We start from the raw sequence: 144,179 nt of genomic DNA on the forward strand, positions 1-144,179 counted from the left end.
TGATAATGATGAGTGATATTCATGTGTTTATTGGTCATATAAAAATCTTTGGAGATTCATTATCTATTTTAGTCCTTTTCCTATTTCCTATTGTATTGTTTGCTTTTATTGTTGCTAATTTTAAGGATTTAGAATATTAATATACCTTCAAATATAGCATTTGGAAATATTTTAACCCATTCTATCAGTAACTTTTAATTCTGTTTACATTGTCTATGGATGTATAATATTTTTCTATTTTTTATGAAGTTTGTTTATTCTTTTGTTGCCTGTGCCTTTGGAATCATATCCAAGAAATCACTGCCAATTTCAATGATGTGAAGTTTTATGACCCTGGTTTTCTTCTAAAAGTTTATAGTCTTAAGATTTACATTTAGGCCACTTATCTATTTTGAGTTAATATTTGTATATGGTGTTGGGTAAGGGCCCAATTTTATTCTTTTTCATGTAGTTATTATTTTTCAATAGTATTTAGTGAAAAGATTATTAATTCCTTCAACAAATATTCTTGGAAACCTTGTCAAAAATAACTTGACCATATATGGAAGAAAAAAGAAACATATCAAAGTTAATCAGGAAACCAAGCATGGGAAGGAGGGAGGGGTAGGGAAGGGTTAGGGGTTGGGTAGGGGCTGCTTGGGTGATGTGTGCGTGTATATCTCAAGTTTTTTTTTTATCCCATTAAGATGTATGACTACAATGCACCAATAAAAATTTATTTAACAGAAAAATACAATAAAATAAAAAAATACAGAGAACAATGAAAAAAAAAAGTGTGTGTGACCACACCCCACTGTGTTTTGGATTTTGGCCATTCAAATAGGTGTATAGTACTATCATAGTGTTGATTTAATTGGAAAGGCCCTAATGACCCATGACGTTGAGCATCTTCTCATATGCTTACCTGCTATCTATATATCTTCTTTGATGAGATGTCTGCTTTTGCCGTGTGTGTGTGTGTGTATGTGTGTGTGTGTTGCTAGGGATTGAACCCAGGGGCATTTTACCTCCAAGCTACACCCCTGTGCCCTATATTTTATTTTTATTTATTTATTTTTGTGTGTATAGCACTGGGAATTGAACTCAAGGGCATTCTACCTCTGAGCTCCACCCCAGCCCAATTTTTTATTCCTTATTTTGAAAAAGGGGTCTCACTAAGTTTTGCAGGGCCTCACAAGTTGCTGAGGCTGGCTGGCCATGAACCTGTGATCCTCCTGACTCAGCTTCCCAAGTACTGGGATTACAAGTGTGCACCACCATGCCCAGCATTTATTTTTAGTTTGAAACAGTCTTGCTAGGTTGATGAGAATCTCACTACTCACTGAGGTTGTCCTTAGCCCTGCCATCCTCCTGTCTCGGTGTGCACCACCATGCCTGGCTTGCCAATTTTCTAATTAGGTTGTTTATTTTCTTGTTAAATTTTACAAGCATGCACCACCATGTCCAGCTCCTATTTTATTTTTATTATTTATTTATTTTTACTTATTTATTGTACTGGGGGTGGAACCCAGGGGCTCTTCTACCTCCGGGCTATACTCCCAGACCTATTTTTTATACTTTATTTGGAAACAGGGTCTCACTAAGTTGCTGAGAGCCTCACTAAGTTGCTGAGGCTGGCTTCGAACCTGTGTGATCCTCCTGTCTCAGCCTCCCAAGCTCTGGGATTACAAGCTTATTTTTTATTTTGAAACAGGTTCCAGCTAAGTTGGGGAGGGCTTTGCAAAGTTGCTAAGGCTGGCCACTAACCTGTGATTCTCCTGTCACAGCTTCCCAAGTAGTAGGATGACAGGGGTGCACCACCACACGCGGCTGGGAGAATCTTATTCTTAAATGGAGACAGGAGTATAGGCTCAAGGTTTAAACTGGTGACTATTGAAGGAAAAGGAACACACACCATGTGCTTGAGATAAATGTCAGGAAGACCTTTCCCAGCAACATTCACTGTTTAATACAAGAAAGCATGGAACCATACAAACAGATCTGACAGCTGCTTACCCAAAGTAACCAAGGCCTTCATTTCAATGCACTTACATGCTCAAATATATGTGGGATCACCATGCTGGGCACATTTGGAATCAGGTGTAAACATTTTTACCAAGTGCACATGGCACAGGTGCAGTGATGACTCTGGAACATCGCTTATGAACATATTAATTTCAAACCTCCAGTACTTAAACTGTTTACCCTTTGATTACTGATACTCTGACTCTGTCTGTGGGCTAGCCACCTTGCTGTGTAAATCCATGCAATACATCTTACTAATTCTGTGTTTGATTTCTATCCTGCATAGGCTAAAAAACCCACTGAGTTGGTAACAAAGGTACATACTATTTCCATCTCTCTTTTTTTTTTTTATTTTTGTGGTACCAGGGGTGAAACCCAGGGGCTTTCTACCTCCGGGCTATACTCCCAGACCTATTTTATACTTTATTTGGAAACAGGGTCTCACTAAGTTGCTGAGAGCCTCACTAAGTAGCTGAGGCTGGCTTTGAACCTGTGCGATCCTCCTGTCTCAACCTTCCAAGCGCAGGGATTACAAGTGTGCGCCACCACGCCCGGCTCACCTCTATTTTTATTGTATAAGGTGAGCAATTTATAATCATTGATTAGAGGTTGAAGTTTGTTTTTGTTAAGATAATTGAAGAATATTAAACTGTTGCAGGAAAGCCGAGTAATCCCATTCTTGGGAAGCCGAGACAGGAAGATCTGAGTTCACCAACAGCTTCAGCTAGTTAGTGAGGCCCTCTGCAACTTAATGAGACCCTGTTTCAAAATGAATAAAAATTAGGACTGAGGGTGTTTCTTGGAGGTAGAATGTTCTGGGTTCCATCCTAAGTACCACAAAAACAAACAAACAAACAAACAAACAAACAAACAAACTGTTGCAGGAGACTCAGTCTCCCCCTCTTCATTTTCCCCCTGATTTTCCCCCTGATTCTGGAGACAGGATTCCCAGAGGCTAAAATCAGGGACAGTAATTCTTTATTTACCAGTAAATAGCTCAGTTGACAGATCTGTGGAACTGAGGCTTCAACAGAGGGCTCACATGATTCTTATACCCTCCATCTCTCGCTTTGGAGAAGGAAGGAGTAAGCTTGAAATTTATTATTGAAATTTATTATACCTAGCAAGGCGCTTAAGTTACATATCATCTCTCAGCAATCTCGTCTTTTTTTTTTTTTTTGGTGGAACTGGGAGTGGAACCCAGAGGCCTTCTATCTCTAGGCTATACTCCCAGACCTGTTTTATGTTTTATTTGGAAACAGGGTCTCACTAAGTTGCTGAGAGCCTCACTAAGTAGCTAAGGCTGCCTTTGAACCTGTGCGATCCTCCTGTCTCAGCCTCCCAAGCGCGGGGATTACAAGCAGCAGCTCTAGTCTTTTAACTGGCTCTCTCTTGCTCTCTTGTTTACATTAGGGAGAACTCCTGGATCCTGACCCTGGGTCGCCTAAGAAACAGCTCCCTTATCTTTCAGAAGTGTCTGCACATCTGCTTTTGGGCAACTAGGGGGAGGGGTTGAGGAACTCTTACTCTTTCCCATCTGAGATCTAAACTCCTAACATATTTCTCAGGCTCTGATTGGATTTCCTACCTCAAAACTAGGGAAGCATATATATCAATATAGATATGCATACAAAGTAGCATAAGTAAACTGGGCTGGGTAGTGCAAACCTCTCACTGAGTTGCAAAGGGCCTCACAAAGTAGTTGAGGCTGTCCGTGAACCGCGATCCTACAGGCTCATCCTCCCAAATGCTGGGATTACAAGCATGCACCATGCCCGTCTTGTTTTTGTTCTTATTAGTAAGAAAAAAAAAAACCCTAGGCATGGTGGCACATACTTCTAATCCCAGTATTTGGGAGGCTGAGACAGGAGGATCTCGGGTTTGCTTCCAGCCTCAGCTACTTAGGCCCTGTTTCAAAATAAAGAATAAAAAACCGGGCTGGGGTGTATGTCGGAAGTAGGATGCCCCTTGATTCCATCCCCAGATCCACGAAAAAAGTAAAAAAAAAAAAAAAAAAAGAGTATGTTTTGACATGAGTACTAATTAAGTAAAAGTAGCTAGTATTCAATGACATCCACAACATATCCATACACAGGGACAGTCCCCAGTTTACATGGTTCCACTTCACAATTTGTTGCTGGGCGTGGTGAAGCACGCTTGTAATCCCAGTGCTTGCGAGGTTGAGACGGGGGGGATCACAGGTTCACGGCTAAACTCAGCTACTTAGGACGTATAGCTCAGAGGTAGAATGCCCCTGGGTTCCATCCCCAGTACCACACACATACACACACACAAACTGTTGATTTTATGGTGGTGCAGGAGTAATATGCAAGCCGGGTGAGGTGGTGCACACATGTAATCCCAGTATTTAGGAGGTGAGATTGGAAGATTCCAGGTTTGAGGCCAGGAAGGAATTTAACAAGACCCTATTAAAAAGAGAGAGCGAGAGCGAGCTGGAATGTAGCTCAGAGGCAGAATGCCTCTAGTTCAATATCTAGTACAAAAAAAAAAAAAGTGCTGTGCATTTGGTAGAAACCATACTTCAAATTCATCTTTCCTGCCTCGTGATAAAGTGCTCTGTTGCTCCTGAAATGCTGAGCAGTGACAGCAGCAGCTGCCCTCAGTTGCCTTGTGGCCACAGTGAGCACTGCTATTTTTAATTTTTAATTTATTTTTATTTTTAATTTATTATTTATTTTTTGTTTTTTGCAGATCTGGGGATGGAACCCAGGGGCATTCGACCTCTGAGCTACACCCCCTGCCCTATTTTATATTCTATATTTTGGAACTAAGTTGCGGAGAGCCTAAGTGGCTGAGTGCCACTCTGAAGGCCAGGGCTGTGCCCCACTGCCGCTCTGTGCTAGATCCTTTGCTGTTCCTCAGCCCCCAGGACGCCCTGGGAGGCTCCCTGGTCAGGCCGTTCCTCTCCCTCTCGGTCTGGCGCCTTTTGCTTGAACTTTCCGTCAGTGCTACAGCTGTGCTTGGTTCTTGGTTACCTTCCTTCTTTAATCTCTGGGCCAGTTTTCCTGCCTCTATACTGTGGCCTGTACTTTTTCATCCCATGTTGTTTGCCTTACCCATGGACACCCCCTTTAAATATTCTTTCCAAGCCTGGCACAGTGGTACTCACCTGTAATCTGAGTACTTGGGAGACTTAAACAGGAGGGTTGCAAGTTCAAGACCAGCCTTGGCAATTTAGCGAGACCTGGTTTCAAAATAAAAAATAAAATAGGTCTGGGAGTCTTGAACCCCTGGGGTTGAAGAAAGCCTGTAATTCCAGAACTTGGGAGGCTAAGACAGGAGGCGCTCAGGCTTGAGGCCAGTACACAGTAATTTATATGCTGTTTCAACATAAAAGCAAAATAGGAGCCGGGCATGGTGGCTCACGCTTATAATCCCAGCATTTGGGAGGCTGAAACAGGAGAATCGCGGTTCGAGGACAGCCTCAGCTACTTAATGTGCTCTCCCCACAACTTAATGAGACCCTGTTTCAAAATAAAGAATGAAAAAATAGGGCAGGAGGTGTACCTTGGAGGTCAAATGCCCCTGGGTTCTATCCCCAGACCTGCAAAAAAAACCCATAAAAATTAAAAAAAAAAAAAGTAAAATAGGGAGCCGGGAGTGGTGGTGCATACTTGTAATCCCAACATTCAGGAGACTGAGACCAGAGTATCGCAGTTTGCAAACGGCCTCAGCTACTGAGGCCCTTTGCAACTCAGTGAGACCCTGTTTCAAAATAAAGAATAAAAAAATAGGGCTGGGGGTGTAGGTTGGAGGTAGAATGCCCCTGGGTTCCATCCCCAGTATTTCAATCAATCAATCAATCAATCAGTGAATAAAATAGGGGCTAGGGGTGTAGCTCAGAGGTAGAGCTTGCATGGGTTCAATCCCCAGGACTACTAAATAGATTAATTAATTAAATAATTAAAAATAGGTCTGGGTGTGTAGCTGAAGGTAGAATGCCCCTGTGTCAATCTCCATTTATATATACGTGGGGGGGGGGAGAGAGGAAAGAGAGAGAGAAAAAGAGAGAGAGAGAGAGAGAGAGAGAGAGAGAGAGAGAGAGAGAGAAAGAGAGAGAGAGAGAGAGAGGAGGATACATAGTTACATTTTTGTATATACAATATATTCCTTTGTATATATTATATGTATTGTAGTGTATACAATATGACAATATGTAGTAGTATAGTATATATAGTTCTACGCTTTATACTACATATAGTTTGATCTCTATGTGTTTATATAATTTCTGTGATTTTTCTTGCTATTGATTTTTTTTTTTTTTTCGGTACTAGGGTTGGAATCCAGGAGCATTCTACCTCCGAGCTATACCCCCAGCCCTATTTTTTATTCTTTATTTTTGAAACAAGATCTCACTGAATTGCACCCCAGCCCTATTTATTCTTTATTTATATTTATTTATTTACTTATTTATTTACTGAGTGGTACTGGGGTTCCTGGAAACCCTTGTACCTCCGGGCTACACTCCCAGACCTATTTTTATACTTTTTATTTGGAAACAGGGTCTCTTAATCCAGCATGGCTGGCTTCGAATCTGAGCGATCCTCCTGTCTCTGCCTCCCAAGTGCAGGGATTACAAGTGTGTGCCACCATGCTCGGCTTATTTATTATTTATTTTGTGAGTCTGGGAATGGAACCCAGGAGCATTCGACCTCCAAGCTACAGCCCCTGCCCTATTTTTTATTCTTTATTTTTTGAAACAGGGTCTCACTAAGTTATGAAGTACCTCACTAAGTAGCTGAGGCTGTCCATGAACCACGATCTTCCAGTCTCAGACTCCCAAATGCTGGGATGACAAGTGTGCACCACCATACCTGGGTATTTATTTATTTATTTATTTATTTACTTATTTATTTATTTTTGTGGTACTGGGGGTGGAACCCAGGGGTTTTTCTACCTCCAGGTTACACTCCCAGATCTATTTTATATTTTATTTGGAAACGGTCTCACTAAGTTGCTGAGAGCCTCACTCAGTAGCTGAGGCTGGCTTCAAACCTGTGCGATCCTCCTGTTTCAGCCTCCTAAGTGCAGGGATTACAAGCTGCGCCACCATGCCCGGCTTTTTTAATTTTTGAAACAGGGTCTTACTGAGTTGCGGAGGGCTAGGCTGGCCGTGAACCTGAAATCTTCTTGTTTCAGCCTTCCAAGTACTGGGATTACAAGAGTGCACCACCATGCCTGGCTTCTTGCTATTGATTTCTAATTTTATTCTATTATAATGTGACAGGACACAAAGAATTATATAGATTTTTTTTGGCTAAAATATGGTTAATTTTGGAGAATGTTTCATGAACAACTGTGGAAAAAGTGCATTCATCTGGTTTGGGAATATCTATTCTGTGACTGTTAAGTCCACTTGATTTATACTTTTTTGTTGGCGTGTGTGGTACTGGGGATTGAACCTATGGGAGCTCTACCTCTGAGCCCTATTTTTCTTTTATTTTGAAACAGTATCTAAGTTGCTATGCACTGGCCTCAAGCCTGATAGCCTCCTGTCTCAGCCTCCCAAGTCTTGGAATTATAGGCCTTCTTCATTAAGCCTGGCTGCGGACACCTTTAAAGTAGCTTGGCTGAGCCGGGCGCAGTGGCGCACACTTGTAATCCCTGCACTTGGGAGGTGGAGACAGGAGGATCGCACAGGTTCAAAGCTAGCCATGCTGGCTTAAGAGACCCTGTTTCCAAATTTTAAAAAATGTATAAAATAAGTCTGGGAGTGTAGCCCGGAAGTAGAAGGGTTTCCAGGAACCCCAGTACCACCAGCAAATAAATAAATAAATAATAAGATAGCTTGGCTGAGAAGAGGGAGAAGATGAGGCTAGATAAAGGGAATATCTCTTTGGCAGGATAGAGGAGATTGCTTGCTTGCATTTAATTGTAAAAGAGGTTTAAGAGCCAGGGATGGTGATACAGTCCTGTAATTCTAGTACACTTGAAAGGCTAATACAGGAGGATGACAATTTTGAGCCCAGTCAGCAACACAGCAAAACTCTCAGCATCTGGGCACGGTGGCGCATGCTTATACGCCCAGTACTTGGGAGGCCGAGACAGGAGGATCATAGGCTCACAGCCAGTCTCAGCTACTTAGTGAGGCTCTCTGAAATTTAGTGAGACCCTGTTTCAAAATGAATAAAAACAGGGCTGGGGCTGGAGCTCGGAGGTGGAGTGCTCCTGGATTCAATCCCCAGTAGGGGAAAGAAAAAAAAAAAAAAAAAAGGCAGGGGGATTGGGCTCTAGCCCAGAGGTAGAGTGCCACTGGACCTGGACTTAATCCTCAGTACTAAAACAAAAACAAAAAAAGGAATCAAATCATGTTTAAATCTGAACTTAATGCCATTCCTTTGTTTATACTTCTTATTCTTTTTGTTTGTTTTTAGAAATATGAGAGTTTGCCGGGCATAGTGGTGCACACTTGTAATCCCAGTACTTGAGAGGCTGAGACAGTAGGATGCAGGTTTGTGGCCAGCCTCAGCTACTTGTGATGCCCCCCCACAACTTAGTGAGACCCTGTTTCAAAGTAAAGAATAAAATAGGGCTGGGAGTGTAGCTGGGAAGTAGAACACCCCTGGGTTCAATCCCCAGTACCGGGGAAAAAAAATATATGAGAGTTTAAATTAGGGAAAGATAGAGGACAAAACAGCCTCCCCACCCCGGGGGGTGGTTCCCTGGAAAGAAAGTGACCTATACTTTTTATTCTTTCAAAGTCATGCCCTGGAGCCTGGCTCATGCTTGTAATCTCAGTACGTGGGAGGCAGAGACAGAAGTACGACAGCTTTCAGGGCGGCCCTAGCAAGCAGTGAGAGTCTCATCAACTTAGTGAGACCCTGTTTCAAAATAAAAATAAAATTGGGCTGGAAGTGTAGCTTGAAGATAGAATGCCTTTGGGTCCAATCCCCAGTGCCAAAATAAATAAATAAATAAATAAATAAATAAAGTCAGATACTCAAGATGGACAATGACAGAAATGGATTAAAAATGGTCATTAATCCTTTTGCTCTATACTAAAAGCACCTGTTTTTATTTTTATTTTATTTTACTTAAAGGTACAAGTTTATAATCCCAGTACTTGGGAGGCATGAAACAGGTGAATTTCAGGTTAGAGCCTCAGCAATTTAAGGAGACTCAGCAAACTAGAGAGACCCTGTTTCAAAATGAACACAAAGGGCTGGCAGGGTAGTTGAGAGGCAGAATGCTCCTAGAGTAATACACACACACATACACACACACACACACACACACACACACACACACACACACACACACACACACTACAGACAGAGTATTCTTTAGTGGAAAGAACACTGAATTATAATCCAAGCAGAAGGGTATGTTAAACTGCCATTTATGGTCCAGGAGTTTGGCCAAATTAGTATAGCAGCTAAGACCTCTTTCTCATCTAGAAGGTGACTTAGAGAATTCTGGAAAGATTTTGTTTTTTGTTTAGGATGAAAAATCCCTTAGGGCGGGCGCGGTGGCACACGCTTGTAATCCCCGCACTTGGGTGCCGGAGACAGGAGGATCGCGTAGGTTCAAAGCCAGCCGCCGCGCTGGCTTAAGAGACACTGTTTCCAAAATTTAAAAAGTATAAAAATAGGTCTGGGAGCGTAGCCCAGAGATAGAAGGGTTTCCAGGAACCCCAGTACCACCAAAAAAAAAAAAAAAAAAAAAAAAAAAAAATCCCTTAACTCTCAACAGGTCGTGGTGGCACACATATGTAGTCCCAGCAACTCAGAAGGCTGAGGCAGGAGGATCACAAATTTGAGGCCAGCATGGGCCACTTAGTGAGACCCTGTCTCAAAATCCAAAGGGCTCGCTTGGAATCCCCGCGCTTGGGAGGCGGAGACAGGAGGATCGCGCAGGTTCGAAGCCAGCCGCGCTGGTTTAAGAGACCCTGTTTCCAAATAAAAATATAAAAATAGGTCTGGGAGCATAACCCGGAGGTAGAAGGGTTTCCAGGAACCCCAGTACCACAAAATAAATAAATAAATAAATAAATAAATAAATAAATAAAAATAAATCAAAAGGGCTCAGTGGCAGACTGTCCACGGGTTCAATCTTTAGTCCTGCTAAATAAGTAAACAAAAAATAAAAAACAGCTCTCGAAGGTGACTAAGCTCTGTCTCGCCACAGACAGCGACCTTGTCCTCTCACTTGTCCCGGAAGGTGTGTCTTTGTGCCAGCTGTCAGCGTGCAGATTTCACGGGATAAGCCTAGGGGGTAAGCGTATGACCACTGGGATGCTGTGGCTCCGCCATCCTGAGCACGATGGGGTCATAAGGAGAAGGGTCAGGAGGGAGCCGGGCAGAAGGCACTGCCGCGCAGCTGTCCGGCTCCTGAAATGGTGGACGTCGGGTTGGGAAGGCTGACGAGGATCCCAGGTTCTCAGCCAGCCTCAGCCTGGCTAATATGCCTTCTTCTAATCCAAGATGATACACATTTAAAAGACCATTAGCAAGATCCTGTCTCAAAATAAAAAGGGCTCAGTGGTAGAGTGCCCATGGGTTTCATTTTTAGTCCTGCTAAATAAGTAAAAAAAATGCAGAGCTGCTTTCCGAGGTGACTAAGCTCTGTCACAGAGTCCTTGTCTCGTCACTACCCAATGGCGCATGCCCTCTGAGACTAAATTTATGTATATATCAAATAATGGACCATGTACTTCCTTTTATTTATTTGTGTGGTACTGGTGATTGAACCCAGGGGCATTCTACCTCTGAGTTACACACCAGCCGGATTTTTTTTTTTTTTTTTTTTTTTTTTTGTGGGTCTGGGGATGGAACTTAGGGGCATTCAACCTCCGAGCTACACCCCCAGCCCTATTTTTTATTTTTATTTTGAAACAGGGTCTTACTGAGTTGCAAAGGGCCTCACTAAGTAGTCCGTGAATCCTCCTGCCTCGGCCTCCCAAATGCTTTTATTTTAATTTTGAAACAGGGCCTCACTGGCTTGATGAGTCTTACTATTTGCTGAGGTTGTCTCAAACCTGTGATCCTTTTGTGTCAGCCTCCTAAGTGACTGGGATTTTAGTAATGCACCATCAGCCCTGGCTTGCACTACTGTTTTTTTTTTTTTTTTTTTTTTGGTGTGTGTGGTACTGGGGATTGATTGCAGGAAGTTCTACCTCTGAGCCCCCCCCAGCCCTGTGTGTGTGTGTGTGTGTGTGTGTGTGTGTGTGTGTGTCTATGTGCTTGCTTGCGTGGCATTTGGAATTGAACCCAGGGACATTCTTCCTCTGAGCTACCCCCCTAGCCCTATTTTTTAGTTTTCTTATTTTATATTTGGAAACAGGGTCTCAGTTTCCTCATTAAGTAGATGAGGTTGTCTGCGAACTGTCTGCGAACTGGGATCCTCCAGTCTCTGCCTCCCAAATGCTGGGATTACAAGGGTAATCCCACCATGTGCCACCATGCCCAGCTATTCTTTTATTTTGAAACGGGGTCTCATTAAATTGTGGAGGGTTTCACTAAGGTGCTGAGGCTGGTTGCGAACCTGCGATCCTCGTCAGCCTCCTAAGTACTAGATTACAAGTGTGTGCCACTACACCTGGCCTTTTTATTTGAAACAGTCTCACGAGGTTGCTGAGGGCTTTACTAAATTGCCGAGGCTGCCTTCAGAGCTGTGATCCTCCTGTCTCAGTCTCCCAAATACTGGGATTATAGTCGAGTGCCACCACTCATGAGCAATTTTTTATAATAATGACCACAATACTGCTGTGACGTCCAGGGTGATGGCGACAGAGACGACAACAAGGATGATAAAATGAAGACAGCGGCCTCTTATAGAATATGGTAGACAACCCGACTCACACATGTGCAAAATACTAGTAATAACACCCACAGACTTGGATTTAACTTATGTTCATCAGTTGTGTGAACTTGAAGGAATCAAAGCCAGTTCAAAGTTAAGGTTTTATAAAAATTTATTTGTAGCCGGGCGTGGTGGTGCACGCTTGTAATCCCCACGCTTGGGAGGCTGAGACAGGAGGATTGCACAGGTTCGAAGACAGCCTCAGCTACTCAGTGAGGCTCTCAGCAACTTAGTGAGACCCTGTTTGTATTTAAAAAAAAAAAAAGGTCTGGGAGTATAGCCCGGAGGTAGAAAGCCTCTGGGTTCCATCCCCAATCCCACCAAAAAAAAAAAAAAAAAAAAAATTATTTGTAAAACAGAAAGATGGACCTATTAGAGAAAGTTCAAACAACCAAGAGCCTAGTGCAGCGGTACGCCTGTAATCCGAGTATTGGAGAGGCTGAAACAGGAACATTTCAAATTCAAGGCCAGCCTCAGCAAGTCTGTAAGACCCTCATCAACTTAATGAGGCCCACTTTCAAAATAAAAATAAATAAAATAGGGCTGGGGGTGTAGTTCATAGGTACAAAATCCCTGGGTTCTATTCTCCTGTAAACACTCACTCACACCCCAAACCAAACCAAATATAACTCTAGAAATGTCTTGCTTAGTTCAATAATAAGAGTATCTGTTCTCTGTCCCTGAGCAAGGTTAGCAGCGAGGCCCTCCGCCTGTGGCTCATCAGCCGCGCTGCCCTCCGGGGCTGGGCTGTGGCGCAGAGCGGGTCCCGGGCGCCCCTCCCCTCCTCCTCCTGCCTTCCCTTCCCCCGGGGCTGCCGCGAGCGTCTTCCGGTGGCGTCAGTGGGGCGGGGCCTGGCGGGCGGGGAAGGGCGGGGCCTGGCGGGCGGGGAAGGGCGGGGCCTGGCGGGCGGGTCGGGAGGGGCGGGGCCTGGCGGGCGGGGAGGGGCGGGGCCTGGCGGGCGGGTCGGGAGGGGCGGGTCAGGCGGGCGGGCCGGGGCCGGGCGGGGGCGGGGCCTGGCGGGCGGCGGCGGCGGGCGGCGCGGTGAGCTGCGGCCTGGGTCCCGCCCGCCGCCCCGCAGGGTCCGGCTCGTCCCGCGCGGGCGGCCCGGTCGCGGAGCTGCGGCTCAAGATGGCCGAGGGCGACGACGGCGCGCGGGCGGGCGGCGGCCCGGCCTTCGAGGGCTCGGAGGCGGCTGAGCTGGCCTGCCCGGCCGAGCGCAGCGGCCACGTCGCCGTCAGCGATGGCCGCCGCATGTTCGTCTGGGGCGGCTACAAGGTCAGTGCCCGGGGCGCAGGAGCGGCGGGAGGGGGAGCGCGGTGGGGACGGCGGCGTTGGACGCGGCGTTGGTGGGGGCGGCGAGCTACGAGGGCACCCCCGCCCCCCCCTCCCCGCCGCCGCCGCCCAGCCCCCGGCCCCTCATCCTCCTCCTCCCCTTACCCCTCCTCTCCCCGCCCCCTTTCGCCCCCCTCCCCCCGGCCCCCTCCCCCTTTCGTTCCATCCTCCCCCTCCCCGGCCCCCTCCCCCGCCCCCTTTTGTTCCATCCCCCTCCCTCGCCCCCTTTCGCCCCCCCCCGTCCTCCTCCCCCTCCCCCCCCGGCCCCGCAGCCGCCCGCCGCGCCTCCGCAGAGGCCCGCAACACTATTGTTTGAACACTGGGCCGTTTCCCCTCTGGTTCCAATCGAGAAAGGGTGGAAGTGTTTCAGAAGCAACCTCCATCGAGGAAATGAGTGGAAAACCTCCACCGCTCCCGAGTCCCCGCCGCCCCGCGGGTCCCGCCCCGGCCTTAGACCGCGCTCACGCGCCCTCCTGAACCTTCGCTATTAGAACTTTGCAGTAAAACCCTACGTTCTAGAATTGGCCCGTTTGTTGGGGGTGGTGGTGACCTACAGAATTCTTTATGGGTCTTAAAAACGGTCGGAGAAGGACTTGTTTGCACGTGTGAGACCCTGGGTTCAAACCCCAATACGCAGCAGGGAGCAGGAGTAGGGCAGGACCGAGGAGAGAGCCCGGGTTGGATTCCTAGCACGGGGGTGGGGCGGGACCTCGCTCTTCCCAATGGCTTACAGTCTGGCTCACTACACCTGTGCCTTGGATGGCTTGCTTTGTGACTCTAGTTACGATTTGCCATATGATAAACCTGTGGTGGACGTGCTCACCTGTAATGCCAGTACTTGGAAAGAAACAAGAAGAGCGCAGGTTCAGGGACAGCCTCAGTAGCTGGGAGGTAGAATGCTCCTGGGTTCAATTCCCAGCACTACAAAATTTACCTTATGGTAGGTACACCTGACCTGATCATAGTTGACAGTTTTTGAGACTTTTTTTTGGGTGTGGCACTGGAGATTGAACCCAGGGGCATCCTATCTCCCAGCTACACCCCTAGCCCTATTTTTTTTTTTTTTTTTTTTTTTTTGCGGGTCTGGGGATGGAACCCAGGGGCATTCAACCTCAGAGCAACACTCCCTGTCCTATTTTTTATTCTTTATTTTGAATCAGGGTCTCACTAAGTAGTTGAGGTTGTCTGTGAACCGAGATCCTCTGGTCTCGGTCTCCCGAATGCTGGGTTTACAAGCCAGCTCCTATTTTTAAATTTTTATCTTGAAACAGGCTGGCTAGATTGGTGAGAGCCTCTGCTTGCTGAGACTGCCCTTGAACAATGATTCCCCATCTCGACTTCCCAAGTGCCGGGTACAACCATGTGCCACCACACCTGGCAGGAAAGCTCTTAAAAATATTTTCTCCTGATGGTTTCATCTGGCTCGACCACAAAAGTGATTTTTCCTGATCCTCATTAATCTTCCATGTTTTCCCCAGGCTCCCATGAAATAGGTGTGGAGAAAGTTGGGGTATGGAATTGCAAAGAGTATGTAGTGACCATTATTAAGATGTAAATAGTTCTCTTGGAAGAAAACAAACCTGTTGGTCAATGAGACCTGACCTTTTATTTCCATAATTCTATTTGTAAAAATTTAGCATCAAGAGAGTAAGACTTTTCTTTGGAGTGTGGGGAGGGGGGAGAGTTGTCGGGGGGAAGATTTCTGATGGTGGGTTTATGAGGGCCTGATATCTAGGGCTGACAGGCACACTCACTCTAACCCCAGTATATGGGAGGCTGAGACAAGAGGATCAAAGGTTCATGGACAGCCTGTGCAAGTAGTGAGACTCATCAACATAATGAGACCTAGTTTCAAAATAAATTAATGCATAAATAAAGTGGCTCCAGAAATGCCATTCTCCATAATTCTGAGTAGGCACCGGGAGCCCTTGGAGATTGTTTCAAAGGTAATAAACTTTGGCTTCCTTAAAACACCCACTGGCTTCTAGCCTTTCCTTTCAACCTCATCAGTGGCTGAGGAGAAAGAACCGCTTACATGACTGCTCTGTTGCTCTGTTTAACACTCAGGTTTATTGAACTCTGACACCTATTTTCAGAGCGGTGAAGTTGTGTACCGTCTGTTGACACTGTTTAGAAAGTGCAGGGGAGGATTGAAGGCTGCAAACGTGAGACATTTGTCAAAATTCAGGAAGGATTAAGAGACCCTGTTTCTAACCTGCTAAGAAACCGCTAAAAATCCTGTTTTCTTATAATCCCAACTACTTTTTGCTGTGAGAATTAAATAAAGCAATTCATGGACAGCATTCAGTTTTGGTGGTCTGTGTTAGGAGTTAATACCTGAAGGGAAGTGGAGCAGAACAAGGAACTTAAGGGTTCTGTATACGGACTTTATTAATATATTTGCAGTTCTGCTCTATATCTTTTTGTCAGAGAACAAGGAGTAAAAGCAAAGCGTAGCCAGATGTTGGCATGGGTCGGGCACTTCAGTAGTCTGCTGGTCACAGCATAGGTAATCTCTCTTGGAGTCATGAGACTGAAATTCAGTATGTGGTCTGTTCAGGATAGAGCAGCCCTGATGTTTCCCAGAGGTCTCTTCATACCTTGAACAATTGCAGCTGCTGTGTTAAAAATTTGAATTAAGGGCCAGGCGTGGTGGTGCACACTTGTAATCCCTGCGCTTGGGAGGCGGAGACAGGATCTTGCAGGTTCGAAGCCAGCCGCACTGGCTTAAGAGACCCTGTTTCTAAATAAAAAAGTATAAAATAGGTCTGGGAGTGTAGCCCGGAGGTAGAAGGGTTTCCAAGAACCCCAGTACCACCCCCCCAAAAATTTTTTTTTAATTAAGTTGGCCATGGTGTCACACATTTGTAACCCCAATACTTGAGAGGCTGAGACAGAGGATCTCAGGTTCAAGGACAGCCTCAGTAAGTAGTGAGACTCTCATCAACCTAGCAGGACATAGTTTCAAAAATAAAATAGGAGGCGGGCGTGGTGAGGCACGCTTGAAATCCAGTACTTAGGAGGCTGAGATAGTTTGTAGAGTGAGCCCAGGAGCCTTCTACCTCTGAGCTATACTTCCTGCCCTGTTTTTATTCTTTATTTTGAAACAGGCTCTCCCTAAGTTGTGGAGGGCCTCCCTAAGTAGCTGAGGCTGGCTGAGAACCTGTGATCCTCCTCTCTTGGTCTCCCAAGTACTGAGACTACAAGCGTGCACCACCACTCCAGGCATACTTCATTACTAATTTCATAATTAGTGTCTCAAGTAAGACAGATGAAAATATACAATGATGCCTCCTCAAAATATCAACTACTTACATTTTCAATTTTTTTATTCTTCCTAGAGTAATCAAGTCAGAGGATTATATGACTTTTATCTGCCTAGAGAAGAATTATGGATCTACAACATGGAGACTGGAAGATGGTAACTGGATACAGTGGGGTGTATTTGTTAAACTTCAAATCAGGTTAACAAAGTAAAAAAGGCTGAAATTTCATTTTAATGGATGAGATACTTAAAGATGCTATGCTCTATATATTTCCAAATCAGTGTTCTAGTTTAACTTAGTTGCTTAGCTTAGTTTTCATTTTTGTTTAAGATATGTCTTAGTTACTTTTTTTGTTTTCAGAAACAGTTACTTTTTTTATGACCTTAGACTAAATTTCTATTCAGGGCTTTGTAAAGTACCAAGATCCTGGAATAAAAAGATAATAAAAGTTTCATTTTCTGTTCTAAGATATAACAGCTGGGTGTAGTCGTGCACGCCCATATCCCAGTACTCAGGAGCTAGGAGGATGGAAGGTTTGAGGCCAGCCTCAACATCAGAGCGAACCCAACCCTGCAAGACCAGGTTTCAAACAAAAAATAGGGCTGGGGGTGTAGCTTGGAGGTAGAATGCCTCTGGGTTCAATCTACAGTAAAACACACACACATGCACACGTGCGTGCACACACATGCTATAACTTTTTTTTTTTTTTTTTTTTTTTTTGCGGGTCTGGGGATGGAACCCAGGGGCATTTGACCTCCGAGCTACACCCCCTGCCCTATATTTTTTATTCTTTATTTTGAAACAGAGTCTCACTAAGTAGCTGAGGCTGTCCGGGAACCACGAACCTCCAGTATCAGCCTCCCGAATGCTGAGATTACAAGCATTTGCCACCATGCCTGGCTACTATAACTCTATTATATGGTATTTTAAGTTTGTTTAAATTGTCAGATTTTAGATGGCTTAGATTTGGGGGGGGGGGTGCTGGGAATTGAACTAAGGGCATCCTACCCACTAGCTATACTCCCAGCCCTATTTTTTATTTTGAAACAGTGTATCATTAAGTTGCAGAGGGCCTCACTAAATAGCTGAGGGTGGCAGCAAACCCAAGATCCTCTTGTCTCAGCCTCTCAAGTACTGGGATTACAAGCATGTGCTTGTAACTATGCCTGGCTTAGATGGTTTAGAATTTGATAAATTTTTTTCTGCGCAAATCTCTTTAAAGTAGTATGTTCTAGCTGAGTGTGGTGATGCACACCTGTAATCCCAGCACTTGGGAGGGTGAAACCGGAGGATCACAGGTTTGAGGACAGCCTCAGTTAGTTGAGGCTCATCAACCTAGTGAGACCTTGTTTCAAAATAAAACATAAAGCAGGGCTGGGGGTGTACCTTGAACATAGAAGGCCCCTGGGTTCCATCTCTAGTATACCACACACATGCATACACATACACATAAGCAGTGTGTTCCACCCTGGGGGTGTAGCCCAAGTGGTAGAGCACTTGCTTAGCATGTACAAGAAGGCCCTGGGTTGAATCCCCAGCACAGGAAAAAAAATAAAGTACTATGTTCTGTTTAGCAAAATGAGCTCGGCGTGGTGGCACATACTTGCAATCTCAGTATTTGGGAGGCTGAGGCAGGAGGATCTGGGTTCTTGGCCAGCCTCAGGTATTAGTGAGGCCCTCCACAACTTAGACCATTTCAAAATAAAGAATAAAAAAATAGGGCTGGGGGTGTAGCTCATATATAGAATGCCCCTGGGTTCAATCCCCAGTGCCACACAAAAAAAATAAACTTAGATTTTTCATTTTATAAAACTGAGGATAATGTAAAAGGATCTTTTGCCAGTCCCATGACAGTGACAAATCAAGATTATGTTGCTAGAATTAATGTGTTTCTCAAATACTGGGCTAGCCATGTTTGGAGGTTTATGAAGTAGTCTTCCTCAGTTTGTTTTTTGAGAACTTTGTGCTTTGCTGGGCGTGGTGGCGCATGCTTGTAATCCCCGCGCTTGGGAGGCTGAGACGTGAGGATCACATGGGTTCGAAGCCAGCCTCAGCTACTCAGTGAGGCTTCCAGCAACTTAGTGAGACCCTGTTTCCAAATAAAATATAAAAAAAGGTCTGGGAGTATAGCCCGGAGGTAGAAAGCCTCTGGGTTCCACCCCCAGTACCACCAAAAAAAAAAAAAAAAAAAAAGAACTTTGTGCTTTAATATTTTACTTATTATAGATCTCAGAACAAGAGTCATAGTCTCACTTGAGGGTTGAGGGTAACTCAGTGACAGAGTCCTTGCCTAGCATGCACAAGGCTGCCGGGTTCAATCCCTAGCATCGCCCAACAACCCCTTCCCATAGCAGTCTCACTAGATTTAAGAGTTCATCGAAAGCCAGGCATGGTGGTACACCTTTGTAATCCCAGTACTTGGGAGGCTGAGACAGGAGGATTGCAAGTTTGTGGCTAGCCTCAGCTACTTAGTGAGGTCCTCTGCAACCTAGACCCTTTTTCAAAATAAGATAATAGGGCTAGAGGTGTAGCTCAGAGGTAGAATGCCCTTGGGTTCCATCCTCAGTATAAAAAAAAAAGTTCATCTAAAAACTCAGGATTATTTCTGTATATAGGAAAATCTGTTTATATGAGCTATTTGCTAAGTTTCTACTGAAAACTGATCATTTATAATAGTACAGTATTCCCTTAATAAAGGGATTCTACATTTTTTTAATTAAGAATTTTATTTGGGCATGGTGATGCACGCCTATATTCCCAAAAGTTGGGAACTGAAACAAGAGAATCACAAATTTGAGGCCAACTTCAGCAATTTAGCTATACCCTCAACCTTTCTAAAGGTTGGGCATGGCTTAAAGGTAGAATGCCCTCCATTCCCAGTACCAAAAATAAAAAGCCCAGGGAAGTCAAGTGTGGTGGCATATGCCTACAGTTCCAGTTGCAAGACCTTCAATAACTTAGGGAGGCAATGTTTCAAAATGAAAAATAAAAAGGGCTGGGGTATAGTTCTGAGGCAGAATGCCCCTGGTTCAGTCCTCAGTACCAAAATAAGATAAATAAGCCTACCAAACTTCCAAGTTAGCAAAGATAGACTGATATGTGTGCACTATTAGTCTTGTCAGCCTTCGATTTTCAAAGCTTTTGACTCAGATTGAGGTGATACAAAGTACTCAGAAATGTCTGGCACAAAATACCTCCTAAGTGTTTGAAGTGCTTTGTAAGAGTCTGAGGTGACGGAATAAAAAACACTGAATTAATCTGTCAGAACTGGGAATGTTGAAGTTTTCCTTTTGGGTTCTCTTGATTCAAAACAAACAAAACAAACAAAAAACACTTACGCCCATGTAAATCAAAAGCAAAGAGTTTAGTTTGAGGAAGATAAAATGTTTCCCAGAATAACAAAATATTGCACTTTGGGTTACAGACCCTCTAATTCCCTGTGTTGAACCAACTGGAATTGCTGGTGGAACAGATAAAGAGGGGAAAGATTTGGTGCTGAACTGATTTTAGATCTAGGAGAGACGCTAGACATTAGCCTTCTCATTTTGTCCCTTTTATTGTGAGGATGTATGTAGAAGGAAAATGGATTTTGGCTTTCCGTATCTTTTGGTTAGCTTATTCAGTTACCTTTTTACACTTATATGTTTCCCCCTCAGGAAAAAGATTAACACTGAAGGTGATGTCCCTCCTTCCATGTCGGGAAGCTGTGCCGTGTGTGTAGACAGGGTCTTGTACTTGTTTGGGGGACACCATTCAAGAGGCAATACAAATAAGGTTAGTGTTTCTAAGGATTACAGTTCAAGGCAATTTTATTCTTATTCTCTTTCAGACAACCTTGCATTTCTCAAGGCAGGCTTACTCTTAATTTCTACTCTAGTTGAAAATGTGATGTCCTTTGACTATGGTAAGAGTATGCATTTTGGTATTTTATGTACCAGTTTTTATTTACCTAGGCCTTTATTCACCTCAACTTTTGTTGGAAACCTGTGCATAAAAACTTCCTAGGAGCAGGCCGTGATGTCACATACTTTTTTTTTTTTTTTTTGGTGGCACTGGGGATGGAACCCTTCTACCTCTGGGCTATACTCCCAGACCTATTTTATATTTTTATTTGGAAACAGGGTCTCTTAAGCCAGTGAAGCTGGCTTCGAACCTGCACGATCCTGGCTCTGCCTCCCAAGCATGGGGATTACAAGCTTGCGCCACCATGCCAGGCGGCACATACTTTTATAACCAATACTTGATGCTGAAACAGGAAGATTGCAGGTTTGTGGCCAGCTTCAGCTACTTTGTGAGGTCCTCTGCAGCTTAGCGAGACCCTGTTTCAAAATAAAAACAAAGTAGGGCTACGAATGTAGCTGGGAAGTAGTGCCACTGGCTCCCATCCCTGGTACCACAAAAACAAACAGACAAAAATACTTCCTAGGTTGTTTTTGTGTTCTTTGCAGCTACTAGTTCTCTTAGAACCCAAGTGTTAGATGAACATTAGTAAACAGATTTAAAAAGATTACAGATGAAATGAAGACTAGACATAATCATGGAGGGAAGGGGAAAGATAAACAGAACTCTACTCTGAAAGCTTTAAGGACAAATTAATGCTAAAATATTTTAAATAGTAACATTCTTATAATATGATGCCCGGAGATACTGCTGTTCAGATTTTTGTCTGTACTTTTTTCCAAATAGGAAAAAAGATATCAGTTGTTGTCTTCAGGCCAGTAAGAGACAGATGAAGTTTTAGAAAGGTACATATGATACAGGGAAACTCCTATCAGTTCATTTATTTGGCAACTTAGTAAGCACCTTATATGTTGAGTACTCACTTGCACTGTACATAGAGATGAGTGATCCAGCCTCCATGTGAAGGCACTCACAGTCTGAAAGGGACACATGACAAGTGACTGTTGTGCACATTGATGAAGAGGCGTACAGAGCCTGAGAAGTAATTACTCAGTAATTATTTTTGGCTCTGACAGAGTCTTGACACCGGGATTGGTAGGAACCCAAAGGGATGGTCACTCAAGAGGTGATACTTGAACTGAGTGATTAAAAAAAAGAAAGTAGAGGTAGTTATAGTACAGAGACATAAGTATGTCTCCTAAAGGACATACCGGATGGTTTTATAAATGGGACATATAGCTGACATGTTTCAAACTGTGCTCCTAGAAACTAGGGATTTTCCTGGAGGAGTACATAGGGTGTGAGGTGAGCTCAACAGCCCCTTCCTTTCCTATCTTAAGTGTAGCTCCGCCGGGTGTGGTGGTGCACACTTGTAATCACAGTACTTGGGAGGCTGAGACGGGAGGATCTGTGTTCATGGGCAGCCACAGCTACATAGTGAGGCCGCAACTTAGACTCTATTTCAAAATAGAGCATAAAAAATAGGGCTGGGGTTGTAGCTTGGAGGTAGAATGCCCCTAGGTTCCTTCCCCAGCATTGCAAAAACAAAACAAAAAGCAAGTGTAGCTCCAATTTGTTTTTATATTGGGCATAAGATTTTGTTTGAAGAAAGTTCAGTGTATTTTTCAGAGAAATTTTTTTTTTTTTTTGTGGTACTTGAGATGGAACCCAGGGGCATTCTACTTCGGAGCCTCACCCCAGCCCTATTTTTTATTCTTTATTGTGAAACACGGTCTCATTGAGTTGCAAAGGACCTAAGGAGCTGAGTCTGTCAGCGAACCATGATCTTCCTATCTCAGCCTCCGAAATGCCGGGATTACAAGCGTGCGCCACCACGCCTGGCTGAGAAAAATAATTTTGACACAACTAGAAGAGACTTGGTTAGGACAGAAGCTAGGGTCTAGAGGGTGGTCACAGAAACAGTAGTAGTAGTATGTCAATGGCTGGGGTCATACGTTTTAAATCTGAACAAAAGGGAACTTGAGTGTCTTGGAGAATGTACAGCTAACCTGGACGAGAACCTTTGAAGGACAGACCAGTCTTTAAGTGCCACTTGATCATTAGCTCCTAGAATTAAGTAGGCACTGAAAATGTGCTTGTAAACTGAGCTAGAAGGTAAAACTGATAGATTCATTTTTTTTTTTGTTTGTTTTTTGGTAATACCATCCTGACATGCATAAATTAAATCAGTGTGACCCAAAGTGCCTATCTAAGGCAAGACGAGGGATTTGTGCTAGAAGATAACTGATTATATACTGAATTTTCCCACATAACCAAATCTAACTGAAACCATTGCTTCTGACAGTTCTACATGCTGGATTCAAGGTCTACAGATAGAGTGTTACAATGGGAAAGAATTGACTGCCAAGGAATCCCTCCATCATCAAAGGACAAACTTGGTGTCTGGGTATATAAAAACAAGTGAGTTAGAAGTACTATAGGTATTTTTATTTTTTGCGGTACTGAGGATGCAACCCAGGGGCATTCTACCTTTGAGCTACACCCCAGCCCTATTTTTTATTCTTTATTTTTTTGAAACAGTGTCTCACTAAGTTGCAGAGGGCCTAAGTAGCTGAGGCTGTCTGCGAACCGTGATCCTCCTCTCTCAGCTTCCCAAATGCTGGGATGACAGTGTGTACCACTACGCCTGGCTCATTTATATTTATTTATTTATTTAATTTTATTTTTTTGGTGGTACTGGGGATGGAACCCTTCTACCTCCAGGCTACACTCCCAGACCTATTTTATATTTTATTTGGAAACGGTCTCTTAAGCGACTTCAAACCTGCGCAATCCTGTCTCTGCCTCCCAAGCGCGGGGATCATTTATATTTATACACCTACATTTATATGCAGAATGTAATTTACCATTCAAGTATCCTAGCCAGTAAGCATTATAGAATGTACCTCATAGGACCTAAATTAAATTAATACAGGAATCACGCAGGTTCGAAGCCAGCCTTAGCTACTCAGTGAGGCTTTCAGCAACTTAGTGAGACCCTGTTTCCAAATAAAATATAAAATAGGTCTGGGAGTGTAGCCCGGAGGTAGAAGGCCCCTAGGATCCATCCTCAGTACCACACACACACAAATACGGAAAACCATTTACCATAGCACCTAAGCTACAATGTAATGTTAGCCACTATTATTTTAATAAATATTTTCAGATACTTAAGTGTACTCTTTCAAGTCATAACACGTCAAAATAAGAAAAATGCAGGAGCCAGAGGCAGAAGGACCACAAGTTCAAGACTAACTTGAACTTGGGTAACTCAGTGAGTTACCTTCTCTAAAAATAAAAATAAAGCCAGGCATGGTGGTACACATCTGTAATCTCAGTACTTGGAAGGCTGAGACAAGGAGGATTGCAGGTTTGTGGCCAGACTCAGCTAACTTAGTGAGACCCTGTTTCAAAATGAAGACTAAAGCTGGGCCTGGTGGCGCATACTTGTAATCCCCACACTTGGGAGGCTGAGACAGGAGGACCACACAGGTTGGAAGCCAGCCTCAGCTACGTAGTGAATCTCAGCAATTTAGTGAGACCCTGTTTCCAAATAAAATATAAAATAGGTCTAAGAGTATAGCCTGGAGGTAGAAGGCCTCTGGGTGTTCCACCTGTAGTACCACCAAAAAAAAAAAAGAATAGAAAGAATAGAAAATAGAGCTGGGGGCATATCTCGGAGGCAAAAGGTCCATGGGTTCAATTCTCAATACCACAAAAAGGCGGGGAGGCAGGGATGCAACTTAGTGGTATGCACGAGGCCCTGGGTTTCAATCCTCAGTGCTGCAAAAACAAAGAAAATCTTTTGTGCCCTAGCCTGTGGCTATTTTAATTTTTAGGGTCTTGTTTTTTATTTTGTTTTTAAACAGGTTAATATTTTTTGGAGGGTATGGATATTTGCCTGAAGATAAAGTATTGGGAACTTTTGAATTTGATGAAACATCTTTTTGGGTAAGTCAAAGTTTCGCATTTGTATATGGCCTACTAGGTATGTTGAAATAATACATTTTATATTTGCTGGTACTTCATTTTACTTATTAATAAACCATACAGGGGCTGCATGATTTTACAAATACTATTTGTAAGATAATACAGACATTCTTTTCCTATAGAATTCAAGTCATCCAAGAGGATGGAATGATCACGTACATATTTTAGACACTGAAACATTTACTTGGAGCCAGCCTATAACGACTGTGAGTTACTGAAGATTATTATTAAAGGCAGGCTGGGATGCAGCTCAGGGCAGAGTGCTTGCTTTGCAAGCACAGCGTCCTGGAGTCAATCCCAGTGCCCGAGAGAAAAAACAAAAAGTCAGCGTCTCGAAGGGCTGCTCGGAGAAGCAGACACACTGGAGTTGGGAGGTGGCGCAAAACTGCTTGTTCCTCATGTTTTCCAGAGATGATCTAAAGTTTTTTTATTTCCCCCAAGCAATCTAGAACTTGGAAAACCTTAATACATATAAAGAGAATAACCCAGCATCTATTGCCTAATGGATGTAATGTGGTAGTTGTACTTGTTATTAAATAGGTAATTTAGTTCTAACTGGTAGCCTGTTAGATTTTCCTCTGACACTAATAAATCACATAATGTGCTAGTCTTTGTTTTAAAAGATTTTAACCAGTCCATTCAGTAACACATTTCAAAAATATAGTTAAAATTCCCAGTTGTAGTGTTCAACTTCAAGTGCTGTTACTATCTATGAGTCTGTGCTCAAGCTTTTAAAAGCTTAAATTCTGGCCGATGTTTACTCTATATCCAGAAAAGACCCTGATATTTCTCCCTTTATGTACAAGCAGCTCACTTCCCATTCTGTTTTTATGCCTTTCCAATAGGGCAAAGCGCCTTCCCCGCGCGCCGCCCATGCCTGTGCAACCGTTGGAAACAAAGGCTTTGTGTTTGGAGGCAGATACCGAGTAAGTATTTCGGCAATTTTAACAACTTGCTTTTGAATCCTTCAGTGTGATAACAACTAAATAATCCTCTTTTAGGATGCTAGAATGAATGATCTTCACTATCTTAATCTGGACACATGGGAGTGGAATGAACTGTAAGTATCATTTTAATTATTACTTGTTTTTTTTCGGTACTAGGGATGGAATCCAGGGGCATTCTACCTCTTGAGCTACACTCCTAGCCCAATTTTTTTATTTTGAAACAGGGACTCACTGAGTTTGCAAAGGGCCTCACTAAGTATCTGTGATCTTCCTGTTTGAGCCTCGCAAATGCTGGGATTAAAAGTGTGCGCCACCATGCCCAGATTCACTTTAATTATTTAGAAAAATTTTAAAGAAAAATCAGCTTTTCCCCCTTATAGTCTTTCTTACTATGTAATAAACTTGCTTAAATTTTCTGTAGCTGTGAATTTAGTGTGTGTGTGTGTGTGTGTGTGTGTGTGTGTGTGTAAGTAACTGGGGGTGGAACCCAGGGTTATTCTACTTCCAAGACCAGGATGATTTTTTTTATCATTTTATTTTGAAACAGGGTCTCACTGAGTTGCAAAGCACCTCATTTTGCAAAGTAGCTGAGGCTATGTGTGAACTGTGATCCTCCCATCTTAGACTCCCAAATGCTGGGATTACAAGTGTGTGCCACCATACCTGGCTTTACATCTATGAATTTCAATAAACATGATCACAAAGGTCCTTAATAAGGAAGGAACTGTATATTCAGTTTCCATAACTATATGCCTAGTACAGCAAGTGTGTGCTCAATGTTTACTGAAAAGAATTATCAAGTTGACTCTGCCTTCAAAGAAAATATTGTATAAAGTATGCAGTTATTAATACTAAGCTTTTTAGCCAGGCATGGTGGCCCATGCTCTAATCCCAGTACTTGGGAGGCTGAGACAGGAGGATTGAAGGTTTGAGCATAGCCTCAGCTAGTGACACTCTTAAATCAACCTAGTGAGACCCTGTTTCAAAATAAAAATAAAATAGGGCTGGAGGTATACTTCAGAGGTACAGTGCCCAGTGCCCCTGGTTCAATTACCAGTATCACTAAATATATATATATATATATATTTTTTTTTTTTTTCCCTTCTTTTTTTTCTTTTTTTTGGTGGTACTGGGGGTGGAACCCAGAGGCTTTCTACCTCTGGGCTATACTCCCAGACCTATTTTTTTAATATATATTTTATTTGTAAACAGGGTCTCACTAAGTTGCTGAGAGCCTGAGTAGCTGAGGCTGGCTTCAAACCTGTGCAATCCTCCTGTCTCAGCCTCCCAAGCGCGGGGATTACAATCCTGTGCCACCACGCCCGGCAAAAGATTTTTTTAAGTTGATTTTGGCCAGGCGTTGTGGCGTACACTTGTAATCCCAGAATTGGGGAGGCTGAGACCAGAGGATCGTGGTTCATGGACAGCCTCAGCTACTTAGTGAGACCTCTGCAACTCAGTGAGACCTGGTTTCAAAATAAAGAATAAAAAATAGGGCAGGGGGTGTAGCTCGGAGGTCCAATGCCTCTGGGTTCCACCCCCAGACTTGCCAAAAACAAAAGTTGATTTTTGTCACTTGGGTACTGTGGTATACACCTGTAATCTCAGTACTTAAGAGGCTAGGAGGATCACAGGTTTGAGGCTAGCCCCAGCAATTTAGCAAGACCTTCAGAAATTTACTGAGATCCTGTTTGTTTAAAAGTAAGAAGGGGTGGGGCATGGTGGTGCACCCTTGTAATCCCAGCATTTAGGAGACTGAGACAGGAGAATCGGGTTTGCGGACAGCCTCGGCTACTTAGTGAGGCCCTCTGCAACTTAGTGCGACCCTGTTTCAAAAGAAAGAATAAAAAATATGTCAGAGGGTATTGCTCCAGGGCAGAATGCCCCTAGGTTCAATCCCCAGTACCCTACCTCCTAACAAAACAAAAGTCGTTTTTCTTTTTAGCTAATACATATAAATTTCAAAGGAAAACTTTAGTATTTCTCCTTATTAAAAACAGTATCTGAGGCCGGGCGTGGTGGTGCACGCTTGTAATCCCCACGCTTGGGAGGTGGACACAGGAGGATTTTGTAGGTTCGAAGCCAGCCGCGCTGGTTTTAGAGACCCTGTTTCCAAATTAAAAAAAAAAAAAAGGTCTGGGAGTGTAGCCCGGAGGTAGAGGGGTATCTAGGAACCCCAGTACCACAAAAAAAAAAAAAAAAAAAAAAAAAAAAAAAAAACACTCCAAAAAAACAAAAACAGTATCTAGTAGCTGGGCGTGGTAGCACATGTTTGTAATCCCAGCATTCAAGAGGCTGGGATCCGGTTAACAGCCTCAGCTACTTAGTGAGGCCCTCTGCAACTTACTGAGACCCTGTTTCAAAATAAAGAATAAAAAAGAGGGCAGGGCATGTAGCTTGGGGGTCAAATGCCCCTGGGGTTCCATCCACTGCCCACCACAATAAAACAAAACAAAACAAGAAACAAACAGTATCTGCAGCTGGGTGTGGTGGTGAATGCTTGTAATCTCAGTATTTGGGAGGTTGAGACAGAAGGATCATGCAGGTTTGAAGCCAGCCTTAGCTACTTAGTAAGGGTCTCAAAAACTTAGACCCTGTTTTCAAATATAAAATAGGTCTGGGGTGTAACCCGGAGGTAGAAAGCCCATGAGTTCTAGCACTAGTACCAAAAAAAAAAAAAAAAAAAACCCAGTATCTGAGCTGGGCGTGGTAGTGCACGCTTGTAATCCCAGCATTCAGGAGGCTGAGACAGGAGGATTGCTGTTTGAGGGCAACCTCAGCTACTTAGGCCTTTTGCAACTCAGTGAGACCCTGTTTCAAAATAAATAAAAAGTAGGGATGGGGGTGTAGCTCGGAGGTAGAGTGCCCCTGAATTCCATCCCCAGTACTGCAAAACAAACAAACAACACAACACAAAACAGTATCTGCTTTTTTTTTGTTTGTTTGTTTGTTTTAGGGATTAAACCTTGGGTCAGTCAACCTCTGAGCTACACCATCAGCCTCCCCCAGCCCGTCTTTTTTTTTTTTTTGGTGGTACTGGGGTTCCTGGAAGCCCTCTACCTTTGGGCTACCTATTTTTATACTTTATTTGGAAACAGGGTTTCTTAGGCCAGCACAGCTGGCTTTGAACCTGCACGGTCCTCCTGTCTCCACCTCCTGAGCACTGGGATTAAAAGTGTGCACCACTACGCCCAGCAGCCCCCTCTTTTTTGAAACAGGGTCTTGCTAAATTGCTGATGCTGGTCTCAGACCTTTAAGCTTCGTAAGTACTGGGATTACAGGTGCATGTGCCACCACACCCTACTCAGTATCTGCTTTTTTTTGGCAGGTCTGGGGTGGAACCCAGGGGCATTCGATCTCTGAGCTATACCTCCTGCCCTTTTTCTTTACTTTGAAACAGGGTCTCACTGAGTTGCGGAGGGCCTAAGTAGCTGAGGCTGTCCGCGAACCGCGATCCTCCGGTCTCAGCCTCCCGAATGCTGGGATTACAAGCCTGCACCACCAGGCCCGGCTAGTATCTGCTTTTAAAAAGATACTGTAACTGAGCTCTTACTTTCAGAATCCCTCAAGGCACATGCCCTGTTGGCCGGTCCTGGCACTCATTAACGCCAGTTTCTTCAGATCATCTTTTTCTCTTTGGAGGATTTACCACTGAAAAACAGCCACTGAGTGAGTCCTTGAAATATATATATATCATCCACATATAATAAAGTGTTGAAAACCAGTATGTTTTAGATGTATCCGATGTATATAGGGTTGGTTGGAAAGCTTATTAAATACTTTTGACTATAACATACCTGAAACTGCCCTATATTATGACATAAATCCATTCTGCCCAGTAAAGAAATGTCCCTCAGCACTTAAGAACCCTGCTGAAGGGCTATAACCATACGTGGTTAATTGCAGAGGGAAAAAAGGAAGTGTGATTTTACTTACTACCTTTCCTGCTAAAGATGTACTCTTTAAATGTTGGTGTCATAACTGACAGAAAGATACTTCATAGCTCTTTCTTTGCTTCAATCAGGTGATGCCTGGACTTACTGCATCAGTAAGAACGAATGGATACAGTTTAACCATCCCTATACTGAAAAACCAAGGTATGAACTATTTAAAAGGTAACTCTTATCCAGCGAAAGCTTGGGAAACAGAGCCAGGAGGATTTCACAGGGTTGAAGCCAGCCTTGCTGGCTTGAGACCCTGTTTCCAAATTAAAAAAAAAAAAAAAAAAAAAAAATATATATATATATATATATATATATAAATAAAATTTCTGGTAGAAGGGTTTCTAGGAACCCGAGTACCACAAAAAAAAAAAAAAAGGAACTCTTACACTGTGTTAATGAATGAAGCCCATAAATGTGCAAGACTAGTTAAGAATTGGGAAGGGATTGTTCTGGCTATATTATATCCATCTGTGTTATAAAAGTCTTGGTATTTACTAAGGCTTAACATACTTCTAAAGCAAAACCAATGTGAGTATCAAATGCTTTATTTTCCATCATCTGTGTATGAAAAACAGGGCTAGTTTAGTATTTCTGCTTCTATCATTATAAAATTACCTGACTTGAACTGTACCTGTTTTTTTCTTTTTTACTAAAACTAAAACAAAATGAAAAGGGAACTTGTGCAGGGCGTGGTGGTGCACGCTTGTAATCCCAAGCACGGGGACAGCTAACTAGTGATGCTCTCAACAACTTAGTGAGAACCTTTTTCTAATAAAATATATATAAGTAAAATGGGTCTGGCTGGGCATGGTGGCGCATGCTTGTAATCCCGGCATTTGGGAGGCTGAGACCCGAGGATCGCAGTTCATGGACAGCCTTAGCTACTTAGTGAGACCCGGTTTCAAAATAAAGAGTAAAACATAGGGCAGAGGGTGTAGCTCGGAGGTCAAATTGCCCCTGGGTTCCATCCCCAGACCCACCAAAAAAAAGAAAAAAGGTCTGTGAGTGTACCACAGAGGTAGGCAGAAAGCCCTGGGTTCCATCCCCAGTACCACCAAAAAAAAAAAAAAAAAAAAAAAAAAAAAAAATAGGGGCCTGGGAGTATAGCCTAGAGATAGAAAGCCTCTGGGTTCCACCCCCACCCAGTACCACCAGAAAAATAAATAAAAGGGAACTTGAAAAGGAAGACCCCTCCCCCTTTTGTGGTATGAGGAATTGAATCCAGGGGCATTATATCTGAGCTTTTCCCTCAGCCCTATTTTTTATTTGGAAACAGGGTCTTACTAAGCTTCTGAGGCTGTCCTTGAACCTGTGATCCTCTTGTCTCTGCTTCATAAATACCTCTGGACTACATCCCCAACCCTTATTTATTTAATTTGGGTAGAAGCAGAGTCTGAGGTGCTGTGGGTGATATTGAGCCTGTGGTCCCTGTCTCAAGTCTCCCAAGTACTATGCCCAGCTGATGGCTTACAGTCTTGACACTAAGATTTCATGTTACAGATCACTCTAAGGCTTTCCATTTACTAAGGGAGATTTCTAGCATCCCTCCACTGTTCAGTGTAAACCAACTGGCCTTGCCTACGAAAAGAGGAAGGAGAGGGATATACCATTCTGCTCGCATAGATTTTTATTGCTTACAAAGACCTAGAAAATAGATTATTGAGTTCAAATCCTTCACTGCATAAATGGGGACCAGACCAAAAAAGAGAAAAGAGCCATATAAAATAAACTTGTTTTTGTTTCTCACCATGATGTCGGGTCTGATCTTTTCCTTCGGTACTGGGAATGGAACCCAGGGCCATTCTACCTCTGAACTACACCCTTAGCCTGATTTTTATCCTTTAGTTTTTTTTTTTTGTTTTTTTTTTGGTGGTACTGGGGTTCCTGGAAGCCCTTCTACCTCTGGGCTACACTCCCAGACCTATTTTTTTTATATTATTTGGAAACAGGGTCTCTTAAGCCAGCACGCGCGGCTGGCTTTGAACCTGCGCGATCCTCCTGTCTCTGCCTCCCAAGCGCGGGGATTACAAGCGTGCGCCACCACGCCCGGCCCTATCCTTTAGTTTGAAACAGTCTTTCTGAGTTGCAAAGGGCCTCACTAAATAGCTGAGGCTGTCCTCGAACTGCGATCCTCCTGTCTCAGCCTCCCAAATGCTGAGATTACAAATGTGCACCACCACCCTTGGCTAAGAGCTCTACTCTACTTCATTTGGTCTTCTGGATAACTCTGAACTTAAGTTTTCGTTTTATATGCAGGTTGTGGCATACAGCTTGTGCCAGTGATGAAGGAGAAGTCATTGTTTTTGGTGGGTGTGCTAACAACCTGCTGGTTCACCACAGAGCTGTAAGTGTACTGCTTCAAGTTACTACTCAAACTCACTTGTCACATACTTGCCTTTCAATGTTTCTTTATGTCTACCTTCTAGGCACACAGCAATGAGATACTTATATTTTCAGTTCAACCAAAATCTCTTGTGCGGTAAGTAATTTTTTACCTGGAACTTGATACTTTAAAAATTAGTGCTCTTAAAAAACCAGGTGTGGTGGGGCAAGCTCAGCAAATTAGTGAGGCCCTTTGCAACTTGGTGAGACCTCGTTTCAAAATAAAGAATAAAAAATAGGGCTAGGGATCCTGGGGTGGTGCTGCACACTTGTAATCTCAGTATTTGGGAGGCGGAGACAAGAGGATTACAGTTCTAGAACAGCCTCAGCTACTCTGTGAGGCCCTTTGCAACTCAGTGAGACCCTGTTTCAAAATAAAAAATAGGGCTGGGGGTGTAGCTCAGAGGTAGAATGTCCCTGGGTTCCATCCCCAGTATTGGAAAAGGAAGGAAAAAAAACAAAAAAAAATTTTTTTTTTTTTTTTGTGGTTCAAGTTAATGCAGCTTTTAAAGAGTAAAGTGAATTTATTTTTCTCTTTCAGGCTAAGCTTAGAAGCAGTCATTTGCTTTAAAGCAATGCTAGCCAACTCGTGGAACTGCCTTCCAAAACACTTACTTCACAGTGTTCATCAGAGATTTGGTAGTAATAATACTTCTGGATCCTAAGGCTTCATAGATAATGCCTTCGATCTCCCTGCATGGACAACAATCCTGTAATCGTCCCAGAACAGCATCATTTGTATAATTATGTGAATTGTTGTAGTTTGTAGCTTTTGGTTTTAATGTGCATGTGAATGGCCTAGAGAACCTATTTTTGTGTCTAAAGTTTACAATAAATGTATTTAACACCAGTAATTGTCATCTATTAAAGCAAAAAGTTAGTGATTATCAGTTTCCCTTTTCTACCATCAAGAATATATACCCACAGAAACATACTATTCTTCCATTATCAAAATGTTAGTTGTTTTACAAAAAATATTAATTTTGAAGGATAACGATTCTCAATGGGATTAAGATATTAACTATTTAATACTTTGGCCCTAATGCTTTGGTGCAGGGTCTAGGGCAGGTAGTCATGTTGACTATTGGTAGCTATTGTCCAATCAATTAAAAAGTAACAGTTGTATATATAGCTCATAAAGAAATAGAAATGACTTTATTCTCCATTCTAATAGGAGACAAAAGAGGAAAACTGGTTCAGGAGTCTTTAGTGGTAAGCCTAAAGTGCAGTTCTCACTATCAGAGGTTAACAAACTAACATGCTATTGGTAATTACTAGACCTGGATGAAAAAGAAAAGGGTACAAAACTGATTTAGATAAACAAGAATAAAATTAAGATGAAAATTGAAGATGTACAAATGCAAAGAAATGATCAATACCAGTTTCTTCAAGGTGGTATTTTACAAACTGAGTCATGAGAATTAGTATTTTTTTTTTTTTTTTACATCTGATCTAATATATTTTTGACAGGGTTTTTAAGACACAAGCCTTAATGTGTAACTGCTGCCATTACCACCACCACAAAAAACCCCTTGTGATTGGCCTGTTTTATATATATATATATATATATATATATATAGAATGTTAGATTACTATATACAGTAGGCTTCCAATTCAGTAGTTTAAGCAACTGACTTCACTGTTCACTTTTTTTACATCATGAAATGAATACTTAGTATTAACCTCCCAAATTTCAAGAAAATGTAGGAGAATAACTACACATGTATATAATTAGCATCGAACTTTTCACAAATATTTTTAGGAAATCCTATCATAGACAGTATTTCCTCTATATAAAACTGAAGAAAAAAACCCAAGAATTAAGTCCTTTTGGCGAATACAGCAAGGCAATGTTTAGTTCATTTTTAATGTGGAAGTCCTGTTATATGGTATTTTCATCTTTGAACTTCCAAAAGGCTATAAAAGTGAGTCTTCTCAAATGTTTTAGTATTTCATTTCAACTATTTCCTTTTTACATTCAGAAGGTTGGGTGCAGATACTTTCACTTTGCCAGGAATATTTCTTGATAAATCTGTGTCCTAAAAAAAAGAAAATTGTTGAATCATATTTATGACAATCACATATCTTCCACTGTCAAAAGGCATTCCAAACCTTTTAGCTGAAATGATTTTACTGCAACAATAGACGCTAACTGCTAATATTTTCAATTATACCACCAACCTCCAGAGTTCAGAAGGAAAACTTTACCTTTACACTGCGGAATAAGTCTTTTTCTCTTGCTGTTGCTTCTTTGGAATGCATGAAACTACTCAAGGCTGTTTTTGCGGCTGTAAATAGAAAACAGAAGTATCTACCTCTGTTCAGTTGGTGGGCGTTTAAAATAAAAATTTCCAAAAATTACCTTTTCCCTTTTTCTGAACTCCAGGAGTAAGTTTCACTTTATACCTTTCAAAAGAAATTGTCTGAGTTACTAATATAGATTAGTTTGTAAAAGTCATTGTATCAACTCTTGAGTAAACTAATGGTGACTTACTTATAGTTTGTCATGGTGGTATAAGGAGCACATATTGGAATGGCAAACAATAGTATATCTTCAGGATGTGGCTGGCCTGTCAAAGAATCAAACAAATTTTCCTAAAAGGGAAAATAAAAGTTCTAAATTAATATCAAATTAATAACTCAATATATTATCTTTTTCTAAATAGAGCTAAACTCTGCTTTATAGTTCCAGAAATGGAGAGTAATGTTTAATACATTTTTGCCAGATATGGTGACAGACACCAGAAATTCCAGGAGGATTGGGAGGTGGAGAAAGGATTGCAGGTTTAAGGACAGCCTCAGCAACTTAAGGCCCTATTTTAACAGAGAGAGAATACCCCTGGGTTCAATCAGTATGTATTTTTACAACATAAAACTTTTCTTAGCATAATCAGGATTGAAAAGTAGGATTCTCAAAATACTTCTTTTCCCCCCTTCCTCACTCCCAGTACTGGAACCCAGGGTATTCTACTTCCGAGCTACACTCCCAGCCCTATTTTTTATTCTTTATTTTGAAACAGGGTCTCACTGGGTTGCAAAGGGCCTAAGTAGCTGAGGTTGTCCATGAACCATGATCCTCCTGTCTCAGCCTCCCGAATGCTGGGATTACTAGCATGCACCATCATGCCTGGCTAAATATCACTTTTATATACATGTTTTTGTGGTGCTGGGGATCAAACCCATGGATCTCTGAGCTACACCCACAACCCGAATTTTATTCTTTTTTTTTTTTTTTTTTGGTGGTACTGGGGTTCCTGGAAACCGTTCTACCTCTGGGCTACACTCCCAGACCTATTTTATACTTTACTTGGAAACAGGGTCTCTTAAGCCAGCATGGCTGGCTTTGAACCTGTGAGATCCTCCTGTCTCCGCCTCTCAAGCGTGGGGATTAGAAGCGCATGCCACCACGCCTGGCTTATTCTTTATTTTGAAACAGGCTCTGAGTTGCAGAGGGCCTAAGTAGCTGAGGCTGGCCACAAACCTAGATCCTCCTGTTTCAGCCTCCCAAGTACTGGGAATACGAGTGTGTGCCACCATGTCCAGCTTTTTTATATACATTTTTTAAAGAGGAGAAAAAACTTGTTGGCTATTATCCAAGTTGCAAAAACCTAATGTGGATTGAGGAGATACAGAGAAATGGCCACAAACAGATTTAAGTTGCATGGGAATAGGACTGACTTAGTTTAGATTGGAGATTCTTTTTGTGTGTGTGTGTGTGGGGGGGGTCTGGGGGTTGAACCCAGGGGCATTCTACCTCTGAGCTACACCCCCAAGCCCTATTTTATTTTTTTTTTTGGTGGTACTGGGGTTCCTGGAAGCCCTTAAAACTCTGGGCTACACTTCCAGACCTATTTTATACTTTATTATTTTTGGAAACAGGGTCTCTTAAGCTAGCACGGCTGGCTTTCGAACCTGTGCGATCCTCCTGTCTCTGCACGGGGATTACAAGCATGTACCATCACGCCTGGCTCTATTTTATTAATTTTTAAACAAGGTGTCATTAGTTGCAGAGGGCCTCACTGCATTGCTGAAGCTAGCCATGAACCTGCAATCCTCCTGTTTCAGCCTCCCAAGTACTACAGGCATGTGTTACCAGACCCACTAGACTGGTGATTTTTGACCAGGTTTTTTTTTTTTTTTTTTTGTGGTACTGGGGGTGGAACCTTTTCTACCTTTGGGCTATACTCTCAGACCTATTTTATACTTTACTTTGAAAAAGGGTCTCACTTATTATCTGAGGCTTGCTTCGAATCTGTGCGATGCTCCTGTCAGCCTCCCAAGTGCTGGGATTACAAGTGTGCGCCACCATGCCCAGCTTGTGACCAGTAATTTTTGTATCCTAGACAACAGAGGGCAATGTCTAGAGACAGTTCTGTGAGAGGAGGGAGTTAGAGGAAGGACGGTGGGTGCTATTGGAATCTAGTGGGTAGAGGTCAGAGACCTTGCCAGACATCTTTAAGCATGTTAAGTATGTGAAATCAAATGAAAAAGATCAAATGAAAAAGAACTATCCATCCCAAATTGCTAATAGTGCCAGAGTTGAGAAGCCCTGGGCTAGAATCGCCCTCTCACCTGTTCTTAAAGGAGGAATCCCAGGGCTTCTTAGAGTTCTGTTTGGTGTGCTACCTACAAGGTTGTCCGTATTTGACAAAATGCATAAACTTAGAACATACAAAATCTTAGCACTGAACTGTAATATCTGTTTGCTACATGCCATAAACTTTTCTAGATTTTTCCATGTATTATCTTAGTTCTCAAAACAACTCTTTTGGTAGGGACAATTATTAGCCACATTAATGAGGCACGGAGAATGAGGAAGCCGGGGGACAAGAATATTCCTAAATTTGCAGTTATATTAAATAGAGTTGGGATTCAAAGCATAAAAGTTTGGCTTTAGGGTCTTAGCTTTTAAAGTTTTAATTAGAAGTTGTATATCAAATCCTCTCAGATAGGATTGCAATAAGAATGTTGTAGAAGGTGTAGAAGGAACTCTTAATAAAATTCATACCTCATTTCCTTGTTGATCCAGATCTTGCTCTTCCTGTTCCAAACATAAAATTTTAAAAAAAATTAAAAAAAATTAAAAAAAAATCCATTTGTATATAACCTATATCTCTTCAGGCTTATTAAGTAGCTGAGGCTCTCTGTGAACCGTGATCCTCCTGTTTCAGCCTCCCAAATACTGGGATTACAATTGTGTGCCACCATGCCTGGCTTATTCTTTATTTTGAAACGGGGTCTCACTAAGTTGCAGAGGGTCTCACGTAAGTGGCTGGCTTCAAACCTGCAATCCCTCTGTCTCAGCCTTGGCTATTGTACTGAGATTACAAGCGTGCGCCACCACACCCACCTTCAGAAAAGTGAAAGTTTTTGATTCATTTGTGTATTATACAAACTTATTTAAAAATGCTCAGAATATCAAGAGTCTTGTATTTGATTGATCATTAGAATCAAATAGCTTCTCCATAAAACTGGTTATTTCTTAATGGCCTGCAATAAAATTAATCAATAACTTTTTTTTTTTTTTTATGGTACTGGGGATGAAACCCAGGGGCCTTCTACCTCTGGGCTACACTCCCAGACCTATTTTATATTTTTTATTTGAAAACAGGGTCTCTTAAGCCAGCGGAGGCTGGCTTCGAACCTGTGTGATCCTCCTGTCTCAGCTTCCCAAGCACGGGGATTACAAGCGTGTGCTACAATGCCCGGCAATCAGTAACTTTTATGTATTTATTTTTTTTGCGGGTGTGGGGATGGAACCCAGGGGCATTCAACCTCTGAACTACACCCCCTTCCCTATTTCTTTATTCTTTTTATTTTGAAACAGGGTCTCACTAAGTTGCAGAGGGCCTCACTAAGTAGCTGAGGCTGTCCACGAACCATGATCCTCCAGTCTCAGCCTCCCGAATGCTGGGATTACAAGTGTGCGCCACCACGCCCGACTTTGAAGTTTTATTTCTAAAGTGACTTTCTATTTAATAAGAGGGCTGCTGCTCACCCTGACTGGTCACCCTCTATAAGAAGTAAAAAACCACCAAACCTTGTCATCATGTGGATCATCGACAGCTATGTCTTGGAACTCATGAGTTAAAACTTCAAGGGTTGGGGTCTCTTTTGTAATGCTCTCTGAAATTCTTTGTCCACCTCTGGGTTTCTGGGGCTGTTTCTTCACAGGTTCATCCTTTGTTTTTCCCTTCTTTCCCTTCTTCACTTTTTCTTCTTTGTTTGAACCTGCAGACTTTGTAATTCATAGAGAAAAATTAAGTTAATGTTGTCAATATTATTGGTATTGCCAACATTTTAACAAAGATGTTCTAAAAGTTCATCACAGGTTACGCATGGGCTGGGTGCCCAATGGAAAGCAGAAGCAAAATTTTTATATATTACTTACCCCCAGCAATTTCATAATAAGTTCACGATCTTCTTCATCCTGGTCTTTGTATTTTCCCTTCATTTTTTTCATTTTACTCTATAAAATCAAAAGAAAAACTCAATAATAAACGTAGTCAACAAATATTTATACATAAAAGCTCCTTAGATGGGCGTGGTAGTGCACACATAATCACAGTACTTGGAGGCTGAGACAGGAGGATCTGGGTTCGCAGCAAGCCTGAGCTCCTTAGTGAGGCACTTCACAACTCAGTGAGACCATTTCAAAATAAAGAATTAAAAACAAAACAAAACATAGTGCACTGGTGCACACCTGTAATCCCAGTGACTTACTGGAACCTGAAGTAGGAGAATCATAAGTTCAAAGCCGGCTTGGGCAATTTAGTGAGGTCCTGTCTTAAAATAAAAAATTAAAAAGGAGCCAGGTGTGGTAACACATGCTTGTAATCCTGGAATTTGGGAAGCTGAGACAGGAGGATAGCAGATGTAAGGCCAGCCATAGCAACTTATTAAAAAATAAAAAATAACATAGGATTTGATGTATACTTGGAGTTAGAATGTTTGTGATTTCAATCCCCAGCACCAAAAATAAAAAAAGTGGGGGGTGGGATACAGCTCACGGGTAGAGCACTGGTGGATCTAAACCTCATTACCGGGGTGGGGGAGTAGGAAACGCCTTGAGCTGGTAGTGTGGTTGAGCAGTAGAGTGCTTGCATGTGTGAAGCCTTGGGTTCAATCTCCAGCATTACAAAACAAAAACAAACCACCTAGTCCTAATCCTCAAGGATATACCATAGTGCCAGAGAGGAGACAAACAGAAGGATATTAAATGCATTAGGAAATGTATATACAAATTATTTCTAAGATAATTTATAAAATGCAGACATTTTCAATTTGAGCAAAAATTATGAAGAAATGAAGCATAAAGCTTTTCTTCTCTCTTTTTGCTGTTGAGGTTTGAACCCAAGGGCATTCTTCCTGATTCATTCATTCATTCACTGCGGAACGAGGGGTTGGACACAGGGTGATTCTACCTCTGAATTACACTCTCAGCCCTATTTAACTTTTTATTTTGAAACAGGGTCTCACTATATTGTGGAGGGCCTCACTAAGTAGCTGAGGCTGGCCAGGAATCTGTGATCCTCCTGTCCCAGCCTTCCAAATACTGGGATTACAAGCATGTGCCACCATGCTTGGCTCTCAGGTTCATTTTTAAAAAGATACAATACCATATTAGCCCATAATCTCCTTTTATACTGCTACAACATTTTAAAAGTATATTTTAGATTCCCCCCCCCCCCAGTACTGGGGATGGAACCCAGGGGAATTCTTTTCTTTTTTTTGGGTGGTACTGGGGTTCCTGGAAGCCCTTCTACCTCCCGGCTACACTCCCAGACCTATTTTAACATTTTATTTGGAAACAGGGTCTCCTAAGCCAGCGCGCGCGGCTGGCTTCGAACCTGCGCGATCCTCCTGTCTCTGCCTCCCAAGCGCGGGGATTGCAAACGTGCGCCACCATGCCCGGCTGAACCCAGGGGAATTCTACCTCCGTGCTACACCCTCAGCCCTATTTTTTAATTCTTTATTTTGAAATGGTCTCACTGAGTTGCAAAGGGCCTCACTAAGTAGCTGAGGCTGTCCATGAACCATGACACTCCTGTCTCAGCCTCCCAAATACTGAGATTACAAGCATGAGCCACTAAGCATGGCCCCCTATTTTTAATTCTTTTATCTTGAAACAGTGTCTCATTGAGTTTTAAAGGGCCTAAGTAGCTTATGCTGTTCGCTAACCACAATCCTCCTGTCTTAGCCTCCCAAATGCTAAGATTACAAATGTGTGCCACAACACTTGGCTGTATTATATCTTTCTTTATTCTTTAATAAAATATATAAAAACTAACAAATATCACATCGATAACCAATAAAGAAATTACTAAATTATTGATCAGCTGGAGCTGATATTGATCAGCTGGGAATATATAGATCAGTGCCTGAGTACTTGCCTAGCATGCTTGAGGACTTGGATTCGATTCTCAACACTATGAAGAAAAAGAGCTCCGCATTACGGCCCACGCCTATAATCTCAATACTCGGGAGGCTGAGACTGAAGGATCATAGGTTTAAGAGCAGTCTCAGTGATCTAGTGAGACAAAAGGGGGCTAGGGGTGTAAACTCAGAGGTAAAATGCCCCTGGGTTCAATCCCAGTACCTCTACACACACACACACACACACACACACACACACACACCCCCCAAAAAAAAAAAAAAAGATTAAAATATCGGCTCTATTACTAGTATGATTGACTGGCAAAACCCACAATGTAAAGGAGAGATAATCTAGCTGGGCGTAGTGGTGAATCCCAGCATTTGAAAGGCTGAGACTGGAGGATCAAGGTTTGTGGACAGCTTCAGGTACTTAGGCCCTTTGCAACTCAGTGAGACCCTGTTTCAAAATAAAGAAAAAATAGGGCTGGGGGTGTAGCTTGGAGGCAGAATGCCCCTGGGTTCTATCCCCAGTACTGCAAAAATAAAAAAATAATAAAATAAATAAATAATATTAAGGGGAATCTCCCAATTCCATTTGTGAACCATGCAGCACTCAGATGATCCAAGTTTTTAATTACCTTCTGTCCGCGTTTCATTGGCTGCATAGCTGTCACGTTTTTGCTTGTGTTCTGATGAGTTTCAATTTGTGCGGCATTTTCTTTGTCTCTGTCCTTTCCCTCTATCACTTCTAAATCCCCTGAGTCACCTGTAAGTTTTTTCTTCTTCATCTCCCTAAACACAAAGTGGAAAAACAGAATTCCTGTAACTTTAAATTCCTGCTGCCCTAGCTAGGTGTGGTGGTGGGCGCTTGTAATCCCTGTCCTTGGAAGGCTAAGACAGGAAGATTGCAGACAGGTTCCCGGCCAGCCTCGGCTACTTAGCGAGGCCCTCTGGAACTTAGTGAGACCCTGTTTCAAAGTAAAGAATAAAAAATAGGGCTGGGTGAGGTGTAGCTTGGAGGTAGAATGCCCCTGGGTTTCATCCCTAGTACTGCAAAAATAAATAAATAAATAAATGAATAAATAAATATCCAGTGCCCTAAAAAAATTACATGTTGTCATGTTTGGTAGCACAAGCCTGTAATTTTAGTACATGTGAGGCTGAGACAAGGAACATCACAGGTTCAAAGCCAGGCTTGGGAACTTAGACCCTGTTTCAAAATAAGACAGGGCTGGGATATAGCTCAGAAGTAGAATGCCACTGAGTTCAATTTCTAGTCCCTCCCCACCAAAAAATTTTACATATACAATATTTAAATGATACTTAGGTTACTTATTTAAGGTACAGCTTCCACTTAACTTGATAATCACCAGGCTACCAATATAATAAGGCTCAAATCATCAGAGAAAAGAATAAAATTTTTCATTTCTCATGGATTTATCATTCTGCCTGTCATCCAGACTCAACATACTATCACCCTTATCCTTATTTAAGTAAGTACATCTACTTAATTGAAAACCTTGCTGACTGGTACTAGGAATTATAGTCTATATATTTTTTTTTTTTTTTGGTGGTACTGGGGTTCCTGGAAGCCCTTCTACCTCTGGGCTACACTCCCAGACCTATTTTTACATTTTTATTTGGAAACAGGGTCTCCTAAGCCAGCGCGCGCGGCTAGCTTCGAACCTGCGCGATCCTCCTGTCTCTGCCTCCCAAGCGCGGGGATTACAAGCGTGCGCCACCATGCCCGGCTAGTCTATTTTTGTATGTGTGGTACTGGGGATTGAACTCAGGGGTATTCTACCTCTGAGCTATACCCCCAGCCCTTTGTTTATTTTTTGTTTGGAAATAGGGTCTCCCTAGGTTGCTGAGGCTGGCCTATGGCCTCAAACCTGCAATCCTCCTATGTTAGCCTCCTAAGTACTGGGATTACAGTTATGAACCACCAAGCCCAGCTGAAACTATAGTCTTTATATCAACATGGCCTTGGCTATGTTTTAGGCATTCAGTTAAATTTGTTGATTAGTAGTTGAATAAATAAATGGATATAAAAAATGAGCAGATTGTTGGGCTTAAAAAATTACTAAAAAGTAAGCAGATCAAGTAAGTGGATATTACATCACTATGATATTTTTTGTTATATTCTCAATTCCATTGTCCTAGTCTAGGTCCTCACCATTTCCCAATCAGATTTCCTCTAATGTTTTTCCCATGGTCTACTTGAACTTTTGATGATGGGGACTGAGCCTGCATTGATTGTTAATAATAGCTTTATTAATTGCTCATAAGAATAAGCTTTCATACTTAGGCAAAACAATAATATCCTTTTCTCTGCCTCGAAGCTGTCAGCCAAGAGCTGCAGCCAATATTGACTTCAGTCAGCTAAAAGCTGACTGTTAGCCTAGCTAAACACTGAATGTTAAAACAAAAACACTAAATTCTCACAGTAGTTTAAAGTTAAAAGAACCTGCCGGGAGTGGTGGTGCACACTTATAACTCCAGCATTCAGGAGGCTAAGACTGGATCACGGTTCATGGACAGCCTCAACTACTTTGAGAGGCCTTCGCAACTCAATGAGACCCTGTTTCAAAAATAAAAACACAAAAAATAGGGCTGTGGGTGTAGTCAGAGGTGCAATGCTCCTGGGTTGCATCCTCAGCACTGCCAAAAAAACAAAGAACCCTATATTGATTACTAATTATACAAAAAAGTTATAGCGCAAAGCCTCCATACTTCAAAGAACTATTTCCCTATATTTTTTTCTCTTCTCATCATTTTAAGTTTTCAACAAAATAAAATTCTAGCAGATAGAGATAGAAAAAGGCTAAAAACTCACCAAGGACACAGGTGGATAATACATAGCTTAAATTTCAAAGCAGGCATGTACCGTGTAACCCTGACTTTGCTAACCAAGTAACATATAACTGGCAAGCCTGCACCTGCATTTGGGGTAAAGAGAAAAACTATTCGTTAAGCAGGATGGGAGAGGGGAGATAATAAATTCTTATAAAAATATTTGTTCAAAAACTTCAGTGTCTCACTCTGAAGGCACACTGTGTCCTTCTGACACAGTGCTGTGATTGTTCTGTCCCTTTTTGCCTACCTTTGTAGTAATTAAAATTGCTTAAGCTTGCAGCAGTATAGTTCTGGCTATTTTTTCTTTTTTTCGGTGGTACTGGGGTTCCTGGAAACCCTTCTGCCTCCAGGCTACATTCCCAGACCTATTTTTATATTGTTTTTTTGAAACCAGGGTCTCTTAAGCCAGCGCGGCTGGCTTTGAAGCTGCGTGATCCTTATGTCTCTGCCTCACAAGTGCGGGGATTAAAACCGTGTGCCACCACAAATGTTGACATCTCAAACTATTACATTTTATATTAATCTTCGTTAAGAGTTTTCCTATCCTTATCATTCCAAAATCTCTATTTTTGGTCCAAATTCACCATTCACCTCTCCATATATACCAGACTTGAACTTTCTCAATTTTTTTTTTTTTTTTTGTGGTGCTGGGGATTGAACCCAGGCTTATTCTACCTCCAAGATTTATTTATTTTATTTTTTAACTTTTTTTTTGTGGTACTCGGGATGGAACCCAAGGGCATTCTACCTTCGAGCTACACCCCCAGCTTGATTTTTTAGTCTTTTTTATTTTTTGAAATAGGGTCTCACAGAGTTGCGAAGGTCCTCGCTAAGTAGCTGAGGCTGTCCACAAACCGCAATCCTCTGGTCTCTGCCTCTTGAATGCTGGGATTACAAGCGTGCACTACCACGCCCAGTTTTATTATTTATTTATTTTATTTTTTGTGGTACTGAGGTTGGAACCCAGGGGCTTTTCTACCTCCGGTTTACACTCCCAGACTAATTTTATACTTTATTTGGAAACAGGGTCTCACTAAGTTGCAGAGAGCCTCACTAAGTAGCTGAGGCTGGCCGTAAACTTGGATCTTCCTTTCCCAGCCTCCCAAGTACTGGGATTACTAGTGTGCACCACCACACCTGGCTGAACTTTCTCATTCTTTTACCTCTATTTGTCATTTCTCCAAATCAGAGTGTGTGTGTGTGTGTGTGTATCTCTTCCAATTCTTTTCATCCTTGGGGTCAGCGTTTTCTGTATGCTAGGTAAACACACTTTTACTAAACTATCCCCCCACAACTTCTCTCCTTTGTTAATAATAATTTCCTTGGAGTTACTTTTTTTTTTTTTTGGTACTGGGAATGGAACCCAGGGGTATTCTACCTCCAATCTACACCACCAGCCCTATTTTTTATTCTTTATTTGGAAACAGGGTCTCATTGAGTTGTAAAGGGCTTCACTAAATAGCTGAGGCTGGCCGAGAACTACAATCCTTCTGTTTCAGCCTCCCGAATGCTAGGATTACAAGTGTGCATCACCACTCCCGACAGAGTTACTCTTTTGTACTAAAAACGAAAGAACCCAATGACATTCTCTCTTTAAGCAATACCCCCACCCCCCCCCTTTTTTTTTCTTTTGCAGTACTGGGGATGAAACCCAGGGGCATTCGACCTCCAAGCTACACCCCCAGCCCGATTTTTTATTCTTTATTTTGAAACAGGGTCTCACTAAGTTGCAGAGGGCCTCACTAAGTAGCTGAGGTTGGCCTCGAACCCAGATCCTCCTGTCTCAGCCTCCCAAATGCTGGGATTACAAGTGTGTGCCACCACACCCAGCTCCCATCCCCCTTTTTTAGAAACAGTCTTGCCCAGTTGGCCTGGCACCTGCAATCCTCCTGTGTGTGCACTACCACAGTCAGCTGGAATCTCTTTCTAATGTTTATGTACTTAATTGCTAATATGTCTTCAAGGTATACTTCTGATGGTATTTCTCAAATCATCTAAACAGCCACAAGCTCTCACTCCTACTATATCACTTTCAGGTAACACTATTTACATATTTCTATTTCCTGAATCCAGCAGTTTTAGTTGTATGAGACACACACACATACATGCATGCATGCACACACAGAGAGACAAACTGGGGATTGAACCTAAGGGCATTCTCTCTCTGAACTATATCTCCAGCCCTATTTAATTTTTATTTTGCAAATGTCTTGCTTAGTGACAAAAGTAGTCTCAAACTTTTGATCCTCTTGTCTTAGCCAACAAAATTACAGGATTCAGGCATGTTCCACCACATACAGCTCAGAATTAAAGCTTCTTGAAGGCATGGACTTAACCTGTATACACTTGGTATCAGCATAGTGCCATGTATTTAGAGAATTATTTGTGAATTAGTTTTCTCAAACAGGGAGACATTATAGCAATTAGAGCTGCTTCCTGGGGCCCTCGACTAACTTTATTATCCTAGAACCATACTATCTACTTATACACTACAGTCATCATTGTGCATATTATATAATAAAGATCAGTGTTAAGACTTCAACTATCTCACTTTTTTGTGGGGGTATTGGGGACTGAAACCAAGACTGTTCTATCTCTGAGTTATACTCCTGCCCCTTTTACTTTCTATTCTAAAACAGGGTTTTGCTACATTGCTGAGGGCCTTGCTAAGTTGCTGAGGCTGTCCTCTAATTTTCCATTCTCTTATCTCAGCCTCTCAAGTACTGGGATTACAAGCACAAGTAATACTTGGCTATCTCATTTATTTATTCATTCATTTTCTTTCTTTCTCTGTCCTTCCTTCCTTCCTTTCTTTCGTGGTACTGGGGTTCCTGGAAACCCTTCTCCCTCTGGGCTACACTCCCAGACCTATTTTATATTTTTTTATTTGGAAACAGGGTCTCTTAAGCCAGTTAGGCTGGCTGGCTTTGAACTAGCGCGATCCTCCTGTCTCCACCTCCCAAGCGCGGGGATTACAAGCATGCGCCACCACGCCCAGCCATTCATTTATTTTCTGAAACCCAGGGGCATTCTACCTCCAGCCCTACGTTTTTATTCATTTTGAAACAGGGTCTCACTGAGTTGCAAAGGGCCTAAGTAGCTGAAACCAGATCCACCTGCCTTAGCCTCCCAAATGCTGGGATTACAACTGTGTGCCAACATGCTTGGCTTTTGCTATCTCACTTATTAAAATGACAGCTAGAGTTGGGCATGGTGGTGTGCATTTGTAATCCCAGTACTTGGGAGGCTGAGAGAGGATGATCACAGCCAGCCTCAGCAATTTAGTCCCTCCACAATTTAGTGAGACCCTGTTTTAGAATAAAATAGGGCTGGAGGTATAGCTCAGAAGTAGAATGCCTCTGGATTCTCCATCCCCAGTACAAAAAATAAAGTTGGGCATGGTGGCACAGGCTTGTAATCTCTGTGCTTTGGAAGCTGCGACAAGAGGATTACACAGCTTCGAAGCCAGCCTCAGCTATTTAGTGAGGCTCTCAGCAACTTAGTGAGACCCTGTTTCCAAATAAAATATAAAAAAGGTCTGGGTGTATAGCTCGGAGGTAGAAAGCCTCTGGGTTCCACTCCTAGTACCACCACCAAAAAAAAAAAAAAATAAAATAAAATAAAATAAAATAAAATAAAATAAAATTTAAAAAAGCAGCTAGGGCCTAAACTGGAAAAACCAATTTGGGTTGAATATCAAAAACTAAAGATCTAGCTAGGGGTGGTGGCACATACTTGTAATACCAATACTTGAAAGACTGAGACAAAAGAATCGCAGGTTCGTGGCCAGCCCCAGCTACTTAATGAGGTCCTCTGCAACTTAGTGAGACCTTATTTAAAAATAAAGAATAAAGCCGGGCATGGTGGCGCATGCTTGTAATCCCAGTGTTCAGGAGGCTGAGACCCAGAGGATCGCGGTTTGCAGACAGCCTCAGCTACTTAGTGAGGCCCTCTGCAACTCAGTGAGACCCAGTTTCAAAATAAAGAATAAAAAATAGGACAGGGGGTGTAGCTCGGAGGTCGAATGCCTCTGGGTTCCCTCCCCAGACCCGCAAAATAAATAAAGAGAAAGAAAGAGAAAGAAAGAGAAAGAAAGAAAGGAAGAAAGAAAGGAAGAAAGAAAGAAAACGTGTGTGTGTGTGTGTGTGTGTGTGTGTGTGTGTATGCCCCTGGGTTCCATCCCCAAAACAAAACAACCCAAAAAACTAAAGATGTGTGCTAAATCTTAATAATTTCAATTAAGGAAGTGTTTAGAATAGCCAAATAAACTGTGGCAGTTGAACTGTCATTTAAAAAAACAAAGACCTTTTTAGTTAGGTAACACAAATATGTTTACCTTCTTTCCTTGGCTGATAAATGTCTCCGGCTCTGTAATTTACCATCACTCTATTAAAACAAAACAAAACCACAGTAATATCACCATCAATATTTCAAAATATAAAATTAAAAGTCATTCATTGGGAAATAATTTTTTTTAAACTTCAAAAATAACTTACCAAATTAGAAGATTCCTCTTTTGAAGCAAATTTCTGGAGGGACCTATGAAAACAAAGAAGACTCTACTACCTTTAAAAGATATTTGTTGCCAGGTGTGGTGGCACATGCTTGTAATCTTAGTATTTGGGAGGCTGAGACTGGAGGATCACGATTTATGGACAGCCTCAGCTGCTTAGTGAGGCCCTCCACAACTTAAACCCTGTTTCAAAATAAGGAATAAAAAAATAGGGCATGGCGTGTAGCTAGGAGGTCAAATGACCCTGGGTTCCAACTCCAGACACCCTCCCCCCAAAAAAGAAATTTGTTTATAACGTCACAAAACATTTTCATATCATATTTTTTTAGTACTGAGGATGGAACCTAGAGGCATTCTACCTGCAAGCTACACCCACAGCTCTATTCTTTATTCTTTATTTTGAAACAGGGCTTCACTAAGTTGTGGAGGACTTCACTAAGTAGCTGAGGCTGGCTGTGAACCCAGATCCTCCTGTCTCAGCCTCCCAAATGCTGGGATTACAAGCGTGCGCCACCACACCTGACTCCCTACCAATTTTTTATTAGAGAAAACATACAATCATTTAACTCTCCACATATATTAAACATATACACATATATTAAAATAGATGATATATTGAAAACTTACTCAGATACTGCTAAAGGCTTTACATGAATAAAATCTTCACTAAAACCCTTTCTACTTTGACCAAGAAGGAAACTGAAGCCTACAAAGAGTAATTTGCCCAAGGACATACCCTAAGACTCAATTTTGGTTCCAGGTCATTATTATCAGAGACAGAGACAGGGAGAGAGAAGGTGTGTGTGTGTGTGTGTGTGTGTGTGTGTGTGTGTGTGTGTGTGTGTGTGTGTGTGTTAGTTACTGGGGATATAACCCAGAGAGTATTCTACCTCTGAGCTATGTGTGTGTGTGTGTGTGTGTGTGTGTGTGTGTGTGTGTGTGTGTGTTAGTTACTGGGGATATAACCCAGAGAGTGTTCTACCTCTGAGCTACACCCCAAGCCCCTTTTTAAAGTCTTTACTTTGAGGCAGGGTCTTGCTGAGTTATCACATCTTGGCTTTGAACCTGTGATCCTCCTGTCTCAGCCTCCCAGGTACTCAGATTACATGTGCACACCACTGTGCCTGGCTCCAAGCCATTTTTTATTACCCCAATAATAATGTTTTTCATGTGTGTGCACAGGTAGTACTAGGGATTGAGCTCAGGGATGTTCTGCCTCTGAGCTATACCTCAAGCCCTATTTTATTTTTTAGATTGAACTAGGGTACAGCTAAATTGTTGAGAGCCTTGCTAAGTTGCTGAGGCTGGCTTCAAATCTGCCACCTTCCTGTCTCAGCCTCCCAAGTACTGAGATTAGAGGTGCACTCCATCAGCCAAGGCTACGAATGCTTTTTAAACTATGGCTTGTTCACTTGGTGATAAGACATTAAAGATTAAAACACCTCATTTAGCCAGGCGTGGTGGCGCACACTTGTAATCCCCGCGCTTGGGAGGCAGAGACAGGAGGATCGCGCAGGTTCGAAGCCAGCCGCGCGCGCTGGCTTAGGAGACCCTGTTTCCAAATAAAAAGTGTAAAAATAGGTCTGGGAGTGTAGCCCAGAGGTAGAAGGGCTTCCAGGAACCCCAGTATCACCAATAAATAAATAAATAAATAAATAAATAAATAAATAAATAAATAAATAAATAAACACCCCATTTTTAAATTTTTTTGTGGTACTGGGGTTTGAACCCAGGTGCGTTTTGCCTCTGCCTCTGAGCTACACAATCAGCTCTATTTTGTATTTTAAAACAAGGTCTCACTGATTTGCTGAGACTGGTTTAAAATTTCAGATCCTTTTGTGTAGGATTCCCATATACTGGGATTATAAGTTTGTGCCATCACGCCCAGCTAAATCTATTTATTTTCCTCCTGGTACTGGGGATGGAACCCAGGGGCATTCTACCTCCAAGCTATACCCCAGCCCTATTTTTTATTACTTTGAAACAGGGTCTCACTGAGTTGCTAAGGAGCTGAGGCTGCCCGTGAACTTCAATCCTCCTGTCTCAGCCTCCCAAATCCTGGGATTACACGCATGCACCATCATGCCCGGCTTCTCATCATTTTTCGATAGATTTGCTTTGTTGTATTATTAGCATTCTGAACTACTTGCTTGCTACTTTGGTCATTCCCCCCCCCCCACCCCGGTACTGGGGATGGAACCCAGAGGCATTCTACCTCTGAGCTACACCCCCAAACCTAGTTTTTAGTCTTTTTATTTTTATGAAACAGTGTCTCACTGAGTTGCAAAGGGCCTCGCTAAGTAGCTGAGGCTGTCCACAAACTATGATCCTCTGGTCTCAGCCTCCCGAATGCTGGGATTACAAATATACATCACCATGCCCGGCTGACCACTTTTATATTAATGTATTCTCCCTGGTACTGGGAATTTCTTTAGAGAGAGACCCAATTAAAAGGTGAAAAAGTAAAAAGAATATTGAATAATGAACAATGAAGCGCAAAAGTACTGACATAAGTCCTGGTTTCATCTTTCTCACGATTACCTCATCATTCCCAGCTTACAAAATACAACTTAAAATTGTGTCTTTTTAATTACCTTTGGGATTGAAGGTGGGACAAATCAATGGTGGTATCAGGATACTCTAATGTCTCCTCCCCTTCATCCTTCATTTCACCAACAGCCTCCTGCTCTTTTATAACCTCTTCAGATTCTCCTTCATCGTCAGAGCTTTCTTCCTGAATTAGCTCCTCCTGTAGTTTATCTGTACCACTCTGAACAATAATATCCTCTTGGTCAACCTGAGTCATGAGTTCTACCTCTACAGGAATTTCACGTAATTCCTCTTTATCTTCTTCACTGCTAGTGTCACCTCCGTCTGCAGAATTATCACAAGGAAAGTCAGTATGGGCTACCAAAAATTCTTGTGACTGTCTTGCAAACTTCATAAAAATAATTCCATTAACTCCCTGTCTTCCCCAAAGATTACCAGAAAAATGCCTGATCCTCCCCATGGTGTATGAACTACTATGACTTAGACAAACAGATAATTTATATGATGAACGGGCAGGACCAAGTGATCTCCAAGAACTTTTTAATCACATAGAGATTTCTTGCACATTGCTACCATTTCTACAATAAAACCCATATCTTTCTTGGACAGTTCCGAAATGCAAGACAATAAGTTGTAAAATTCTGGAGCTTTTATAATTTGCAAATAGATACTAAAAAATATGTGTTACATAAATGGCACATGGCAAGTGCTCATGTGTTTTGTAAAAGGAATGCTATATACTAGTAATTCATCAGGCGTGGTGGCATACACCTTTAAGATCAGTGCTTGGAAGGCTGAAACAGGATGAACATAGGTTTAAAGTCAACCGTAGCAACTTGGTGAAGCTCTTAGCAATATGGTAAGACACTGTTTCCAAATACAAAATGAAATGGGTTAGGGGTGTAGTTAAGAATCCACAGAAACACACGCACAAAGTAACAGTAGGGTCCAACGGGCCTATCTGTAAAATGAGAATCACAGGTTCAAGGGCAGCCTCAGCAAGTAGTAAGACTCTCATCAACCTAGTGAGAATCCTGTTTCAGAATTTTTATTATTTTTTGGGGGTGGTGGTGGTACTGGAGATGGAACCAAGGGGCATTCTACCTCTTAGCTATACCCCGAAGCCCTATTTTATTCACTTGGAAACAGGGTCTCACTAAGTTATGGAGGGCCTCACAAGTTGCTGAGGCTAGCTGCGAACCTGTGATCCTCCTGTCTCAGACTCCCAAGAACTGGGATTACAAGTGTGTGCCACCAAGCCCAGCTAGAATAAAAATTTTAAAAAGAGCTAGGTTGTAGAGACAGAATAGAATCCTTCTGGGTTTGAAACCCCCCCTCCCCCCAGTACCACAATAAAAAAGGGATAGGTATAAAAAATAATAATGTATATAAATAATTTTACACAGTGCCAGGGATATGATAAGCATTAATCAACAGAGGCTAATAGCACAACAGTTGTAAATCTAATAATGTAATACTACTCCTTAAAGGAATGATACTAGGAGAGAGAATAACTCCAAAAGTAGAATAGAGAGCATACTTTCCCTAGATCCCTTAGGTAGTTAAGTAGTCAAGTAAATTTATCTCTGCAACTAGCTATTTGAAGCAACTATTTTATTAAAGCAATCCAAATTTTTAAGCTGGGCCCGGTGGCACAAGCCTGTAATACCAATACTTGGGAGGCTAAGACAGGATGATGGCAGGTTGAGGTCCTCTTGCTGCAGCCTCCCAAATAGCTGGGATGATGGTTATAGGTCACTGTACATTAACTTTATATAATTTCAATTCTCTAACCCATATATACATGTTAATTCATATATGTCTGAGACTATCTTTATTAAACACATTTATGCATTATCCATTTTAAATACTGAAATTTTCCCAGGTGTATGGTACACACCTATAATCCTAATACTTGGGAGGGTGAGACACAAGGATAATAGGTTTGGGGGCAGCCTCAGCAACCTAGCAAGACCCTGTTTCTAAACAAAAAATACAAAAGAGATAGAGGTACAGCTTGGAGGTAGAATGCCCCTGGGTTCAATCCTCAGTACTACACATACATTCTATCCATCCATCTATAGAAATTTTACTATATAAACATGTACAAAAGTGTGTTATGGGCCAGTTGAGATATTTTTTGTGGTGCTTAGAATTGAAGCCAAGAGCAATCTACCTCTTAGCTACACCCTCAGCCTTTTATTATTTCAAAATGGGGTCTTACTAAGGTTCAGAAGGCCTCATAAACTGCTCAGGCTGGCTGCAAACCTGTGATCCTCCATCTCAGCCTCCCAAGTACCAGGATTACAAGCACATGCCACCAGGCTCAGATCAATTAGGAACTTTCAATTCACTAGAATATGTATGTTTAAAATTTCCCAAACCAAAATTCACTAAAACTGATAGCTGGTATCTTGTGGGCTTATTGCTGTTAAATTTTCAAGTATCCCAAAAGAGACATGATCATTTATTTATGGATTTAGGAGTAAAACTATAAATGACATAATAAATTAATTTACTAAAATCTATAAACTACCTAGTTGTTCCATTTCTTCTGATATGATTTCACTCGTGCAACTTTCCAGTGTCTCCATGTCTTCATCCTGTACTCTGACCTTGCGCTCACCCCGATGTCTCCAAACACAAGACTCATCTACCTACAAAAATAATTCTTTTTCACAAATGGAACTTTGGGTAAGATTTATAAAAACAATCAAACAAACAAACAAACCAAAAAGCCAAAGAGTACCTTAAAAAGGAAGCTAAATCCCATCATTAGATATGAGGGAGGAAGGAAATTCTTTTTTCCTACAAAAGATAATGCACATTTAATGTTTGAAAATCATTTTTCTCTTTTTTGTTTGAAAAAAAGACATCCATTTTGCCTTTTATTTTGATGTGAAAAATCTTTCTCACTTATAGAATGACATTATGCAAAAATCAGTAATTAAAAAGAAAAATATGCATGCTTGTTATCTTTTTGGAAAATCAAACACTAAATAGTCTATTTTTATAGGCTATTTTTTTTTTTTTTGTGATACTAGGATGTAAGCCATGGGCATTCTAACTCTAAGCCATACCTCCAGCCCTATTTTTTATTCTTTATTTTGAAACAGGAAGAAGTTGTGGAGGTCTCACTAGGGAACTGAGGTAGGCCACGAACCTTGATCCATCCTTCTGTCTCAGCCTCCCAAGTACTGGGCTAGACTATACTTTCTTATCCTAAACTACGAGAAACTACCCCAAACTATGAGCAAGTACATTTCCCTCATTAAAAATACACATGAATATAACTAGACATGGTGGCACATGCTGTAATCCCAGCATTCAAGAGGCTGAGACAGGAGGATCGCAGTTTGCGGATAGCCTCAGCTACTTAGTGAGGCCCTACCTGACTTAGTGAGATCCTGTTTCAAAATAAAGAATAAAAAAATGGGCCTGGGAGCCGGGCATGGTGGTGCATGCTTGTAATCCCAGCACTTGGGGGGCTGAAACAGGAGAATCGCGCAGGTCTAAAGCCAGCCTCAGCTACTTAGTGAGGCTCTCAGCAATTTCTGAGACACTGTTTCCAAATAAAATATAAAATAGGTCTGGAAGTGTAGCCCGGGGGCAGGAAGCCCCTGGGTTCCATCCCCAGTACCAAAAAAAAAAAAAAAAAAAAAAAAAAATAGGGCAAGGGGTGTAGCTCAGAGGTCGAATTACCCTGGGTTCTATCCCTAGATCCACAAAAAACAAACAAATCACATGAAGATGTTATGACAAAGGCTGAATTGGCCAGACCAAGGCAAAAATTTTCTTACTTCATAATGGGGACTTCTGTGAAATCAGAGTAATATTTTTGTTCTGAGAATACTTGTAGATGGCCCTCAAATCTGTCTCCATATTCTATTTACAAGTTAGGGATATTTTTCATGTCAAGCCATTACCTCTTATCATGAAGCTTCCTGTTGTTAAATATTCTCCAGTTGGTGCCGTTTTAGAAACCTAAGAAACACAATATATTATATGCTTAAGAAATACTTAGGTTATTTCTATACTCAGGAGTATATAGTCATATTCAAGTAAGCAAAATTATGTCCTGAAGTTTCTAATTTAGCAAAAATTCATTAACACTGAAGCAATAGCAACCCTTTCAACGACAAACACACTTTTGGCAGCAACCAAGAAAATAACAAAGCCAGGTGTGGTGGTGCATTCTTGTAATCCTAGTGCTTGGGAGGCTGAGACAGGAGGATCACAGGTTCATGGCCAGCCTCAGCTACTTAATGGGGCCTTCCACAACTTAGTGAGACCTTGTTTCAAAAATAAATAAAAAATAGGGTTGAGGGTGTAGCTTGGAGGCAGAATAACCCTGGGTTCAAGTCCCAGTACAAGGAAATAAAGAGAAAGAAAAGAAAAGAAAAGAAAGAAAGGAAGAAAAGAAAGGAAGGAAGGAAGGAAATCAGAAAGACAGAAAGGGGAAAAAATAAAGGATCCACTAAAAAACTTTTCAAATGCATTAGATTAGAGCCAGTACTAGCCTACTACTTTCTTCCAGAAAGAGATATAATGAGAAAACAATTGTTTCTAAGTTTATTACAAAGCTGTATTAACTAAGCTAAAGCTGTATTTATCAGGTAAAATCCTTTTCTGAGGCTGGACATGATGGTATTCTCAGTTACTCAGGAAGCAGATGCAGGAGGATCACAAATATATTTTCAGACATCTATTAACCCTCCAAATTTGAGTATATTTATTAATCAATTATTAAAACATCATAAAGCCAGGCATGGTGGTGCATGATTGTAATCCCAGCATTTGGGAGGCTGAGACAGGAGGACTGTGGTTCACAGACAGCCTCAGCTACTTAGTGAGGCCGTTTGCAACTCAGTGGGACCTGTTTCAAAATAAAGAATAAAAAAAAAAAAAAATAGGGCTGGGGTATAGCTTAGAGGTAGAATGCCCCTGGGTTCTATCCCCAGTACTGCAAACAAAACAATACAACAACAAAATCATAAAGACTAGCTGGAGCAGGGTATGGTGGCGAACGCTTGTAATCTCAGTACTTAGGACACTGAGACAGGAGGTTTGAGAACAGCTTCAGCAACTTAGTGAGACCCTGTTTCAAAATTAAAAGACTAAAATAAGGCTGGGGGTATAGCTCAGAGACAGAATGTCCCTGGGTTCCATTGGCAGTAAAATAAACACACACACACACACACACACACACACACACACACACACACACAGCATAGTGGATAGTAATAAATAATAACAGATATAGAACGAAACCAATTCTAAAGGAAGATAAAGGAATCAAACTTTATTCTACCACAAAACTTTAGGACCCTGTAAAAGTACTTCATTATCAATTATAATTCTTTTTCTTTTTTATATTTTTTGGTGGTACTGGATGTGAAACCTAGAGGCTTTCTACCTCCAGGCTATACTCCCCCAGACCTATTTTATATTTTATTTGGAAACAGGGTCTCACTAAGTTGCTGAGAACCTCACTAAGTAGCTGAGGCTGGCTTCAAACCTGTGCGATCCTCCTGTCTCAGCCTCCAAGCATGGGGATTACAAGCATGCACCACCAAGCCCAGCCACAATTCTTTCTTTTTAATTTTTCTTTTTTTTTTTTGAGGTACTGGGGATGGAACCCAGGGGCATTCTACCTCCGAGTTACACTTCCAGCCCTATTTTTTATTCTTTATTTTGAAAAAAGGCCTCATTGAGTTGCAAAGGGCCTCACTAAGTAGTTGAGGCTGTCTCTGAACTATGATCCTCCTGTCTCAGCCTCCCAAATGCTTGGTTTATAAGCGTGTGCCACCACCCCCAGCTTCAATTACAATTGTTAAAAATAAAATCGACAGCAATGTGAAGTTAAATATGGAATGAAGATATCAGCAAATAAAGTATCACTAATCAAACAGAGGACAATTACTAAAATCAAGTGACTAAAAAACCCAAACCAAACCAAAAAGCTCCTAAGGGTATACTTTTCTGGAAGGGTAAAACAATTAAAAAATTCCTATGAAGATGAACAGGAAGAGACCTTTTAGGTCAGTATGCCAGTCATAAATAGAACATTCTTTATCCTGTTTAACTGCATGGATCACTCTCCATTTAGGTCTTTACTCAAATCCTACCTTCCCTGATACCTCATTCAAAGTAACAGCCATGATCATTCTCTATTCCACTAACTACATTAAGAAATTTTCTTTATAGCACATTATGTAACACACAGTTTTCTCAACCATATAAATATAAGCTATATCAAAGGATAAGCAAGGTAATTTGTTTGCCTTATTTATTTCTATATCCTCAAATTTGGCATCCAGTACAGCTTTTACCAAAGAAAGACCACAGCCCTTATTACCTGATGATGATACACCCACCAAGCACTAGTGATAACTCGTGCATCCCAAGCAGCACTGTAACAAAGTGCCATTGTGCCAGCTTCAGTCAATGTCCGTGGAGGGATGGGTTCTCCTGTAATAACAATGCTACTTTTCAATACCAAAGCACAGACTTTCTATGGAGCAAGATGTGAAAATCAAATGTAGCAAAACAGGTTCAATGGTCTTCTATCTTCAATCATTCTAATTCAAGACAGGAGTAGTAGTGCAGAGCTGTAATCCCAGTACTTGGGAGGCTGAGACTGGAGGATCACAGGTTTTGAGGACAGCCTCAGCAAGTAGTGAGACTCTCATCAACCTAGAAAGACCCTGATTCAATATAAAAATAAAATCAGATAGGGGAGTAGCTCAGAGGCAGAATGTTCCTGGGCTCAATCCCCATTAGCAGAAAAAAAATCTAACTCTACTTTAGAAAGAATCATAGAGAAAAATCTAAAGATTGAAGACTTTGAGAATATAGATTGCCCAAATTATTAAAATGAAGAGCATATTAATAATATATCCCAAGCTGGACATGGTGGGCACGCTTGTAATCCCAGTACGTGGGAGGCTGAGACAGGAGGATTGCGCAAGTTTGAAGCCAGCCTCAGCTACTTAGTAAGGTTTTCAGGAACTTAACAAGACCCTGTTCCCAAATAAATTATACATATATAAAAAATAGCTGGGTGTGGTGGCGCACGCTTGTAATCCCCGTGTTTGGGAGGCAGAGACAGGAGGATTGCGTAGGTTCGAAGCCAGCCTCACTAGCTTAAGAGACCCTGTTTCCAAATAAAAAATGTAAAAATAGGTCTGGGAGTATAGCCCGGTGGTAGAAGGGTTCCATCCTCAGTACCAACCCCCCCCCACACACAAAAATAGATCTGGGAGTGTAGCCCAGAGGTAAAAAAGCCCCTGGGTTCCATCCCCATTACCACAAAACATACACACACACACACACACACACACACACACACACGCGCGCGCGCGCGTGCGCACACACATCCCTTGCCAGACATGGTGGTGCAGGCCTGTAATCCTAATACTTGGGAGGCTGAGACAGGATGATTATAGGGTGAAGGCCAGCCTCAGCAATTTAGCAAAACCCTCAGCAAATTAGTAAGACCTTATTTTGAAATAAAAATAAAAAATTAAAAAGGAGCTAGAGGTATAGCTCAGTGATAGAATGCCCCTAGGTTCATCCTCTAATAACATACACATATATACCTTATAGCTAAATTTAAATTTCAAATATTCTTTAAATGAGATATAATTCACATACTATAACATTCACTTTTTTTTTTGGTATTGGGGATAAACCCAGGGACCCTCTATCACTGGGCTAGACCCAGCCCTTTTTAAAACTTTTTTTTTTTTTTTTTTCAGAACTAAGGATGGAACCCAGCAGTACTACTGTACCTCCTAACTACACTCCCAGCCCTATTTTTTTTTTTTTTTAAATAGAGTCTCTCACTGAGTTGTGAAGGACCTTGCTAAGTAGCCGAGGCTGTCTACAAATCGTGATCCGTCTCCGCCTTCCAAATACTGGGATTACAAGTATGCAACAACACGTCTGGCACCTTTTTTACTTCTGAGACAGTCCCGTTAAGTTGTCTGGGCTGGGCAGCTTAGTCTGCACTGTGCACAGATAAAAAAATTTTTTTTTTGCGGTACTGGGGATGGAACACAGGTGCATTCTACCCCCGTGCTATATCTCAAGCCATATTTTTTATTCCTTATTTTGAAACAGGGTCTCAGTGAGTTGCAAAGTGCCTCACTAGGTAGCTGAGGCTATCCACAAACTGCGATCCTCATGTCTCAGCCTCCCGAATGCTACACCCCCAGCCCTATTTTTTATTCTTTATTTTGAAATCAGGTCTCAGTGAGCTGCAAAGGGCCTTGCTAAGTAGCTGAGGTTGTCTGTGAACCACGATCCTCCAGTCTCAGCCTCCCAAATGCTGGGATTATAAGTGTGAACCATCATGCATGGCTTTAAAATTCACCATTTATTTATTTATTTATTTATTTATTTATTTATTTATTTATTTATTTATGTACTGTGGATGGAACCCAGGGGCTTTCTACCCCCGTGCTACACTCCCAGATCTATTTTATACTTTATTTGGAAACGTCTCACCAAGTTGCTGAGAGCCTTACTCAGTAGCTGAGGCTGGCTTTGAACCTGTGCAATCCTCCTGTGTCAGCCTCCCAAGAGCTGGGATTACAACCATGCGCCACCACGCCCGGCAAAATTCATCTTTTAATAAGGTACAATTCAATGATTTTCAGCACAATATTTCATGACATGGATATACCACATTTTGTTTATCTACTCATCAACTTTTGGCAATGGGTTGATTCTACTTCTTGGTTATTAAAAATAATGCAATGAATATTTGTAAACAAGTTTGAATAGATGGATGGCTTCAATTATCTTGGAGACATATACCAGTAAAACTGCTGGGTCAAATCTATGTTTAACTTCTTGAAGAACTGCCAAACTAGTCTCCACAGGAACTGCATCCTTCTCATTCACACTAGTATTGTGAGATCCTTTTCTATTCACACTAGCAGTATGAGAGTTCTAACTTCTTCACATCTTCACTAGTACTTGTCCATTTTTTTTTTTTTTTCCAATACTGGGGATGGAACCAAAGGGCATTCTACCTCCAAGAGACAACCCCAGTCCTATTTTTTAATTATTTATTTTGAAACGGTCTCACTGAGTTGCAAAGGGCCTCATTAAGTAGTTGAGGCTGGCCGTGAACTGCAATTCTCTGGTCTCAGCCTCCCAGATGCTGGGATTGATTATAAGCATGTGCCACCATGCCCAGCTCTGTCCATTTTTTTTTATTATAACCTTCCCAAAATGAGTTAAGTGATATCTCATTGTAGTTTTGATTTTCATTTCCCTAATGACTGAAGATGCTGAATATCTTTTCATGTGCTTATTAGCCATTTGTATTTCTTTGGGAAAATATCTATTTAAATGGGATCCTCCTGTATCAGCCTCCCCAAGTACTGAGATTACAAAGGTACATTACACCAAGCTTCATTGCTCAACTAACTCTCCCTCTCCCTCTCCCTCTCTCTCTCTCTCCTTCTTTCTTTTTTTGTACCGGGGACAGAACCCAGTGGCATTCTATCTCCAAGCTACACCCTTAGTCTTATTTTTATTAATTATTTTTGAAAAAAGGTCCCATTAAGTTGCTGAGGGCCTCACTAAGTGTAGCTGAGGCTGCCCATGAATCTGTGATCCTCCTGTCTCAGCCTCCCAAGTGCTGAGATTACAAGCATGCGCCACCATGCCCAGCTACCTCTGCTTACTTTTTTTTGCAGCACTGGGAATGCATTCTACATCCAAGCTATACCCTCAGCCCTATTTTTTATTTTTTATTTTGAAACAGTTCTCACTAAGTTGCAGAAGGCCTCACTAAGTAGCTGAGGCTGACCACAAACCCAGATCCTCCTGTCTCAGCCTCCCAAGTATTAGGATTACAAGCGTGTGCCACCACGCCAGGCTCCATTGCTCACTTTTTAACTGGGCAGTCTGCCTTTCTACTTATGAGTCTTAGGTGCTCTTGGTCTTGATAAATAAATAATTTGCAAATATGTATGTATATGTATATATATATATATATACATATATATATATATATATATATACTTTTTGCTATTCTGGGTTCATTTTCTTTTTTCTTTCTGTAGATCTGGGGATTGAACCTCAGGGAATCCTATGCCCGAGCTATACCCCCAGCTCTACTTTTCATTCTTTTTTTTTGTTTTGTTTTCTTTTTTTCTTTTGCGGGTCTGGGGATGGAATCCAGGGGCATTCGACCACCAAGCTACACCCCCTGCCCTATTTTTTATTCTTTATTTTGAAATAGGGTCTCACTAAGTTGCAGAGGGCTCACTAAGTAGCTGAGGCTGTCCGTGAACCTCGATTCTCCAGTTTCAGTCTCGCAAATGCTGGGATTACAAGCATGCGCCACTACACCTGGCTTCATTCTTTATTTTGTTTTGCTTTTGGTGGTACTGGGGTTCCTGGAAGCCCTTCTACTGCCGGGCTACACTCCCAGACCTATTTTATATTTTTTTTTATTTGGAAACAGGGTCTCTTAAGCCAGGATCTCTTAAGCTGGCTCCGAACCAGTGTGATCCTCCTGTCTCCGCCTCCCAAGCGCAGGGATTACAAGCGTGCGCCACCATGCCCGGCTCATTCTTTATTTTGAAATAGGATCTTGCTAAGTTATAGAGGGCCTAAGTAGCTGAGGCTGGCAGGGAATCTGTGATCTTCCTGTCTTAGCCTCCCAAGAACTGGGATTACATGCATGTGTCACCATGTCTGGCTCTTTATACCTATTTAATTAGTGAAATCCAAAATAATAACATCACCAAATGTTAATGAGGATATAGAGCACTATGTAGTGATTTGATTCACTATTTTAAATATAAGCCAGGTGTGGTAGCACAGGCTTGTAATCCCAGCGTTTGGAAGGCTGAGACAGGAGGATCACACAGGCTCTCTCTTAGTGGGGCTCTCAGCAACTTAGTGAGACCCTGTTTCCAAATAAAGTATAGAATAGGTTTGGGAGCATAGCCCAGAGGTACAAAGCCTCTGGGTTCCACCCCCCAGTACCACCAAAAAACCAACCAAACAAAAACCCCAAACCAAACAAAAACAAAAAACAAAAAATGGTATATTCATTTAGGAAGACAGTCTGGTGGTTTCTTTTCTTTTTTTTTTGGTGGTACTGGGGTGGAACCCAGAGGCCTCCTACCTCCGGGCTATACTCCCAGACCTATTTTACATTTTATTTGGAAACAGTGTCTCACTAAATTACTGAGAGTCTCACTAAGTAGCTGAGGGTGGCTTCAAACCTGTGTGATCCTCCTGTCTCAGCTGCCCAAGTGCTAGAATTACAAGCATGTGCCACCACGTCCGGCTCGGTCTGGTGGTTTCTCATGAAACTAAATGTACTCTTACTATATGCGCCAATAGTTTTGCTTCTTGATATTTACCAATGTAAGCTGAAAACATGTCCATATGAAAAGCTACATATAGATTTTTTTCTTTTTTGAGGTACTGGGGATGGAACCCAGGGGCACTCTAACTCCAAGCTAGACCCCCAGCCCTATTTTTTATTCTTTATTTTGAAACAGGGTCTCAATGAGATGCAAATGGCCTTACTAAGTAGCTGAGGCTGTCTGCAAACCACGCTCCACCTATCTCAGCTTCTGAAATGCTGGGATTACAAGCCTGCACCACCACACCCAACTTACATATAGATATTTATAGCAGCTTTATTCATAACTGCCAAAACTTGGCCTTCAGTATCACTTTGGTGGAAAAGGTTGATAATAAGGGAGGCTATAGGTGTGGACAGGGGTTACATTAGAAAGCACTGTGCCTCCTGCTAAATTTCTGTAAAACTAAAGTGGTTCTAAATCTGAGCATACTTAAATTTACAAAAGGAAAACAGGCCGGGCGTGGTGATGCATGCTTGTAATCCCAATGCTTGGGAGGCTGGGACAGGAGGATTGAGCAGGTTTGAAGCCAGCCTCACCTAAGGGGGGCTCTAAGCAACTTAGTGAGATCCTGTTTTTGAATAAAATATAAAATAGGTCTGAGAGTGTAGCCTGAAGGTAGAAAGCCTCTGGGGTTCCATCTCTAGTACCACAAAAAAAAAAAAAAAAAAAAAAAAAAAAAGGAAAAACTATTTTATTCTTTTTTGTGTGCGTGTGGGTCTGAGGATGGAACCCAGGGGCATTTGACCTCTGAGCTACACCTCCTGCCCTATTTTTTATTCTTTATTTTGAAACAGGGTCTTACTAAGTTGCGGAGGGCCTCACTAAGTAGCTGAGGCTGTCTGCGAACCGCGATCCTCCTGTCTCAGCCTCCCGAATGCTGGGATTACAAGCGTGCGCCACCACGCCCGGCTAATATTTTATTCTTAATGACCGTTTTTGGCACCCTTGCTGAAAATCAGTTGAGCACAAATCGCAGGATTTATTTCTGGAATTTCAGTCCTATTTGATGATCTATGTGTTCATCCTTTTGCCACCATCACACTGCTTACTGTTCCTCTGTAATAAGATTTGAGGTCAAGAAATGTGAATGCTCCAAATTTGCTTTTCATTTTCAAGAGTGCTTTGGCTAATCTGAGTCCTGTTCATTTCCAAATAAATTTTTGGATCAGCTTGTCAAGTAATAAATATTTGAATAACAAAAATGTATTACCTGTTGGATTCTTAATTACACAGCTAGTGGCTCCATGAAGATCAGCATGTACGTAGATGTCTCCTTAATAAAGACAAATAAGAAATGACACTTTGAGTCCCCTCACCCTCCCTCTCCCTCTCTCTCTCTTCTTTTTTTCCATTACTGGGATTTTGAACCCAGGGGATGATCTACTACCAAGGGACATCCCCATTCCTTTTTATCTTTATTTTGAGACAGGGTCTCACTAAGTTGCCTAGTCTAGCATTGAAACTATGTTTCTCCTGAGTCAGCCTCTGGAGTCAGTGGGTTACAGGCATGTGCCAATGCACTAGCTTCTTTCTTATTGAAACAGGGTCTCACTATGTTGACCAGGCTGGTCTCAAATAACTGGCTTCAAGTGATTCTCCTGTCCAGTCTCTGGAGTAGCATGTGCTACTGATCCTAGTGTTAAGTCCTATTTTTATTATTATTATTATTATTTTTTGTGGTACTGGGGCTGGAACCCAGAGGCATTGTACCTCCAAGCTACACCCCCAGCCCTATTTTTTATTCATAATTTTGAAACAAGGTCTCACTCAGTTGCAAGGGCCTCAGTAAATACCTGAGGTTGGCTGCAAACCACAAACCTCCTGCCTCAGTCTCCCAAATGCTGGGATTACAAGCGTGTGCCACTATACCTGGGTTTAACTCCTATTTTTAAGTATAAAAAATGTTACAAATTTCAACACTGAAATATTAAGATTTTAAAAACACGATGAAGCCGGAGCCAAGTGTGGTTGTGTACGCTTATATTCCAAGCACATAGGAGGCTAAGACAGGAGGAAAGCAGTTTGAGGACAGCCTCAGCTACTTAGTGAGGCCCTTTACAACTCAGTGAGACCCTGTTTCAAAATAATAAAAAAAATAATAAAAAATACAGCATGTAGCTCAGAGGTAGAATGCCTCTGGGTTTCATCCCTAGTACTGCAAAAAAAAAAAAAAAAAAAAAAAAAAAAAAAAAAGTGGTAGAAAATAAGATCAAAAGTCCAACACACCAGATTAGCCCAGCAGTAGTACTTTAGGTATACCTACTTCAAATGAGAAATAACTGACAAACCAAATCTTCAACAAAAGTTAAAGCATCACACCTTTTTACTACTTAATTCTGTCAAGCAATAGTATAAATTGAAAACCAGTGCCCAATACTGAGATAACTGATCCAATAATTATCTGAGAAAATTTTTTAGAATTTCAGTCTTACCTACCTGATGACAAGTATCTTTTTACAATTATTTCATTCTGTTGCTGATCTCGTCCACCTATAATTAGATAGTTTTCTGAGCTAATGAACCACAGAAATTTCTCAAACCTATCAAATTGAAAAAAAACAAAGTAAAGTTTTTTTTTCTTTATTATCCTTTTTTTTTGTGGGTGTGAGGATAGAACCCAGGGGCATTCAAACCTCCGAGCTACACCCCCTGCCCTATTTTTTATTCTTTATTTATCTATTTTGTGGTACTGGGGGTGTTCCCAGGGGCTTTTCTACCTCCGGGCTATATTCTCAGACCTATTTTATACTTTATTGGAAACAGGGTCTCACTAAGTTGCTGAGAGCCTCACTAAGTAGCTGAGGCTGGCTTCGAACCTGTGCAATCCTCCTGTTTCAGCCTCCCAAGCATGGGGATTACAAGCGTGTGCCACCACACCTGGCTTTATTTTCTGTTTTGAAACAGGGTCTCACTAAGTAACAGAGAGCCTCACTAAGTAGCTGATGCTGTCCATGAACCACGATCCTCCAATTTCAGCCTCCTGAATGCTAGGATTACAAGCATGCACCACCACACCAGCCCTTCATTAGCCATTCTGAACACACACCTTTTTTTTTTTTTAATAAACAAAACAGTAAGCTATATTGCCTATGCAGGTTAAAATAAATTATTAAGCTGGGCGTGGTGGCGCATACTAGCAATCCCAGCATTTGGGAGGCTAAAACAAGGTTTGAGGACAGCCTCAGCTACTTAGGCCCTTTATTACTCAATGAGACTTTGTTTCAAAATAAAGAATAAAATATAGGTCTAGGGGTGTAGCTCAAAAGTAGAATAACCTTGGGTTCCATCCCCAGTACTGCAGAAAGCAAAAATAAACAAAAAGAACGTATTAGTTTAATTACTTGTTTTGTTTTTGTGGTACTGGGGTTCCTGGAAACCCTCTACCTCTGGGTTATACTCCCAGACCTATTTTTATACTTTTTAATTTGGAAACAGGGTCTCCTAAACCAGCACGTCTGGCTTCAAACCTGCGCGATCCTCCTGTCTCCGCCTCCCAAGCACAGGGATTACAAGCATGCACCACCACGCCCGGCGCTAGTTTAATTACTTTTAAAACATCAAGTTGGATTTTACTAAAAACCTGTAATATATTCTTAAGACACTCTAAAAAGAAATTAAATTTTGTTTTAGAAGAAAATGTTATCATTTGGGAGTGGTGGCACATGCCCTATAATCCTAGTACTCGAGAGGCTGAGACTAGAGGATAGCAGGTTCAAGATCAACCTCAGCAACCTAGTGAAATCCTGTTTCAAAAAAAAAAAAAAAAAAGCAGTTGGAGTATAGTTCAAAAGAAGAGTGGCCTTGAGTCCAATCAACAGTACAAAAGAAAAAAAATGAAATAAAAATGTGGGGGTTTAGCTGAGAGGTATAATGACCCTGGATTCTGTTCCCAGTTTTACACAAACACACATACACACACTTCTCAGAAAGCTAATAAAACTAAAGCAGGAAGTTATAAAATGAAGCGTTCAAAGAACCAAAGGAAAACTCTTAAAAATAAAATCATGAGTGGTGAGGATATGGCTAAATGATAGTCCTTTGCCTATCATGTGTGAGGTCTTAGGTTCAATCTCAGCAGAACAATGTATGAAGGAATAAATGAATAATATAAGTTCAATGGGAAAACTGCATCCTAAAGTTGATGAAATCTCTCAGAATACAGAACAGAAAATGCAAGAAAAATGAAGGCTATGCCATATATAAAACACAGAATTCCCAGGGGGGGAAAAAAGACAAAAACAGAGTAGGCAGATTTTCAAAATCTATGTCAAGAAAATGTCCCAGAACTAAGTTTGCAAACTAAAAGGGCTCGCCAAGTATCTAGCATGGTGGCACACACCTGTAAATCCCAGTACTTGGGAAGCTGAGACAGGAGGATTGCAGGTTTGAGTACAGCCTCAATAAGTAGTAAGACTCTCATCCCTAGTGAGACCCTGTTTCAAAATAAAAATAAAAATAGGGCTGGAGGTGTAGCTTGAAGGCAGAATGTTCCTGGGTTAAATCCCTAGTACCAAAACAAACAAACAAAACATACTGGAAAATTTGCAAGAAAAAATAAAAAAAAAAGGGGAGCTACAAGCTTAGAAGCTTGTAGAAGGCAAAAACAAATTGCACCTAAAATATCAACAGTCAGCCGGGCGTGGTGACACATGGTTGTTATAATCCCAGCATTTGGGAGGCTGAGACCTGAGGATCGCTGTTCGCAGCCAGCCTCAGCTACTTAGTGAGGCCCTCCTCAACTTAGTGAGATCCTGTTTCAAAATAAAGACTATAAAATAGGGCAGGTGGTGTAGTTCAGAGGTCGAATGCCCCTGGGTTCCATCCATACATCCGCAAAAAAAAAAAAACAAAAAAAAAAACAAAAAACAGTCAAAATGCCATCAAGGGATGGAGCTCAGTGGTACTAGCAGGCACAGGCTTTGAGACCTCAGAACAGAAAAATCAAACAAAAAACTTTGAACTGGGAAATGGCATGTAATCCCAGATACTCAGGAGGCTGTGACCGGAGGACTGTTTTGAGTCCAGGAGCTCAAGCACAGCCCAGGCAACATAGTAAGACCCTATGTATCCCCCACCAAAACAAAAACAAAAACAAAAACAAACCATCAGACTTTGAAAATCAACTATGAAAGTTACTACAATGGAGCAAAGCCTTTATAAAAGTCTTATAAAAAATATGTTTTCAAAGTAGAATTCTATATTCAAACTTTTTTTGGGGGAGGTACTGTGTATTGAACCCAGGGATATTCTACTCTGAGCCATACCCCAAGGCCGGTTGGTTGGTCTGTCTATCTTCTACCTATTTATATATTTATTTTGTGGTACAGGGGATTGAACCCAGGGGCACTCTATCTTTAAGCTACATCCCAGTCCTACTTTATTTTTATTTTGAAATAGGGTCTTGCTAGGTTGGTGAGAATCTCACTACTTGCTGAGGCTGTCCTCAAACCTGTGTTCTCTGTGTCAGTCTTCCAAGCACTGAGATTATAGGTGAGCACCACCATGCCTAGCTTTTATTTTATTTTTTATTTATTTACATATATTTTGGTGGTATTGGGGATGGGACCCAGGAGTGTTCTATCTCACAGCTATAACCCCAGCTCTATTTAATTTTTTTTTTTTTTTTTTTGGTGGTCCTTGGGGTGGAACCTAGATACTTTCTACCTCCGGCTATACTCCCAGACCTATTTTATACTTTATTTGGAAACAGGGTCTCACTAAGTTACTGAGAGCCTCACTAAGTAGCTGAGGCTGGCTTCAAACCTGTGCAGTCCACTGTCTTCGCCTCCCAAGTGCGGGTATTATAAGCGTGCACCACCATACCTGGCTTTTTTTTTTTTTAATTTGAAACGAGGTTTCATTAAATTGCTGAAGTTGGCTGTGAATATGAGATCCTCCTGTCTCAGTCTCCCAAGTACTGGGATTACAAGAATATGTCACCATACCAGGCTTTATTATTTATTTATTTTTATTATTATTTTTTGAAGTACTAGGGATGGAACCCAGGGGCATTCTACCTCCGAGCTACACTCTGAGCCAATTTTTTTTATTCTTTATTTTCAAACAGGGTCTCACTGAGTTGCAGAGGGCCTCATTAAGTACCTAAGGATGGCTGCGAACCCAAATCCTCCTGTCTCAACTTCCCAAATGCTGGGATTACAAGTGTGCGCCACCATGCCTGGCTCTTTATTTTGTATTTTGAAACAGATTTTCACTAAATTATTCCATGCTGGCCTCCTTGAACCTGCGATCCTACTGAGCCTCCCAATACTGTAATCCCAGTACTGAGCTTACGGGCATACCAATTGCCCAGGCAAATGATTAAGTATGAGTAGAATAACTTTATACACATTGGAGACTTCCAAAACTTTACCTCCTATATACTCCTTCTCATAAAGATTTGGAGGAATAAAGAAAAGCATGAGATCCAGGACAGAGAGACCAATATAGAGATGGGGAAAGGGAACTTCCAGGCTAACATAAAAGGAGGTTAAAAGATGCTTAGAGAGAACCAATCTTTTAAAAGTAGGTCAAAAAGCTCCAAAAGAGAACTCTGACCTCTGTGAGGAGGTATTCTAACACACTTGGAAGGTAATTAAGATGAATTATCCATAAAAATAAAAAGGAAGCTAGGCAGGTGGCACAGGCCAGTAATCCTAGTACTTGGGAGGCTGAGGCAAGAGGATTCCAAGTTTGAGGTCAGCCTGGTCAATTTCGCCTGACCTTGTTTCAAAATAAAAAATAAAGAGGACTGCATAGCTCAATGGCAGAGTGCCTGTGGGTTCATTCAATCTCCCACACAAAAGGATTATAAAACAGAAAAATTAAGAAGTAGCAATATAAGCTATCATACTACAAATAGAAATGAAGGAAAATGGAAAATCTCAAAAGAATCAGATGACAGTAGAATTCAGAGTGAAGAATTGCAGGGCTAATGCGTTTGTTAACATGCCCTGTCTAACTGCTTAAACTTCTAAACAAGAACTGAATTTAAAAAAGAAGGAACACTTACCAGTATACTTTTCTTGCTTTTTGAATAGAGGTGACTGTTTGAACTTCTTTTAAGGTTTGTTTTGTTTTCTTTTCTGCTGATTTGAATGCCTATTTATAAGAACATTTAAAATATAATTTGTTTAGGATATATTTAAGTATAACATCAAAATAAATCATGGGATTTTTAAAAAATGCTACAAAATGAAACTAAACACACACACACACTCACACCACATATACACATACATACATGAACACACACACACACACACACACACACAAATACACACACTCAAAAAAATAATAAGCTGGGCATGGTGGTGCATGCCTGTAATCCCAGTATTTAAGAGGCTGAGAAAGAAGGATCAAAAGTTTGAGACCAGCTGCAGCAATGTAGTGAGACTCTCAGTAACTTAGTGATATCCTGTTTCAAAACAAAAAAGTGGTAGGGGTATACTTTGGAGGTAAAATGCCCTTGGGTTTAATCATCAGTACCACAAAAAATAAATATATGAGTTGCACATGGTGGCAGGAACCTGCAATTCCATTAATTACGAGGGTAAGACAGGAGACTAAAAGTTTGAAGCCAGTCTTTACAAATTAGTGAGGACCCATTTCAAAGTAAAAAATAAAAAAGGCTGGGGTACATGTAGCTCAGAAGCAGAATGCCCCTGGGCAAAAAAAAAAAAAAAATTTTTAAATTAAATAAAAAAAAAATAAAAGAATGTTATGAGACTATAATAAGAGAACACACTTTACACTGAATTATTGTCATCAGTGGCAGGATCTCTGAGGAAATCTATAGCCATACCACCCTGAACATAACTTATCTCCTCTGATTTTGAAGCGAGCCAGGGTCAGGGCTGCTTAGTACTTGGATAGAAGAAGGTATCTCTGAAGAAATGACATGTAAGCTGATGCCTGTCAGACCAATATAATATCAGAACAAAAATAGAAAAAGAGTACTATAAGAAAGATCAGCAAGTAGTGATCACAGGGCAAAATGTCAAGAAATCAGGTTGGAACAATAGATAGAGGGCCATGTCACAAAGGCAATTCATTTAACAGATATTGAAGTGCCTATTCTGTTCCAGGAAATATTCTAGGAATGAGGATGCAGAAATGAACAAATAGACAAAGACCCTACTACATTCTAGAGGGAAAACAAACATTCAACTAGGTATTTCAGTTTGGGGGGGGGGTTCAGAAGAAAAGGAAAAAAGTAAAGAGACATTGAGGATGGTACCACTTTCAGTAAGAGTGGTTAACAAAAGTTTCTCTGATAAAATTTAAGAAGATACATGAATGGAATGATCAATCCATGAAAATTTTGAAGTAAGAGCATTCCAGTACAGAAAGTAGTAAGTGCACAGTTCCTGTCAGGGCAGTAACCATAGTTTTAGGAACAGTTAAAATCACAGTGTCACCAGAAAAAATTATGTAAGAAGAGGAATGTAGGTGATAAGGTGACATAGATCATTAAAATAGGAAAGAACTAGAGAAGTTTAAGCAGAGGAGTAAATGCACTTCCCTTATAATTGTAAAGGATTTTTACAGTTGCTATATGGAGAAAAAGACACAGTGTGAAAAACCTGTATCTAAAGCCATGGTGGCACATGCCTGTAATCCCAGCATTTGGGAGGCTGAGACAAGAGGATCGAGGTTTGCAGCCAGCCTCAGCTACTTAGTGAGGCCCTTTTGCAACTCAGTGAGACCCTGTTTCCAAAAGCCCCAGCACCATAAAAAAAAAAAAAGAAAAACTTATATCTAGTAAGAAACTATTACTGTAGTCCTTATCAACAGAGATAATATAGACCTGAAACATGGAAATAATGACACGTGGCCCAATTCTGGTCATACTTTGCATTCTACCATTGAGTTACATCTCCAGAACAATTTCTTATTTGGAAACAGGGTCTCCTTAGATTTATGAGTCTCACTACTTGCTAAGGCTATCTTCCAAATTGCAGTAATCTGGTCTCAGACTCCCAAGTATTGGAATTATAGGTTTTTACCACACCTGGCTAAACTTTCAAGTTTTTTTTTATTTGTTTGGTGCTGGGGATTGAATCCAAGGTGTCCTTGCAAGAATTTTACCACTAAGCTATACCCCAGCCCTCTAGTTATACTTTTTTTTTTTTTTTGGTGGTACTTGGGGTGGAACCCAAAGGCTTTCTACCTCTAGACTATACTCCCAGACCTATTTTTATATTTTATTTGAAAACAGGGTCTAAGTTGCCGAGAGCCTAAGTAGCTGAGGCTGGCTTCAAACCTGTGCGATCCTCCTGTCTCAGCTTCCCAAACACAGAGATCACAAGTATGCACCACTACGCATGACTGGTTATACTTTTTTTGGTACGGGGGATACTAGGGATGGAACCCAGGGGCATTCTACCTCTGAGCTACACTCCCCAACCTTTTTTTTTTTTTTTTTTAATTCTTTAATTTGAAACAAGGTCTCACTGAGTTGCAAAGGGCCTCACTAGGTAGCTGAGGGTGTCCATGTACCGTGATCCTCCTGTCTCAGCCTCCCAAATGCTGAGATTACAAGTGTGCCCCACCACGCCTGGCTTGGTTATACTTTTTTGTTTGTTTGTTTTGATGATACTGGGGTTCCTGAAAACCCTTCTACCTCCAGGCTACACTCCCAGACCTATTTTTATACTTTTTTATTTGGAAACAGGGTCTCTTAAGCCAGCGCGGCTGGCTTCGAACCTGTGAGATCCTCCTGTCTCTGCCTCCCAAGCACGGGCATTACAAATGTGGGCCACCACGCCCGGCTTAGTTATACTTTTAGAAAGTAAAAAAAGCTGGGTATGGTGGCGCACACTTGTAATCTCCATTCTTGGGAGGCTGAGACAGGAGGATAGCACAGGTTTGAAGCCAGCCTCAGCTACTTAGTGAGGGTCTCAGTAACTTAGTGAGACCCTGTTTCCAAATAAAATATAAAATAGGTCTGGGAGTATAGCCTGGAGGTAGAAAGCGTCTGGGTTCCACCCAAGTACCACCCCCCCCCAAAAAAAAAAAAGCAATAAAGATCTGTTGATAAAGTTTAAAAAAATAGGGCTGGGGCTTTAAGTCAGAAGATAAATATCCCTAGATTCAATCCCCAGTACTACAAAAATGAATAAATTAAAAGAATAAAAGAACCGGACATGATGGTGGTCGCTTATAATCCCAGCATTCGGGAGGCCGAGACTGGAGGATTGTGATTCGTGGACAGCCTCAGGTACTTAGTGAGGCCCTCCGCAACTTAGTGAACCATGTTTCAAAAATAAACAGTAAAAAATAGGGCTGGGTGTATTTCGGAGGTAGAATGCCCTGGGTTCTATCCCCAGTACCACAAAAAGAAAAAAAGAATAAAAAAGGTATTTCTGAATTTAAAAATCTCATTAAACTATAAAATAAAAAGTTAAACTGGACAAAGCCAATTAGCATTCACATTGATAAATATTAAGTACCTTCTCAGCAGCTTCAACAGTCTTTTGTGTTTTCTTAGCAGCATATCTCTTGTGATCATAATACCTAAAAAATATATCTCTTTAAAATTTAAGGAAAATCTTTATTCTTTAATTTTTATTCCTAATTTAACAAATTCTCAAATCATACAGGACGAAGCTGCATGATGCATTAAATTAAATTTTAGAAAAGGTATTTTCACCAAGAGAAATACAAGTAAAATAACAACCGTTCTTATTATGCTTAATATTCATAACTAAAGTATTGCAGAGAATGTTTTAAAACTTGAACTTAAATAACTTACTTTTTGGCATTGGCATATGCTGACAAGCTGAGGTCAACATCAACAAGTAATGGCTTATTTTTCTGAGGCTTCTGTAGTTGTTTATTCTTTTGTTTTTTCTTTTTTCCTTTCAGTGGTTCTGTTTCCTTTTGTTCAACACTGACATCACCATCAACATCATCTTCCTCCTCTGATAACAAGTATGGATTTCTATTAAAAATATTCAATAGTATTTCACTAATGTCAATAATATTACATTTTATATAGTTTTTTCTTAATGAAATTATAAATGGCTTATTATACTTAAAAAACTTCCTTTTTTATTTTCATGTAAATTTATTTCTCTGAGAATTTCCAAATACAAAAAAAAATTATTTTAAACAAACAGAAAAATTAAATAACAAAATAAAGACAAGAACTAACTACTCAACTAAGAATCTTACTTACCTTAGCAGCATTGTAACATGATTTGTTTGCAGTTTTAATTCTTTGATTGCACTTGCAACTGGGTCTCCTTGAGCTTGGGCTTCTTTCACAATTACTCCAATTTCTGTCCAATCTATCTGGTTGGCTAATGCACTTCGAACTACCTGAATGGCTCTGTCTACTATCTGCAGATTCATTTCTATGAGCTCTCCTTTCAGCTGGTCTATTTCCTTAAGAAACAAACCAAACACATTTACTATAATGCCAGCAGAGGTTATTATTTCTGATAAAGCATCTTATAAAGGTAACCATTAATACCTGAGCCTGCTGAAGAGCTTCCAATCTGTTTTCATGATCCTTCCGAACATTATCTAATTTCTTCAGTGCTTGTTTTTCCTTTTGGTGACAAAAGATTTTTTAAAAATTAGGTTTCATTTACCTCATAGAATCTTCTCTCTCTTACTTCCTCAAATTCACTATCTGATCCCACCTATGCCCCCTTAAATAATGTTATTTAGCTAGCTAAAGTTCCTCCACAGTCCACTCTCCCAAGTCTATGCCACAGAAAATATGTCATGCTCCAAAACTAACTTTCTTCCCCACCCACCTCCCATTTTCTATAAAGGAAAGTATTCTGAATCCAGCTTACACTAAATGTAAGATATGCTCCTTATTTCCTTGGACTTACTCAGGCAGAATTCAAGATACTTTCTTTGTTGTAAAAAAGTAAAGTTTGGTGGAATAAAAAGTTTTGTGTGGGGTACTGGGGATGGAACCCAGGGGCATTCTACCTCTGAGTTATACCCCCAGCCCTTTTTAATTTTGAAAAAGTCTCAATAAATTGCTGAGAGTCTCACTACTTTGCTGAGACTATCCTTGAACCTACAATCCCCCTGTCTCAGCCTCACAAGTACTAAGCTGGTGGAATAAATTCTTAAAAAGCAGAAATTACTAAACACTTTTCCATTTTATTTACAATTCTCATTTTCTCAGCATTATTTACAGTATTTTAGAGTACTTAAGTCCCTATATTAACTATACAAAGTTTCATATTGGTAATTTAACCTTCTATACAGTTTTTTTTTTATCGTACATTATTTACATTTCAACATTTTTTATTTGAGGACAAATTTTTTTTACTTTTTGTGGATCTGAGGATTGAACCAAAAGATCAGTGAGTTTTATAATACTTTCTATGAAATTTTTTTTTTTCTTTTTTTTTTTGTGGTGCTGGGATTGAAACCAGGAACACTCTACACCCAAGCTACATCTTCAGCTATATTTTATGTTTATTTGGAAACAGAGTTGCACTAAGTTGCTGAGAGCCTCAATAAGTTGGTGAGGCTGGCATCAAACCTGTGATCCTCCTGCCTCAGCCTTCCAAGTTCTAGAATTAAGTGTGTACTATCTTGCCCAGCTTTCGCATGCTTCTGAAAGGCTGCTCTTTTCTAAATAAAAGCATCATCATTAAACCATGCTTAGACTAGCTTGTTTAATGTTTTTAATAGTACCCTACCTGTTGTAAAGCTTTTAAATCAATTTTTTGACCTTCTATCTTCGAAAAGAATTCATCCACGGCCTTATTAAAAAAGACAGAAAAACAGCTATAAAAACAAATGTATGAGCTCTACGTCAACTTACACACACAGAATTTTAGCTTCTTTTGTTTCATGACACCACTCAAATACTTGGTCAGATTTCCAGTAATGTGTTAGATAACTCAATAGTACCAAGAATCAAAATAAACTCAAGTCTTTGGTCCTTCACCTTGAAATAAGGTGGCAACAATTATTCTCAGTATATCTATGACTGTACTGTTCCAAGATTTATTTTATATTTTATTTGGAAACAGGGTCTCACTAAGTTACTGAGAGCCTCACTAAGTAGCTGGGGCTGGCTTCAAACCTGTGTGATCCTCCTATCTCAGCCTCCCAAGCGCAGGATTACAAGTGTGCGCCACTACACCCGGCTCTGTACTGATCTTTAATGACCAGATTCATAGTGACTGTAAAGTATGGATATATTCAATTTCCTAATCAAACATAATGACATTAACACCTCATTATTGTGCTAACTAGTCAAAAAACAGAACTAGAAAACCCACCTTGTCAAATGATTCAAATTCTATATATGGACATTGTGAATGTTGAGAAAACAAGAAAGGATGAAATTCCTCATACCTGTAAAACATATTTGTTATATCACATTCAATAACATTAATAAACATTCAGAGAAAAATGACCCACGACTAAATGCTTACGTGAATATGTCTTCAACTGGTTTATCTACTTCCAAACTTGGCTTTATTTCTCTTTTCTGAATAATATATCCCTACAAAAATCCAATATTAAAATTATTTCTAGTCATTATTAACAAAGATTTATTTTCATGATATTAATTTTATTAATTTTTTTCTAACTAAAGATGTATTTTACAGTGGTGGCACACAACTGTAATCTCAGTACTTGGGAAGCTGAGACAAGAGGATCACAAGTTCAAGTACAGCCTAACCAAGAAGTGAGACTTTAATCAACCCAGTGAGACCTTGTTTGAAAATAAAAATAAAATAGCTCAGAAGTAAAATGTCCCCGGGTTCAATCCCCAGTACCACCAAAAAAAAAAAAAAAAAAAAAAAAAAAAAAGAGAAAAAAAAATACACTTTAACACATAATTTTAGGAATGTTTAAGAGAGCTGGGCTGGTGGCGCACATTTGTAATTCCCACTTCCCACACTTGGGAGGCTGAGACAGGCGGATTGAATAGGTTCAAAGCCAGTCTCAGCTACTTAGTGAGGCTCTCAGCAACTTAGTGAGCCCCTGTTTCCAAATGAAATATAAAATAGGTCTGGGAGTATAGCCCAGAGGTAGAAAGCCTCTGGGTTCCACCCCAGTACCACCAAAAAAAAAAAAAAAAAAGTTTAAGAGAGGGCTATTTAATTTTTTTGCGGTACTGGGATGCTGGAATGGAACCCTGGGGGCATTTTACCTCCAAGCTACACCCACAGCCCTATTCTTTCTTTTTTTTTCCCCCATGTTAATCTTCTGTGTATCGTTCCAATTTTGGTATATGTGCTGCCGAAGTGAGCACTTTATTCTTTATTTTGAAACAGGGTCTCACTGAGTGGCAAAAGACATCACTTAAGTAGCTAAGGCTGGCTGCAAACTGGATACACCTGTCTCAGCCTCCCAAATGTTGGTATTACAAGCATGCATAACCATGCCTGGCTCTAACAGAGAGCTATAAATCACCAATTTTTTTAAAAAAAGTTCTGGCAAAGCCGGGCGTGGTGGCGCACGCTTGTAATCCTAGCATTTAGGAGGCTGAGACTAGAGGATCGTGGTTTGTGGACAGCCTCAGCTACTCAGTGAGGCCCTCTGCAACTTAGTGAGACCCTGTTTCCAAATAAAGAATAAAAAATAGGGCAGGGGGTGTAGCTCGGAGGTCAAATGCCCCTAGGTTCCATCCTCAGACCCGCAAAAAAAAAAAAAGTTCTGGCATATTAAAATGTACTTCTCAGCCGAGTGTAGTGGTGGACACTTCTAATCCTAGTACTTGGGAGGCTAGGACAGGAGGATTGCAGGTTCAAAGACAGGTTCAGCAAGTAGTAAGACTCAACAACCTAGTGAGACCCTGTTTCAAAATAAAAATAAAATAGAGCTGGAGGTATAGCTCAGAGGTAGAATACCTGAGTTCAATTCCCTGTACCATACACAAAAAAAGTCCTTCTCTATCAAAAATCAATTCAAAAGCCAGGTGTGGTGCTGCATACTTGTAATCCCAGTACTTGGGAGGCTGAGACAGGAGGATCACAGGCTCCCAGTGAGCTTCGCCTACTTAGTGAGGCCCTCCACAACTTAGTATGACCCTGTTTCAAGATAAAGGAGCAAAAATAGAGGCTGGGGATGGTGGTGCACACTTGTAATCCCAGCATTCAGGAGGCTGAAACTGGAGGATCGCAGTTCATGGACAGCCTCAGCTATTTAGCGAGGCCCTTCGCAACTTAGTGAGACCGTTTCAAAAATAAAAAGACTAGCCAGGCGTGGTGGCGCACACTTGGAATGCCAGCATTCAGGAGGCTGAGACTGGAGGATCGCGGTTTGCGGACAGCCTCAGCTACTTAGTGAGGCCCTCTGCAACTCAGTGAGACCTGGTTTCAAAATAAAGAATAAAAAAATAGGGCAGGAGCTATAGCTTGGAGGTAAAATGTCCCTGGGTTCCATCCCAGACCCACAAAAATAAACAAATAAAAAGACTAAAACCAGGCATGGTAGCGCAAGCTCATATAATCCCAGCTTTCAGGAGTCTGACACCTGAGGACTGTGATATGTGGCCAGCCTCAGCTACTTAGTGAGGCCCTTCTCAACTCAGTGAGACCCTGTTTAAAAAAAAAAAAGGCTAAAAAAAATAGAGCTGGTGGTGTATCTCAGAGATACAATGGCCCTGGGTTCCACCCCTAGTACCAACAAATAAATAAATAAATAAATAAATAATAAAAAGACTAAAAAAATAGGGCTGGGGGTATAACTTGGAGGTACCATGCCCCTGGGTTCCATTCCCAATACTGAAAGAAAAAAGAAAAAAAAAAAATAGGTCTGGGAATACATCTTGAAGGTAGAATGCCCCTGGGTTCCATCCCCAGTACTGAAAACAAACAAACAAACAAAAACAAAACTCAAAAGCCTGGTGTCATGGCACACACTTGTAATCCCAGTACTTGGGTGGGGGCAGCCAGCCTTCAGCTACTTAATGAGAATTAAAAAAACAAAAAAAGGGCTGAGTTTGTAACTTGAAGGTAGACTGCTCCCTGGGCTCATTCCTCAGTACTGCCAAAAAAAAAAAAAAAAAAAAAAAAAGCTGGGCACGGTGGCGCACTCGCACTCTTGTAATCCCAGCATTCGGGAAGCTGAAACTGGAGGATCACGATCTACTTAGTGAGCATCAGCTACTTAGGCCCTCCATAACTTAGTGAGACCCTGTTTCAAAGTGAAGAATAAAAAATAGGGCACGTGGGGGCAGGGGAGGGGGGAGTAGCTCGGAGGTCAAATGCCCCCAGAGTTCCATCCCCAGACAGACACACACACACACACACACACACACACACACACACACACACAATTCAAGAAGTATTTCTAAATTTCTCAATTTTTCTGGGGTGCCAACACTGACCTAATATCTTCTATTTAAAAAAGGAACAAAAGCTACACACCAGCAGCAATTTTATAAAAACAGGTCCTGGAGCTGGAGTACAACATGTACTTAGCATTCATGAGGCTGAATTTAATCTCCAGCACCGAAGTCAAACTAACAAACAACAAAATCCTACCTAAAATCCTAACAATAAAATGTATAACTTGACAGACATATACATGTCGATTAATATATCCTCTTTGTGTGTGTGTGGTACTGGGGATTGAACCCAGAAGAATTCTACCTTTGAGCTCCACCCCAGTCTGATTTTGTTTATTTGGAAACAGTATCTGGTTAGGTTGATGATAGTCTCACTACTTGCTGAGGCTGTTCTCAATCTTGTGACTCTCCTATCCCAACCTTCTAACTAGGATTACAGGCAAGCCCCACCATACCCGGCATTATACTGATCCTTTAATGAATATTTAATTTCTGAAAAATCCAAATAAATAAAACCACAATATACAATTAGTGTACATGATGTTACCTTTCCACTGAAATGAGATGTTGTTTTCATATAGTCTTCTGCCTTCTGCAGACAAACAAGTACTTTTTCAATTTCTAATGAGAGAATAAAGAGGAAAAGAAGTGCCAATTAAGTGTTGATTTACCACTGTTAAACAACTACTGTACAAAAATAGAAATGTTTATGAAATAATGTAAAGTGCTAAAAAATAGATATGCTTTATTTCATGTCTATAACTAGTTTATCTAAATAAGGCTTAAATAGGTCAACCTATTACCAAATCATCCATTTTTCCATGCATAATCTAAAAAGCACTTTATTCATAAACTAAAATCCCATACATATTTTGGCCGGCTTCTGAATTGTTTATTCCTTCTACAAAAGCTACTGTTCTAATTATTATAGCTTTGTAATATAGTCTAATATTTAAGAAGATTTTACAGATAGTAATAAATCATTATTTTCTAGTTTTCCCAAAGATTTTAAACACTTTTGTTCCAGATGAGTATCAGATTCATTTTATAAAATAAACAAAGACAGCCAGGTGTGGTGGGGCATGCCTGTATCCCTAGTACTTAGGGGGCTGAGACAGGAGGATCACAGGTTTAAGGCCAGCCTCAGCAATTTAGCAAGACCCTAAGCAAGGTGCGACCCTGTTTCAGAATAAAGAATAGAAAGGGCTGTAAGTTCAGAAGTAGAATGACTTTCGGTTCTATCCCCAGTCTGTGTCTGTCTGTCTGTCTGTCTGTCTGTCTCTCTCTAACACACACACACACATCTACTCATTAGGGGAGCAGTGCATTTAATTAGTGAATATCAGACACTAATATTTTCAATCTGTATTTTTAATATAAAGTATTCCTAAACCATGCGTGGTGGCACATGCTTGTAATCCCAGCATTTGGGAAGCTGAGACTGGAGGATCGTGGTTCAAGGACAGCCTCAGCTACTTAGTGAGGCTAGCTGCAACTTAGTGAGGCCCTGTTTCAAAACAAAGAATAAAAAAATAGGGCAGGGGGGTGTAGCTCGGAGGTCAAATGCCCCTGGGTTCCAGCCCCAACCCCACAAAATAAATAATAAATAAATAAAATAAAAATAAAAACAAAGTATTCCTAAACCTTAAGAAATGATAATATAAACATCAAGAATGACTTTTCACTGGGTGTGGCGGTACATACGTAATCCCAGTACTTGGGAGGCTGAAACAGGAGGGTCACAATTTCGAGACCAGCCTTAGCAACTCAGTGAGGCTCTCAGCAACTTACTGAGACCCTGTTTCCAAATAAGAAATAAAATAGGTCTGGGGTTGTAGTCTGAAGGTAGAAGGCCCAGGGGTTCCAACCCCTGGACCACACACACACAGAAAAAGAGTTATTTTTCAAATGTTGTATAAGATTAAGTGGGGTAAAGCCAGGTGTGGTGACACAGGATTGTAACCCCAGCTTTTGGGATGTGGAGACCAGAGGACTGCGGTTCACAGCCTCAGATACTTAGCGAGGCCCTTCACAACTCAGTGAGACCATTTCAAAAAATAAAAAAGATTAAAAAAAAAAAATAGGGCTGGGGGTGTAGCTCGAAGGTATAACTATCCTGGGCTTCATCCTCAGTACCACAGTAAAAAAAAAAAAAATCAAGTAGGGTATGGTGGCGCAGGCCTGTAATCCCGGTACTTGGGAGACTGAGACAGGCAGATTGCAGGTTCAAAGCCAGCTTTGGCACTTTAGCGAGACTCTCAGCAACTTTGTGAGATCCTGTTTCCAAATAAAAAATAAAGATATGGCTGGGGTATAATTCAAACGTAGAATGCCCCTGGGGTCCATTCCTAGCATCACATACAACAAACAAACCAACGAACAAAAACTGTACAAGATAAATGACAGGTCAAAATTTGTCAAAGATCAAATCTTTCATTCTCCTTAATTTCCTCTACTTTTAAAATACCCTATCCAGGCCTGGTGATGCATGTTTATAATTGCAGTACTTGGGAGGCTGCAACAGGAGGACTGCAGGCTCTTGACCAACCTCAGCTACTTTGTGAGGGCCCTTGTAACTTTGTGAGACCGTTTCAAAGTAAAAAATAAAAGAGGGCTAGGGATATAGCTCAGAGGGTTCAATTCCCCTTACCATATTAAGCCCCTCCTGGATTCAATCCCCAGTACCTAAATAAATAAATAACCTAATATAGCATTTGTTAGGTTCCCTAAGAAATTACAAAAGCCTAATTCAACCATGCAGCTGGGCATGGTGGTGCACGCTTGTAATCCCAGCGCTTGGGAGGCTGAGACAGAAGGCTTGCACAGGTTTGAAGTCAACTTCAGCTAATTAGTGATGCTCTCAGCAACTTAGTGAGACCCTGTTTCCAAATAAAATATAAAACAGGTTGGGAGTATGGCCCAGAGGTAGAAAAGCCCCTTGGTTCCACCTCCACTACAAAAAAAAAAAAAAAAAACAAACCTAATTAAACCACACAGAACTACAGAAATCTAAATAAATAAATATTGCTATTTCTAGAAGAATTGTATGTTCTAATTCAGAAGGCTAACAAACTCGTCAAGTCTCCAATTCTCCCAAGTTGACTAACTAATCCAAAAATTTAAGAATAATATTCCAAAGTCAAAAAGTATCAAGGAGGGTCATTAGACTGAATTGGCCAGGTACAGAGGCACGCACCTGTAATCCTAGCTACTTTGGACACTAAGGCAGAAGGATTCAAGTTCATGGCCAGCTTCAGCAACTTAATAAGGCCCTGTTAACAAAATAAAAAATAAAAAGGACTAGGGATGTAGCTCAGTGGTATAACATCCTGGGTTCAATCCCCAGTACTGAAGAAAATAAAAAGAGATGAAATTGTACATTACTAGGAATAAATGTCTACAGTGGACTAGGAGGCCAGAAATACACATATGTCAAAGATTTTTAGCAACTTAAGACTCTTGTCAAAATAAAAAATTTAAACTATGAATGTAGCTCAGTGGCAAAATGTCCTAGGTTCAATGTCCAGTTCTAAAGATGATAAGGAGATCAAACTATACAGCACAATAATTAAACCTCCACAGTGGATTAGGAGGCAGGAATACTCATATGTCAAAGATTTTAGCCCAGAGTGGTGGCGCACACCTGTAATACTGGTGCTTGGGAGATTGCGAAAGGGATCACAGGTTAGAGGCCAGCCTCAGCAATCTAGTGAGATCCTCAGCAACCTAGGAAGACCCTGTATCGAAGTAAAAAGCCAGGCTTGGTGGTACATGCTTATAATCCCAGTTTTTAGGAGGCTGAGAGAGGAGGATCACAGATTTATGGCCAGCCTCAGCTACTTAAGCAAGGCCCTCTGCAACTTAGTGAGACCCTATTTCAAAATAAGGAATTAAAAATAGGGCTGGGGGTGTAGCTCAGTGGTAGAATGCCCTTGGGTTCAATTTCCAGTACTGTAAAATAAATAAAAATAAAAAGTAAAATATAGCCAGGCATGGTGGCACACACTTGGAATGCCAGCATTTAGGAGGCTGAGACAGGAGGATCGTGGTTCTTGGGCAGCCTCAGCTATTTAGTGAAGATCTTTGTAAGTCAGTGAGACCCTGTTTAAAAAAATAGGGTGTAGCTTGAAGGTAGCATGCCCCTGGATTCTATCACCAGTACCGCAGAAAAATGAAATAAAAAGTAATATGGCCTGGGGTGATACTCGAAGGTAGAATGCCACTGGGTACCACCCCCAGTATCACATTAAAAAAAAAAAAAAAAGCCGGGCATGGTGCTGCATGCTTGTAATCTCAGAATTTGGGAGGCTGAAACAGGAGGATTGCACAAGTTTGAAGCCATCCTCAACTACTCAGTGAGGCCCTTTGCAACTCAGTGAGACCTTGTTGCAAATAAAGAATAAAAAATAGGGCTAGGGATATAGCTCGGAGGTAGAATGCCCCTGGTTCCATTCACAGTACTGCAAAAAAAAAAAAAAAAAAGTCTATATCTGTTTGTTTATTACTTTGCCAGGAATAACCTTCAGTCCTTTTTTGGGGGAGCAGTGCTGGAGATTGAATCCAAGGTCTTAAACATGCTAGTCAAGTACTCTACCATTGATCTATTCTCATAACCCCAATTTTTATTTTTTTAAAAAAGAAATAAGTGGGGGCTGAGGTAATGATCAGTGGTAGAGTACTTCCCTAGTATGTACAAAGCCCAGGTTCAATTCCCAGTACTGTGGAGGGAAAAAACAAAGGATGGAAAGAGGTAAGGACAGAAACAAATAAAAATAGATGAAACTTGTTCCATGCAGACATACCTTTACTTTCAAGTTTTTCATCCACTCTAACATTGCCAGAGAATCCATTTTCTATAAGACAATGCTCAATGAGAGCTGGTCCATAGGCTGTAAAACAGAAGGTCCTATTTTTACCATTTTTCTAAAAAAATTAATATTCAAAATATAACACAAGTCAGGAGTAGTGGAACATGCCTATAATCCCAGTATCTGGAAGGCTGAGACAGGAGGTTGCAGGTGTAAGGACAGCCTCAGCAAGTAGTGAGACTTACAAGGATCTAGCAAGATCTTGTTTAAAAAAAAAAAAAAGAAAGAAAATAGGGTTAGGGGTATAGCGAGGGGTATAATTCCTGTGGGTTTAATCCCCACAAAACACACACACACACACACACACACACACACACACACACACACACACACACACACAGATATATATATTTAAAGTATTGTATTTGTACATATTTGTACATATATATTGTACAAACATATATATGTATATGTATATAGTACAAACATCCTAGTATGATAATCTACTCAATAAAAGTAACTTTTTTCGTGTGGTACTGGGAACTAAACCGAAGGGGCAGTCTACTTTTTTTTTTTTTTTTTTTTTTTTTTTGTGTGTGTGTGTGTGTGTGTGGTACTGGGGGTGGAACCCAGGGGCTTTTCTACCTCCAGGCTATATTCTCAGACCTATTTTATACTTTATTTGGAAACAGGGTCTCACTAAGTTGCTGAGAGCCTCACTAAGTACCTGAGGCTAGCTTGAACTGTAAGATCTTTCTGTCTCAGCCTCCCAAGCACTGGGAATACAAGCATGAACCACTACGCCTGGCTTACCTTTTTTAAAATTATTTTTTTGTTTTGAAACAGGGTCTTGCTAGGTTGCTGAGAATTTCACTAATTGCTGAGGATGGCTTCAAACCTTAGATTATAATGTCTGAGTCTCCACAGACATGTACCACCACATCTAGCTTCAATAAAAATAGTGAAGCTGGGCGTGGTGGAGCACGCTTGTAATCCCCACACTTGGGAGGTGGAGACAGGAGGATCGCGCAGGTTCGAAGCCAGTCACGCTGGCTTAAGAGACCCTGTTTCCAAATTTAAAAAGTATAAAATAGGTCTGGGTGTATAGCCTCGAGGTAGAAGGGTTTCCAGGAACCCCAGTACCACCACTAATAAATTAATAATAATAAGTGAAAATAACATCAAATGTATTTACTTTGAAATTATACTAGAAACAACTAAAGTAGGTAAAGAAATTTGATAATACAAGCCAGGCATGGTGGCGCACACTTGTAATCCCAGCATTTGGGAGGCTGAGACAGGAGGATCATGGTTTGAGGATAGCCTCAACTACTACTTAGTGAGGCCCTTTGCAACTCAGTGAGATACTGTTTCAAAATAAAGAATAAAATAGGGCTGGGGGTGTAGCTCGCAGGTAGAATGCTCCTGGTTTCATCCCCAACCCTCCCCCCCCCACAGAAATCTGATAATAAAATAAACTTAGGAAAATCAAAGCATGTCATAGGAATTAAATAGTACTCAGTTACATACAAAAATGTTATAAACCATGATAAGAAAGATTTATCTGTGGAATGCAAGTTTAGTTTAGGATCCAAAAATTGGTTAAAAAAAATGGGCACTACACCAGGAATGGTGGCACACACCTGCATCTCGGTACTTCGGAAGCTGAGACAGAAGGATAGCAAGTGTGAGGATAGTCTCAGCAAGGAGTGAGACTTTCATCAACCTGGTAAGACCTTGTTTCAAAAAATTTTTAAAAGCTAGGGCATGGGTAGCCCATGCTTATAATACCAGTACTTGGAAGGTTGGGACAGGAAGATCACAGGTTTGGGGACAGCCTCAGCAAATACTGAGACTCTCATCAACCTAGTGAGGCCATGTTTCAAAATAAAAAAAAAATAGGGCTGGGGGTATAGCTTGGAGGTAGAATGCCCAAGTTCAATCCCTAGTACAAATCAATCAATCTTTTTTTTTTTAAAAAAAAGGGCTGAATTCCTCTGGGTTCAATTCCCAATACCCTCCTCCAAAAATGGGCATCATACCTAAACAGACATTTCAAAAGAAGACACACAAGCGGGTGTGGTAGTGCACAAGCGGGTGTAATCCCAGCGCTTGGGAGGCTGAGACAGGAGGATCGCACAGGTTCGAAGCCAGCCTCGGCTACTGAATAAGGTTCTCAGCAACTTAGTGAGACCCTGTTTCCAAATAGGTCTGGGAGTATAAACCAGAGGTAGAAAAGCCCCTGGGTTTCATCCCCCAGTACCACCAAAAAAAAAAAAAAAAAAAAAGACACACAAATGGCCAGAGATACAAGAAAATGCTTAAAATTATTGTCAGGAAAGTGCAAATAAACTACAACTATGCTGAGCCTGGTGGCCCATACTTGTAATCCCAGTACTTGGGAGGCTGAGACAGGAGGATCACAGGTTTACAGCCAGCCTCAGCTCTTGGATCCTCTGCAGCTTAGTGAGACCCTTTTTCAAAATAAAGAATAAAAAATAGAAGCCAGCATGGTAGTACATGCTTATAATCCCAGCTAAAACAGGAGGATCTTGGCTCATGGAGATCATCAGTTACTTAGTGAGACCCTTTGCAACTCAGTGAAACCCTGTTTCAAAATAAAGAAAATAAGTAGGGCTGGGGTAGTAGCTTGAAGGTAGAATGCCACTGAGTTCAATCCCCAGTACAGAACAAAGCAAAACCAACAATGACATTACATTACTCCAACAGAATGGCTATTATCAAAAAGACTAATGACAATCCCATTACTGGGTAAATATCCATAGGAAATGAAATCAGTAGGTCAAAGAGACACCTGTACTCCCATGGTTATTGTAGCACTATTCACAAAAGCCAAGAAAAGGAAACAACCAAAATGTCTATCAACTGATGAATGGATAATGAAAATGTGGCACACAGACATAAGGGAATACTATACAGCCATTAAAATATGAAATCCTAGTTGGGCACCAAGGTACCCACTGTATTCCATCAACTTGAGAGGAAGAGTCAGGAGAATCTCCATTTGAAGATAGCCTGGGCAACTTAGGGAGAATCTGCCTCAAAATAAAAAACAGAAGTGGGGAGAAATAGGTGTGGTGGCTCACACTTATAATCCCAGTACTTGAAAGACTGAGACAAGCCGGGCGTGGTGGCATATGCTTATTATCCCAGCATTCAGGAGGCTGAGACCTGAGGATCATGGTTCACGGACAGCCTCAGCTACTTAGTGAGGCCCTCTGCAACTCAGTGAGACCCGGTTTCAAAATAAAGAATAAAAAATAAGGCAGGAGGTATAGCTTGGAGGTCGAATGCCCCTTGGTTCCACCCCCAGACCCACAAAAAAAAAAAAAAAAAAAAAAAAAAAAGAAAGAAAGAAAGCCTGAAACAGAAGGATCAAAGGTTCGTGGCCAGCGTCAGCTACTTAGTGAGGCCCTCTGCAACTCAGTGAGACCCGGTTTCAAAATAAAGAATAAAATAAAGAATAAAATAAGAATAAAATAAGGCAGGAGGTATAGCTTGGAGGTCGAATGCCCCTTGGTTCCACCCCCAGACCCACAAAAAAAAAAAAAAAAAAAAAGAAAGAAAGAAAGCCTGAAACAGAAGGATCAAAGGTTCGTGGCCAGCGTCAGCTACTTAGTGAGGCCCTCTGCAACTTAGTGAGACTCTGTTTCAAAATAAAGAATAAAAAGCAGGGCTGGAGCCGGGTGTGGTGGAGCGGGCTTGTAATTCCAGCGCTTGGGAGTCTGAGACAGGAGGACTGCATAGGTTCGAAGCCAGCCTCAGCTATTGAGTGAGGCTCTCAGCAACTTAGTGAGACCCTGTTTCCAAATATAAAATAGGTCTGGGAGTATAGCCCGGGGGTAGAAAAGCCCCTGGGTTCCACCCCCAGTACCCAAAAAAAGGGGGGGCTGGGGGTGTAGCTCAGAGGTAAAATGCTCCTGGGCTCAATCATCAGTACCCCAAAATAAATATATAGATAAATAAAATAAGCAAATAAATAGGGCTGATCCTGTAGCTCAGTGGGAAGAGTGTCCCTGAGTTTGATCCCAATACTGAAAAAGAAAAACCCAAGGACCTAGCAGATGTTGGGAATCCCTAAGACCCATCAAATTTGAAAGATTAAACTTGCTAGGCACTGCAGCATATATCTGTAATCTCAGTGACTCTGTATGCTGAGGAAGATTAGCATTAAGTAGTTTAGAGATTCTGTCTCAAAATTAACAATGAAGCAAGGAGTGGTGGTATACACTTGTAATACCAGTACTTGGGAGGTTAGACTGAAAAATAGCAGACTTGCAGCCAGCCTCAGATACTTAGTGAGGCCCTTTGCAACTTAGTGAGACCCTGTTTCAAAATAAAGAGCCAGGCGTGATGGCGCACGCTTGTAATCCCAGCATGCGGGAGGCTGAGACCCGAGGATCGCGGTTTGTGGATAGCCTCAGCTACTTAGTGAGGCCCTCCGCAACTTAGTGAGACCCAGTTTCAAATTAAAGAATAAAAACTAGGGTAGGGGGTGTAGCTCGGAGGTTGAATGCCCCTAGGTTCCATCCCCAGACGTGTAAAAAAATAATAATAATAAAATAAAATAAAGAAAAATAAGACTGGGGGTGTAGCTTGGTGGTAGAATGCTCCTGGGTTCAATCCCCAGTACCAAAAACAAACAAAACTAAACAAACAATGAGCCAGGTGTGATAACCTGGGAGGCTGAGATAGAAAAATCACAAGTTTTTTTTTTTTTTTTTTTTGTATGTGTGTGTGATACTGAGGGTTGAACTCAGGGGCATTCTACTTCCAAGCTAAATCCCCAATTATTGTTTATTTTTATTTTGAAACAATGTCTTGCTAGGTTGATGAGAGTCTCACTACTTGCTGGGGCTGTCCTTGAACCTGTGATCCTCCTGTCTTAGCCTCCCAAGTACTGGGATTAGAAGCATGCTCCACCATGCCTGGCTCAGGATCGCAGGTTTGAGGCCAGCCTCAGCAAATCAGTGAGACGCTATTTCAAAATTTAAAAAAAAAAAAAAAATTTTTTTTTCAGTACTTGGGGATAGAACCAAGGGGAATTCTACCTCTGAGTTATACCCCTAGCCCTATTTTTTTTTTTAATTCTTTATTTTCAAACAGGGTCTCATTGAGTTGCAGAGGGCCTCACTAAGTAGTTGAAGCTGTCTGTAAACCATTATCCTCCTGTCTCAGCCTCCTAAATCCTGGGATTACAGGTGTGCCCCACTATGCCCAGCTAAAATTATAAAAAAATTTTTGGCCAGGCGTGGTGGCGCACACTTGTAATCCCCATGCTTGGGAGGCTGAGACAGGAGGATCACGCAGGTTCGAAGTCAGCCTCAGCTGGCTTAAGAGACCCTGTTTCCAAATAAAATATAAAATAGGTCTGAGAGTGTAGCCCGGAGGTAGAAGCCTCCTGGGTTCCATCCCCAGTACCACAAAAAAAAAAAAAAAAAAAAAAAAAAATTTTTTAAAAGGGCTTGGGGGTGTGGCTTGGAGGCAGAATGGCCCTGGATTAAATTCCCAATACCAAAAATAACAATAACTAAATAATGAAAGGGGCTGGAAATGTAGCTCAGTGGTAGAGAACCCTTGGGCTCATTCCCTAGTACCACAAAAGGAAAAAAAAAAAAAACCCTAAGTGGTTATTAAGCAAGATTCACATTGGGGGAAAAAGCCTATTTTTGGGGGCACTAAGGATTGAACCCAGGGGCATTCATTCTACCTCTGAGCTACACCCCTAGTCCTGTATTTTCTTTCTCCCTCCTTTTCTCCCTCCCTCCCTCTCTTCCTTCCTTCCTTCCTTCCTTCCTTTCTTTCTATTCTTTATTTTGAAATAGGGTCTCACTAAGTTGCAGAGGGCCTCACTAAGCAGCTGAGGCTGGCCATGAGCCTGTGATCCTCCTGTTCCAGCCTCCCAAGTATTGGGATTATTTGTTTGTTTTGTGATACTGGGAATGGAACCCAGGGGCATTCTACCTCCCAGTCTTATTTTTTATTATTTTGAAACAGGGTCTCACTAAGTTGCAAAGGGCCTAAGTAGCCGAGGCTGGCTGTGAACCACAATCCTACGGTCTCAGCCTCCCAAATGCCAGGATTACAAGTGTGTGCCACCACACCCAGCTCTACAATGCTTTTAAATAAGACTAACTGATACAAAAAGTTCAAACTTCATGTTGTTTAATAACTTCTCGTTCAAGACTGGGAATGTGGCTCAGTGGTAGAGTGCTTGCTTAGTATGCACAAGGTCCTGGGTTCAATCCTCAGTACCACAAAACAGAAAACTTTCGTTCCTTGAAAATCACCTACTTACTAAAAAATCATATTAAACTCCTACTTGCTCAGAAATTATTTTATTTATTCATTCATTTATTCATTCGTTTGTTTTGCGGTACTGGGGATGGAATCCAGGGGCATTGTACCTCGAGCTGCAGTCCCAGCCCTATTTTTCAGTCCTTTTATTTTTATTTTTATTTTTTTATTTTTAATTTTTCTGGGTGGTGCTTGGGTTCCTGGAAGCCCTTCTACCTCTGGGCTACACTCCCAGACCTATTTTTTTTTTAATTTGGAAATAGGGTCTCTTAAGCCAGCGCGGCTGGCTTCGAACCTGCACGATCCTCCTGTCTCCGCCTCCCAAGCATGGGGATTACAAGTGTGCGCCACCACGCCCGGCTCAGTCCTTTTATTTTTGAAACAGGGTCTCACGAGTTGCGAAGTGCCTTGCTAAGTAGCTAAGGCTGTCTGCAAACCACAATCCTCTAGTCTCCACCTCCCAAATACTGAGATTACAAGTGTGTGCCACCACGCCTGGCTCAAGAGATCATTTTAAATGCCTTGTTCAAACTTTTGACGAGAAACATAAGATATTTAGATATATTCCTCAAAACCACATCATCTTACAAACATTTCATTGCTATATAAAGAATTACTCACGAAGTAATGGGTTAAGAACTCTCTTTAGTAGTTCGCCCTTAGATGCACTGGATATTACTTCGGTCAATCTGTGAAAAAAAAAATTGACACACCACTTACTCTCTTATATTTAATAAACCTCACAACAGTGTTCGTATCCATACTACTTTCATTTAAATCAATAACCTAATCTGCATAATATTTTGACATATAAAAGTAGTTGTCTTAGCCGGGCATGGTGGCACACACTTGTAATCCCCGCGCTTGGGAGGCGGAGACAGGAGGATCGCGCAGGTTCGAAGCCAGCCGCGCTGGTGTAAGAGACCCTGTTTCAAAAATATAAAATAGGTCTGGGAGTGTAGCCCGGAGGTAGAAGGGCTTCCAGGAACCCCAGTACCACACCAAAAAAAAAAAAAAAAAAAAAAAAAGCCAGGCGTGGTGGTGCACGCTTGTATTCCCCGCGCTTGGGAGGCAGAGACAGGAGGATCACGCAGGTTCGAAGCCAGCCGTGTGCACTGGCTTAGGAGACCATGTTTCCAAATTAAAAAAATATAAAAAATAGGTCTGGGAGTATGGCCCGGAGGCTGAAGGGCTTCCAGGAACCCCAGTACCACCAAAAAAAAAAAAAAAAAAAGTAGTTGTCTTTATAGGTGATTTAGCCAAAATTAATAGAGTCCTAAAGGGCAGTCTGGTACTTGAATCCAATTTTTCTAAGAGAAATCACTATTTTTCAACTGGGAGTGTCTGGGAATGGAACCCAGGGGCATTCGACCTTCGAGCTACACCCCATGCCCTATTTTTTATTGTTTTTTTTTGTGGGTTTTTTTTTTTTTTTGGTGGTACTGGGGTTCCGGGAAGCCCTTCTACCTCCGGGATACACTCCCAGACCTATTTTATACTTTTTTATTTTTGGAAACAGGGTCTCTTAAGCCAGCAGGGCTGGCTTCGAAACTGCGCGATCCTCCTGTCTCCCCCTCCCAAGCACGGGGATTACAAGTGTGCACCACCACGCCCGGCTTATTGTTTATTTTGAAACAGGATTTCACTGAGTTGCAAAGGGCCTCACTAAGTAGCTGAGGCTGGCTGTGAACCATGATCCTCTGGTCTCAGCCTCACAAAAGCTGGGATTATAAGCGTGTGCCACCTCGCCCAGCTTAGTATTTTTCAATTAATTCACATCACTTATCTCAATTTGCCCATATATAAGTAAATGAGTCATTTTTATATAGAAGTTATATGTTTGTGAATCTTTGAGCCATAGGTTAATATCTAAAATGGCTCTACCTAATTAATCACCTGATAAGAACTCTTAAGGATCCTGTGGGCAGGCATGATGGTGCACTCTCATAATCCCAGTACTTGGCAGACTGAGAAAGAAGTATCACTGGTTTGAGGTCTGCCTCTGCATTTAAGGAGCCCTGTAGCAACTTAATGAGACCCTGTTTCAAATTTTAAAAATGGAATAATGCTGGGGTGTAGAATACTGTTGGAGGTAGAATGCTCCTGGGTTAGTCCCCAGCACCAAGGGGGTGAAGGGAGGGAGCTGTGAAACCTGTGATCCCTGAATTAGCAGCATCTAATTATATTAATATTAAATATAAACATGATTAGATTAATAATTCATATTAATGAAATATTAATACTAAGAATTTAATATGATTTTGTACTTGTTAAAAGTACAAATTTCTGGGCCCTCTATTAGATCTACTACTAAAGTAGCAAAGATGGGGCAATCTACATTTTAATAAACCCTCCATTCTGATGCTTGCTAAACTTTAAGGACCACTGCTACAGATTATCAATCAGCAAAGCCTTCCAGCCAGAAGAGAATAGCTATCATCACTTTATCCTACGTAAGTCCCTTTTGCCTGAGTAAACCATAATTTTCTTCACAATCTGCCCAAGATATCCACCTGTTTTCTCACAGAATAAGACATGTATTGCTACTCCCAAATAAGATTTAATTGCTTACACACATAATTATGTAATTCAAGTAGTTTAAATTTAGTGGCTCTCCAAGTAAACAAAATATTTTTTACCTGACAGTTTTACATATCCTGAAATATGATCTTTCTATACCTTGTAATATAACATGAAATGAGTTTGTAAAGAAAAGATGTTACCTTTCCAAAGTAAGCATAGGTTCAGCAGCTCTAGCATGATCAATTGGATAGCGTTCACGAACAGCAAATTTAACATCATCTGCCTCATCAGTTCGAAACCTTAGGATATTTAAAATTTGGTACTCATAATCTGTAAGAACAATGTTCCCCTGTAACAGAATAAAATACAACTTAATACTTTCCCAAATCAGTCTCGAAACTTCTTAAAAACTGAAAAACATTTTTAAAAAATTGAAAAACATGTAGTCTTTAACCTGATTTATGGTTACAGAAATGAAATTACAAAAAAAAAAAAAATGTCCCACTCACATCTAATCACTGATACTTGCACTTGCCTGACTGGAATAAGATAAATTATAAACAACCACATTTAAAATAGGGAAGGAATCTAGAGCAACGTGTGTGTGTGTGTGTGTGTGTGTGTGTGTGTGTGTTTTACTGGCCATTGAACCCAGAGATATTCTACCTCTGAGTTATACCCTCAACCTTATCTTCTTATTTATTTATTTATTTATTTATTTATTTATTTATTTATTTTGTGGTACTGGGGGTGGAACCCAGGGGCTTTCTACCTATGGGCTATACTCCCAGACCTATTTTATATTTATTTGGAAACAGGGTCTCACTAAGTTGCTGAGAGCCTCACTAAGTAGCCGAGGCTGGCTTTGAACCTGTGTGATCCTCCTGTCTCAGCCTCCCAAGCGCGGGGATTACAAGAGTACACCACCACGCCCGGCTTACTTTATATTTTAAAACAGGGTCTCGCTGCTGGGCATGGTGGCATACTCTTGTAATCTCAGCATTTGGAAAGCTAACAGGAGAATCCAGGTTCTCTGACAGCCTCAGCTACTTAGTGAGGACCTTTGCAACTCACTGAGATGCTGTTTCAAAATAAAGAATAAAAAAAAAAAAGGAAAAAATAGGGCTGGGTGTGTAGCTCAGCGGTAGAATGCCCTTGGGTTCAATCCCCAGTCCCACAAAAAAAGAAATACAATCATTGTCAAAGCCTGGCACACTGGCGCACACCGTGATCCCAGTAGTGGGAGGCTGGAACAGGAGGATCACAGGTTTGAGAACTGCCTCAGCAAGTAGTGAGACTCTTGTCAACTTAGTAAGACCCGTTTCAAAATTAAAATAGGGCCGGGCATGGTGGTTCATGCTTGTAATCCCAGCATTCAGGAAGCTGAGACCAGAGGATAACGATTCGTGCAGAGCCTCAGCTACTTAGTGACGCCCTCCTCAACTTAGTGAGACCTTGCTTCAAAATAAAGAATAAAAAGGCTGGGCGTGGTGGCACATGCTTGTAATCCCCGCACTTGGGAGGGGGAGACAGGAGGATCATGCAGGTTAGAAGTCCCTCGCTGGCTTATGAGACCCTGTTTCCAAATAAAAATACAAAACAGGTCTGGGAGTATAGCCCGCAGGTAGAAGGGTTCCATCCCCAGTACCACCCAAAACAAACAAACAAACAAACAAAAAACAAATAATAAAGAATAAAAAATAGGGCAGGGGGTGTAGCTCGGAGGTAGAATGCCCCCTGAATTCCATCCCCAGACCTGGGGAAAAAAAAAAATTAAGATAGGGCTGGGGATGTAGCTCAGAGGTAGAATGTCCCTGGGTTCAATCCCCAGTACTTACCGCAAAACAAACAAACAAACAAACAAACAAACAATCTGATGGTTACTGCAGAAGTTACTAGCAGAGGCAGTATTCTGTTAACACCTTGGCAATCACCAGCTGAGCTTATGCTTATATCTACATGAGGTAGGATGCAAACACTGGATTACTCAGTGAAACAAAGCAGGTATTTCAGAAGTCAAACATTATACTTTCACCTACAACTTGTTTTTTTAATAAAAATAGCTATGTGGCAAGAAAAATAAAAATGGTTTAAGCCCTTCTAAGTAATTCTACATTTGGTAATATAGCTTAATGAAATAACTCAATAAGGCCAAATGCTACATGCTTTAAAGATGTTCACCACAACTTATTTACAATAGGAAAAAGAAGGGAGGGTTCCAAAGGTGAAAACTGGGGAAATTGTTGAACAATGATAGACCAATATAACAAAGTCACAGTTATTATTATGAAGACTAGATTTAAAAATAAAAACATTTATAGTATATTGATGCTTTAAAAAAAAAGGCAAGACCAGCCTCAGCTACTTAGTGAGGCCCTCTAAAACTTAATGAGACCCTGTTTCAAAATAAAGAATAAAAAATAGGTCTGAAGGTCTAGCTCAGAGGTAGAATGCCCATGGGTTCAATCCTCAGTACTGGAAAAAAAAAAAAGATGTGGAGAAGTGGGGTAAGGATGCAGCTTATTGGTAGAGCATTTGCCTAACTTATGTGAGGCAAGAGTTTCCCAGAGTCTTTCCTACTGGTATCCTATAAACCTACTTTCTTAAGTTGGAATACCGATAAGCCTCTTTCCTCAAGTTCTCATCAACTTTAGATGAACATCAAAATTCCAGGCAACAAAGTACAAAGATCAAACCCTGGTATATAAAGATGAAAAAAAAAAATCTTTAAATTCTTAAGCATCGACCAATCTACTTCTCACAAGATATCACAATGAGCCGGGCTTGGTAGCACAAGCTTGTAATCCCAGTATTTGGGAGGCTGAAACTGGAGAATCGCAGTTCGTGGACAGCCTCTGCAATTCAGTGAGACCCTGATTCAAAATAAAGAATAAAAAACTGGGCAGGAGGTGTAGCTCAGAGGTCAAATGCCTCTGGGTTCCATCCCCAGATATGAAAAAAAAAAAGATACCACAATAACTACTATAAATTTCCAGGCACATCCTCACATATATAAATCCCTAATATCAACTCCAAACTCACCACTAATTAGACCTCTGGAACCTAGATAGTACACGTGCCTATTGTTCAGAGTCTTCAAATGAAAAGGCCCTAAATGGACCAGAAAAACACTTACAAAAAAAAAGTTCTAGGCCGGGCGTGGTGGCGCACGCTTGTAATCCCCGTGCTTGGGAGGCTGAGACAGGAGGATTGCACATGTTTGAAGCCAACCTCAGCTATTTAGTGAGGCTCTTAGCAACTTAGTGAGACCCTGTTTCCAAATAAAATATAAAAAAAATAGGTCTGGGAGTATAGCCTGGAGGTAGAAAGCCTCTGGGTTCCACCCCCAGTACCACAAAAAAAAAAAAGTTCTGCTGAATTAAGAGACAATGCCAAATGTTAGAAAGGATGTGGAGCTCAAAGAATTCTCAACATTCATGAAAACAATATTGTGTTGACTATAATAAACATCTCAAACATAACATTGAATAAAAAGCAGAACCAAAAACAAATTATGATTCTATTACTTTACCCCCACCCCTCAAATTTAACTTACCCTATCATAAAGTTCAATGATTAAGTGATATGCAGCTTCATCGCTTCCAAATTGAAAATCTACAATCCTATCCACACCAAGCTGTTTTGCACTGACTAATCTCCGACTCTTCAAATGTTTTCGGCACTAGCAAGAAACAGAAAAAAAGGCATTTATGTAGTAAAAGTCAATTCCTATTTGGTGGTTTTATACAAAACCTTTTTGTTATTATCAGAAATAAAATTTACATGATAATAAAAACAGTATTGTCTTAAAAGCTTGCAGATGACAGTCAGAGGAAAATCATTTTATTCTAGATAACTGATTGATGACCCTGAAACAGTATTTTATACTCGATTTTTAAAAACCATAGCAGAAGCCGGGCGTGGTGGCGCATGCTTGTAATCCCCGCGCTTGGGAGGCAGAGACAGGAGGATCGCGCAGGTTCGAAGCCAGCCGCGTGCGCTGGTTTAGGAGACCCTGTTTCCAAAATGAAAATGTAAAAAATAGGTCTGGGAGTGTAGCCTGGAGGTAGAAGGGCTTCCAGGAACCCCAGTACCACCAAAAAAAAAAACATAGCAGAGGCTGGGCATGGTGGAGCATGCTTGTAATCCTGGTGCTTGGGGAGGCTGAGACAGGAGGATTGGATCGCACAGGTTCGAAACCAGCCTCAGCTACTTAGTGAGGCTCTCAGCAACTTAGTGAGACCCTGTTTCCAAATAAAAATATAAACTAGGTCTGGGAGTATAACCTGGAGGTAGAAAGCCCCTAGGTTCCACCCCCAGTACCACCAAAAAAAAAAAAAAAGCCCATAGCAGATCTATAGTAAAATAAAATATGCTTTATTTCTTTATACCACTGCTAAATAAATGCCTTGTTGACCTCTCTCAAAGCCATGACCTTCTCTTTTTTTTCCCCTTTGGTAGTGTCATGGATCAAACCCAGGATCTTACTCATGTTAAGCAGGGGCTCCCTCACTGAACTATGTCCCCGGTCCATCTTTTTAAAGTGTGTGTGAGCTAGGCACGGTGGCGCACACTTGTAATCCCAGCATTTGGGAGGCTGAAATAGGAAGATCACGGTTCGTGAACAGTCTTAGCTGCTTAGTGAGACCCTTTGCAACTCAGTGAGACGCTATTTAAAAATAAAGAATAAAATATAGGGCTGGGGGAGCCGGGCGTGGTGGCGTATCCTTATAATCCCAGCATTCGGGAGGCTGAGACTGGACGATCGCAGTTCGTGGACAGCCTCAGCTACTTAGTAAGGCACTCCGCAACTTAGTGAGACCCTGTTTAAAAATAAAGAGTAAAAAATAGGGCAGAGGGTGTAGCTTGGAGGTCAAGTGCCCCTGGGTTCCAGGTGTTGCTCAGAGGTAGAAATACCCTAGGTTCCACCCCCAGTATCTCTCACACACACACACACACACACACACACACACACACACACACACACACACATACACACACACACAAAAGTTGTGTACAATAGAAAGAGTTTACATATGTGTATGTGCTACTAGTAGACTGAACTCAAGAACATTCTACTGCTAAGTTACCAGACCTTTCTCACACAGGATCCTGCTCAGTTGCCAAGGCTAGCTTATAATTTTCAATCTTTCTTTCTCACCTTCAGCCTTTCAATTACTGAAATTATAGGCATGAACCACCTTGGGACCCAGAGGCATTCTATCTTTGTGCTATACCCCCAGCTCTATTTTTTATTCTTTCTTTTGAAACAGGGTCTCACTAAGTTCTAGAAGGCCTCACTAAGTAACTAAGGCTGGCCACGAACCTGAATCCTCCTGTCTCAGCCTCCAAAATACTGGGATTCTACCTTTAAGTTCCACCCCCAGCCCTATTTTTTATTCTTTATTTTGAAACAGGGTCTCACTGAATTGCAAAGGGCCTAAATAGTTGAAGCTGTCCACAAACAGTGATCCTCCTGTCTCAGCCTCCCAAATGCTGTGATCACAAGTGTGTGCCACCACACCCGGCTCAAAGAAGTTAATCTGAAACATCCCTGACCCTAAAAAAAAAAAAAAAAAAAAATAGACAAATCACAAATTCATTCTGAAAATTAATGTTAACCATGGGCTGGGAATACAGTGCCATGGTGAAGGGCTGACATGCAAAAGCCCGAGTTCAATTCCCAACACCAAAAATAACAATAAAATAAATAAAAAATAAAAAATAATTTTATCAATAAAAATAAAAATTAGTAATTAAATAAATAAAAATTATTTTTATTAATAAAAACCTGGTGTAATGGCACACGCTTGTAATCCCAGCATTTGGGAAGCTGGCACAAGAGGATCATAGTTCCCGGACAGCCTGAGTTACTCAATGAGGCCCTCTGCAACTCAGTGAGACCTTGTTTCAAAATAAAGAATAAAAATTAGGGCTGGGTATGTAGCTCAGTGGTAGAATGCCCCTGGGCTCCATCCCCAGTACCAAAAAAATAAATAAGTAACTTTCTTAATTAGAAGAGTTCTCCAGACCTTATAGTTTGAATTTATTATAATACTCATTTTATGTATTTAAATATTTAGGCAGATATCAGACTTTTCAAACTTTCTAGAATAAATAAATCTTCCACCTTTAATAGTTTTAAGAGTGGCCTATATTGATTTTGATTTAATCTCATACATAAACAAACCTATATATATTATACACACACAAGGACTTTGAGAAATGTGTGTGTGTATGTGTGTGTGTGTGGCTATCTTTTGTGTGTGTTGCTAGAGATTGAACCTAGGGACTCCTGCATACCAAGCAAGCACTCTGCTACTGAGCCATATCACCTAGCCCCTCTAGGGCTAAGCTATCTTTAAACCCTCCAGGGAAAAACCACAATCAATTCTTCCTCAGTTCCCCAGTTTTGTTTTGTTTTTAGTGGGGGGGGGGTGCTAGGGATTGAACCCAGGAGCATTCTACTTCTGAGCTATACCACCAGCCATATTTTTTATTCTTTATTTTGAAAAAGGGTCTCACGAAGTTGTGGAGGGCCTAAGTAACTAATGCGTAGCTACGAACCTGCAATCCTCTTGTCTCAGTCTCCCGAGTACTGGGATTACAAGCGTGTGCCATCATGCCTTTCTCCCAGTAATATATTTTTTAATTAATTTTTTTTGTGTGTGTATGGGCCTGGGGATGGTACCCAGGGGCATTCAACCTCCAAGCTATACCCCCAGCCCTACTTTTTATTCTTTATTTTGAAACAGGGTCTCACTGAGTTGCAAAGGGCCTCACTAAGTAACTGAGGCTGTCTGCGAACCACAATTCTCCGGTCTCAGCCTCCCGAATGCTGGGATTACAAGCGTGCACCGACACGCCTGGCTCTCCCAGTAATATTTTATTCAAGAATAAAAAATTTGCCGGGCATGGTGGCACACGCTTGTAATCCTAGCCCTTGGGAGGCAGAGACAGGAGGGTTGCACAGGTTCAAAGACAGCCTCAGCTTTTTAGTGAGTCTCTCAGCAACTTAGTAAGACCTGTTTCCAAATAAAATATAAAATAGGCCGGGCATGGTGGCGCACACTTTTAATCCCTGCGCTTGGGAGGCAGAGATAGGAGGATCACACAGGTTCAAAGCCAGCTTCACTAGCTTAAGAGACCCTGTTTAAAAATAAAATATAAAAAAATAGGTCTGGGAGTATAGCCCAGAGGTAGAAGGGTTCCATCCCCAGTACCATCCAAAAATAAATAAATTAATTAAAAATAGGTCTGGGAGTATAGCCCGTAGATAGGAAAGCTCCTGGGTTCCACTCCCAGTACCACAAAAAAAAAAAAAAAAAAAAAAAAAAGTGCTAACCTGTTATGATGGTACATACCCATAATCACAGTACTTGGGAGGCTAAGATAGGGGCATTGCAAGTTTGAGGAGAGCCTCAGCAATGTAACAGTCTCAGCAACCTAGTGAGATTCTGTTTCAAAATAAACACTTAGCAAGGCGTGGTGGCACTGCTTGTAATCCCCGTGCTTGGGAGGCTGAGACAGGAGGATCGCGCAGGTTCGAAGCCAGCCTCAGCTACTTAGTGAGACTCTCAGCAACTTGTTGAGACTCTGTTTCCAAATAAAATATAAAATAGGTCTGGGAGTATACCCCAGAAGCAGAAAAGCCCCTGAGTTCCACTCCCAGTACCCCCCCCAAAAAGGGTTGGGAATATAGCTCGAAGGTAAAATGCCTCTGGATTTAATCCCCAATACTCCCCAAATAAAAAGTGCTATAAAGCCAGGCATGGTGGCACACACTTGTAATCCCAGCATTTGGGAGGCAGAGACAGGAAGGTCAAGGTTTGCGGACAGCCTCAGCTACTTAGTGAGGCTCTTTGCAACTCAGTGGACTCTGTTTCAAAATAAAGAACAAAAGCCAGGCGTGGTGGCGCACGCTTGTAATCCCTGCGCTTGGGAGGCTGAGAGAGGAGGATCGCACAAATTTGAAGTCAGCCTCAGCTACTTAGTGAGGCTCTCAGCAACTTAGTGAAACCATGTTTCCAAATAAAATATAAAATAGGTCTGGGATTATAGCTCGGAGGTAGAAATCCTCTGTGTTCCACCCCCAGTACCACAAAAAAAAAAAAAAAAAAATAGGGCAGGGGGTGTAGCTCGGAGGTCAAATGCCCCGGGTTCCATCCCCAAACCCGCAAAAAAAAAAAAAAAAAAAAAAAAAGAAAAAAAATGTGCTATACATCCCAGTACTTGGGAGGCTGAGACAAGAGGATCACACGTTTTTGGCCAGCCTGAGCTATTTAGTGAGGTCCTCTGCAACTTAGCGAGATCCTGTTTCAAAATAAAGAATAAAAAATAGGGCCGAGGTGTAGCATAAAAAAAAGGGAGGGGGGAGATGCTGGGCGTGTTGGTGCACACTTGTAATCCCAGCATTTGTAAAGCTGAGATCAGAGGATCGTGGTTCACAGACAGCCTCAGCTATTTAGTGAGGCCCTTTGCAACTCAGTGAGACCGTTTCAAAATAAAGAATAAAAAATAGGGCAGGGGATGAAGCTTGGAAGTCAAAGCCCCTGGATTCCATCCCCAGACCCAAAAAAAAAAAAAAAAAAAAAAAAAAAGTGGAGGAGGAGGAGAAAATAAACACATATGGAGCTCTAATATGTGCCAGGCATTGTGTTAGATGTTTTACATGTTATCCAATTAATTCTCACCAATGTATCTATGAAGGAGATACTAACCATATCTGGCATTTAACAAAACAAAACTAAGCTCCAAAAGGTTAAATAATTTTCCCAAGCGGTGGTGGTGGTGCACACTTGTAATCCCTGTGCTTGGGAGGCGGAGACAGGAGGATCATGCAGGTTCAAAGCCAGCCTCTCTGGCTTAAGAGACCCTGTTTCCATACAAAATATAAAATAGGTCTGGGAGTGTAGCCTGGAGGTAAAAGGTTTCCATCCCCAGTACCACCAAAATAATAATAATTATTATTATTATTATTTTCCCAAGTTACAAAATGTGACGGCAAAACCATTAATTCAAAGTTAGGCAAATCTGACTTTAAAACCTTTCTTGTGTATCACATGAATTTTCAGTCTATAAATGTATATAAAAACAGATAACATGGAGGACATGGAGGTGTAGGCCTGTAATTCCAGCTACTCAGAAGCGGAGGCAAGATCACAAGTTCCAGGCCAGCCTGGGAAACTTGGTGAGACACTTTCTTAAAATTGGATATAATTATAAAAGGGCTGGGGATATAGTTCAGTGATTGCCTACTATGTGCAAGGACTTGGATTCAATTCCTAGTACCACAAGGGGAGGGGAAAAAAGGTAACATACCCATAAATGTAAAATCTCAGTTTTAATATTAAAACACAAAGGTAGAAATGAAAATAAAAGGATATAATGACTTAGTAACATATTAGTGTCATTGAGTTTTCCAACACAATACAGATTGGATACAGAGATACAGTTCAGAAAAATGAGCTCTAGGAGGTAAGACTAGGGAGGAAAAGAGATGGGAAGAGGAGCAGATCAGAGAAAGTCAACAATGCCAGAATATAGAATATAAATTCAGAAACAAGGAAATCATGAAGTGAGATAACCTATGATAATTAGGCCTCAGAAATTAATGTGTGTATAATACAGAATTGGACTTCCGGGAAGATGGCGACCGAGAAAAGCGGGGCTTAAGAGCCCCGCTAACAACAAATATCCATTACCACAAAATCAGCGCCTTTCAAAGCCAGAAAACAACATCACCAGAGAAACAAAAAAAAAATCACCAGGCTCCAGAGAGAAAGCGGACTGAGAACAGAGCCACAGAGGATATCCTCACGCCCGAGGACGCGGCAGACGCGGCAGCAGCGCCATACTGCCTGCGAATTCACGGGACGGCCACAGCAAGACGAGGGGAGCCGCTGCGGAACAGCCAGGCGGGATTTCTCGGCGCAGAGGACATCTAAAGCTCCCAGTGTCTGAGCTCAGCACACGCTGCAGGGATTCAGAGTGGAAATCAAAACCAAGAAAAAAAAAAAAAAAAAAACGCCAGCCAAACAGCCGAGGGCGTAGCAGCGGCGCCATATTGCCACCGGCGGCAGCAGCACGGAACTCACTACAGCTACATCTGCGTACTCAAGAACAGTGAGTCAAATTGCGGGCCACAGCGGAGAAATCCCAGTACTGTACTCACTGGGACTTGACCCAGTGGGAGAGGGGCGGTGGCAGTGATATCACACCATAGGAGAACGTGCAACCTGGCACCCCCCATGGTCTAAAGCAGCCTCTATCGACTCTCTGGGTCGGAGACTCTGTGATAAAACCCAGTAAAGGAGTAGTGGGGTCTGAGATACTACTGACTCGAGATCCAGAGCACCTTAAGTGAAGTCATAGTGACCCAAGGGAAGAACCCAGAGAAGGCACAAACTTCCGAAATCATGGGAAAGAGGAATAATACTGGAGCAATTAATGCTCACAACCCCACAACATCAGAACCCGATAAAACAGAAAATCAGAGATTTCTAGAAGATCAAATCAGGAAAATAACTGTAGAAATAATAGAGGTGCTTCGAAAAGAACTCAGAGAGAGCCAAAAAGAGATAAAGGATGCAATTAATGAAGTAAAGGCCTCAATTCAAAGCACAAACAACCGATTAGAACACATGGAGAACAGAATCTCGCTCTTAGAAGATGATCATTCCAAAAATGAACGCATAGTTTCTAATCTAGGAAAAAATATCCGACAGCAGGAATCTGACATTGAAGAAATATGGGCCCATTTTAAGAGAGCTAACCTAAGAATAATTGGAATAGAGGAGGGAAAAGAAAGTGAAACTAAAGGGATCAACAATCTCTTCAAGGAAGTAATAGCAGAAAATTTTCCAGACATAGAGCAAGAGGTCGAAACACAGGTCCAGGAAACGTATAGAGCTCCCTTTAGACAGGATCGGAGAAGAGGATCCCCACGCCACATAATTGTCAAAATGACCAATGTGGAAGCCAAGCAGAGAATCTTAAAGGCAACAAAAGCAAAGGGCCAAGTGACATTCAGAGGCAAACCAATTAGAATCACTCCAGACTTCCCAAACCAAGTTATGAGAGCCAGAAGGGCTTGGAGTAACATATTCCCAATTTTGAAAGAAAACAACTTTCAGCCAAAAATTTCCTACCCAGCAAAACTCTCTATCAAATTAGATGGAGAAATAAGAAGCTTCCATGACAAACAGAAACTGAAGGAATTTATGTCTTCAAAACCAGCACTGGAGAAAATACTCAAAGAGATTAACTACAAAGAAGAAATAGGTAACACACATCAGAACTAGAGAAACAAGATTTTCCATCCAACAGACAACTAAGATTGGTTATCTGTGGAGATTCATTATTTATGTTAGTCTGTTACCTATCTCTAAAGGGTATTGTTTGCCATTATTGTTGTTAATTTTTAGGATTTCTAGTTGGAATATTAATATACCTTCAGATATAGCATTTGGAAATATTTTATCCCATTCTATTAGTAACTCTTAACTCTGGTTACATTGTCTTTGGATATACAATATGTTTTTTATTTTTTAGGGAGTTTGTATACTCTTCTGTTGCCTGTGCCATTGAAATCATAACCAAGAAATCACTGCCAATTTCAATGTTGTGAGGTTTTATGACCCAGATTTTCTCCTAAAAGTTTATAGTCTTAAGATTTATATTTAGGTCTTTTATCTATTTTGAGTTAATACTTGTATATGGGATTAGGTAAGGGTCCAGTTATATTCTTTTCCATGTAATTATTATGTTTCAACAATATTTAGTTAAAAGATTATTATTTCCACCACCAAATGTTTGTGGAAACCTTGTCAAAAATAACTTGACAATATAGGGAAGAATTTAGCTCTAGGCTTTTATTTAACTCCAATGGTTTATATATCTGCCCTTAGAATAGTACTACACTGTTTCAATTATTGTAGCTTTATATGGTTTGAAATCAGAAAATATATATCTTCTAGCTTTGTTCTTTTTCAAGATCGATGTGGGTACCTAGAGTCCATATTCCATATTAGGATAGATTTTTTTTTCTGAAAAATAAATATATAAATATATGATAGTTTCACCTAAAAAATAGAAAAAAATAGATTCTCTGGTAAGAAAGAAAGCAAAAAGAAATATTGAAATGTTATCTTTAAGTCATCAAAAGCTTGGTATCAGACAAATGAAACTGTTATGAGAGATTATCATTTTTAATTTTGGATAAATTGCTATAATACTAGATGTCAACCACTAAGCCAAGCATAGGAGGGGGGGATAGGGAGAGAACGGGGTGGGGATCGGGTGGGGGCTGACTGGGCAATGTGTGCATGTATGTCTACAAAAGTATGTATCCCACTATGATGTATGAATACAGTGCACCAATTAAAAATAAATATGAAAAAAAAAAAAAATATAATACAGAATTGTTTTGATAAGGAGTAATAGTCTATAGTTAAGGAACTCCAAAATAGGACCTGGAGCACAATAAGACATGAAGGATAATCTGGAATCAACTAATACCTATTGTGTTCATCCCATTTTTTTTTTCCAGGTCTGGGGATGGAACCCAGGGGCATTTGACCTCTGAGCTATACCCCCTGCCCTATTTTTTATTCTTTATTTTGAAACTGGGTCTCACTGAGTTGCAGAGGGCCTCACTAAGTAGCTGAGGCTGTCCATGAACCACGATCCTCCAGGTCTCAGCCTCCCAAATGCTGGGATTACAAGCGTGCGCCACCACGGCCTGCCAACCCATTTTCTATCGACTACTCCCCACTACTATTCACAACAGTAATGGAAAACCGAACAGCTTAAAAAAAGGTCAGTGACCAATCTCAAGACCTTAAAATTTTGCTTCCAACGTAACTTACAACTTACCTTCATGGCAAAACTAGATGGCATCATATTCTTTGGCCACTCAAATTCTGTTGTGTGAATTCGTATGCCAGATTCAAGTAAAAGTGTTGCTTTAAAGTCTGGTCTGCAAAAGAAAAATGTCATATTCTTCTTTAGAACACCTGCCAAAGATTACTCTGTGAAGCAGCCTTAAAATGTAGATTAAAAAAAAATCAAATCTGATACTCAGTTACAAAGATAAACCAATAAAGGGTGCTTACTTCTGAAGACGGATGAGATATGTCTTGTTATCCACATCATAAACATTGTTTACTCTCATTCCTATCAAGCTGCAAAGACAAAAGAAACAAATAGTTTTGTTTGAAACATAAAACGCAATTTAAAGGTACAAAAGAGGAAATCTTCAGCTCTCAAGAGATGAGAGCAGAGTGTGAAGGCCACTAGGCATTCTGCCCAAAACGTATATGTAACTCTTTAAACAAAAAATGGTCTATCAGCCCTAGAAACACCACACGATTTCTTGAGTGCCTGAAATGACCCAATACTTTTTTTTTGGGGGGGGGGGCATAGTAAAATTGAATTCAATTAACTTATTACGAGAGTAAAAAAAAAAAAAAAAAAAGTAAACGAGGCCCCCGAAAGTATAACAAAGGTCCCACAGCTGAATAACAGACTTAAAAAAAAAAAAGAGTCCAGAATCCGAGTCTCAGTCCAAATCTGCTCATTCCAGCTGAAAAGGCAATGCGCCCCTCTTCTGGGTTGGGTTTGGGGCTGTTGAAGAAGCCAGGCCTCCAGACTGGAAGCCTGGAGCTCACGACCACTCTGTCGTCTCCCGTTTACCCCAACGTTTGCCGCGGGACCCAGGCGACTCGGGCCAAGCCGGGACCGCCACTCAGGCGGGACCCGAGCCCGGGCGAGAGGAGCCGGACCCCGGGGCCTCCCGAGCGCCGCGCGCCCCCCGGGCCTCCCGGGGCCACCGGAGGGACCAGGAAACGTGGTGCTGCTCCCGCACGCCCCGCAAGGGCCTCGGGCCACCGGGGGGACCTGACCTCGCATTCAGCTCCGCGAGCACGGCGCGGAGGTCGATGGTGCTGAAGCGCGTCTTCATGGCGAGGCTGGCTCGTCGCTATCGCAGTTGCCCCTCGGCCAGCCTGACGGGGCGCCGCGGCCCTTCTGCGCAGGCGCGCTGGGCGGGCGCGACGGCGGCCCGGAGGACCCAAGAGTCCTCAAGCGAACGCGCTCGCGCGGTTTGCCCGGAGGCTTCAGCTATGGGGTCGCCCTCCATTCGCGCTTTTCGTGGTACCAAAACAATTCGAAATGGACCCAGACTGTTGCGTTGAAACTGCATCCCTACTCTGAACATTTGCGGACCACTCTGGTTGTCTTGCTCCGTGGTCTTTAGGACTTCAAGCGGGGCTCCATCGTGACCCCTGCTGGTCATAACCATTTTTGAGGGGAGATGCAAAGGAGAGTTTCCCCAGGTGGGCGGTAGGGCTCAGGGTAGAGCAGTCACGACCCTATCTGCTGCCTTGCTAGGATGTGTAGAACTGAAACGTGTAACGAAGCCGAACATTTTCATTTGTCCTGATTGCATTCCGCGATCAAGAAGAATCCTCAGAAAGGAGTTCTATTGGGGGAGGGGGGGTATTTCCGAAGGAACATTCTGCCAACATATTGTGGGATTCTCATCCAACTTCGGTCTTGGTTCCCCCAATAATCAGCATATTTGGTTTAAAACTGGGGGTTCGTAAGTGACGGGCACCTCGAATATTCAAGTGTTTTGCTAGATAATGGTGAAGTAAGATAAAATTAAAATATTAAGACAAGATTTCCCACTTGGCAGGGAGATCAAAGTGTGGTAAAGTGTATGGTCGTGCAAAAAAAAAAAAAAAAAAAAGGTGGGCGGGGTGGTTCCTGCCTGTAATCCCAGTACTTGGGAGACTGAGACAGGAGTATTTCAAGTTTGAGTGAGGATAGCCTCAGCAAGTAGTGAGACTCTCAACAACCTATCAAGACCCTATTTCAAAATAAAAGTAAAATAGGGCTGAGAGTGTAACTCGGAAGTAGAATGCCCCTGGGCTTCATCCCCAGTTTAAAAAAAAAAAAGTAGATGAGAAGCCTCATAAGGTTTTTTTTTTTTTTTTTTTTTTTTTGCGGGTCTGGGGGTGGAACCCAGGGGCATTCGACCTCCGAGCTACACCCCCTGCCCTATTTCTTTATTCTTTATTTGAAACCGCGTCTCACTGAGTTACAGAGGGCCTCACTAGGTAGCTGAGGCTCTCCGAACTGCAATCCTCAAGTCTCAGCCTCCCAAATGCCCGGATATCAAGCGTGCGCCACCATGCCCGGCTGCCTCGTAAGGTTTAAAAGCCCACTTCCCAAGAGTTTAGGAGGGTCACTCTGGAAATCCCGTGTGTGTGTGTGTGTGTGTGTGTGTGTGTGTGTGTGTGTGTGTGTGTGTTACTGGGGTTGGAACCCAGAGGCTTTCTACCTCCGGGCTATACTATCAGCCCTATTTTATATTTTATTTGGAAACAGGGTCTCATTAAGTTGCTGAGAGCCTCACTAATTAGCTGAGGCTGGCTTCAAACCTGCGCAATCCTCCTGTCTCCGCCTCCCAAGCGCAGGGATTACAAGTGTGCGCCACCACTCCCGTCTGACTTTGGTAATTTTTAAGCTTCCAGGTGATTTTTATTTGTTTTTGAATTTGCGAGGCTGGGGACCAAACCAGGGCCTTGCACACAGACTGACAAGCACTGAGCCCAATGTGCTAAATGCCTAGTTTTGAGGTTCATAAAAAGTTGTTCTAAACATCTGAAGCCTTTATGCTCTGAGGCTAGGGCGGTAGGGCTAACAGCAACTGTAAAGGAAATGTCTGTTCATAAAAGATGCCTGCTTCATCCCTTAGATACAAGGGACACGAACCCAGATCTCCCGGGATTGAGAGAACAGCTAATACCGCTAAGCTACAGCCCAAACTTGCATAACCCCTCTGAGAAATTGCATTTCTTGTTTCTGTCAGGTTGTGTGTAACCGAGCAGCCCCTGCTGGCCTAGAGAACAATAACAGCTTCTTGACGAAACAATTTGATAGTTCTCCTGTAGGGGTCAGTGCTGAGATGTCTACAAGTCCCCGAGAACCCTAAGTCAACAGGTGGGGTTTAACCCTCAGGGAAACATAAAACTAGAGATAACCGTAGAATAGTAGGAAGAGGGAGGCAATAATAGTCTAAACGGCTCGGGAAAATATTTTAATGTACTTTATGAAGTCCATAGTATCGATTAATTTAGAAAAGGTAAATTTTTCATAATTTTTTTAGAGAATTCGCTTACTTACTAGATCCCCTAAATGTAAAAGGTTTGTGGGAGAGGTCAAAAGAGACGGGGTCTCGCTATGTTGCCCAGGCTGGAGTGCAGTGGCTATTCACAGGCGCGATCCCACTACTGATCAGCACGGGAGTTTTGACCTGCTCCGTTTCCGACCTGGGCCGGTTCACCCCTCCTTAGGCAACCTGGTGGCCCCCCGCTCCCGGGAGGTCACCATATTGATGCCGAACTTAGTGCGGACACCCGATCGGCATAGCGCACTACAGCCCAGAACTCCTGGACTCAAGCGATCCTCCCACCTCAGCCTCCCGAGTAGCTGGGACTACAGGCGCGCGCCACCGCGCCCGGCGATCGGAGCCGCGGCAGAAAGATACTAGAAGCTAGCGTTGGATGACGTCACCGGCGAGGGGCGGAGCCGGGAGGACCCGCTCTCGGCCACGCCCCTCGGGAGGCGGTCCGGCGTCTGGGCGTGACGTCACCGGCCGCCTGCGTTCATTGGTTCAAAGCGTGGAGCCCTGCGTGTACTTGTGCGAGGGGTGTGCGCTCCATGTTGTGCTCCAACGTGTTTGTATTTAGCTGAAATTGGTCAGTATGAGCTTTAAGATTTCGTTCCGGACACGCAGCGAGAAAGAAAAGGAAACGCTATAACCCAGCCTCTCGGCAGTGTTTTGCCTTGGCAGGCAATAAAGACGCGGTCCATCTTTTGGGAAATGTGAAAGTGAACCTCTTTATCTAAATCTTCCATTATTCTCTGCAAAAAAAATTTAGGAGTTGCTTGCCCTGTAGGAAAGGGAGTAAACCGTAGTGGCAGAGGTTGGGGACAGAAGTGCCAGAGGCCAGCTCAGTCTTCATTATTGGAACGAAGGGCAGCCGTCTGCTCTCGCCCAGACTGAGGAGAGTTTGCATGTGACAACCTGAAGGGTTTTTTTTGGGGGGAGGGGTTGCAGGGAGAAGGAACAATCTTAGGTTAAGAAGGGATAAAGGGGAAGAAAGATATTCCAACTGGAGTAGGTCTGCTGCTGCAGACCTTTTATTTGCCCCTATGGGCACTTTCCTTCGCCTCTTTTCTAAAAATGAGTCTTCTGGAAGCAGGTAACTTTTCTCTTTTTTACGAATAAGTTATAGACCATCAGATAAAAATCCAAAACAGGTATTTGCTTTTTTCTTCATGGATAAACTAAAAGCCATCAGATTAAAAACTCTCTCAAATTCTAGCTACTATGCCTCTTCCCTCTCCACTAAATTTATCTTTACGATTCAGGGAAGAGCAATCTCCCGATTCCCCTGTTGTCCCTTTTTAACTCAAACTCAGTAGGTCAGAATCTCAGTCTCTCTGGATGCTGAGTTCTTTCATCTTGAAAACATTGACTCTCTCTCTCTTTACCAATAAAAACAAAAAATTAGGACCTGAAGAATGAGGCATCAATTAAGGTACTTTGTAAGTAATAAGGGCTCAATATAAAGTCAAGTAAATGAGCTCTTACGGAATTGGTTGGAAGAAACTAAGAATATTGCAGAATGTTCGTTGTCCCAAAGTCTGTTCTCACTAGCAAATTTTTAGTTGGACACACGAAGTCCTAGTTTGAAACCACATTTCCCAATTTCCCTTACGAACAAGTGTGATCAAATTCTCACCGGCTGAACGTGAATGAAAGTGATATGGGGATTCTGCAGCACTTGCTTAATTAAAAGAAACCAGGTATCTTCCTTTCCGCCTTTTGCTCTTCTCCAGCGCTAGAGGGAACCATTGCACACCTGCTGCAATGTTGCACCAAATTTTAAAAAGTAAAAAAATTAAAAAATTAAAAAATAATAAAGCCAGGCATGGTGGCGCACGCTTGTAATCCCCGCGCTTGGGAGGCTGAGACATGAGACAAGAGGATCGCACAGGTTCTAAGCCAGCCTCAGCTACTTAGTGAGGATCTCAGCAACTTAGTGAGACCCTGTTTCCAAATAGCCCAGAGGTAGAAAGCCACTGGGTTCCACCCCTAATACCACCAAAAAAAAAAAAAAAAAAAAAAAAAGAAGGGGGTATCTCACCCAGAAGAGGAAAGAAAACAGGGTCCATGGATGCATAATGGAGCTGAGCCACCCTGTCAGCCAGGGCTATTCCTACCTCTGGACTGTGACATGAGTAATAATCTTCTCACTTATTTAATCACTAAATTTGGGGCTTCTTCATTATCATAGCATACCCTAACCTATGCAGAGAAGTTCACAGAAGAAAACATTAGGTAATGAGAATTTAGGAAGGGCAAAAACCAAAAGAACTATAAGCATCCACAGCGAATCCTCCTCAATCTCCTGTAAGATTTTCTAGTTCGAGTTTCATATTTCCCTACAATTGCTATACTTATATCCACTTTATTGTAAATGTTGTAAATGAAACTTTTTCTTTATCAGTTGTCATTATACTTTTGCTGGCAAATCTTTTAATTTGATGATCACCATGATGGTTTATGTTGAAAAACTATTCCCTACTTCACCACTTAAAAAAAAAAAAAAAATATATATATATATATATATATATATATATATATATATATATATATAAATTTTTTTTGCGGGTCTGGGGATGGAACCCAGTGGTTTGACGTCTGAGCTACACCTCCTGCCCTGCCCTATTTTATATCCTTTATTTTGAAACAGGGTCTCACTAAGTTGTGGAGGACCTCACTAAGTAGCTGAGGCTGTCCATGATCTGCAATCCTCCTGTCTCAGCCACACATATGCTGGGATTAGAAGCATGTGCCACCACGCCCAACTCACTCTACATATTTAAACTGCATTGATTATATGACATATAATATCCAGTGCTAACTGCTGACAATTATGCACAGGTTCTAATAAGTTGTTTGCTTTTTAAATCTTTATGTTTGTTTGTTTGTTTGTTTGTTTACGTACTTATTTTATGGTCCAGGGGATTGAACTTAGGGGCATTCTACCTCCAAGCTACACCCCCAGCTTTATTTTATTTTTATTTTTAAATAGCGTCTAAATTGCTGAAGGCCTTGCTGATTGCTGAGGCTGGCCTGGAAGCTGCGATCCTCCTGTCTCAGCCTCCCAAGTATCAGGATTGCAGGTGCACGCCTACCTAGCTTGTGTTTTTCTTTCCTTCTTTTTTTCTTTTCGTGTGTGTTGGGTGGGGGGATCAGGGATTGAACCCAGGGGCATTCTACCGAGCTAGCCCTATTTTATTTCTCTTTTGAAATAGGGTCTTGCTAGGTCGGTAAGAGTCTCACTGTTTGCGGAGGCTGTCCTTGTCCCCAAACCTGCATTCCTGACTCAGCCGCCCAAGTACTGGGATTACAAGCTTGCTCCAACACGCCTGGCTCTACCTTGTTTTTTGAATTTAAAAATTTTATCTCTAAATTTTCCTTTAGCGAGGAGTGCCCAGCTATGTAAGTCGGGGCAATTCCTTCTGCTGTAGCTGGAACTTGCAGGCGGCCAATGCTGATGAGCCACCTGGACAGGGCCCAGGGCAAAACAGAAGCTGGACAAAGGCTCGGATTGCTGAGCCCTGAGAGAGAACCCGAGGAGGGGGCCCGACGGGGCTGAAAAAGATGTTGCGGTGGTCTCAGGCAAAAGTGAAAGAGGAGAGCCGGGTTTGGTGGTCCACGTTTGTAATCTGAGACAGGAGGATCTCAAGTTCAAAGCCAGCCTCAGCAACTTAGTAGACCCTGTTTCCAAATAAAAATAGAGAAAAAAACAAGGATGGGGAGTAGCTTGGAGGTAGAATACGGCTGGGTTCAATCTCCAGCGCTACACACACACACACACACACACACACACACACACACACACAGTAAAAGAGGAACAATTTGGGGACTGTTGGTAGCCGGTGTCTCACCCCAGACAGAAGAGGTAAGGAGCTGGGGAGGGGGCCCCAGGAAGGGAAGAGGCTGGGAAGACAGTAGGGAAGGTGGGACCATTTTAGGACTCAGAGACCATGCCGGAAGGGGAGGGGGAAACGGGTCCAAGTGCAGGTGGAGGGAGGGCGGGGCTGCCGGCGGGAGGAGGGGCGGGGCCAAAACGGGGGTGGGACTCCGGCGTAAGGAGAGGCGGGGCGCCAGCGTAGGGGGCGGGGCGCCGGCAGAGGGAGAGGCGGGGCCCCGGTGTAGAGAGGGGCGGGGCGCCGGCAGAGGGAGAGGCGGGTGGTTGCTCAGCCAGAACCTTATTCCCAGGTCTAGGGCTTGCACCTTCCCTGCGGTGCGAGATCTAGGAAGCCATCCTTTACCCACCCTGGGCAGACTGCCTGTTTCTCTGCTTCTCACCACAGAGGGATCACCGGCTACTCTCTTCAGAATTTCATTAGGACAGATTATTTGCATTTTAGGGACATGCCCTTGTGGGCTGACCCAGATTCCATTACATTTAATAAATGAGCTAAGAACGAACTAGAATTTGCACTTCACATAACACATATTTTCTTCCTCTCAACACCCTTGTTGGAGAAAGAGGCTTTAATGTGGTTAATACGCAAAATCTCATCAATTCAGAAGCTAATTTCTTGTGGTAGGTTTTTAAGTCTCAGAATAAATCCTAACAATGGACAAAGTTACTTATCCGATGTCCCATTTGGTAGGCATACATATATACACACACATATAACTTGCAGGTCCTAATTTCTCCTGTTTTAATATTTTACAGTTCTGAAGAAATATTTTGACATTTTAAATTTTACTAGAGAAAATTTATTAGGCGTGGTGGCGCACGCTTGTAATCCCAGCATTTGGGAGGCCGAGACCATATACACACACATATAACTTGCAGGTCCTAATTTCTCCTGTTTTAATATTTTACAGTTCTGAAGAAATATTTTGACATTTTAAATTTTACTAGAGAAAATTTATTAGGCGTGGTGGCGCACGCTTGTAATCCCAGCATTTGGGAGGCCGAGACCGGAGCATCGCGGTTTGTAGACAGCCTCAGCAACTTAGTGAGGCTCTCTGCAACTTAGTGAGACCCTGTTTCAAAATAAAGAATAAAAAAATAGGGTAGGGGGTGTAGCTCAGAGGTAAAATGCCTCTGGCTTCCATCCTCAGACCCGCAAAAAAAAAAAAAAAAATGTAGTAGAATTCTCTGGGTGTAGTGGCATCTGCCTGTATAATCTTAGGCTGAGACTGGAGGATTATAAATTCAAGAACAGCCTCAGTAACAGCAATACTCTCAACAACCTAGGAAGATCCTGTTGCAAAACAAAACCAAACACCACATTCAACCTACTAAGCTCATAATTTCACAAAAATTATTATTTAAGTAATGGCTACCCCTATTTAAATAAAAATCATGACTTGCTGGGTGTGATGATACACACTTGGGAGGCTGAGATAGGAGGATCCCAGGTTTGCTGCCAGCCTCAGTTACTTAGGCCCTCCTTTACTTAGTGAGACCCTGTCTCAGAATAAAAAATAGGGCTGGAGTTGTAGGTTGGAGGTAGAATGCCCCTGGGTTCAACCCCTGGTACAAAAATAAAAGAATTCCACTGCAGCATGGTTATTTATTACACTGATTCTGATCTGACTTGTAATAAATCATGTTACCAAACTAAAACTTAATAATTAAAATGCAATTTTTTTGTGTGTGAGGGGGTTTGGGGATGGAACCCAGGGGCATTAGACCTCCAAGCTACACCCCCTGCCCTAGTTTTTTTATTCTTTATTTTGAAACTAGGTTTCACTGAGTTGCAGAGGGCCTCACTAAGTAGCTGAGGCTGTCCAGGAACCGCAATCCTCCGGTCTTTGGAAATGGAAAAACCATTTCCAAATGGTTTTTGAAACCCCCACAAATGTATACTTAAAAAGTCATAGCAATGAACGGAGACTGGATGGCTCATTAGTTGTGAGATAAAGAGAAATTCCCTTTGGATCACCTATTCCAAGAAGGATGAGGCCAGAAAAATTTGAACAGCAAAAAAGCAACCTTTGTGGATATGTGAGATGACAAAACCCACATTCCAACTCTGAGGACCATTGTTCATTCACTCACTCACTCACTCTCTCAGCTAATGTTTATTGAGTGTCTTAGGTCACAGGTACATTTATATGATAAGCACTAGCGATAATAAGAGGAGTGAAATACGGCCTGGCCACAAAGAGCCCATTCTATAGGGAAAGAAAGACAGGTGGATTCAAATTATAACATAATGCCATGAAAGCTATAATGGAGAATTTATAAGTAGATATGATAGTACAAGGGATAAAGAGAATATAAACTGGCATAATAACAAGGTCTTCTTATAGACTGCATGGTCTCAGTCCTATGTGGAATCTAGAAAGTTGCTGTCACAGAAGTGGAGAGGAGAGTGGTTGTTAACATGGGCTGGGTGAGGAGGGTGGGGAAGGATGGGGAACGGTTGATCAAAGGGTACTGAGTTACAATAGAATAGGAGAGAGGAGTTCTCCTGAATGCTGGGATTACAAGCGTGCGCCACCAAGCCAGGCAAAATGCAAGTATTTAACATAATTTATCAAAAGTACTAATCCGCCGAATTTATCAAAAGTACTAATCCGCCGGGCGGTGGCGCAGGCTTGTAATCCCCGCACTTGGGAGGTGGAGACAGGAGGATCCGCAGGTTCGAAGCCAGTCTTGCGGGGTTAAGAGACCCTGTTTACATATAAAAATACAAAAATTGGTCTGGGTGTGTAGCCTGGAAGTAGAAGGGCTTCCAGGAACCCCAGTACCACCACCAAAAAAAAAAAAAAAGTACTAATCCTACTCAGGGTGGTGGCATAGTGGCAGAGGCCTGTAACCCCAGGGAGGGTGAGACAGGATAATAACAGTTTGAAGGCCAATCTCAGGAATTTTGTGAAACTCAGCAATTTACCAAGACTCTGTTTCAAAATAAAAAATAAAAAGGACTTGGGGATATAGCTCTGATGTAGATGCTCCTGGATTCAATTCTTAGTACCAAAAACAATTTTTTTAAAGTTACATATAAGCCGGGCATGGTGGCACACGCTTGTAATCCCCGTGCTTGGGAGGCTGAGACAGAAGGATCGCACAGGTTTGAAGCCAGCCTCAGCTACTTAGTGAGGCTCTCAGCAATTTAGTGAGATCCTGTTTCCAAATAAAATATTAAAAAAGGTCTGGGAGTATAGCCCGGAGGTAGAAAGCCTCTGGGTTCCACCCCCAGTACCACCAAAAATAAATAAATAAATAAATAAATAAATAAATAAATAAATAAAGTTACATATATATATAGCCGGGCGTGGTGGCCCAGGCTTGTAATCCCCACGCTTCGGAGGTGGAGACAGGAGGATTGAGCAGGTTCGAAGCCAACCTTGCTGGCTTAAGAGATGCTGTTTCCAAATAAAAATATAAAAATAGGTCTGGGAGTGTATCCCGGATATAGAAGGGTTTCCAGGAACCCCAGTACCACCAAACAAAAACAAAAACAAAAAAACCAAAGTTACATATATAGCTGGGCATGGTGACACATGCTTGTAATACCCGCGTTTGGGAGGCTGAAACAGGAGGATCGCATAGGTTCAAAGCCAGCCTCAGCTACTTAGTGAGGTTCTCAGCAACTATTTCTAAATAAAATATAAAATAGGTCTGGGAGTAGAGCAGGGAGGTAGAAAGCCCCTAGGTTCCACCCTCAGTACCCCCCCACACACACACCAAAAAAAATTACATATTTTTTTTTCTTTTTTAGTGTGTGTGTGGGGGGGGTACTAGGGTTTGAACTCGGGGGCATTTTACCTCTGAGCTACACCCCCTGCCCTGTTTTTTATTCTTTATTTTGAAACAGGATCTCACTGAGTTGCAGAGGACCTCACTAAAGTAGCTGGGGCTGTCCTTAAACCGAAATCCTTCTGTCTCAGCCTCCCAAATACTCAGAATATAAGTGTGAGCCATAACACTAGACTAAAGCCATAGTGTGTGTGTGTGTGTGTGTGTGTGTGTGTGTGTGTGTGTGTTACTGAGGGTAGAACCCAGGGGCTTTTCTACCTCCGGGCTATACTCCCAGATCTATTTTTTATAATTTATTTGGAAACAGGGTCTCACTAAATTGCTGAGAGCCTCACTAAATAGCTGAGGCTGGCTTTAAACCTGTGCGATCCTCCTGTCTCAGCCTCTCAAGCGCGAGGATTACAAGCATGTGCCACCACGCCCGGCTAAATGACCTATTTTTTAATTTTGATTTTGAAACAGGGTGTTGCTAGGTTGATGAGAGTCTTATTACTTCCTAAGGCTATCCTTAAACCTGTGAACTTCCTGTCTCAGCCTCCCAAGTACTGGAATTAAAGAGACACACCACCACTCCCAGCTTAAAGTTACATAAAGTTTTCACAAAGGCAGGAGAAGATCACATTATTTGTCTAAATCATTGATTTACTCATCTAACAAAAAAATAAGGCTGGGCGTGGTGGCGCACGCTTGTAATCCTGGCGCTTGGGAGGCAGAGACAGGAGGATCACACAGGTTTGAAGCCAGCCATGCTGGCTTAAGAGACCCTATTTCCAAATAAAAATATTAAAAAATAGGTCTGGGAGTGTAGCCCAGAGGTATACGTGTTTCCAGGAACCCCAGTACCACCAAAATAATAATAATAATAATAATATTTATTATTATATAATAAATATTATTATTTATTATTAAAACTTATTATTATTATTATTATTATTATAAGCATCTGCTTTGTTCTAAAGTCCCGATATATTAGCTTTGGGGATAAGTGTTAAATTTGGAGAATAAATTTGAGCAAACAGTTTGCTTAGCATAATACAAGCAATCTAATTGTCTATAGGCCCATGTCTATTCACCTTGGATCCTGGGGAAAGGGCATAATTTCTGAGTTGAGAAATGACTTAAAATGTGTCTAATGTTGCATGACCTTTTGTCCTGACCGTGACTAATATAAAAATCCTAGGGCTTTCCCTCTGCAAATGTGTGAGGAGACTAATACATTCCCTTACTTCTTCTCCCCTCACAAACTGATGAAAGGGTATTGGGACTCTAAGTAGCCCTCTGAGATTCAAAGGGTAACCTTCTTTCACTTCTTTTATTTTGGAGGGGGGAATTTTAACTTCTATGTCTGTGGGTTAGACAACTTTTGATATTACTGTGTTTTGATTTTATCTTGTGATGGTGGAACACATAGCATCATGGTGCTTGCTAGGGGACGCTTAATGAGTACCTCATGCTGTCACAACGCACATTGTTAATAAATAAGAATATCTTGTATTACTGTATGGTTTCTGAGTATGACTTTTTATGACCAAAGAGATTCACATTTCCTTCAGGGGTTACTTTTAGGGCTAATGCACCCTGAAAGAAGAACTTTATACAAAGAATATGAAGGCACAGTCTGCTGTGTCTTCTCAACTCACACTGCCCCCTGTACACACACACAATGACAAACATCTAATACGTTTTTTTGTGGCATAGCTTATTTCCCAAGGGGAAACATAGCCTCGCAATATGCAGATTAAACAATGTCACATGTTATGGAAAAGTGTTTGTATAATTGAAACAAACCTATGCAAAGTATGATTTATTGTCATTTTCAACACCAATACTTATACTCTTGTACATTAATGTAATAATATAAACTCAAAGAGCGGTTTATCCTCTTTTGATGTTAGACTTATTAAAACAGTAAGTCCCTTTGTGCATTTATGCATTCATTAACTCTACTTATTAACTCCACATCCTTAGCAATTAGGGAAATGCAATAGAGACCACAAGGAGATTGGACTTCATGCCTCCAGGATCACTACAACAACAATGATAATAGACAGAAAATACATGTTGGCAAGGATGCAGAAAATTTGGAACTCTCAGCTTTGCTAAAGGGTGTGTAAAATGGTACAGTTCCTCAAAAATGAAACATACAATTACCATAAGATCCAGCCATTCCAGTTGTAGATACAGACCTGAAAGATTAAAAGCAGGAACAGACAGAGCCTTGTACCAGTGTTGTAATAGTTGACAGGTGGAAGCGATCCGAGCGTCCACTGGCCAATGAGTGGCTAAACAAACCATGGTGTTGCAGACTACTACACAGTCATAAAAGGAAAGAAAGTTCTGACACATGCTACAACTTGGATGGACCCTGAAAACATGTAAGGTGAAATAAGTCAGACCCAAGAAGGAAATCCACTTATATAAAGTATATGGAGCAGGAAAATATGTAGAGATAGAAAGTGGAGGTTGGGGAAAGTGGAAAATAGAGCATTATTGTTTACTGGATATAGAGTTTCTATTTAGGGGGGTTATGAAAAAGTTTTGGAATTAGTGATGAACGCACAGCATTGTGAATGCAGTGAAAGTTCCTGATTTGTACACTTGAAAATAATTGAAATTGTACACTTGAAAATAATTGCAAATTTTATTATATGTATGTATGTATGTATATGTGTGTGTGTGTGTGTGTGTATATATATATATATATATATATATATATATATATTATATAAAACATAGCCGGGTGTAATGGTGCACGCTTGTAATCCCAGTACGTGGGAGGCTGAGACAGGAGGATCGCAGGTTCTTGGCCAGCCTCAGCTTTCAAAATAAAGAATAAAAAATAGGGCTGGGGGTATAGCTTGAAGGTAGAATGTCCCTGGGTTCCATTCTCAGTACTAGAAAAAAAAAAAGTGAGCAATGGTAGCCGGACCCTTTTTCAAAAATAAAGAATAAAAAAATAAGACTGGGGGTGTAGCTTGGAGGTAGAATGTCACTGGGTTCAGTCTCCAGTACCAAAAAAAAAAAAAAAAAAAAAAAAAGCTGGGCATGGTGGTGCACTTGTAATCCCAGCATTTGAGAGGCTGAGACAAGGAGGATCACAGTTCAAGGACAGCCTCAGCTACTTAGTGACTTAGTGAGGCTCTTTGCAACTCAGTGAGACCCTGTTTCAAAATAAAGAATAAAATAGGACTGAGGGTGTTGCTCAGAGGTAGAATGTCCCTGGGTACCATCCCTAGTACTGCAAAAAAAGAAAAGAAAAAAAAAAGAAAAGAAAAAAATGAGCACTGAAGCCAGATGTGGTGCACCCTTGTAATCTCAGTACTTGGGAGGCTGATACAGGAGGATTCCATTTGAATAGACATTTTCCCAAAGAAAATTGGCATCTTTACGATGTTGAATCTTTCAATCTATGAACATACTGGCATGGATCACCATAGATGTAGGTATTCTTTGATTTAATGATTCAATGCTTCCATTTGATTCTTAAATATATCTTCTCTATCTCTGCTAAAACTCTATTTTTTTGCTGAGACTATTTTTTCAGTTATTTTCAATGTGTTCAGATTTGCTCATAAAAGTATTTTTTTATGTTGGGTGCTATAAGGTCTTTATTTTATTTTATTTTTTTATATTTTTGCGGTACTGGGGATGGAACCCAGGGGCATTCTACCTCCAAGCTACACCTCCAGTCCTATTTTTTATTCTTTACTTTGAAACAGGGTCTCACTGAGTTGCAAAGGGCCTCACTAAGTAGCTGAGGCTGTCTGCAAACTGCAATCCCTGTCTCAGCCTCCCAAATGCTGGGATTACAAGTGTGCACAACCATGCCCGGCTGTAAGATTTTTTTTTTTTTTCTTTGTGGTACTGGGGTGGAACCCAGGGGCTTTCTGCCTCCAGGCTATAATCCCAGACCTATTTTTTTTTTAATCTTTTATTTGGAATCAGGGTCTCACTAAGTTGTGGGAGCCTCACTAAGTAGCTGAGGCTGGCTTTGAACCTGCGCAATCCTCCTGTCTCGGCCTCCCAAGCACAGGGATTACAAGTGAGCCCACCACCCCGGCTTCTGTAAGATCTTTTGTCAGTCCAAGGTCATCTTTTCATCTCGGTGTTGACATTTACTAATTGTCTTTCTTTTTCATTCAGTTTGAGATTTTGCTATGATTAGTGATTGTTGGTTGAGATGTGTGTGTGTGTGTGGGGGCGTGCTAGGGATTGAATCCAGAGGCATTCTACCTTCAAGCTACACCCCCAGCCCGATTTTATTTCTTATTTTGAAACAAGGTCTTGCTAGGTTGATGAGAGTCTCACTACTTGCTGAGGTTGTCATTAAACCTGCTATCCTCCTGCCTCAGACTCACAAGTACAGGGATTACAGGTGTGGGCCATCACACCTGGTTTGCTTGAAATATGAATATCTTAGCTATTAGAGGACTCTGGGTTTTATTTAACCTTATTTATTTATTTATTTGCGGTACTGAGGATTGAATCCAGGTAATTCTACCTTCCAGCTACAACCCTAGTCTTTTTTCATTTATTTATTATTTTTGTAGTACTTAGGATTGAACCCAGGGGCACTCATTCTACTTCTGAGCTATACTCCCAGCCCTATTTTATTCTTTTTTTTTTTTTTTTTTTGCAGGTCTGGGGATGGAACCCAGGGGCATTCGACCTCCGAGCTACACCCCCTGCCCTATTTTTTATTCTTTATTTTGAAACCGGGTCTCACTGAGTTGCAGAGGGCCTCACTAAGTAGCTGAGGCTGTCCGTGAACTGCAATCCTCCAGGTCTCAGCCTCCCAAATGCTGGGATTACAAGCGTGTGCCACCACACCTGGCCCTATTTTATTCTTTATTTTGCACAGGGTATCACTAAGTTGTGGAGGGCCTCACTGAGTTGCTGAGTCTGGCTTTGAACCTGCCAGTACTCCTGTCTCAGGCTTCCCAAGTGCCAGAATTACAAGTGTGCACCACCACGCCCAGCTTTTAACCTTCTATTTTTAGCTGGCTCCTCTAATAACCTGTTCAACAGCAAAAGGGTATATTACCTTGATTCTGCCAGTGGGGACAAAGTTCAGGTTTCCCAAGTGGCTTCTGTTGACATCCTGGGAGGGGTGTGACTCTTTGTTACTGCTGGGCAGGGGTGAAAGTACTGTCTCCCCAAAGAGGCCTCCAGCAATACCTGCCCAGCTGGAAAGGGGAGTTTTGCCTTGTTACTGCTCCCCATGTGGTTTTCTTTTTCTTCTTTTTCTTTTTTTCTTTTATTGCGGTACTGGGGATAGAAACCAGGAGCATTCTACCTCTGAGCGACACCCCCAGCTCTAATTTTTTATTCTTTATTTTTGAAACAGGGTCTCACTGAGTGATCCTACAGTCTCCGCCTCCCGAATGCTGGGATTACAAGTGTGCACCACCATGCCCAGCCTTTCCCCACGTGGTTTTTGATAATTAAAATAAAAAATTAATGTGAGTAAAATAAAAAATATGAGTACGGTGGAGTGTGAAAAACACGAGAGAGGTCCGGTACACATGGCATGTAAAGTTTTAATGGCACGGCTCTCCCGGGGATCAGGGCGAGGCACCGTGGGGCCCGCGCACCTGTCCAAAGCTTGAGGACGCGGGCTCTCCTTTTCAAGGTATGCATCTCGCAAGATGAGGGTTTACTCGCGGGAACGCCCAATTCTCACGGGGGTTTCAGCCCCTCCCTTGCCCTGCAGAGGTCATGTGACACAAAGTCACATGAGTGCAGGACCCAACTTATCAGTTTTCACTCACACCAGACCACAAGGTATGGTGATGTTGGAATTGAGAGGGAAAAAAAACAAAAAGCAAAAATAAAACAAGTATTTTTCTGTAAATTCATAACATATCTGACACCAAACGTGTGGGGGTTGCCCTCCCATTAAGCAATTCTGCAACTCTTGGAACCCAACTGGGTGTCCTACACTTCAATTTTGACAGGTCAGCCTTCTTACATAACCAGGGATACTACTGCTTAAGTATGTTGAATTTGTGAGATTTTCTTCTGGATATTAAGAAGATGTAATAAAGCAAGGAATAGTGGCCCACACTTATAATCCCAGTACTCGATAAAACTGAGACAGAAGAATGGCAGGCTTGTGCCCAGCCTCAGCTACTTAGTGAGGCCTCCAGAACTTAGTGAGACTCGATTTAAAAATAAAGAATAAAAAAATAGGGCTAGGGGTATAGCTTGTAGATAGAATGCCCCTGGGCTCAATTACCAGATACACACACACACACACACACACACACACACACACACACACACACACATTCAGCAGAAGGACCCATTTTTACATTTGGAAATAAAGTAAAACTTTAGAAACTGCTTCAGAAACTCCAGAACTTCCCACTTCCACCATTGATTTAGTTAATTTGAAAAGTCAGCACATAGGTTAGCTGACCTAGACTCCCCACAGTATAGAGAGCTCAGGAACAGTGGCCCTACTTCACCAGAGAAGGCCACACACCATTGACCCAGGTGTAAAATTGCAGTGTTACCCCTGAAGCTAGTCAGGGTTTATGTGCTCAGCAGGTTTATGTGACTATTATTTGTGAGCATATAATCCAGTAGGTGTCTTTCTAAGCCTATTAGAATATAAATCTTCCTTACTGGAAATGGAAACAAACCATAAATTGTGTCCAGCTAAGCAGTTGTTAAATTGGTTATAGTGTAACATTTACCTAGGATTTTATAACCATTTCCACACACATAAATATTGGTCACTGTACTCAAAACTGTATCTTAGAGCAGGAGTTACTATAGATGATTATATACTGCTGGTTCAAAGGTTCTGAACAGCATAAAAACCGCCCCATTGTTTGTTTTTGGTACATATGCTATGTGTGTTTATAAAGCAAAATTTTAAAAGGTTATAAAGCAGGAAATATCATATGAGTTTACCTGGGTATAATATTAGCTATCCACGAACCGTGATCCTCGTGCACCACCATGCCCGGCTACCTGGGTATGATTTTTAAAGAAGTTTTCCTTTTCAACCCAAAGATGGGTGTTTTATTTTGTTTTGTTTGCGGTACTGGAGATGGAATCCAGGGACAGTCTACCTCTGAGCTACACACCCTGCCCTATTTTTTAATCTTTCTTTCTTTCTTTCTTTCTTTCTTTCTTTCTTTCTTTCTTTCTTTCTTTCTTTCTTTCTTTCTTTCGCGGGTCTGGAGATGGAACCCAGGAGCATTTGATCTCCAAGTTACACCCCTGCCCTATTTTTTATTCTTTATTTGGAAATTGGGTCTCAGTAAGTGGCAGAGGGCCTCACTAAGTAGCTGAAGCTGTCCCCAAACCGCGATCCTCCTGTGTCAGCCTCCTGAATGTTGGGATTACAAGCACGCGCCACTATGCCTGACTTTAACTTTTTCTTGAAATTTGGAAAATGAATACTTTTCTTTGGATTCTGTAATATGCAAAATTTTTCACCTTGCTTTTCCCACCAAGCTAGCCATTAGAAGGATTCCTTTGAGAAACTGACCCCTCTAACCACCAAGTTAGAAGAAAGGCAGATACATACAAAATACTATATGCTCAAGGCAAAAAAGCAATATAGAGAGGTAGTATTGCATGGCAACATAAATGAGCAGCTCTCTTTGTTTAGTGCCATTATGAGCCATTCACCAACTAGAAATGCTTAAATGCCATTTCCTTCATTGCATTTCTAAAGGGGAAAATAATAACAGAAACAAAAAAATGTATAAATTGGGAAATTTTAAGCTGGGGTCTCTATAACGGCAGGGCAAAGATTTCAGCCTTCAAATCCCTTTGGAATCCCTTGAGATTCTTCCTGAACTGCACATTAGCAGCACCAAAGCACAGCAACACTGTAAGTTATTGTATATAACAGCATAACTGGTAACTGACAGCACAGGCCCAGCAACTGTAAGCAACTGCAAAAACAACATGCTCTGTTATTACAAATTTTGGAGTACTCAGTCAATGAAGCAGTCTGAGGTAGAATGAATGAGGTAGAATGAAGCTCAGAGGTAGAATGCCTCTGGCTTCAACACCAGTGCCACAAACAAACAACAACACACACAAAAACGTAGAACATCAGTATTGTAAACTTGTCAGTTTAGGCTGAAATGATAATATTGGTTTAGCTTTAAAATACTTTAAATTATTGTAAATCAAATTTCTGAGCTTTAGCCAGGTGTAGTGGTGCCTGCTTGTAATCTCAGTACTTGAAAGGCTGAGACAGGAGGATAGAAAGTTCGTGACCAGCCCTCAGGTACTTAGTGAGGCCCTCCACAATTTAGTGAGACCCTTTTTCAAAATAAAGAATAGGAAATCAAGGCAGGGTATAGCTCAGAGGTAGAATACCTCTGGATTCAATCTCCAGCACCACACACACACACACACACACACACACACACACACACACACAAGTAGGGCTGGGGGTGTAGCTCAGAGGTAGAATACCCCTGGATTCAATCCCCTGTACTGTAAAATAAATAAATAAATAGATAAATAAATAATAAATATTCTGAGCTTATATGCTGCTTCTTTATGTGGGATGTTATGAATATTTCCAGGATAGGAAATAATATTTCTTTTTTTTTTTTCGGGTCTGCAGATGGAACCCAGAGGCATTTGACTTTCGAGCTATATCCCCTGCCCTATTTTTTATTCTTTATTTTAAAACCGGCTCTCTCTAAGTTGCAAAGTGCCTCACTAAGTAGCTGAGGCTGTCCGCAAACTGCGATCCTCTGGTCTCAGCCTCCCAAATGCTGGGATTACAAGCGTGTGCCACCACGCCTGGCTGAAATAATATTTCTTTATTCCAATAATTTTGATGATTTAAATAGTTGATACAGCTGGGCGTGGTGGCACACACTTGTAATCCCTGTGCTTGGGAGGCTGAGACAGGAGGATCACACAGATTCGAAGCCAGCCTCAGCTACTTAGTGAGGCTCTCAGCAACTTAGTGAGACCCTGTTTCCAAATAAAGTATAAAATAGGTCTGGAAGTATAGCCTGGAGGTAGAAAAGCCCCTGGGTTCCACCCTCAGTACCACATACACAAAAATAAATAAATAAACAAATAAATAAACAAATAGTTGATACAAAATAATATGTTTACAAACTTCAATAAGGTTTTTTTTTTTCCAGTACTGGGAAAAAAGTACTCACTGGGTTGCTCTACCAGTGAGCTATGCCTCAGCCACTTTTATTTTATTTTGAGACAGGGTCTTGCTAAATTGCCCAGACTGGCCTCAAACTTGAGATCCTCCTGCCTCAGTCTCCCAAGTACAGGGATTACAAACGTGCACTACCTCACCCAGCTCAAAGAAAAAAAAAATTTTTTTTGTGTGTGTGTGTGTCTGGGGATGGAACCCAGAGGCATTTGACCTCTGAGCTACACCCCCTGCCCTATATTTTATTCTTTATTTTGAAACCGGGTCTCACTGAGTTGCAGAGGGCCTCACTAAGTAGCTGAGGCTGTCCGCGAACCGCGATCCTCCAGGTCTCAGCCTCCCGAATGCTGGGATTACAAGCATGCGCCACCACGCCTGGCTCAAAGAAACAATTTTAATAAATTGGAAGTGATGGTGATTCTAGACTTCTACTTATCTGATTCAACTTTCAAGTGACTGTCTACATGGGAAAATTAATAAAATCATATGTCCAATTTATACAATGTTGGTAAATAATTTTATTTTGTAGTCTTTAATTAAAATGTGTACATTCGTGGTTCTCAGTTACAATCTCAATAAAAACCGACTGGTTAATTTGAGCAGAAAGTAATTTTAGGGGAAGTGTATAAGTGTATCAGCCTGGAATTGTCAAAGAAAGCTATACAAACAGGAGAGAAGAGGCATTGCCGGGACACTGTGCCTTGGGAGGTTTGCTATGCACACGCCCTACTGCTCTCCTCTGGACACTCTTGCTATTAGCATTTTCTGTCCCTGCGTATCTGCCACTATCCTGCTAGACTCAGCTACTCAGAATAATCCTCCAGGCCACTCTGCGTTTTGTGTGTTTGTGTGTGTGTGTGTACTGTGTTTGGGGGTTGAGCCCAGAGACATTCCATCTGCAAGTTTCACCCCCTAGCTAACTCTGGAATGTTGAATCTCTCAAAATTTAGACTTGGCATGGTAGCATTTGTTTGTAATCCCACTAGTTGGGAGACTGAGACAGAGGGTTGCATGTTCGCAGCTAACCTCAGCCGCCTAGTGAGGCCCTTTGCAACTTAGTGAGACCCTGTTTCAAAATAAATAATTTAAAAAATAGGGCTGGGAGTAGAATGTAGCTTGGATGTATAATGCCTCTGGGTTCAATCCCCAGTGACGAGAAAAAAAAAAAAATTGAAAGCCTGGAGCAGGACATTGATTTATTTTAATTTTTGTGGTACTGGGGATGGAACCCAGGGGCATTCTACCTCAGAGCAACACCTCCAGCCCTATCTTTTATTCTTTATATTGAAACAGGGTCTCGCCGAGTTGCAAAGGGCCTCTCTAGCTGAGGACTAGCTGAGGCTGGCTGCGAACCGCAATCTTTCTGTTTCAGCCTCCAGAACCACCATTCCTGGATTTGATTTGTTAATTTGTTGGGCACAATTCACTTACCCAAATTTGGCTACCAGGGAAATAGAAGAAGAAATATTTATCTGTCCTCCTTCATCTTTAGTTCTACTTAATTTGTGATTGATCATAAACAGGAGGTTGTTTGTATACTGGGTAGCCAAAATGGACAAGTATCCCTGAGGAAGTTTTGTTTTTTTGCAGTACTGAGGATTGAACCCATGGACATTGTATGTTAAGCTACACCCCCCAGCCTTATTTTTTCTTCTTTATTTGAAACAGGGTCTCACTAAGTTGTGGAGGCCTCCCTAAATTGCTGAAGCTGGCTGCGAACCTGCAATCCTCCTGTCTCAGCCTCCCAAGTATGGGATTATAAGTATGTGCCACCACACCCAGCTCCTGGACAGTTTTTTTTTTTTTGGGGGGGGGGATGGTACTGGGGATGGAACCCAGGGACATTCTATTTCTGAGATATACCTCCAGCCCTATTTTATTATTTTATTTTGAAACAAGCTCTCACTAAGTTTCAGATGGCCTCACTGAGTAACTGAGACTGGCCACAAACCTGTTATCCTCCTGTCTCAGCCTCCTAAGTATTGGGATTACATGTGTGCGCCATTATGCTTGCTTCCTGGACAAGTTTAAATTTAGCACTTATGAGCTCCAACATTCCATGGTTGCCAAGTATTCCCTCCCACCCCATATTGGGGATTGAACCCAGTGGCATTCTATCTCCAGGCTACATCCAGTTTATTTATTTATTTATTTATTTATTTATTTATTTACTTACTTACTTATTTTTGCAGATACTGAAGATGGAACCCAAGGGCATTCTACCTTCGAGCTACACTCCCAGCCCTATTTTTTATTCTTTATTTTGAAACAGGGTCTCACTGAGTTGCAGAGGGCCTCACTAAGTAGCTGAAGCTGTCTGCGAACCGCGATCCTCCTGTCTCAGTCTCCCAAATGCTGGGATTACAAACGTGTGACACCATGCCTGGCTCCTTTTTTCTTTTTCTTTTCTTTTTCTTTCTTTTCTTGTTCTTTCTTTCCCTTTCTTTCTTTCTTTCTTTCTTTCTGTATTGGGGATGGAACGCAGGGACTTTCTATCTCCAAGCTACACCCCAGCCCTATTTTTTATTCTTTATTTTGAAACAAGGTCTCATTGAATTGCAATGAACCTCACTAAGTAGCTAAGGCTGGATTTGAACCGCGGTCTCCTGTCTCAACCTCCCAAAAGCTAGGATTACAAGTGTCGCCACCATGCCCAGCCTTTATTTTATTTATTTATTTGTTTTTTTTAGTGGTACTGGGGATAGAACCCAGTGGCTTTTCTACCTCTGGGCTACACTCCCAGACCTGTTTTATATTTCATTTGGAAACAGGGTCTCACTAAGTTGCAGAGAGCATAAGTAGGTGAGGCTGGCTTCGAACCTGTGCAATCCTTCTGTCTCAGCCTCCCAGGTGCGGGGATTATAAGCGTGTGCCACCACACCCGGCTCCAGCCTTTATTTTTTTATTTTGAAACAGGGTCTTGCTAAATTGCTGAGGCTGGCCTTAAATCTACAATCATTCCATCTTAGCCTCTTGAGTGCTGAGATTACAGGCATGTACCACTGCATCTAGCTACTCCTCTCTTTATTTAATTGCACTCATTACTTGGCACCAGTTCTATTAATCATTTTAGCTATAATTATGGTATGTTTTCTTTTTTGTGTGTGGGTCTGGGGATGGAACCCAGGGGCATTCAACCTCCAAGCTACACCCCCTGCCCAATCTATCTATCTATCCTTCTTTCTTTTTTGCGGGTCTGGGGATGAAACCCAGGGGCATTCTACCCTCAAGCTCCACCCCCAGCCCTATTTTTTTTCCCTTTATATTGAAACAGGGTTTCCTAAGTTGCAGAGGGCCTCACTAAGTAGCTGAGGCTGGCTGCAATTCCAGATCCTCTGGTCTAAGCTTCCCAAATGCTGGGATTACAAGTGTGCGCCACCACGCCCGGTTTTTTATTCTTTATTTTGAAACAGGGTCTCACTAAGTTGCAGAGTGCCTAAGTAGCTGAGACTGTCAGCGAACTGTGATCCTCCTTCTCAGCCTCCCAAATGCTAGGATTACAAGCATGCACCACCACATCTGGCTATGGTATGTTTGCAAAGTATCTTTTTGCAAGATCTCAGAAAGATTTATGCTATAGTTTGACAGGTCTAATATCTTAGTCTGTTATACCGACAGTTAAATATTATTGCACCAGGATGCAAACAATATATTTGAGGATATATGTCTTGGAGATGAGGGATAACAAATAAGTAGGATTCAGAATACATATAACTTTGACCCAGGTGTGATGGCACACGCTTGTAATCCCAGCATTTGGGAGGCTGAGACCGGAGGATTGCGGTTCGCGAACAGCCTCAGCTACTTAGTGAGGCCCTCTGCAACTCAGTGAGACCCAGTTTCAAAATAAAGAATAAAAAATATGGCAGGGGCTGTAGCTCAGAGGTCAAATGCCCCTGGGTTCCATCCCCAGACCCGCAAAAAAAAAAAAAAAAAAAGAAAAAAAAAAGAAAAAAAAAGAATACATATAACTTTGAATGAGAAACAAAGTTAGCAATTAATTCAGTGGTCCTCAATCTTAGCTGTATATAGGATCACTAAAATACTTTAAAATAAAATACTGGCAGGCTTTACCACAGGTATTGTAAATTAAATTATGTGGAATGTGGCCCAAACATTTTTGTGATTTCAAGTTCTCCAGGTGTGTAGGCGGACTAAAAACCACTGATCTAGTCCAGCTCCCTAAGTTCACATGTAAAAACAATACTTTAGTAAAGAACACCAAACTTTGATCAAAATACCTTATTTTTAAGCCCAGTGCATTGTTGCATGCCTGTAATCCCAGCACTTGCGAGGCTGAGACAGAAGGATCACAGATTTAAGACCAGCTTCAGCAACTTAGTGAGGCCCTCAGTAACTTAGTGAAATACTGTTTTTTGTTTGTTTGTTTTTGTTTTTTTGTTTTTGGTGGTTCTGGGGGTGGAACCCAGAGGATTTCTACCTCTGGGCTATACTCCCAGACCTATTTTATATTTTATTTGGAAACAGGGTCTCACTAAGTTGCGAGAGCCTCACTAAGTAGCTGAGTTGGCTTCGAACCTGTGCAGCCTCCCAAGCGTGGGAATTACAAGCGTGAGCCACCATGCCTGGCAAAATCCTGTTTTGAAATTTAAAAATATTATAAAAAGGCTTGGGATAGAGCTTGTAAGTAGAATGCCCCTGGGGTTCAAGCCCCAGTTACCACCTTACTTTCTGGAAATTTTAGTTATCTGTAAAATATTTCACTGAATAGAAATAATACTGTGTGTGTGTGTGTGTGTGTGTGTGTGTGTGTGTGTGTGTGTGTGTTATTGGAGATAAAACTCAAGGGACATTTTACCTCTGAGCTATATCCCCAGGCTGGTTTTATTCTGAAACAGGGTCTAAGTTGCAGAGGGTCTCACTAAGTAGCTGAGGCTGTCCGTCAACCTGTGATCCTCCTGTCTCAGCCTTCCAGGTACTGAAATTACAAGCATGTACCACCACCCCTGGCTCTTAGCCCTATTTTATTTTTTATTTTGAAACAGGGTCTCGCTAAGTTGCAAAGGGCCTAAGTTGCTGAGGCTGGATGGGAATCTGGGATCCTCCTGTCTCAGACTCCCAAATACTGGGACTACAAGCACGCACCACTATGCCAGGCTCTAAAACCTACTTTTAAACAATTCATTGTTTCAAGATGGACATTGTAGCAGCGCACACTTATGATCCTTGCATTTGGGAGGCTGAGACAGGAGGATTGCAGTTTGAGGACAGCCTCAGCAACCTAAGTGAGGCTCTCTGCAACTGAGTGAGATCCTGTTTCAATATAAAGAATGTTACGGTTTGGGAAACTGTCCCCAGGAATCTTTGTTAGACCCCTGGGAATAATTTCCCGAAAACTCCCCAAAGAAACAAAAAAAACAGAAAAACAGAAAAAAACAGAAAAAGCACGGGTTCTTGTCCTGAGCTAAGGGTAAATACACATTAGCCCAGACTCTTGCTGAAGATTTAAAGACGTTTATTAAAAAGATAGAAATACAGAAGACAGTTACAGCTCCATGCCAGAATGCATGGGGTAGGGGGTGTTTCAAATGAATGCCCCACCAACTACAACACGGCCCGGACTTTTTATACCCATGACCTCCATCTTGTTTACGCAATTATGACTAGTGAATGTCCCTGTAAGGTTCCTCCCCCAGCAAGGTGTGGCAAGGTGTCCTCCCATCCTAGCTAGATTATCTAATTATTATGTAAACCTGTCTTTAGAATGAGGATGAGGAAGTCCTAGTTCCCCTCTCCTATAGACTTGCTAATTACCTTTAGGCAGGTTAATTTACATCGTAATAATTGCCTGCTTCTAGGCAGAAACCAAATCCTTTCACAGATTTGTCCCTCACCCAATTTTTGGAATATATTAATAATCATAGCTTTCTCAAATCTTCCTAGGCCATTACCAGTACTGGTACAAAGAATAAAAATAGGGCTGGGGTGTCCACTTGGAGGTAGAATGCCTCTGGGTTCCATCCCCAGTACTGCAAAAAAAAAAAAAAAATTAAAAATTTTTTTCAAGAAGGAATCCAGAAAACAAAATGTTCATCTGTGGTATAATTTAGTAATTGACTAAATTGTTACTTTTTGAAGATATATATGTGTATATGTATATATATATATATATATATATATATATATATATATATATGTATATATATTGTGTGTATATGTATGTATGTATATATATATATATATATATATATATAGTGTGTGTGTGTGTGTGTCTGGGCACGCGTGTGGTAGTGGGGTTCCTGGAAACCCTTTTCTGGGCTATACTCCCAGACCTATTTTATATTTTTATTTGGAAACAAGAGTCTCTTAAGCCAGTGAGGCTGGGTTCAAACCTGTGCGATCCTCCTGTCTCTGCCTCCTAAATGCAGGTGATTACAAGCACCCGGCTGAAGATATTTTGATATGATTTAAATTGATTTTTGTGTGTGTGTGGTACTGGGGGTGGAACCCAGGGGCTTTCTACCTCCGGGCTATATTCCCAGACCTATTTTATATTTTATTTGGAAACAGAGTCTCAGTAGCTGAGGCTGGTTTGAACCCATGGGATCCTCCTATTTAAGCCTTTCAAGCTTAATCCTTTAAAGGGATACAAGCGTGTACCACCACACCGGGCTTAAATGGATTTTTTTATTGTCAGAAATACATTTTAAGTTTTTAATTATTTTAGGTGATTATTGTTTTGTGTTATGATTGTTACTTAAAACAATTTGCAAGAGCTGGCTGTGGTGGCCCACACTTGTAATCCGGGTACCTGAGAGGCCGATACAGGCGGATCCCCAAATTCAAAGTCAGGCTCAGCAACTCAGTGAGGCCTTGTGCAACTTAGTGAGATTGCTTCAAAAATAGTGCCGGGCATGGTGGCACATGCTTGTAATCCCTGTGTTTGGGAGGCAGAGACAGGAGGATCGCGCAGGTTCAAAGCCAGCCTCGCTGGCTTAAAAGACCCTGTTTCCAAATAAAAATATTTTAAAAATGGGTCTGGGAGTGTAGCCCAGAGGTAGAAGGGTTTCCAGAAACCCCAGTACCACCAAATAAATAAATAAATAAATAAATAAATAAATAGGGCTCAAAGGTAGAATGTCCCTGGGTTCAATCCCCAGTACAAATAAAAGAAAACAAATCCATGTACAGAAGATCAATCTCTCATGTACTGTACTTGGAAAAACGAATCAGCTCTAAGAAACTACTAGCATGGAATGGAACAAAGTACACTACTCCTGCTGGGCGTGGTGGAATATGGTAATCCTAGCATTGGGGAGGCTGAGACAGGAAGATGTGCTTCAAGGACAGCCTCATTTATTTAGTGAGGCCTTTTGGAACTCAGAGAGACCCGGTTTAAAAAAAAAAAACCACAAAAAACAAAAGCCACTGCCACAAAAAAATAAAGAACAAAGCTGGGTGTGGTGGCGCAAGTTTGTAATCCCTGCATTTGGGAGGCTGAGATAGGAAGATTGCAGGTTCACTGGCCAACCTCAATTACTTAGTGAGGCCCTCCTCAATTTAGTGGGACCTTGTTTTAAAATAAAGAATAAAAAACAAAAACAACCACCACAACAAAAATGGACTGGGGGTGTATCTCAGAGGTAGAACACCCCTGGGTTCTATCCCCAGCACAGCAGAAAAAAAAAAAAAAAAAAAAAAAAAGAGGTTGGCCACAGATCCATGATTTAATCTCAATTCCATGATCATCAAATTACTTAACCTCTGTAATCTTGTTTCCTCCACTGTAAACTCTTAATACTCAAAGCTACTTCATGTGGTTGCTATGAAGATTAAGATACTTAAAACTACTTCAGGACAGTATTGGCCATTAACACTCAAACTAAATGATGACTATTTTTATTAGTAATAATACTCTTCAACTGATTTTTACATATAAAGAAATGGAAATTTAAACCGGGTGTGGTTGTGCACACTTGTAATTCCAGCATTTGGGAGGCTGAGACAGGAGGATCACGATTTGCGGACAGCTTCAGCTACTTAGTGAGGCCCTCTGCAACTCAGTGAGACTCTGTTTCAAAATAAAAAATAAGCCAGGCGTGGTGGCGCATGCTTGTAATCCCCACGTTTGGGAGGCGGAGACAGGAGGATAGCGCAGGTTCAAAGCCAGCCGTGCTGGCTTAAGAGACCCTGTTTTCAAATAAAAATATTAAAAGTAGGTCTGGGAGTGTAGCCTGGAGGTAGAAGGGCTTCCAAGAACCCCAGTACCACCAAAATAAATAAATAAATAAATATAAAAAATAAAAAATAAAATTACCGGGGCATCGTAGCTCATGCTTGTAATCCCAGCATTTGGGAGGCTGAGACCGAAGATCAAGGTTTGCGGACAGCCTCAGCTACTTAGTGAGGCCCTCTGCAATTTAGTGAAACCCTGTTTCAAAATAAAGAACAAAAAATAGTGCATGGGGTGTAGTTCAGAGGTTGAATGCCCCTGGGTTTCATCCCCAGACCTGCACAAAAAAAAAAAAAAAAAAGAAAAAAGAAAGAAAAAATATGCAATAAAAAATAGGGATAGGGGTATAGCCTGGAGGTAGAATGACCCTGGGTTACATCCCCAGCACCACACACACACACACACAAAAAAAAAATAAATAACTTGACATTTATAAAGATGGATACAGGCTGGGTGTGGTAGCACATGCTTGCAATCCCCGTGCTTGGGAGGCTGAGACAGGAGATCACACCGGTTCAAAGCCAGCCTCAGCTACTTAGTGAGGCTCTCAGCAACTTAGTGAGACCTTGTTTCCAAATAAAATATAAAATAGGTCTGGGAGTATAGTCTGGAGGTAGAAAGCCACCCTCAGTATCAAAAAAAAAAAAAAAAGGGAAACATGGATTCAAGTCTACAAAATAAAAGGGAGGGTAATACTTTAATCTTCTGAGTCCAAATCCTTCTTTCTGGCTGTGTTTGTGTGTGGAGTTATACTGGGGATTGGACCCAGAGGCATTCTACCTCCAAGCTACACCCCCGTCCTATTTTATTTTTAGGTCTGAAACAGGGTCTCATTAAGTTTATGAGTGTCACTAACCTGTGATTCTCGTTTCCCAGGTTCCCAAGTACTGAGATTACAGGCCGTGCCACCACGCCCGGCTTTCTTTCAGTTTTATCATACTGCATTTTAAGGTCGTTAGAAGTAAACTTGATCTTTGTTAGAATATTAGTAATTTATTTCAGACTGAAGTTTACAAGGTTAATTTACATAACCATATCTTCCATTAATAATTTATTTTTCGACACTGGGGATGGAACCCAGGGGTATTTTACCTCTGACCTACACCCCCAGCTGTATTTTTTTTTTCCCCTGTATTTTCAAACAGGGTCTCACTGAGTTGCAAACGGCCTCATTAAGTAGCTAAGGCTGGCCACAAACCGCAATCCTCCTGTCTCAGCCTCCCGAATGCTGGGATTACAAGCATGTGCCACCATGCCCGTTTATAAACTTTCTTAAATTGTGAAGTAAAAACAGTATGCTATCATATGCTGGTATAGCATCTTCCTTTAAAAAAAAAAATTCCGTTTCCCCTCCCATTACTTAGTAAATATCTTATCATTAATCACTTGACACAGAAAGGTTTCCTAAAATCTTGCCGAAAACGTTAGTAGTTAATCCTCAAGTGGGGTGAAGTAAGCAAGGTCATTTTACAAAGGAGGTAAACTCTGCAAGGTTAAATGGCCAGATCCCGACACAGAACCTTTTTATTCTAAATTCTCCACCAAGATGATAATGTCCAGGTTCTTACGGTTAAAAATGAGTGAGAAACTATTATTAGCCACATTTTAAAAAGGTGAAACTTAAATATGAAGTGTTTGGGGGAGTACTGGGGGTTTGCACCCAGAATGTTCTACTTTCGATCTACATCCCCAGACTTTTTTTTTTTTTTTTTGGTACTGGGGACTGAGCCCAGGACCATTTTACCTCCGAACTACACCCCCCCCTCACCTTATTTTTTATTATTTATTTTGAAACAGGGTCTCACTAAGTTGCGGAGGGCCTCACAAACTGCTGAGGTTAGCCGCGATCCTGTGACCCTCCGTTCTCATCCTCCCAGGCATTGGATTACAAGCGTGCGCCACCACCCCGGCATCAGACCTTTTTAATGTCTTATTTTCAAAGAGGGTCTCTCTTGCAAGTGGCTCAGGGTCTCGCTAAACTGTCGCGGGCTGGCCCAGAACCTGCGATCGTTTCTGTCTCAGCCTCCCAAGTACCGAAGCAACGATTTATAATACTCCTTAATTTTAACAAAACGTGAGCGGGTTCTATCAAGGCGACGCAGACGGGACTCAAACAATCCGAAGTAGGGCTTCCGGGCAAACCCAAAGCCAGGAAGAGTGCTGGCTGCTTTGACTGGCGGATTCCACCCGGAACACTGGCCTCCCACGTGTCTTCCAGGAAACCCAGAACTTAAGGCTTAGAGAAAGCCAGGAAGGGGCTGGGAGGAGGGCGGGGAAAGCCAGGGGCCCTCCCGGAGAGTGAGGGCGCCGAGCCCCGGGACAGCGGGGGAGCAGCTCGGCGGCGCGTCCGGGGCTGCCCGCGGCGGGGCCCCGTGGACCTGCACCCCTGGTCCGGGTGCGTGAGGGGAGGACGGGAGCCGAGAAGCCCAACGCGGAGGCAGCGCGGCGGGAGGCGCGGCAGGTGGCGACGGCGCGCTCCGCCCTCGCCTTCGCGGCCCGCGCCCTCCGGGCCGCCGTAGCCCCGCCCCCGGCGCGCGGCGTGACGTCAGCGCGGCCGCGCTCCTGCCAGAGGTCGCCGCTGTCCGAACGGTCGGCCTCTGTGCGCCTGCGCCGTCGGGAGGGGAAGTGAGGCGGTTTTCTCGGCGCCTTTTCCGGCAGCAGCGGCGGCAGAGCAGGGAGGAGGAGGTGGAGGCCGGAGCGAGCCCGCGCGCGGGGCGGCGGCTGGAGGTAGATCCGCGGCCGGGCTGGGAAGGCGGTCTCCGCGGGCCGGGAACCCTGGGCGCCCGGGCGGTAACTCCCTTCTTCTCTCCTCTCTGTCCTCGCAGGCAGCGCACCGGGTTCCCGCGAGGATCAATGACCTGACGGGCGCGGGCGCCGCGCTCCTGTCGGTGGCCGGGTCGGCGGCGGGCCGGGGCTCCGGGCCGGAGGCCGCAGAGTGCGCGGCGGGCGAGGAGCGGCGGCGGAGCGGGCGCGGCGCTCACGCGGCGCCGGGGGGGAAGGGCAGTTCCGGGCGGGCCGCGCCTCAGCAGGGCGGCGGCTCTCCAGCGCAGGCTCGGGCTCCGGCGGCGGCGGCGGCGGCGGGAGGCTCCAAGTTGTGCGGCCGGCGATGCCCGTGTGAGCGGCGCCCCGGGCCCCTGTCCTAGGCGGCAACTTCGGCGCAGGCCGCACGAGCGCCCTCGCGGCCCGGAGGCTCCGTTTCGGTTTCGCGGCGGCGGCGGCGGCGTTGTTGGCAGAGGGGACCCGGGACACCTGAATGCCCCCGGCCCCGGCTCCTCCGACGCGATGGGGAAGGTGCTATCCAAAATCTTCGGGAACAAGGAAATGCGGATCCTCATGCTGGGCCTGGACGCGGCCGGCAAGACCACAATCCTGTACAAGTTGAAGCTGGGCCAGTCGGTGACCACCATTCCCACCGTGGGTTTCAACGTGGAGACGGTGACTTACAAAAACGTCAAGTTCAACGTGTGGGATGTGGGCGGCCAGGACAAGATCCGGCCGCTCTGGCGGCATTACTACACCGGGACCCAGGGTCTGATCTTCGTGGTGGACTGCGCCGACCGCGACCGCATCGACGAGGCCCGCCAGGAGCTGCACCGCATTATCAATGACCGGGAGATGAGGGACGCCATAATCCTCATCTTCGCCAACAAGCAGGACCTGCCTGATGCCATGAAACCCCACGAGATCCAGGAGAAACTGGGCCTGACCCGGATTCGGGACAGGAACTGGTATGTGCAGCCTTCCTGTGCCACCTCAGGGGACGGACTCTATGAGGGGCTCACATGGTTAACCTCTAACTACAAATCCTAATGAGCATTCTCCACCCATCCCCCGGAAGAAGAGAAATAAAAAACCCATTCATAGGATTATCGCCACCATCTTCACCTCCTTCAATTGCCACTTTCTCTTCTTTTGAATTTGAACTCTGGAGTTACAGTTCTACGGTTTGGGGAGGGGGGTTGGGGTTTTCTTTTTTGTTTCTTTTTTTTCCTTCCCCTTTTGCTTTGCGTTAGGATGCTCTGATCTGACGTTTGACATGAACACAGTGCTAAATGCTCTTGTTGACTTCCAGCAAATGGGATGGGGGAAATATAGCAGTTCTTGGTAACGTCCTTTATAATAATGGTTTGATTTTTTTATTTCGAGAGAATCTTTTTCCAATGTATGCTTTTTTCCTTTTTGCCCAGTTTCCTTATCACTTGCTGTAGATGGCTTATTTTGCATTCATGCAGACTATGTTGCAAGTCTGTTTCATCTAGTAAACTGAAAATTATTGCTTAATCAAACTGCCGTTTGTCTTTTATATTTAAGGCCCCCCCCTTATTAGTTCTAACTTTAACTTAGTAATTTTCAAATGTGACCTTTTATATCTGAGACCAGTATGGTAAACTTAGCCCACAGAGGCAAATAATGAGTAATACCATTGTAATATGTTCCAGTTGCACATCAGTATGTTAAACAGGTAATGTAAGAAGTTCATTGAAATGTCAGCTATTAAGTTCTGAAACATACATCATGCATGAATAGGAATAAAACCCAAAGTTCCCATAACATAGCTAACTTGTGCTACATAAAAATACAAAAGTGTAACCTATCAAGGATGCAGAAATTTTTCACTGCAAAGTTTTCCCTCTTGAAATACTCTTTCCAGAAAACGGAGCAATAATAGTGTATACCATACACTGATGAAATATTTGTAGATATTTTAAGTGACTTTTGGGCAAAACTGGAATATATGCTTTTACCTTGTTTCAAATGTCTAAGACCAGTAGTTTAAAAATTACTAAAACTTTTACTTTGTTCACTAATAATAGTAACAATTCAAATTATATGCACCTTTTAACTAGTTGGAACAATACATTCCTGTTTTCACATTACAGCAACTGATTAAGCTGAAGATATGTCATTTTTTATAGATGAGTGATCCACATTTCCATTAATTAGAACACTGGAAAAGATGTTTTATTAAGAAAAGGTATTTAATTTTGCTTGATTGTAGGATTAACTCATGCAAATAGATACCCTGTTGGTTCAGTAGTATACTATCTCCTTTAAGGAAGGAAATGTGATGAATGAATGATGTGTAGACTTGAGAGATGACAATAAAAGGGGAAGTAGGAAGAGAAAGAACCTACAGATGACAATGAATGTAAACTTATTTTTCTTCAAGGGTAAGCATTGTGCTCACTGGTGATATCCTGATCATAACAAGATTAGCTGGTTAGGACCAGTAACTAGATTGAGACCACTATGATAACATTTTGAACCAAATGTTAATGCTTGATTCAGACTTGTGAAGCAGCATCTGGTTCTTATATAGCCTTAAGGATTAATTTTAGCAATCCTCAAGGATTTAAACTTAGGGAATTTCAGAAATGTAGACTGCAAAGGCAGTGTACAGGAAAAGGTGGAGTGGGTTTTGTTTTATGAGGGTGTCTGAAAAATTGAGCGGGATATCATGGTATAGTTGGACAGTATTGGTCCTTCATGTTTTGGCCATATTGTATAATGGAGCTTTTACCAAAGACGTATGAGAAGCATAAGGCTATAAAAAAGTCAACTAATCAAAGTAAGACAACATTTTACTTAAAGTGGTTGAGAAAAGGTGCTATGTTGTAGGCTTCTGGTGCAGAGGGATTTTTTTAAATTCAAAAATGCAACTGAAGTGTAAAGTTCTCAGTTTCACTTTAGTAGAAGTATCTCTAGAAATGAGGCTGATAAATACATCTAAGAACATTTTGGTTGCTTTTTAAAATTCCCAAAGCTCCACCATAAATGTAATTCTTAGTGTTTCAAATAATTACATTGTAAGGTACATAAACATGGGTTATACAAATATCAATGCTATGGTAACATCCTAAAACAAAACAAGCACAAAAGTATAAATGCCTAAACTGGAGGAAACTTGAAACCCTCATGTTAATTCTTAAATGTATTTCTAACTTGTGACAGATTGGTAGGCAGCCATTTTTTTGTGTCTTAAAAAACTGGGGGGCATAGTTAAAATTTTATACAAGTCATTGCTATTGAATGTTGCAGGTGAGATGTGGTTATTTTTAGTTTATTTGAAATGTCTGAAAAAGGGGAGGGGAGAAGCAAATATTTGAAATTTGGAAAACCCTAAGCCTCTTGGAAAGAAATTGTAATCTTCATTTAACATTTTCTTTGAGGATATAAAAAAATTTATAATTGATATAGTTAAGTTGAATCATAACATTGCTGATTATGAAGCAGGTAATTATAGCCCGCAGAAAAAAGTTGAAATCTAATTTAAAAAATCAGATCCTGAAATTTTTGTTTAATTGCATCAATTTCTGTATTTATGTGGATTTATAAATTACAGTAAGTTTTGAATGAGGTTAATCTTGTCTAATATAAGTAAATGAGTCTGTAGACTGTGATCTCCCCAAACTAAAAAGTACAGTACTTGGAATTGTGTTCTTTATGGTTGTAGTGTTGGTAAAGCACTAATATGCAGAAAATAAAGAAATTACACAGAGCAGTTTCTCACGTTATGTTACTCGAATTAGATAAGTGGGATGTGTTGGTGTGTTGGGCCATCTTATTCTCTAGTGATATATGGTAAAGTTTATTAGAGTCACCTGACTTATTAGAACAACAGAGAGCACCCTTGTAGGTGGTCGCTCTTTAAGAAGTTTGCCCTGCTTTAGTTTCACCAAACATAATTTATGACACCTTGGGATACAAGAACATTTTAAAATAATTTTTAAAAATTAAGATCCTAAATCAGTCTTTATTCTGTTTTCTTCAAATTAACAACCTCAGGATTTTTAAAAGTGCAAAATTGTAAAGAATTGGTCTTCAGATTTGTCTTAACCTATGACAACAGACTTGGGTTTTAAAGCTTCTTTTAGAGGTCAAAGTCCTTGTCTGATAAGGGCAGAAATGTAGCTGCTTAGAACACAAAAGCCTAAACAGCTTGGTGGATAAAAGAGTTTTTAAAAACATCTTTTTGTAAGCATTCCCCTTTATGCCAGCAATTTTTTGTAGTTTGAATTTATAACTCTTAAAGGGATACCCAGTATAATTTAAAGCCTACATTAACATTTAATATATCTAGTACTGAGATTTATTGAGATATCCAGGATCAATTTGGCAGTGATAGCAGTCTAGAATATTTTCCTTGTTGATTGTTCATTTTGTTTTAATGTATGCTTTATAATAGAATAGTTGTGATCTTTTTAAATGGTTTGAATGGAACTTACTAAATTCCCCGTTATATGTATATTTTTATATACAACTATATATTACATGTGTGTGTATAGGTCTATATATGTTTTTTAGGGCAACTGTTGAATCCTTCTAGAGGTTAAAGATTATAGATAAGGGCATTTACTTGGGAGGGTGAGACAGAATAGCAGGTTTGAGGATGACCTTTGCAAGTAGTGAGACTCTCATCAACCCAGTGAAACCCTGTTTGAAAATAAAAATTTAAAAATAGGGTTGGGAGTATAGCCTGGAGGTAGAATGCCCCCAGGTTGACTCCCCAGTATCACATATACACATTGTATTTGTGAAACCACATAAAGCAATTATAACTTTAAAATTAATCACTAAGCCGGGCGTGATGGCGCACGCTTGTAATCCCTGTGCTTGGGAGGCTGAGACAGGAGGATTGCACGGTTTCAAAGCTAGCCTCAGCCTACTCAGTGAGGCTCTCAGCAACTTAGTGCGACCCTGTTTCCAAATAAAATATAAAATGGGTCTGGGAGTATAGCCCGGAGGTAGAAAGCCTCTGGGTTCCATCCCCAGTACCACCAAAAATAAAATAAAATTAATCACTAGGCATAGTTATTTGGAGTATAATGTTCAATGCAATCTAGCATTTTGCCTCTTTAATCAAATGGCAGAGACTAGGAAAGATTAGAGCATTAGGAAGTTTATAAAAGTGAAATATTTGGAGATTGAGCCATAAGAGAAAGTAATTTTTCCCTACTTTGCCAAACTTTAAAGTTGCCAGACTAGTTGAGCTGGCAAGAAACACTGTAGATGACATCAAAGAAGGCAGAACTGGTTTGTAAAGGGACTTAGGAATTATAATTAAAGTTTGTCATTAAGTTAGCTAAAGTAATGGCAAACTTCAAGAACATTAGACTACAATTTTTAGGGTAGTAAGAAAATGCTTTAATTTTTAACCTTTTCCCTCCTTCACTTAAAATGTTTTATGACCACAAAGAACTTTTAAAAACTAATGTATTTGTTAATTTTTTTCATAAACTTTTTTTTATAAACTTTTTTTTTTAACTTGTTAAATTATTTCACATAACATTTTCTCTGTAGTATCTGTTTTATAAATGCGAGGGTAGATTTATTTGTTGAGCAAGTAATATTCCTTAAACTCTTTAGGGGCAGGAGGTAAGGTCAGTGAAAACCACAAGATTAGCTGCTCTCATGTAACTTATATGGGTGGGTAGAGGAAGAAAAATGACCAAATGGTATATGAAAGTGTATTAGGTGGTACACTATTAATACAGCATTTTATATATAGAAGAGGAAAGAACATGCTTAGATGAAGCTTCATTGAGAAGGTGACATTTGAACAAATATTTGAAGAAAAAAATAATAGTGTAATTGATAACGGTACAAAAAAGATAACGTGTATAGTATGCTAGGCTGGGAAAACTGACCAAGGACAAATCTTAATTGTGTGGCCTGTTTTTATAGGGACTGTGCCAAGAATGTTTTTTACTGTGTGTGTGTGTGTGTGTGTATTGAATTCAAGAGTGTTTTACCTCACAGCTATTTCACCAACCCTATTTTATTTTTTTTAATTTTGAAACGGGCTCTAAGTTGCAGAGGACCCCATTAAGTTCCTGAGGCTAGCCTTGAACCTGCAATCCTCCTGTCTCAGCTTCCCAAGAACTGGGGTTACAAGCATGAATCACCGCGCATGGCTGATTTTTACATTTTCATAGGAGTACTAGGGAGTATAAGAGAAAAAGAATCACGAATATAGACAGAAATTGTATGTGGCCTGAAAAGCCCACGGTATTTTCTTGGGTTCTTTATGGAAAATGTTCATTCCAATTTTTTTTTTTTTTTTTTTTTTTTTTTTTTTTTTTTTTTTTTTTTTTGGTGGTACTGTGGGTGGAACCCAGGGGCTTTCTACCTCTGGGCTGTATTCCCAGACCTGTTTTATACTTTATTTGGAAACAGGGTCTCACTAAGTTGCAGAGGGCCTCACTAAGTAGCTGAAGATGGCTTCGAACCTGTGTGATCCTCCTGTCTCAGCCTCCCAAGCACTGGGATTACAAGTGTGCGCCACCACGCCTGGCTTGTTCATTCCAATTCTAAAGTCAAATATTTCAAACATTATCAAGATATATACGAGTTTGAACAATTTAGAGCAAGAGACCATTGATAAAGGAGTTAAATAAAAATGTAGAAAATAGTGGCATATATAATTTATCACAATTACACACTTAGTGAACCCTGAGACTTGTCTAACCTTTATTTTTCTTAATAAATTTAAATGTATCTGGGTGTGGCGGCACACACTTATAATATCCTAGTACTTGGGAGACTGAGACAGGAGGATCACAGATTCAAAGCCAGCTCTGGCAATTTAGTAAGGTTTTCTGCAACTTAGTGAGGCTCTGTTTCTAAATAAATAAAATTGGGTTGTGGGTTGTGGATATAACCTGGAGGTAGAATGCTCCTGGGTTCCATCCCCAGTACCAAAAAAAAAAGTTTAAATGTGTGAATCTGTTCTTATTTTGACATAATTATTTAGAATCTTGTGAGTTATTTTAAAATATTTCCCATTTGGTGGTAGCTTTCCTGATCTTTGGATTTAAGTTAAATGTACTTCTCTGTTAAAATGCTTTTTTCCCCAGACAACCTAGATTAGTTTGGAATAGGTTCAGATCATATTCAATTGTGGCTTTTATTTACATGGTAATAGTATTATTATTATTATTATTATTATTATTATTATTATTTGTGTGTGTGTGTGTGTGTGTGTGTGTGTGTGTGTGTGTGTTACTATGGATGGAACCCAGGGACATTCTACCTCTGAGCTACACCCCCAGCTATTTTTAAATTCTTTATTTTGAAGCAGGGTCTCACTGAGTTGCAAAGGACCTCACTAAGTAGATGAGGCTGTCCATGAACCTTGATCCTTCTGTTTTAGCCTCCCAAATGCTGGGATTATAAGCGTGCACCACCATGTGCAGCTACATGGTATTACTGTAATCAAGTCCTGATCCCAGTATTTTGTATTATGAAACTTTGTAAAAGGAAATGTTTTATTGACTTGGAAATTAGTATGTTACGTGATATTTGGTTTCTTCTAGTATTCTTCTTCTAACCAGTATATTTAGGAAAAGTAACTGAATTTTTCTTTCCTGGAGAGTTGTCATATACTAATACAGTAGGACATTTTAACTATTTAAAAAGAAAAACTAAGTTGGCAGGAGTTATGAAAGTAGTTTAATGAAAAATATTTACAAACAAGCCTTAAAATGAAAAAATACTTAATTCATAGAAAGGCCTGTGTGAAAGTGATTTTATTATTATTGTTGTTATTATTTATTTATTTTTGCGGTACTGTGGATTGAATCCTGGGGCATTCTACCTCCGAGCTATACCCCCAGTCCTATTTTTTACTTTTAATTTTGAAACAGGGTCTCACTAAGTTGCAGAAGGCCTCACTAAGTAGCTGAGGCTGGCTGAGAACCTGTGAGCCTTTTATCTCAGTCTCCCAAGCGCTAGGATTACAAGTCACCATACCCAGCTTTACTAAAATTTATTTGTTTCATCTCAGATTCAAACTTAACTGGCTATCCTATTTTTAACTATAATTGTATGTCTGAGTTGAGTGGTAGAAGAGATAAGATTCAAAATGCAAGTTAAAGAGAAGTTTTAAGGTTGAGGGTGTAGCTCAGTGTAGAGCACTTACCCAGTATATACTGTACTAAGCCCTGGGTTTGGTGTCCAATATCACACACACACACACACACACACACACACACACACACACACACACACAAAATGATTTGTAGAAGGCCTCAGGTACACCAAGTAATTTAGATTTTATTTTGTGTGTGATGGGAGCCCCTGGATTTTTGTTTGATTCTTTCTGTGGCACTGGGGATTAGACCCAGGTCCTTGTGCATACTGGGCAGTGGCTCTGCCACCAAGATACATCCTCAGCCCCTTCTATTTTATTTTGGGACAGAGTTTTGCTAAGTTGCTGATGCTGGTCTCAAGCTTGTAATACTGCTGCCTTAGCTTTTCAAATTGTTGAAGTTACAGGTGTATGCCACTGGACCAGGGTTGTGTGTGTGTATGTGTAACTGGGATTGAATTCAAGGGTGTTCTACCTCCAAGCTTACCCTCAACCCTTTTTGTATTTCTTGTTTTGAAACAGGGTCTCGCTTAATTGCTGAGGCTGGCCTCAAATCTATGATCCTCCTGTCTCAGCTTCGCAAGTACTGGGTTTCCAGGCATGCACCACCATGCCTGGCTCTATGTGCCAATTTTTTGTTTGTTTTGCGGTCGTGGGGATCGAATCCAGGGGGTATTCTATCTCTGAGCTACACCCCCAGCCCTATTTTTTTTTTTTAAATTTAGAAACAGGGTCTCACTGGGTTGATGAGAGTCTCATTACTTGCAGAAGCTGTCCTCAAACCTGCTCTTCTCCTTTCTCAGCCTCCCAAGCACTGGGATTACAAGCACGCACTACCACACCCGGCTCTTT

At 41.5% G+C, this 144,179-nt stretch overlaps 3 protein-coding genes across 4 annotated transcripts; 2 read left to right on the plus strand and 1 right to left on the minus strand.

Moving 5' to 3' along the window:
- Window positions 1-12,954: 12,954 nt before the first annotated feature.
- KLHDC2 (kelch domain containing 2) lies at window positions 12,955-32,252 on the plus strand (the record flags this gene model as incomplete). The annotated part of the gene is made up of 13 exons (XM_080707142.1): window positions 12,955-13,101; window positions 16,500-16,579; window positions 20,081-20,198; window positions 22,630-22,745; window positions 24,194-24,275; window positions 24,437-24,520; window positions 25,160-25,240; window positions 25,316-25,374; window positions 28,821-28,930; window positions 29,286-29,358; window positions 31,462-31,549; window positions 31,632-31,684; window positions 32,129-32,252. The coding sequence occupies 13 exons, from the start codon at window positions 12,955-12,957 to the stop codon at window positions 32,250-32,252; spliced, it is 1,215 nt and encodes a 404-aa protein (XP_080563268.1).
- Window positions 32,253-33,548: 1,296 nt separating this feature from the next.
- On the minus strand, window positions 33,549-105,187 carry NEMF (nuclear export mediator factor; the record flags this gene model as incomplete). Of its 2 annotated transcripts, XM_080707892.1 has the most annotated exons (33): window positions 33,549-33,626; window positions 33,796-33,875; window positions 33,950-33,993; window positions 34,082-34,182; window positions 36,596-36,628; window positions 37,628-37,825; window positions 37,979-38,056; window positions 40,602-40,755; window positions 47,156-47,205; window positions 47,316-47,358; window positions 49,927-50,206; window positions 52,419-52,539; window positions 52,632-52,690; window positions 53,809-53,866; window positions 56,241-56,353; window positions 62,498-62,560; window positions 63,724-63,827; window positions 68,300-68,388; window positions 71,742-71,805; window positions 72,044-72,232; window positions 72,470-72,678; window positions 72,767-72,844; window positions 73,965-74,027; window positions 74,553-74,628; window positions 74,709-74,779; window positions 78,123-78,196; window positions 82,378-82,464; window positions 89,323-89,390; window positions 91,425-91,573; window positions 94,781-94,906; window positions 104,101-104,203; window positions 104,340-104,408; window positions 105,129-105,187. In XM_080707892.1, 33 exons carry the CDS (start codon window positions 105,185-105,187, stop codon window positions 33,549-33,551), a joined length of 3,231 nt encoding a protein of 1,076 aa, XP_080564018.1. The 2 variants fall into 2 exon arrangements, with proteins under 2 accessions (XP_080564018.1, XP_080564019.1); XM_080707893.1 differs by lacking the exon at window positions 62,498-62,560.
- A 30,552-nt stretch (window positions 105,188-135,739) lies between these two features.
- ARF6 (ARF GTPase 6) lies at window positions 135,740-136,267 on the plus strand (the record flags this gene model as incomplete). The annotated part of the gene is made up of 1 exon (XM_080707826.1): window positions 135,740-136,267. One exon carries the CDS (start codon window positions 135,740-135,742, stop codon window positions 136,265-136,267), a length of 528 nt encoding a protein of 175 aa, XP_080563952.1.
- Between the last annotated feature and the right edge of the window lie 7,912 nt (window positions 136,268-144,179).

Source organism: Muscardinus avellanarius (genome assembly GCF_963383645.1).
Source record: "Muscardinus avellanarius genome assembly, chromosome: 12".
NCBI classification, from domain to species: Eukaryota; Metazoa; Chordata; class Mammalia; order Rodentia; family Gliridae; genus Muscardinus; species Muscardinus avellanarius.